We start from the raw sequence: 121,896 nt of genomic DNA on the forward strand, positions 1-121,896 counted from the left end.
TGGAACCAGAAGCTCTGGTAAACTCTTTCTTCCTTAAGTTCCCTTTGGTCTTGGTGTTTTATGACAGTGACAGAAAAGTCACTAATAGATTGCTGTTTGAGATCATGAGCTTAAAAGCAATCACATATTGGGAATTGTCCACAGTGCATGCATGACCCTTAATTCTAGATCAAAGTATTTGATCTTGACCATTTTGTTTGAAAAGTTGTGAAGCCTTTTAAGAGGTGGAACCCTAACAGAAGAAATGAGTCACTGGGAGACAAGCCTTGAAGTTCTACAGCCTAGTCCCACTTCCAGTCGGCTCTCTGCTTCCTGGCTGCAGATGAACTGTGACCAGCCACACTCCTGCCACTGTCACTTCCCCACACCATGGAATGCATCCCTTCTAAACTATGAACCCTTCCTCTTCGAAGTTGCTTCTTTTCAGGCATTGAATATCTATAGCAAAAACATACTCTTTGAAACTCTGAAAGTGCTTGGAGTTTTAAGCTGCAAAGATTTTGTGTAATTTTAAACACAGTTTGCCCACATATCAATAGATTACTGAACATAGCAAATTGGAATAAGATAATTGGCAGCTGCAAAGTGCTGAAGTGTGGCATTTTTTTCTACCTAACAAGGCCACCAACCCACTGCTACAAGAGCTTGTTCAGGAGAGAGGAGCTTGATAGACCTGTAACAGAGCAAGGGGTACAGAGAACTAATACATCAACAGGGGAGGTTTGATACCTACAGCAGTAGGGAACTGGGAACATTAAGGCAGAGCTGCAGGAGAATGGAGTTGAGAACCAAGTTGGGTGATTTAAGGTAAAGACCAATTTTTCAAGAGCAGCAAATCTTTGCAAGTCACTACTTTTCCTCCCACTCTTTAAAAAAAAAAAAAAAGCACAGAAGGGGAACATTTGCTGTTTTTTAGTGCTGAGAGAGCCATCGCATCTGCCCCCTGCCATTTGGAAAGGGATGATGCTGATTTGTAGTCACCATTAATCACTTAGCTCACATCACTCATATCACTCCAACAACAAGACAGAAACCATTACATGCAGGAGCACTGAACTGGATTACCCAACATTTCAGCTCTCCATCCCTGACATTGACCCTGTGGATGCTGAGGCTATTGGGTGCAGCCAAAAGACAGTGAACTCAGGCTTGGGAGAGAAGCATGGGGAAAGCCTGCCGGGTCCATTCTGGAGGCTTCCCATGAATGTCCTTCTGGGATACAAGTCTTTGCTTACACTATCCTCTGTCACAGAGGCATCACAGAGGTGCACCTCCCAAGGCTCAACTTGTTTCTATTAACTTCTACTCATCCTTATAAACTGATTTTGAGGTACTAGGAACTGAAACCAGGACCTCTCAGTGTGTGTGTGTGTGTGTGTGTGTGTGTGTGTGTGTGTGTGTGTGTGTGCGCGTGTTGGTTTCATATCTGTTATTGTGATAAAATGCCTGACAAAAAAGCAACTAAGGAGATAAAGGGGTTTACTGAGGTGTGCAATTCCAGGTTTCAGTCCATCATTATGGGGAAGTCAAGATAGGAACTTCAAATAGCTGATCGTATCACATCTGTAACAGAGAGACATGCATGCAAAGCATGCTCACCTGCTTATGCCTCTTTCAGTTTCTTCATTTTTATATAATTCAGGACCCTTTGACTCAATGAATAAGGGGAAAAAAGATCAAGGATTATTCTAGACCTCCATAAGCTTGTGCACACACATGCACCTGTACTCACACATAGGCATACCACACACAATTGTGTGACTAAGTCAAGGCATTATACAGGTCCTTGTCCACTGAGATGCCAGCAAAGTGCCTGCCTCCACCTGTGTTTGGACAGAGCCACAGTGATACATTTCAATACTAACCGAAGCTGTTTGTTGAATGATTTGGCTTTTAACAGTAAGCAGACCCACCCATCCTATTTACAAATATATCTGAGCCATCTCCTACCTCCCCCTGGTCAATGCCCTTAGCACTTGCCAGCAGGCAAAGCAGCAACGAACAAACTGAGGGAAAATCTCCAACCATGCTTCTGTCATGGCATCCATCAGTGACCAGGTGCTGAGACAATGGATCAAGTAAAGAGTTCAAATTCATTCAGGTTTTCTTAGCAACTTAAGTTTCTTTTCTCTAAGATTTACCTAATTATGTTTTTAAATTATGTGTATGCATTTGTATATGAATGAGTATGGTTATATATACATGAATGCAAGTATCTGTAAAGACTAAAAAGAGAGCATTAGAGCCCCTGGAACTGGAGTTACAGGCAATTGTAAGCTATCCAATATGGATGCTGGGAACTGAACTTAGGTCCTGTGGAACAGTAGTGTTCTCTCTTAACCACTGAACCACCTCCCAGGGCTCAACTTGTTTCTATTAACTTCTACTCATCCTTATACACTGATTTTGAGGTACTAGGGACTGAACCTAGGACCTCTCATACACTAGGCAATTACTCTACCCTGGCCCTGATAAAGTGACTCCTACAGTCAGAAGAAATGAGAACCAAGGAGAGGAAGGGGAAGAGGGAGGAGGGAGGGGTCAGGCGAAGGGGAAATCTTAAGTCAATTATCTAAGATTGCATTTATTAGATAGAAACAAAGCAAAGTAAAACCAAAGTAAGTAAAGTATAAGAGAATAAGTAAATGAAATAAATCAAATTAATAGACAATTTAAAAAATATAAAAAATGAGGGGGGTGGAGATGGAGAGGTGGCTCAGCAGGTAAGAATACTTACTTTTACAGAGGACCAGGGTTCAATTCCAAGCACTCACACAGCAGCTCACAACCATCTGTAATTTCAGTTCCTGGGATCCAATGCCTTCCCCTGACCCTTGTGGGCACTAGACACACACGTGGTGCACTATACACATGCAGGCAAAGCATTCATGCAAATTAAATAAATAAATTCTCTTTGAAAATAGAAAAAATATAAACTAAAAAATTTAAGGTCTAAAGAAAGTCAAATTCCTTCTTAATTCTAGTAATAGACTAACAAAAATAATTTTTAAAAACCTAGCAATATTAATAAAAAGTAATGCAAATTACCAATATCAGGAAAGAAAGGCTGTAAACTGACAAAAGAATTAGAACTTTATTCATGGTAATAAATCATGCAATCCAGGTAAAATGAACAAATTCATGAAAACTACAACTTAATAAAGCTATGCAAGAGAAAATATATCTAGAACAGGAAAACCCCAATTGTTTGTTTGGTTGGTTGGTTTTGTTTTTTAAGACAGGGTCTCTCTGTGTAACTTTGGCTATCCCGGAACTCACTCTGTAGACCAGGCTGGCCTTGAACTCAGAGAACTGCCTGCCTCTGCCTCCTGAGTGTACTACCACCACCTGACTTAGAATACCCAAATCTTAAATGGACTTTCCAAGGTGCTTCTTCCGAGTAAATTCAAGGCCTAGATAGTTTCATTAACATATTTTATCAAACTTTTAACAGCAACAAAAAATTCTAAATATTAGTTTTACACAAACTCTTCCAGAAAGTGGATAATTTATTAATGTTTTATGAGGCCAACACGTCCCTAATACCAGCATGAGCTTCAAAGGGAAGTTTACGGGACACATGAGGCTCAATGTCACAAATAAGCTGTGCCCAAGGCTATGCATGCCTCTTAAGAAAGCACTGAATGGAGACGAAGAATGAAATTTACAGTGGAGGAGCTATCTGTTAATTGGAGCACAACCCAATGTCCATTAAGAAATCACACCTAAGAATGTAACGAATGCTTTAAAACAGCTAGAGTTGAATGGGAGTGGGTGTTAGGGATGGGGTTGTAGGGGAGACATGTGGCTACAAAGTGATGCTTGGCTCAGGGACTATAAGGAGACAATAGGCTGAAAGACGGGAGTAGACACTGTTAAGGTGAGTACAATCATCACACATGAACAGCATCAAAGACACCAGACTTTGCTTAGTAGATAGTCCAATGATACAGTTTGATTCATAGAAATAGCAAATAAAAGTGTACACAAGATGCTGAGGGTGGAGCTCAGTTAGTAGAGTGCTGACCTAGCACGTATGAAGCCCTGGGTTCAGTCAGCAGGGAAGAAGGAAAAAGAGGAGAGAGAGAAGATAAAGGTGGGGGGGGGGGCAGAGTGCATATAGTTCATGAAAGCTCTTTGACATTTATACCATTCCCAAATGGGATGGTGTACTCTGGGAGGTAAAAAATAAAAGTTGTAATAGTGTTTGTTTATGTGTTTCCAAGGAAAGTTCATTTGAAACAGGAGTCCAATCATTGGGGTTCTACCAATGGGCACCTAGAAATAGGAATTTAACAGATTAGTTAGAATTGAGATATTATCCATCAAAAGCTCTTTTCCATTGATCTGAAGAAGAATCTGGATTCCTGGACACAAGTTCAGTACAGTAGTTCAACTTACAGGCATTTCATCAGGCACACTCCAGAAGGAAGAGGACCCAACCACTAAATCATCCCATTACATTTTAAATTCCAGTGAGGAAGACAAGAGGCAGATTTCCAGCTCTGCCAGTTAGCATGTGAATTATGTAAGATTTTAGATGAGGTTCTCAGAGAGCCTCATGTTGGTGTCTAACCACTGGAAAGGGTGTCATAAAATGGATCCACAGCCCTATTGATAGAGTGACAACCATTAACGCTGTACCACTGATTAAAGAAAAACTCATGACTGAATGAATTACTTTTAGTCTCACTGTAGAACAATAGCCAACATTATTAATGGGGGAGGTGTTCAAAGATGCCTAGCAGATCTCTGAAAGCCTCAATAGTACCATATCCTTAGTACTCTGGGTTTTCTCCTACACCTACACACCTATGATACAGCTTAATTCCCAACTTAGGCATGGTAAGAGATTAACCATAACTATTAGTTATGAAACAGGATAATTACCACAGGCTGCAATAAAAGTTATTTAAAATTGTGAATTGTTCATTTCTGGAATTTTCTATGAAAGGGTTAGCCATGGTAACAGAAACAAGAAGGCAAAACTGTAGCTATGAATAGAATGTGTTCATACAGGGCTTCAAAAAGGCCAGCTCCCAGTGACACAAACTTTGTTTTTATTGTATAGCTACATTTTAGTAGGTGTCCAAACACTTTTCCTAACAGAAAGGAGTACCCAAGAGGATCTCTGTAAGATGACATAGGAGATGGCCCTAATGAGAAGAGAACTGATTTTTTTTTTCCTTCTGAACGCAGCCAGCATCCACTTGTGAATGTCACTGCTGAGTTTCAATGCTGAGGAATCTGGGTCCATGAGACCCAGAATGAGACAGCACAGATCCTCTGAAAGAGTTTGAGAACACAAACAAAGGGCATGACTGCAAGGCATATGGGATCGACCTGATACTGGACTTTAGTGTGACACTCTTGATCAAGGCTGCAAAACAAGCCGGGGTCAGAGGCAAGGAGAGACGCACCATTTAACTATAGCAAGAAGCATTTGGTTTGAATAGTGCTGGGGCAACAGGTGTGAATGTCGAGAGCGGCATGGGAAGGGGGAGTTTGCAGCTCACGCCTAGAGCTCTTGGGCAAAATTTTGCATCCTAGAAAGATCTAAAACTGAGGAGCATTCCTGGACAGAGGCATGAAAGGAATAGCCTTTGCCACACTGCCATCTAGTGGCTACAAAGAAGAACTCACAACACAGAAGGGATGCGTGAGAATTCTCAGTCCTCTCTGAAGAGCAGAGTGCTTGTTTTAAAAGAATCCTTTGCCATTCTTCGACTCATGGGTAGGACAATAGCATCTGCCCCCAAGTTGTTTGTGAAGATAAAAATGTGTCCTGTTCAAGGCTATGCTTGTATCTGGTGGAGAGCTAAAGCTTACACCCCATCTCAAACCTGATGGTATGTATATCTGTCATAGAGCAATAGGGAAGCTAAGGCAAGAGGATTGAACCTCCAAGGCCAGCCTGGGCTGCACAGTAGACAGACTCTACCTCAAAGAACAAATAAAAATAATTAAAAACTAAAGACTCACTCAACACTCTTTAGAAATAAGCCAGCCTCTCTTTTCAGGCTCTTCTGGGTGCTCTCCAAAATGAAGGTGACACCAAAGCAAGGGTGGGAAAAGCTGGATTCCCTGTAAGTGCAGAAGCCTTCAATGTGAGAGACTTAAACCTTCTGTTTTATCTATGTGCGTGTATGTGTATACAGGTCCATGTGCAGGGGGTACATGGGGATGCAGATGCACGTGTGTGGGGTGTGATTGTATACAGGTGCACAAGTGCTGAAGTGCATGTGCACACATATGCATGTGAAGACCAGAGGACAACGTGGCTGTCAATCCCACATACCTTGCTGCCCTTTGTTTCTGTTTGTGAACTCTTTCATATTATCTGTGCTGCCTCATTCTGGGTCTCATGGAAAGGTACTCTCCAAGTGTCCAGATGTTAGGCCTGCAAGGCTCCATCCTTGGAGTCTGAGTCATTATGCCTGATAAATAGGACCTGGGGAGACTGAAAATCAGCCACTTCATCTCCATCCTGGTGAACCACAGTCTCCAACTGTCTTCTATCGCTCCCCACACACAATCTTCCTTAAACTCTTGGTCACATGCTGGAGAAGTCTGTACTGTCACTGCTCCCATGGATGGAGAGACAGAGGACAGGAAGTTTTTCTGTCCTCAACATCTCATACCAGCAGGGCTCTGTTTGTCTTTGTTTGCAACCCAAATTACCTGGACTTCTAATGGTATGAATGTTGTCATTCCACCAGGGAAATAGCAGGCTGTGGCTTTCCCCAGGCAATGTTGCAGGAAGAAGGAAGCAGAATCCTCAGCCTTTCTTCTCATATCCTCCTAGCCACTCATATTCACAGCTAGTCTACCTCTCCACGCGGTCTCCCCAGTGTGTTATAAGTTCCCAGCTCCTATACACTGCTGCAGATAGCAGGACACATTTGTTGAATGAAAGGCCCCAGGAAGAGTTCAGAAGAAACAATTTGATATTTCCTAAATGATGTTACAACATGTATTTTAATCAAGAAAAAATGAGGCCCTTGGCACCTCACTGCAACCCAGGGCTAGCCACCCAGGGTCATAAAACTGAGGAGTGAAGGAAGGAGATTGCATACAAGGATGTCTTTCTGACCTACATCTCTTTAGATATGTCTCCTCACACTGGAGAAACTGAGGGCCTCTGAGGCCAGCATTGTGCAGAAAACAAATTCCAGCACACTTTTTTGTTAGGTATTTATTTATCCATTTATGCATATAGTGTGGTATGTTGTGTATGTATACATGTATGTGTGCAGAGACCAGAGGAAAACATCACATGCAGTGGTAGTTTGAATGACAATGACCCCCATAGGCTCATATGCTTAAATGCTTGGTCCCCAGTTGGCGGACCAACATAACCACAGTCAAAGATTGTGTGTGGGTTCACATATGTGTGTGCACTTAAATTTTGTTTTATTTTGAGTTTTCACTTCCAATATTTCTGAGTTTTCACTTCTAGCCTCAATTTTTCTGTTGAATTTTAGCCACATTGCTGACTTTCTTGTTTAGGTTTTGAATTGACTTCTGAATTTCATTCATCTGCTTATCTGAATTAAAATAACTTTATAGGATTTCAGTATCTCAATGGGGAGTCATGCACTTTTGGAGGAGTCATACTGCCTGAATTTTTATATTTCTCGTGTTTCGGTATTGAAATTATGCATTGTTTTGTGATGGATATTTATTTCAGGGGTTCACACACACTATTTATTTTGTGAGGTTCTTTTTATGGGCAGGCTTCTCTTGGATTTATGATCCTCACTACAACTTAGAAGGGAGAAGACTGGCTGCATTAATAAAAACTACAATTTGGGAACAATTGAGGTATTAAAATGTAATAAAAAGCCAACCAAAACATCAACTGCTTTCTCAATAAGGTTAAAAAGAGTCAATATATTTATCAGTATAGACTATGATTCTAGAAGTTATCAAAGGTTATAATAATTAAGTTGTAAAATAAGTCAAAGACTTTAAGCCTGCTCCCTGGTGGACAAATCTCTAGGAATCTTGACTTTAGTGCTGCTGGGGTAAAGAAATAAAAGATGAATGTAAGTCTAGGTAGGTGTCTCCATGAGTAAACATGCTTGCTGTGCAAGCATGAGGACCTGAGTCCAAATCCCCAGACCCACATAAGAGCCTGACACATACACCATTTGTCATCTCAGTGTACCCATCATATGAGAGATAATCCTAGAAGCTCATGGGACAGCTAGCCTGACCTATACAAAGCAACAACAAAAGTGTTTAAAGCAATGAGTGAAAAAAATGATTTCTATTTTATGTATGATAGTAATCAGCTAACATCTCATTTTAAGAACTTTAGTAAACTACTCATTTGCAAATGTATATGTGTTGATGACATTACTTTAGAAAAACACTATTCTCAGACAGAAGGATGCACAGAGGGAAAAAAAAGATTCCAACCTGTCTGAGTATTAATTGAAAAGATACTTCAGACAACACTGCAAAGATTAAAAACATAAGCACAGCAGATTCCTAGAAGAAAGCAGGTGCTGAGCTCTGAGATCCTTTCACTCTAGCTGTCAAGACTAGCCTTAGTCAACAAACAAACAAACAAACAAAATGTATACAAGTCAATCTACAGAAGAGGAGAAGATGGAAAGCCAACATTAGTACTTCGCATTACAGGACGCCATACTTCTCACCCATAGAAACGTGCCGTCTCTGTGTTTGCATAGTGCATTAGGTAATGGAGATGAGACTGCTGTTCCCCACAGAGGTGCCACTAGAAGCTCCAGTGTGCCAGCTGGCTCAAGAGGTATGGTTGAGTACTCTTAGCAAGTTCTCCATGCAGAAATCTTGTGGATGAGAAAAGGCAGTTACTTAAGTATTAATTGAAAAAAAAAAACCTTACAAATGTTTAATGCCTACAAAAACCACTTTATTTCCAGGATTCATTGGTTCCTTAATAGGTTAGGTAGGTGTTTGAGTTAGTTTTTGTCAATTTGACACCAGCCAGAGTCACCATGGAAGAAGAATTTAAGTTGAAACAATGCCTCTATTGGATTACCTGTTAGCAAATTTGTAGGGCATTTTCTTGATTAAGGATTGATGTGGGAGGGCTCAGCCATGGGAAACAGAGCTACCTGTAGCCAGATGGTCCTGAGTGATATTAAGAAAGCAGGTTGTGGCTGGAGAGATGACTCAGTGGTTAAGAGCACAGACTGCTCTTTTAGAGGTCCTGAGTTTGATTCCCAGCAACCACATGGTGGCTCACAACCACTTATAATGAGATCAGGTGCACTCTTCTGGCCTGCAGGGATGTATGCATAATAAATAAATAAATAGATAGATAAATAAATAAATAATTTTTTTAAAAAAATGAAAGCAGGTTGTGCAGGGTATAAGAAGCAAGTAAACAGTGTTTTTCCATTGCTTCTGCTTCAGTTCCTGCCTTGAGCTCCTGCCCTGACTTCCATTCATGATGGACTATAAGTAAGCCAAGCAAAACCTTTACTCCCCAAGTTGCTTTTAGTCATGTCCTTTATCAAAACAATATAAAGCAAACTAAGGCCATAGGTGGCTCCAGCTCAACAAAGACCTAGTTCTCTGAAGCAACAGGTTGTGCTGTTTCCTGTTACAGAATATTGTTTTAAGATGTGTTACCTTTGTTTATGGTGTGGAACACTTGTTTAATGATGCAAAGATGTGTTGCATTTCTTTTGTGTTGCATTTATTTAACTCCGTGAAGTTGTATATTATGGTCTAATAAAGAGCTGAATAGCCAATAGCGAGGCAGGAGAAAGGATAGGCAGGGCTAGCAGGCAGAGAGAATAAATAGAAGGAGAAACCTGGGAGGAAAAGAAAGAAAAGGTAAGAGAACAAGGAGAGGAGGACCCTAGGGGCCAGCCACCCAGCCACACACCAAGCCACAGAGTAATAATGGAAGTAAGATATATAGAAGAAAAGGAAAAAGCTCAGAAGCAAAATATAGATGGGATATTTAGATTAAGAAAAGATGGCAAGAAACATGCCAATCTTTGGAGACCCACAGAGGTTTCCTACTGAGAACTTACTCAAGGTCAGAGAATCTGAGCTTGCTTTACCCAACAGGGCATAAAGAGATGATTTGGTCATGGGCATGATTACCAGGTATTTGAAAGGGTCTACATTTGGCTGTACAATGTGCTTTGATCTTGCAGTGGGGAGGTCTTTTGCCTCTCCCCTTGACATGTTATAAAAATCCCTTTTCAATAAAGGACAAGGCTGTTGGGTATTGATCCAGGCCCTCCTGAAGCTACCCTGTGTTTCTGTCTTTCTTCTTATCATCTAGGTCTCTCTTTCTATCTGATATTTCCTCATTCCTCTCTCCTCCACCTAAGAACCCCTGAAAAGGTGGGAGCTGGACTCCCACAGATGGTGCCCAAAAGGGTCTTAGATACAAAGGATAAAGAGAAGGAATAGCACAGAGCAGGAGGCATGCTGAATAATGAATTAAAGGAGGTGGTGATGTTCTAATTTTCAGGAGTAAAAGTGTAATATAAAACAGAGTAGTTAAAGTCAGGCTGCAGCAAGTATCTATCTCTGTTTTTATCTATTTACTAAGTTAGGTTTACTTTTGTAAAAAAAAAAGTTTTGGTGAAGGTGGAGAATTTAGGCTTTAGGTCTAGGAATACAGTGAAGGTTCAATATAAAGTAATTTAGAGCAGAGTAGTTTTTCCTTGAGCACAGACAGACCTGGGACACAGAGAGCAGAATCTGGGACTTAGCAGCCATTCAGAAGCTCCAGAAGCCATCAACAATGGCAGACACCAAGAGCCAGCATAAGCAGCAAGGAGTTCTGCACGCTTTCTGCCATGGCAGAACCTTGGTGAAGAGAATGTGGTCAGCCAGAGGATGTGGCTTGAGGCTACATGCAACATTGACAAGCAGAGATACTGCAAAGCAAGAGAGGTGAAGTGGCTTGGAGTGCAGCAGAAACTTCAGATCCCAGTGGCCAGAGCAGGTCTGTCATTCGGAGCCAGCGTACCCTGAAGCCAGAGCCCAGTAAGGGATGCCCCAGGAAAGCATGGGTGGAAAGCCACATGAGAAGCTGGAGACAGAGTTCAGGGTGCTGTGGCAGCTGCCTCCAGAGAAATATGCCTTCAGGGTGCACACCAGGACAACCAGGGTGCCTTTGAGTCTGTGTGTGTGTGTGTTCAGGGACACCAAAGTGGGCCTGACTATCACAAGCAGCAGTGAGCAGGGGTCCCTCTGAAGATGGGGCAGCATCCCCGCCAAGGGTGGAATGGCTGGCTGACAGAATGCCTGGGTAAGACACAAACTGAAAAGCAGAGCCATGCATGCAGCTGCCCTAAGGGCAGCATTCAACCATGCAAGCAGGGCAACGCACAGAGGCTTCTGGGACCAAGGGTGTTGAGTGCAGGGCCACCAGCAGAGCAGGTAATGGGACTCGATGAAGCTACAGCTTGTAGCAGCTAGGTTTCCTTCCTTGAGCTCCTACGGCACTAGGCAGTTGAGAGCCCTCAGGCCTCAGGACTGGAACTGTAAAAATGTTACGCAGTTTAAGTTTGCTGGCTTCACAGAGCTTTTTCAAAAAAAGACCTGTAGCAGCTCAGTTACTATGACAGCCACCTTTGCGCTAAGGCAGAGTTCCCAGGGTAAGACTGCCATAAAATGCTGCTGCAACTGAAATAGAAGTTTCAGAACCTAGTGTTTAAACTGAATTGCTGTGCTGCATTCAGGGGAACTGCAATAAGTTTTGGTAATAGGACTCCTCATATTTGGAGTTGTTTGCGTCAGAGTCATTACAACTTGAACTGCTATATAGGGACTTCAGGGCAGCTGATGAGCCAGGCAGTGCTCAGTGGAACATTAAGACTGGTACCAGAACTGTCTTTTTTTAACTTTTCAGACTTAAGAAATGAGATGGACAGGAGTGGTTCAATTGTAGTGGAATTGTTTTGTATATGCATATATGTTTTATTAATTGTGGTAACTCACAAACTATGTAAAAAATTGGAACTGTTGGTGTAGAAATGAAAATGTTTTATGTAAAATGAAGAAATTTGTTTTTTCTACCCAGGCTCAAGATGCAGTTTTAAAAATTATAAAGAAAAGGGGGAGTTAATATTCCTCAGTCTCTTTAATTAAAAAAATATTTTCTTGTCCCTTGAGTAGATTAATGTTAACTTGTGTTAATGTACCTTATGTTTTGTTAGCAAGAAATACAAATAGTTCTATTAAGAGATTGCTTTAAAATGTAAATAGTTCTATTGAGAGATTGCTTTTGGATGTTTGCTAAAGTTTGTAAAGTGAAAATAGTTCTATTGAGAGTTTGCTTTTGGATATAAGTTTGTAAGAACTGAATTGTGTATAGTAATATTCATGCTAGAATTATGATGTTAACCTGTTAATGTTAATGATGATGCTAAGAGAGTGTTTAGATTTGATGCAGTTGCATCAGGAGTTTATTGATTTATTTGATGCAGTTGCATCAGGAGTTTATTGATTTAAAAAAGGGCTTGATGTAAATAAGACTGCGGTAAACATCTTAAACACATTCAAAAAGGCCATTCTATCTTTACCATCCTCTACTCCTTTACTTTGAGGCCTAGCAGTCATAAGGAGCAGGAGTATTGCTATAATTATTTCAGCTATCTGCAAGCTCATAGTAGAAAAGCAGCTTCAGAGCTACATAGAGTTAAGCTCTGCACCCTCCCCTGCCAGAGGCTGGTAGTCAGATATGGGTAAGTCCTTCTTGCTAGCTGTCAACCTAAGACAGAGTATACTTGGCAGAAATTGTATCTCAATAACGAGTAAGGCTTCCTAGCAGTAGAAGACGACCTAAGACAGGCATAGTCCATATGTGAGGTCTGAGGGGCCCTTTAAAACATTAAGAAGGGGAGCTGTAGAGACCCATAGAGGTTTCCTAGTGAGAACTTACTCAGGGTCAGAGAATCTGAGCTTGCTTTACCCAGCAGGGCTACATAAAAAGATGATTTGGTCACAGGCATGTTAACCAGGTGTTTGGAAGGGTCTACATTGGGCTGTATGGTGTGTTTTGATCTTGCAAGGGGGAGGTCTTTAGCCTCTCCCCTTGACATGTTATAAAAAGCCCTTTTCAATACAAGATGAGGCTGTTGGGTATTGATCCAGGTCTTCCTGAAGCTATCCTGTGTTCGGTATTTCTTCTCATCAGCTAGGTCTCTCTTTCTATCTGATATTTCCTCATTCCTCTCTCCACCACCTCAGAACTCTTCAAAAAGTGGGAGCTGGACTCCCACACCAAGCTGAGGCTAGGTATTTATAATTAAGAATAAGCTTCCATGTGTTATTTATTTGGGAGCTGGGTGGCAACCCCCCCCCCCAAAAAAAAAGAGCAAGGAGTAAAAAGAGTTGAAACAACCAACTACATTCTGGTGCCCAACATGGGGCACATTTCCATGTAGGTCTGAGAAATCTGAAAAAAGAAGAAAAGAAACACACAGCTCCTTTAAGAGGTGCTGCTGTTCAGCCAGCAGCACAGAAAAAAAAAAAAAAAGGCAAGCTAAGTAAAAATTGCTTGTGGCAATACAGGTACCAGTTTCCTAGTAAGGTTGAATGCAGTTCTAGGTCACAAACCTCCAACCAACCAGGCTGTGAGCTTTAGGCTTGGCTTTTCCAACATGAGAAGCAGGGGTAGCCAGCTGAGAGCCTCATGGAGGATCCAGGTGGAGCTTAACAGTTTTTTGTGCAGTCAAAAAAAAAAAAAATTAAAGAGGCCCAGATGGAAAAAAAAACCTCTAAACAGTTTCCAGCATGTTTTACAATGTGTGTAGATTTAAGAAAGAAAGGATATCGGCATAGACAGTCATAGAAAGAAATAAAGAGTTTAAAAGTTAAAGAGTAAAGTCTGTAAAGAGAGAGTAAAGGTAATATAAAACAGAAAAGCCATGTAAGATGAAAAACAAAGGAGTCTGGATCCTATATAGTATTATGTTGATTTTGAATTTTTTGATTGCTGAAAAGCAAAAGACAGATGCTAGGAGACATGGGATTAAGAACAGGACTGCAAAATTAAACCAACCTAGACACTTTAGGGCTTTCTTAACTTTAAAAAAGAAGTCAAAAAATGTATTTGTCAAATGAAAGTCAAAAATGCTTTGGAGAAGAGGTTTTGCTTTTTTCCCCCACAGGAAACAAGAGGCTATGGATTCATTCCAGGTTAATATGGATCAGGTTTAATTAAGGGAGAGCTCCTGAACCTTGACAGGTAATATATATCAACAAAGGTTACTACTGGTCTTCCCAGGACTTGGCCATTATCTTAAATTTTCTCAGGGATCCTAAAGACACTTCACCCACAGACAGCAGGAAGCAGTTTGGAGAACACAATGCCCACATTCCCAAGAGAGGTGTGGGAGGCTTCTGGTTATTTGGTGGGTTATAGATGTTTGTTATCATTTAGTAGAATATAAGCATATAGGATAAAAAGACAACTATTAATCTCAGATATTTTGTTCTGGCGTGGATTTTGGTACATTGACACAAATTTAAAGTTAATTTTGTTATACTGCATATATATTTCTCCTCTTGTTTGGGATATTGTACTTATGCAGTTCATTTAAAAATGCAATGTATCACTGGGCATGGTGGCGCATGCCTGTAATACCAGCACTTGGGAGGCAGAGGCAGGTGGATCTCTGTAAGTTCGAGGCCAGCCTGGTCTACAAAGCGAGTACCAGGTCAGCCTCCAAAGCTACAGAGAAACCCTGTCTCAAAAAAAAAAACCAAAAAAATAAAATAAAATAAAAATGCAATGTATAAATAAGAAATGAGGTTAGTAGTTAATTTATAATTAAACTTGTAGTCACATTAGGTATGTTTTCTAGGTTAAATAGGTATATTTTAGATAGATTAATGGTTTTCAAACACTTCAAAGACCCACAGAATATAGCATTTAAAATGTTTTGTTAACTTAAGGTTTTTCATGACAATGAGACATATCTGCTCCTGGCAGTACCAGTTTACTTCATAAAAGGATGATGAGCATCAAAGAAACTCCATAAGAGTTTGCTTTCATTATGGCAAGATTAGCCATTTGGGCAAGAAACTGCATTTGCTTTGACTGTTTACAATGTGCTGTGCAGACTGGACAGGCAGGACCCACAGCAAAGTGACTGAACTTTACAAAAACAAGGCAGGAGTGTCCTTTGAGATGCCTGCTCCACAGAAGACTCTGCCAGACCTTCTGCAGGACACAGCAGAAAGTTGACTGATGAACTTTGCCAGGACAAGATATGAGAGTCCTTCAAATTTCCTGCTTCATAGAAGAGTTCCAGATATTCTGGGCCTATAAGTTAAAGATGGATGCCCCAAAATTGCAAAGGAACTTTGGGTGACTGTCCAGACAGCCAGATGCCTCTGTTGTTAGGTAATATTAATTCTTTCTGTGTCTTTGATGGAGTTGGAGACTATATAGTTATAGTTGCAGTTTTCCTTAGTTATGATAGAAAGTAAATTAGGTGTAAAACCTTGGATTCACTAAGATAGGATAGCTAATGCATTATTTTCTCTGAATATGCTAAGTACAAGTGGACAGAACATTGTAAATGTAATTCTTACTTGATAACTGTTTTTTGCCATGTGTAGTTTTACTTACTATGTAAAATTAAAACCTTTCTTTTTATTTAGACAAAAAGGGAGAAATATTGTAGAATATTGTTTTAAGATGTGTTACATTTGTTTATGTTGTGAAACATTTGTTTAATGATGCAAAGATATACTGTATTCTTTTGTGTAGCATTTGTTTAACTATGTGAAGCTGTGTTACTCTGCCTGTCTAAAACACCTGATGGTCTAATAAAGAGCCGAACAACCAATAGAGAGGCAGGAGAAAGGATAGGCAGGGCTGGCAGGCAGAGAGAATAAATAGAAGGAGAAACCTTGGAGGAAAAGAAAGAAAAAGCAAGAGAACAAGGAGAGGAGGATCCTAGGGGCCAACCACCCAGCCACACAGCCAGCCACGGAATAAGAGTAAAAGTAAGATATACAGAAGAAAGAAAAGGGGAAAGCGCAGAGCCTAAAGGTAGATGGAATAATTAAAGTTAAGAAAAGCTAGCAAGAAACTAGCCAAGCTAAGGCTGGGCATTTATAATTAAGAATACCTCCACATATGATTTATTTGGGAGCTGGGTGGTGGGCCCTGAAAAGAGCAAAGAGTAAAAACCAACCAACAATAGTTCCCTCATTATGAATCCATCAGGTCAAACTTCAAAGTCTTATTACACTCTGCCTGGGCTGCTGCGGTTTAGACAGACAGCTGTTTAGGAAGGGTCAAAGTAGAACCAGAGACTGAATGCTGGCGTCAGCTTAGGCTGTTGTGATAATGATGTGAAATGCTTATGTCAGCACCAGTTACACGTATCAAGAGTTAATTTTGTAAGCCTTCTTTGTCTCATTTCCACAGCTTCTTACCTGTTTCCTGACACTACACCTGTGGCGAGACCCTACTGGCCCACTCATCAGGAGGCAGTGCTTGTACCTAATGGCCACATTATATAACTCACAATACAGCAATGATATTCTAATAGCTTCAATTTGTGGAACATTTCTGTATTTTTCAAAACATCTGAGTCTCATTTTTATGACTCTAAGTATTGCTTGTTCACATCTTCCTATTATGAGTAACAACTTGGAGAATGTTGGGAGTTTTTGATAGGAGGGTACTAGGTAACACAGAGGCAGGCAGTTTGTCTGGTGTCACATGACCACAGTGCTCTCTCAATTTTATTTTAATTTTTTAAGGAAAACATAACATGGACAGTATGAATTAATGCACATAGCAGTGAGTATTACCAGCCACTAAAGCACAGGAGAGAAGACAAGGGATATGTGTCTCCCACTGGGGAAAAAAACAAAACCAAAACATGCATTGCCACCTATAATATCTTGAAAAAAAAAAAAGAACCTGAACAAGTTCAAGTCTCTATAAGTTCAGAAAACAGAATTAAATTACAAATGACCTCAAAATAATTCAATCAACCAAATACAGTCAGTGGAAGACTTTATAGAGGAAATAACTACGTATCTTCACACTGCAGCAACAGAGACAGAGAGACAGAGAGAGAGAGAGAGAGGGAGAGAGAGAGAGAGAGAGAGGGAGAGAGGGAGGGAGAGAGGGAGGGAGGGAGAAAGAGAGAGAGAGAGGAAGGTAGCACGCTGTAGGGTTAGAGAGACCTAAAGACTTTTCAAAGAATGACTATCTACTTGTATGTATATGTGTGAGTATACATGTATGGACATGTGCATGTCACAGCTCACAAGTGAAGGTTAGACAATAATTAAAAATACAACAAAATCCTTTTGTAAAGAAAAGAAATTTTTTTAAAAGTTCAGGTAGCAAGAGAATGTCATAAAGAACTAGAACAAGGTTAATCTTTACTACCATCCTTGTTTTCAATACAGTTTTTGAAGGAGTCCCTGGTACAAGTTGTGTGTGTGTGTGGGGGGGGGGGGTTGTCCCTCCCTGACCTGGGTGAGTCACAAACCATCCAAACACCTGTGTTCACAGAGAGATCCCTTACTAATAGGGGAAGAAAAGTTAAAGTGGCTGCCTTCTGACTCAGGCAGGAAAACAGCAGCAGATGACGTTGCAGATGTAATTTTCAAGAGAGAAAGAAGAGCACTGTGTTAGGATGAGCTAGGATGCGGTGGTATATTTTGGTTGGGTGTGTTAACTAGGTGAACCAAAGGGCGCTTTTGATTGCTGGAATTCGATTCTTTGACAGCTGGACCTTGGTAGTCTGCCTCAGGGGAAGAAGTGGCCAAATAACGGAAAAGATGTTAGGGGCTAGCTTCAGGAATGTGATCTAATGGTTATTAGCAAGGCAGAGGGAGTGGGGGAGAAGGGCAAGGCCAGCCAGAGCTACATGCTTTAGTGGGCTAGTGTCCCTTCAGTTTTTTTTTATGTTTATATAATTTTTAAAGATTTTTATATCTTTAGTTACATTTTAATAATTTTTAATTATATGTATGTTATGTGACAGACTTCTCCTGGGGAGATACCACACATACATTTACTCACCCCAGATAGTGAGCCCAGGACAGACCAAAGTGAACCTGGATTCCAAATCTAGATCCCACCAAAGTCCAACATGATGTACTAATTAGTTTTTTGGTGGAGTTACTTACAGGAGCAGAAATGACTCAAAGACAGCTGCATCACCAAAGCCCCACCTCAGCATGGTGACAGCCCACAGAGTTGGGAACCTGGAGCACACTGCACAGCCTGCAGGCAGCTCAGCAGGTTGGAGAGTGTCCTCTCCAGGTGGCTCCATTGACCTGAGTTCCTTCCAGGCAGCTTGTCTTGTATCTGCATCTTCCAAGCTGCTTGACTGGTCTGAGTCTTCTTTGCAGTTTGTCTTTTCTGAGAGTGATTCTTAGAAGTTTTTGTTTTTTACTCTTGGGAAAGAGGGTCAGCTTCAGAAGTCATTTTGAGTTGTTTACTTTCTCTCAAAGTAAATGCAAGATGAAATGTTTTAATCTAGCTCTCAGATTCTTTCTATTCCCTCTTCCACAATGATCTCTGAGCATTGGAGGGGCTGACTATAGATAGACCATTCACTGTGCCACAGTATCACCAGTGGTTTTGAGTTGAAGCTGACAACAGTGATCAATGGACATAAACACAAATGTTTGTGTTTGACAGGCATATCACATCCATTTGATAAACAGCAGCAGTGGCTTTCTCATTAGGGCCTACAACTTTGCCAGCCACATGTTTTTAATCTATATTCCCTGTAGACGAATTTCTAAATTATTGGTGAAATTATTAAGAACACTCCACGTAGTTAAAATGGAGATTTATTTTGTGGGGTAACTTACAGATGAAAGGATAGGTTGTAGGGTCTGGGAAAGGTATGGCACAGTCCGGTGGTGTTCTCTGGAGAACTCTGCTCAGTCTACCTCCAGCATCCAGGGTCTTCAGCTTCCTCTCTCAGCTCTGCCTTGTGGGCATGACCATTACTGAAGCCTCAATGGGGGTTGGAACTTCCAGGCCAATGCTAGGATGGCTACCCACTACATGGCTTTATTAAACAAAAAACACGAGCCAGATATAGGGGTGAAAGCCTGAGAGAGATCAGGGAAACAGGGAAAGCCACACCTAACCTCACCTCACCAACTCCACAGCTTCCAAAAGCAAGCTACTTCCTACTACCCATGCCTATATGCCTTGCTGTTCTGCCATCTGATTTGCTCTCTCTGTCCAACTACATCACTTCCTCTTCTTGCCCAGCTCTGTCACTTCCTGTCTGTCTGTACAGACCTCCAGATCTCCATGAGTGTGGGAATTTAAGGCAAATGCCACCACACCTAGCTCTGTTCTCAGTGTGGCCTTGAACTCACAGAGATCCAGACAGATCCCTGCCGGCCAAGTGATAGGATTAAAGGTGTGTGCTACCACAGTAGCTGGCTTTTTCCTCTGATCTCCAGGAAAGTTTTATTGGGAGACACAGTATATTGGGGGACACAATACATCACTACAATTCCTATTAGTAGATGTAAATGTCTCCCTGTGGAGATAAATTGGGCCTTATATCCAATCAGATAGTTGTTTGTTTCTATAACCATGCTTGCCACTATTGCACTAGATGACAGCTTGCCTGGCACTTCTATCATGAAGCATGTATTCCCCAAATACCACCATCCCTTTGTAACAACTTCTGGCACTACAGGAGCTAGCTCACAGGAAGACCTTTCAAGTCCAATTCTAGCTTTTTTTTCTCCAAGACCTGCAACCAATATGTACAACGTCTTCAATAGTAGGGTCTTAGTAGTAAGTTCTATAACGCAACACACAACTGTGGCAATAGCCATCACCTTTTAGGCACCGTTAGGGCCTCCTTTATCAACAACCCCTAGGGAGGTAACTGACACCTGGTACTTGGAGTTTCAATCAACAACCATATGGGTTTTGGTAGCATCTGCTTCTCCCCTTGCAAGATACCCTTGCTTACTCTCTGTGAACTTATTTAGGGTGCACTCACAGGTCTCTCCAATAGCTTTCCAATCTTCAAAACATTCAGAGATTAGTATTATGTTATCTATATAACAAAATTTTTTAGAGGATGAGCAGGGCAACATAACACCCTGAACCACAATCTCATACCAAATAGTGAGATTACAAAGATAACCTTGATTAAGCACTCTGAATACCCATGTCATCTGTTCTGAACAAGTGTCAAGTTATCCCAGAAATTCACAACTAAGAAGATACTAAGTGGAACATAAGCAAGGTCTAATACAGCATAGAAAGGTCCCATCCACTTGTATCAGTTGCTTCCTCACAGATCAAGGTTGAATACAAAAGCATGGATAGGAACCTGTAATTTAATTGGCTCTCTGTAATCTTTCTCTCTGAGCCATTACATTTCCATATCCTGGAGCTCTTCCATGATGACTTCCTATACTTCACCCCTGATTAACTCAGTGGGCTTAGCTTAATCTGATCAGCTTTACCACCTAGAGCTAAGGGAGAAAGTGGTCCTGCTCATCCCTGCTGCATTTGCTGGCTCCCCATTTACCACACCTGGCTGTTGGGGGAGTTCCTGGCTGGGCAAACCATCTCCACCCCTAGCATAACCTTTCCTAGAGAGAAATGTACCCTCCTTAGTCTGGGGGGGTAATCACCCACCCCTGGGACAGGCTTGATCATCTGCACCTGTATTACTCTATCCTGAACATCTTCTGTGAACTGCTCCTCAGGCTTTGAAGCCTTCCTGAACCTCCTTAGCACAGTCGGCTTTCTATCATGTTTTTCCACAGGAACTCCAGCTCAACACAAATTTTGCCACATTTGTCTTCAAGTAATCCAAACAGACTTCTTCCTCTGCTTTGCCTTTTTCTTTTCTTCTCCAGGTTGCTCTCTCACTTTGCAGTCACTCTACATGCTGGTCTAAGTTACTTAGGTCTGCCAAAGCCTCTTCTACTTTACAAAGAGCTTGCCTCACAAAAAGAACCCAGCAAAGCTGCCAAAGCTCCAAACCAGCCTTGAGGTCCTTGTTGAATCTCTTTTCTTTAACGCCCCTATGAACATAGTTCCCTCAATAGCACCTATGCCCTGCCCCCAGCCCTAGGTATTTATGGGGATTTCAGGTGGAGATTAAAAACTATTCCTAATTGTTCTGATAAGCCTGTCCATCGGGGACTGATGTCCCTTACACTGTCTCAGGTTTATTCAGCCCTTGCCTTAAGGAGGAATGGACAGTAACATTACTCAGTTTTTCTGACTCCACAGCAGTCAGACTGATCCTATTAACTCCTGTGTCCCACAGTCTCACAAGCCACTCTGTGACAGACTCTTTCACTACTTGTTTTAAAGACTTCTCCAGAGCCGGGCGGTGGTGGTGAACATCTTTAATCCCAGCACTTGGAAGGCAGAAGCAGTTCTAAGTTCTAAGTTGGAGGCCAGCCTGGTCTACAAAGTGAGTTCCAAGACAACCAGGGCTACACAGAGAAATCCTGTCTCAAAAAACAAAACAAAACAAAACAAACAAACAAACAAAAGGACTTCTCCAATTCCAGCAGTTTGGATGCTGAATGTTTCCTGATTACCCTAGTTTCTTGTATGGGGCCATTGTTAAGGTTTCCATTTGTATGTTAGATCACAGATTTTTCTGGCCTCCATGGGCACCAGGAATGCACATGTGCCTTAGTCAGTGTTCTATTGCTGTTAAGAGACTCCATGACCACAGCAACTCTTACAAATGAAAGCCTTTAATTGAGGCTTGCTTACAGTTTCAGAGGTTTAGTCCATTGTTATCATGGTAGGGAGCATGGCGGCACAGAGACATAGTGCTGGAGAAGTAGGCTGAGAGTTCTACATCCGGATCTGCAGGCAGCAGGAAGAGAGAAAGAGACTCTTGGACATGGGCTTTTGAGACCTCAAAGCCCACCCAAGTGACACACTTTCTCCAACAAGGCCACATCTACTCCAACACCACCACCATACCTCCTAATCTCTCAAGTAGTGCCATTCTCTGATAATTCAGCATTCGAATATATGACCTATGGGGACCATTCTTATTCAAACTACCACATGGTACAGAGACATACATGCATACAAAACATCCACACACAAAAAATAATGAAAAGAAAATGGTATATTATTATGAAGAAGGGAAATTCTGTCCCGTCCAGATGTACAAACAAGGGTAACAGAAAGCTTTTCTGGGACATTGCATGTCAAAAAGGGGTGAATTATAGTTTTCTAGGAAACACGTGAGGAATAGTTTTAAGAACTCATGCACAGACAGGCACTAATAGAGTATATGTGATCTGGGGGATTCCAGTAGTAGTTCAATGTGGCAGAAGTAAAAGCCATGTGTGATGTTAATTTATTTTAAAAGGCCTATCTCACATACAGATGTGAAAATCTGTTAAGGAGTCTGTTTCTCTCATCAAGTATATTTTATAACTACTAGTTCACAGCTTAAGAATGAAGGACAAACACATTTATGGATCAGGATTATTGAAGTAGTTATGGAAACAATTTAATTGTAAGTGGAAATTACTTTCTTTGCACTATAATGGGAAATCAATTAAACTTTTAGAAAGAATTTACATGTGTATAGACTATTATTTTGAGTTTCGATCACTTATATAGCTGTTTAAAAAGGAAAACAAGCCAGGCAGTTGTGGCACACATCTTTAAACCAGTACTCTGGAGGCATAAGCAGGCAGATCTCTGTGAGTTCGAGGCCAGCCTGATCTACAGAGAGTTCCAGGGCAGCCAAGACTACACAAAGAAACCCTGTTTCCAACAAAAAAAAAAAAAAAAAAAAAAAAAAAAAGGAAACCGAAGAAGAATAAAGCTCCCATTAATTCTCTGTGGTGTCTCAGGCTTGTAGTTCCAGCACTTGGGAGACAGGCAGGACAATCACCTAAATTCAAAGCCAGCCTGAGCTACATAGTAAGTTCCATGCCAGCCTGGCTGAGCAAAACAACAAAGCTCAATGAATCAGCAACAACTGGAAGTGTGCCTGTTTTGCATGGTTTTCCACAAATGGGTGCTCTCATCTTACAAGGGTTGTAAGACAATAATGATGAAATATTCACAAACAGGCCACATTAGACAGGATCCAAAATAACACAAAAGGAGTTTAAACTCCACTCTAATCTTTAAGCAAAGGAAGTTCATGAAGGGTCAAGGTAGGGGATGCCAGGATCCTCTTTCAGAGGAGAGGCATGGCCTGGCAAGCTGATCAAGTTTGAACTGGTACAAGGATAGAGACAACAATAAAATGTAGAAGTGTGATGCTGTAGGTCAAAGTCTAAGGCCAGAGCCACATTAATGGCAAAGGGAGAGGAAGAGGAAGAGAAGTAACAAACACAGGAAGTGGAATCAAGTAGATTTGGTAAATTCATGTGCAAGGAATCCAGAAGAACATTTAGAAGTTTCTATCCACTAACCGAAGAGAAGCGATCTTTTAGAGAAATAAACGGTATTTTGCATGTCTGCAGCTAGTGTGCCCCTGAGCTAGCTGTGTGAAAGTGAAGGTATTGGGAAGAAAGTGGGCTCCCAGCAGACTAAGAGTTTGATGCCGCTGGTAGACAGCGGCTAGGCAGGGTGAGGAGTGGTTGCTGTGAGAAGGCGCCCAGGCGCCTCCAGAAGTCCAGGTCTGGAGGAAGGAGAGAGAAGCCCAAGGGGCACAACAACAAACCCGTGCAATGAGGCCCTGCCACCTCCAGGTGCAGCGAAGGTCCTTCGAGGGAGCATGTGGTCAGGCGGACCGCGAGGCCCCCAGCCGGTTGCGCCCAGCCGAGCCCGGCCCGCTTCACTTCCGCTTCCTGCTGAGTCGGGTAGGCGGCGCGCAGCCAGACCAGGCCCAGGGCGGGCAGTAGTCTGTGTCCTGCAGTAGAAGCAGCGGTCTCAGGCCTGGGGCCTTCTAGGCTTCCGAGAGAGGCTGGGTGGGCGGTGGCGGCGGCAGGCCAATGCGGCCACCAACGCCGCCCCCAGGTCCCACCACGGCCCCAGGGCGCGAAGGCGATGCCCGAGGCCTGAGGAAGCGAAGCCTTCCGCTGACGCCAGAGCCAGGCGAGGTGGGAGGATGCAGGCTTGAGGCCAAGGGGCACGAGGAGGAGAGCAGGCCGAAGAGGAGAGTGGTGGCCCAGGTTTCTGGGAGAGAAGAGACAGAAGGTGACAAGTTCGGTGAGTCGGCTGGAAGGCAACGAGCAGAGGGGCTGGGGAACAGGTGTTCCTTCATTGCTCCTATGCAATGAAGGAGGTAGAGCTCCCTTTTCACCCCAGAAGACACAGTTAGAAAACTGGTGGCCACTCCCCAAGCCTTTGCACCTCAGCTGCCTCATCTTTGTTTTACTGCTAACCTTTAGTTGATTTTGTTGGTATTTACCAATGCACGTGATGAATGAGAGAGGTGAGGTGCAAAGAATTTTCTTATAAAAGTATATGTTCATTTAGGAGCCGTCATTATAATTGCTGTAGAAGGAATGAATGCTAGTGGTTTATCTTAACTAGGGTAAAATTATGTTATAAAGATTTTTCTGCTGCTTTAGAGTTTATAGAAGTTTATTTGTAGTTCTTAATTAGATATTAAAGCTGGCCATGGTGATGCACACCCATAATCCCGAAAAGAGGAAGCTGGGCAGGAGAATCTCAGTTTGGGGTCAGCTTGGGCTATACAATGAAACCTGTTTGAAATTTTTTAATATTTAATATGAAAATCAGTTTGTATTTCTAAAACAGCTCTTCAGGGAAATACAAATGGATGGCTTCACAGATTTTTCTGTTAACTGGTGTTGCTTTTTTCTGCCCAGTGTAAAAATATCTTCTGGTATGTTTTCTTGTTTTGATCAGCCAAAGAAAAAAGAAAAGTTACTGAAGCCCCAAGTGATGATCCACTACCAGGGACTGACCTGGTAAGAAAGGCATCATTAACCAGTTCAGAATCTTTACCAACAGTGGAGTGCAGTGAATTTCAAAATATGGCTTTCTTACAGTCTTTGGCTAAGGAAGATTTGGTAGAAGGTATTAAAAGAAGAATTCGAATTAAAAAATGTAAAAGTTTAGAAAATCCACCTCTCAAAATTACTAAGAACGAGGCAACACAAGGTATTAAGGTTGACTTCCAAGATGAACTGTGCAATACTCCAAAATATTCTTGTAACAGCTTATCACCTGGAGTGGAAAAAAATTGCAGTTTTGAATCCCATGATTACAGTTTCCTCCATTCTGAGGGTTTTAATAATGAAAACAACTTTGAGCATAAACCTCATGGTGTATATATGCACATAGCAGAGAACTCTTCCAAGTTAAAGAAAGAAAACCTTAGGAATCTTGCAGAGAAGAACGACACAAAATCTACTGCTAAGCTCTTAAAAACTGAAGAAAATGTAATAACCAGTAATTTACTACTTGAAGAAAGTCATTTATACCAAAGTAAAAACAATGGCTTGATTTCTTGCCTTCAAAGTGAAAAAAACAAGTATTCAGTAGAGGAGAACAGTGTTGGGAGAAAACACAGGAAAAAGATGAAATTGTCTGAAAAAGAAGAAAAAATTATTGATCTTAATTTCTCTAATGTATGTAACAATTCTGAGTTGGTGTTACAAGAAAACCAAACGGGTGTGGAAGGGAAAGAAATAGAGACCTTAGAGCCTAAAAAGAGTTTTCTAAAAGCTTTAAGAAAAATAAACCATAACATACTCTCTCCATTGGACCACTTATGTCTCCCAGAAACAATAGGGAAAACAAGTCCCAGACATCAGGTAAATGCTGTCTTTCAGAAAACCCTTGAATCACATTTGAAAGAAGATATAAAAACCGCTTCAGAGTCATTAGGATGCAGAAGTATGGAGCCAGAAGAATATTTTAAATCTGTAATAAGCTCTACAGTGAAATCACCTAGGGATGGTCATCATATAGGAAAAAGATCTCCATGGGGAGAGTTGAGAAATGAAACTGAAGAGTCAAAGGTAAGCTGTCGAAGAATAATACCAATGACTGGTAAAAGAACTTGGCCTTTTTATTCTTGTGCTAGAATATCGGCCCAGTGTTGGAAAAAGACTTCCCTGTCAGATTTAAATTACTCGCTTCCAGGGTCTGTGGAAAATGTTAGGCAACATGAATCTATCATACACCAAGTGAACGAAACGCACTTAACTGACTCCAAACTGTTACGACAGTCCTTAACAGAAGGAGCCAGTGAGTCCTTAAGTAAAGAAATGTACAACCCTGATTCAAATTGTTTGTCTTCAGTTTCTTCAGCAGAACCTACTTTGATGGTTATAAAGGAAGCTATACCCAGTGATAAAAAGATAAAGTTGGAGGAACCCAGCAGAAATGGGACAGAGATAGTTTCTAATACTACTGAAGATACCCAATTAATTAATGTAACTCAAAGCTTAACAGGAAATAAGAAAAAGAGAGGGAATTTATCGAAACTTAATTTGACAGTAGCATCCCAAGAGAGCCAGGAAGCAAATAACTTTGCAAACAAAACTATTCATCGAAAAGCTTGCATTAGTAAGCAAACACTTGTGGCTCCAGACTTGGTTAAAATATTAAACACAGGACGGCTGACTAATTTTAAAATTCCTTTACTGAAGAACAAGACAGGAAAAAGAAAAGAAGTAAATGCCAGGTCATGTGAGAGAGAAGCTTACAGTCCCCTAGAGCTACTAGACAGTTTATCTGGAATAGAAGCAAAACAAAACAGGAATAAGGAAAATATCTGCACAGCAACTTCAGGACCTCAGTCTTTGAATACACATAGTAGTGTAATTCCAGCGCAAGCTAGTTCTCACTCATTCTACAATAAGAATTCCTGCACTTCTCCAAGCTTTGCAAAGAAATGTTATGATAATAAAGCATATAATCACATTTCTGAACCAGACAATAATTTTTCTAATAAGGAGTCCATTTCTTTTGAAATTGAAAATAATACCTTTTCTTGTGATCTTGGGTATATTGAGCAAAGTTCATTCTGCTCTAAGGAACAAGAAGCATTTATGCCAGTTTCTTCTGAAGTTCGTGGTGGAGAAATGACTAAAAGCATTTCAGAACTCAAATTGGGGTTTCCAGATATCCTTAAAGCATATGAAGATGATGTCCTCTTGATTGATGTAATTCAAGATGACCCGGAGCTCTTTGGAATCTCCAGTGAAGGGGAGCTCTCATTTGCTTCAGAAGACTCCAAGATAAGCCAGGAGCCCAGTGTACCTGAGGAGCACCCACCAGCAGACTTTAAGCCCATGCAACTTCCAGTGACAAAAGAATCAAGTGATTTGAGGTATGCGCGTTCAAGAATGCCTTTGGTTCAGATCATTGTTGGCGGTTCAAAGCACTCTCTTGTGTCAAAGCTCCTTTTTTAATATTTATTAAATACAGTGTATCTCTGGTAATAGCTAAAACTTTCATTATGCTAAAGTAAAGGATCTATGTCTCTAGAAACATACAAAGCAAATTAGTTTTAAAATCAAAAATAATTTATAAAGTGAAAATCAATTGAGTTTATTTTCATGTTCTTCATTAAATATGTAGCTAAACTCATTTGAGCCAGTTTACTAATGAATTAGCCCATTTTCTGTGGATTCCTTGTTAGATTTTCTTAAAAGTCATTTTTCGGGTTGAGGATTTAGCTCAGAGGTAGAGCGCCAAAGCCCTGGATTTGGTCCTCAGCTCAAAAAAAAAAAAAAAAAAATCATTTTTCAGGGAACGGGGAAGCCTCAAAATTTATTTGAAATAAGACTTGGAGGTAGAATCAAAAATTAAACTAATTTTCAGAAGAAAATAATATAAATGTGTTTTACACTTGACTTTTAAGATAATTGTTTTAAGCCAGGCGGTGGTGGCACACACCTTTAAGCCTAGCACTCGGGAGGCAGAGCCAGGCGGATCTCTGTGAGTTCGAGGCCAGCCTGGGCTACCAAGTGAGTTCCAGAAAAGGCACAAAGCTACACAGGGAAACCCTGTCTCGAAAAACCAAAAAAAAAAAAAAAATAATAATAATAATAATAATAATAATAATAATAATTGTTTTAAATCTTCATTGCCCTGATAGGACTAGTTTACCTGAAGCAACTTTACTGTGGCTAGTAATAACCTTGGTACTCAGGAACATGGCCTGTTCTGGTTGGTACAAATGTATGTAATATTACATTTGACTATATTTTTATCATTCTTTAAGCTCTGGTTTGTATTTGTATTCTTTATTTAAATACTAGAATGTTTCATGAATAGATGAAAAAGTAAACATGGCAACACTTCCCACAAAGTTTCAGTAACACGTGGCTTAAGTTTCTAGTATTTATAATTGCTTTTGGGATATTGTGCTCTTCCAATATTCTTAGTGCTTTGAGAACTTGTAACTTATCAGCAAATTGAATGTTTTCTACTTTACTATGTGATGAATGGGTTGCTAATATGCCCATTTTAGAGACGAGGAAAATGATGACAAATTGTCATTTGCCCAAGGTCACACTGCTAGTAAAGGAGACTGGACTTGAGCCCAGACCTATCTTAATTCTAAAAGTAGTGTTAAAGAGCTTTACCTTTATAGCCTTGCCTAGGTTTCATAACTTATCATTGCCAAAGAGCTGTGTAACTTTGTAGGCAAATTTAAAGCTGGGTGTTGGTGGCACACACCTTTAATCCCAGCACTCAGGAGGCAAAGACAGGTGGATCTTTGTGAGTTCGAGGCCAGCCTGGTCTACAGAGTGAGATCCAGGAAAGGCGCAAAGCTACACAGAGAAACCCTGTCTCGAAAAACAAAAAACAAAACAAACAAACAAAAAAAATCAAAAACTTTGTAGGCAAATTTAACCTTATCTGTGAAAAGAGAAAGAATTTCCATCAGGATTATGAGGCCTGAATCAAAGAATGAATGGGAAGTATTTCAGCATAATACTGGATTAGCAGCAAGGACTTGTATTGGCCTTTTCACTGTTGTGACAAATGCCTGAGAGAAACGATTTAAAAGAGAAACATTTTCAGAGGTTCAGTCTATAGCTTTGAGCTTAAAGAGGCAGGCTTTTAGGGCAATAGGAGCATGTGGGAGAGGACATAGCTTAACTTTTGGTATCCAGGAAGCAGAATGAGGGGACTGGGAAGATGGCTCAGTTGTTGAAGTGCTTGTTATATATTCATGAGGACCTGAGTTTGGATCCTCAGCTCCTACATTTAAAAAACAAGGTATATGTCTATGAGTTCAAGGCTAGCCTGGTCTACATAGTGAGTTCCAGGACAGCCAGAGCCACAAAGTGAGACCTATTACAATCAATCCATGTGAGTCTACTAAATGGTAACAGAATTTATTAAGATACAAATTGAGGAAATACACTCACAAATACAGAATGGAGTAGACAGCTGAAGTTGTCCTTTGATCTGACTGGGAATGAATCCACCTCACAGATAGGAGCAATGAGAAGGGGCATGTGACCCTTCTCCAACTCCTTCTAAGAGATACAAGGACAGGAAGTACCACCTCCTTTGGGCCATATAGCCCAAGGTCGTAGGCAGAGCAAATACCACTAAAGAGACTCTGTCTCATAAAAAGAAAAAAAAATTCTCCTTATTTTTATAATTGAACTAAAGCCACTAATTTACTAATTTTCCAATGAGCATGGCTTCTAAGTGTCAGAGCTGAAATCTGAACTTTAGACTTCAGTATTCTGCACTGAAGTCTATTCCCCTCACAAAATAGCATTCTAAGAGAGGGGAATGTCGAGTCCCTCTGTGGCTTTCATTCTATTAGTCTATGAATTACTATAAATGTTTATTTTGCTTTTAATAATTTTTCTTTCTTTAAGATAGTAGGTGGGATAACATAAGATAGTGTGGGGTTTTTTTTCTTTGTTTTTTTATACCACACAAACCATTATTTATTGTCTTTGCTATAGGAAACAGTATTATACTTTAGTGATCGTTTGCTGTATCAGAAGACCTAGCACTGCATAGTGTGGCACCAAGCTAGGGATGTTCTAGCCCAATGACTTGAACACTGGGCTACTTCTCTGCTTATGCTCATCGTTCTCTGTAGGACAGTTGTTCTAGTTTATCTGTGGCAGTCCTATCCAGAGATAGAGTATAAACACATGAATGAATGATCATTACCATAATAAGTTTCAGGCTTTCCAGGGATTCATAGTGAGACCCTGTCTCAAAGCAAAACACCTAAGGACCAGTCTGGCCTCAAACTTATGCCTCCTGCCTCTGCCTCTGTGACCTGAGTGTTAGTTTTAATGGTGTGTGCCATCATGCCCAGCCACATCTTTTATTTTCATTGGACAATTTTAAACTTTTTTTGTTTATAATTATCCTAAACCAGTCATCTTCAAATATTTTTGCTAGTTACCTACAGTAATGTTTTACATTATAGTCCAGTACATATAAATATGTGAAACCATAGATTTGTAGTGTTTTTCTTACTACAAGTGATACAGTCTCATGTTTTGTGTTTTATTTTAATTCTTAGCCAGGCAGTGGTGGTACACACCTATAATCTCAGCACTAGAGGGACAGAGGCAGTCTGGTCTACAAAGCAAGCTCCAAGACCATGTAGGACTGCAAGAAAGAATCTGGACAGGAATTACTCAAGCCAAGTAGCACTATGGTAGAGGGTGAATTTCTCTGATTCTTTGGAGTTGACTCGACACTGTTTCTCTTTCCCCTTATGCCTTTCAGTTTTTCTTTCCTCCTCCACCAGAGCAGAACTAAAATTTTCACTTCATACATATAAAATAGTAATGTTTTTCTCTCATTAGCATTACTACTATTACTGTACTGGAAACTAAACTTAGGTCCCCACCTGCTAGAGAAGCACTCTACCACTGAGCTATATTCCCAGCCCCAACTTTATTATTTTTTTAAATTTAGGTGAATTTAACCTCTGTGTATCTTGAACTCAAACTGCTTTTAAGAATGTCAGGTACAATTTTATTTTGCAAGTTAATTCATAGTGAAAAGTTTTTCCCTCTTATAAATTATACTAATAGTATAAGTACAGCCTAATACTTTGAAATTGAAGCTGTGTACTTGCTGTTCACAAATGGATGAGTAGAAACTGTGGAAACATGGTATAGTTCTTTATTGAAGCATGTGACTGCCCTCGCTCTGTCACCTCACTCTCATGACTTCCATCCCCAGTCTCACTCTCAGTATCTCAACTGTCTTCTTATGGATTATTGTGATAAGAGCCCAGTTAATACTCTTGAAGTCCCTTAACGTATTCTGAACTAGAAATCAATCTGCCATTGACTGTTGAGAAGGCCTCACTGGCTTTCAGCCGCTTGAAGACAGGGCCTAGGTTGTTTGCCATCACTTTAAGGCAGTTGGTGGGTCTATATATTCCTTTTTTGACAACTGTGGTATTGGAGAGAAAATGGTGTTGTGTGTGTGTGTGTGTGTGTGTGTGTGTGTGTGTGTGTGTGTTCTCATATATTTAGTTTGTCTGAATTTTTTTAATGGAATAGTGTTTGTCCATATGTGTTTGAGTATCTCCCATACTTGGTTTTGATTTGTTAAGACTGTTGAATGTAAGATTATGTCATTGAAGCCTTACAGTAGCCTTACAGACAAGTACTACTCTCACTTATTGATGTGATTAGATGAAAAGAAATTTAGGCTTTTGCCACAAAATCAGTCAATCTCAGATAAAACAGGAACCCACAGTGGTCTTAACTATGATCTCCAGAACCTTAGCCTTAGATTACAAGCTTCACTTAGGCACAGTAACAAACAGGCAAAGAAAGAAAGAACTCAAAATCCACTCAAGCAGTCTTATTTTTTGTTTGTTTAGTTAGTTGGTTTTGGGTTTTGGGTTTTGGTTTTGGTTTTTTGAGACAGGGTTTCTCTGTGTTGTTCCTGGCTGTCCTGGAACTCGCTCTGTAGATAGACCAGGTAGCCCTCAAACTCAAGAGATCTGCCTGCCTCTGCCTCCCCAGTGCCAAGACTGTCTTGTTTTCACACTAGGAACAAGATACACATGCCTATGTTTGAGAGTAGAAGCTAAACATACGCTTGCATTGCTGCAGTCCTTTAAAGTTTGGAAAACCTGGCCTGTCTTGTCCTCCACAGATGGGATGGGAGCACTCTCTAACAGTGGCAGCACACTTGTGAATAAATAGTCCAGTGAGAACCCAGGACAGATGTGCTGATCTCTCAACCCCAGGGCAGGCACTCCTCTGTCCTGGAGAACCTGTTGGCTTAACCAACCACAGAAGCAAATGTTACACAGTGCTTTCATGATTGAATAGTTCTGCTGGAATCTGGTACAATGTTTGAGTTTTGTTTGCTTTATAGTAAAGAAGTTGCCTTGCTGGACCCTGGATTGCTGAAACTGGAGATCTGTCCTTCCTTGTCAGCAGGTAAAATTTGATACTTGAAGAATATTTGGTATTGTAATATCTGCACGTCTCTAGTCAGGTCTACTCAGTGAATTCATTAGAATGGAAACTTTTTCTTAACATCTGCAAACAAATGTCAGAGTTTGTCAGTTGTCTTCCATTTTTAACTGATGAGTTGGCGAATCATATTTTAAGCTAGTTTCCATTGTGTAATTATTCAATGCTATGCATTCTCTATAAAAGATAGGTAGTTGACCTCTAGCGTCTTCCAGACTTACTTTGAAATTGAAATACATGTTTTAACTTTATCATATCCTAAATTGGTTATTAAAAATTATAACTAACAGCTAATCATAGTTTTAGATGCCTAAGTCACAACAATGTAGAAGTTAACTCCTATTTGACTTTTGAGTTTTAAAAGTTTTTTAGGGCCAGTAAAATGACTTAGTAGGTTATGGTGCTTGCTGCCAAGCCTGGTCTTGCAAGTTGTCCTCTGATTTCCACAGATGAACCATGAGTGCATGCACACAAAGTAAAATATAAATATGTGCTAGGCGTGGTGGTCCACATTGTTAATATCAGCACTCAGGAGGTAGAGGCAGGTGGATCTCTATGAGTTTAAGGCCAGCTTGGTCTTTAAAGTGAGTTCTAGGACAGCCAGGGTTACATAGATAAAGCCTGCCTCAAAAACAAATTAATTAATTGTCAGAGTAGAGTTTGTTTTTGTGTGACAGAGTCTCACTATGTAGTCCTGCCTGGCCTGGAACTCTGCCTGGTTCTTCCTCCAAGTGCTAAAATAAAAGGCATACACCAGCAAAAATATTTTTAAATGGCTGGGACATAAGAAAGGTTCTTAAATATTACATTGTCAGTTCTTTTTATACCATAGAGTGCAGTTATTCTGGCAGTGAATAGGGAATTACATAATTTTGGTACTTGTCATGTTAGAACTTGAGTGCTTCTGACTTCTGGGTTTTATGGAACAGTCTTTGGTTGTTTGGTTTAAAGTTTGTGTGGTTGAATGTTGTTTCTCTTCAGCAAAGGAGCTACAACATGATCCTAAAGGTGCAGCCATCTCCTTAGAAGCTACTGAGGAGACTGTTGTAAGTGAAAACCTGGGAGACGTCAGTGAACAATTGAGAACTTCAGACTCAGATGCAAAGGTACCAAAGAAGCTTTTATATTTGCCTATGTCTTGGTCTTAGGCAGTACTAATGCAGAAATCCAATCAACAGTGCTGTGAGGAGACAGACATAAATACTTTTGCTCAGTAGGAGTGCTACATCACTCTGGCCAGCTGACTGGTCTCCTGGTGCGCTGTGTAAGCACAATATAAACAGAAATTACTGAGGGAGGTAGGATCTGTGTATAATTATATGAGCCTCTTTGTATGCTAAAGTTGCCATAAACTTACATAAGACTTTTAAAATACAATGATACATATTCTCCTGCCTCAGTATTAAATATTATCTGGGGCTGGAGAGATGGCTCAGTGGTTAAGAGCACCGACTGCTCTTCCAGAGGTCCCGAGTTCGATTCCCAGCAACCACATGGTGGCTCACAACCACTTGCAATTAGATCTGGTGCCCTCTTCTGGCCTGCAAGGACACATGCAGGCAGAACACCGTATACATAATAAATAAATAAACCTTTAAATATTATCTGATCTTCCCTGAAATTTTTGAATATGATAGTACCTATGGGCCATGAGTGTCAGTATCAGTTACATATCCACAAATGTAGAAAGCATAGGAATTATAGGTAGGCCTAAATTGATCTTGGAATTTACTGCTTATATATAATATTGGAAAAATCTTTGATATCAGACTCTTTAATTAAATTTCCTGCCTAAGGCTGAGGCTCAATGGCAAAGTGTTAGTCTGGATTTGCAAGGCCCTAAGTTCATCCCCAACACTTCAAAAAATAAAATAAAATTCTGCCTGATAATGTTGGTGGTTCTCTGACCCTTTTGCAAAATGTAGTTGATTTCTAAACAACTATTTTATACCCTTTCTCCTTAAACCTTGAATTGCTCTTCACTAATCTACAAAGCTAACAACTTTGTTTCCTTCTTCACCCAAGAAACTGAAATAAAGGGAAAAGAACATTGTAAGCTCCCACCAGGACATTAGAGCACCTGTCTGCACCCTCTGGGAACTCCAGCTTCTCTCCTGGTACAGGGGATGCACTATCCAGATGTAGCTCCTCTTCCTCCGCTATTAACTCTTTCTCACTATGACACAAACATACTTTCTCTCCTCTTTAAATAGAACAAAGCCCTGGTCTCTGCACATTAAAGTGATTTTCAGCCTAGATTCACTCTCTTGCATGGTCCCATTCAAGTTTATTCCATAAATGTATATGCTAACTCCCTCACATTTCTATTATTAGCTCAGACTCCTCTGAACTACAGACCTTTCTCTTATCACCTACTTGCTCACTAGAATGCCCATTTAGGCATTTGAAACTTAACACAGCTAAAAACAAAACTTCTCAGTTCTATATCCCCTCCCCCACACCACAAACCAGCCCCCATCTGTGTTAATGACACCATTTTTCTCAATTACTTAGCTTCAAAATCTTAGATCTCTTAATTTTTATCCTCACACCATATACAGACTATTGAGATGCTGCTGTTTTTATCTTCACATGATGTCTAGAAACTGTCTGCTTTTACCACCCTATCAATACTGCCCAGGTCTATATTGTGTACTGTACAAATGATTACAGTAGCCTCCTAACTGACCTGTTTGGAACCTTGCCCTCTTGTAAGGTGTTCTCAGTACAACTTAGGTTTCCTTGTGTCATTGTTTCTTCTGTCTTAGACTCTCCAAAAGCTTCTAATGTTATTCATAGGCAAACCCAAAGTCTTTGTGATGACCCACACTCCAGGTCTGCCCTGAAACCTCCTCACTCTGTCACCTCTGATCTCTCTGCTATTCCTTTTACATTTATCTCTGACCACCCTCGAAGCTTGTTTTTGAGACATGCCATGATGTGTTCTGCTCCAAGACCCTGTCCATGTAATCTTGTCTCCCTAGAGTAGTCTTCTTCTAGAAGATGATGTAGCCAGTGCTCCTGTTTTCTTCAGGTTTTTTCATACTGATGTTGGGGGGGAGGGGACGCACTTCACTGGCTATAACCTAAAATTGCAGTGTTCCCCTGTTCCATACCTTCCACACCTTCTTGCAGTTGTCTTGACATAGCATATACTACAGGTGGAGGATCCCTACTTGAAATGCTTAAATCAGAACTCTTTCACATTTCAGAGTTTCAATATTATAATTTGGGATAGGGTTTTTTTGTTTTTTTTTTTTTTTTTTGAAATAGTGTCTTACTTTGTAGTCCAGCTCATCTCAGACTGGGTAGTCTTTGTAGCCGCTAAGATTACACCACTACTCACAGCTTTGGAATGTTTGTGTAAAAAAACTCTGAAATGTTCCCAAAATATTGGAGCATCATTTTTGACACTTACCAAGTTTCAAATCTCAGAGTGTTTTAGACTTAGATTTTTAGACCATGCACACCCACCTAAATACCTGTGTTTACTTTGTTTGTCTTTGTCCCCTCCTGCTAGGGTAAAATCCCATAAAGACAAGAATTTTGTCCATTTTGTGTAATGCTTGAAAGTCTAGCTTGGAGAGCAGCGGCTGATAACTGCTAAGTGAATAGGGAATGTGAGTACTGGAAGTGGTCTAGAAACAGAACAAGTTCATGAAGTACTTGCTTTGCACTTGGACAGACAACACATATTGCCATTATTAAACACCTAGCAGGGATTATTGTAGATTATCTGTATGATGTTATGAGGTGTTTGAAGTTCCCCAAGAATGCCTTTAGGGTCACTGGTATGCCACAGGAACTCACGGAGGCTAGTAAAGCTGTTATACCCAGGGTTACATTGATGGCAGTGAAAGAATAAGTAAAACAGGGCAGAGGCTAGTGTCAGTGACCTTTTCTGAGACAGTCACACTCAACAGTCACACTACCAATGGAAAACTTTCTCCTTTAATGGGCTCAGATGCTACTCTATGACTTTGTGGGCCATTGGATCATTGCAACATCTACTTAACCTGCCACATTAACACAGAAGAGCCATAGATATTATGAGCATTTCTGTGTTCGCATACCATTTCTTTTACAAAAAGAGGCAGCTGCAGGCTGTCTACTCCAGTTCCTCCTCTACTCTAGGCTAGGGAACTGTTGACTGTAAAGATAATTTTCAAAAAATCCATTTTTGACGTCACTGATTCTCTTCTGCTTTTTTGTTACCTGTTTATCTCAGATTTATGTTTTTTCCCTTTCTTCTACTTACTTTGGAATTAGTGTGCTGTTTTACAGGTTTTTTTTTTTTAATTTTTATTTTTTTGGACCTGAGGATCCAACCCAGGGCATTGCGCTTGCTAGACAAGCGCTCTACCACTGAGCTAAATCCCCAACCCCTAAAGTTTATTTTTATTTAATTTTATTCTACATGTATGTAATGTGTAATATGTCCATATCAGGTACCTGTGGAGGCTTAAAAAAGGCATTGGATCCCCAAATGACAGTGAATGAAGTACAGATGAATGTAAAAAAGGAGAGAGACACTCAGGACAGAGTTACAGCCCTGGAGTTATAGCTGGCTATGAGCTGCCACATGGGTACTGGGAACTGAACCCAGGTCCTCTCCAAGAGCAACAAATGCTCCTAACTCTCCATCTCTCCAGTCCCTTTATAGTTTCTTTTATTTTAAAATTTTATTTATTTATTTTGGTTTTTTTTTTTTCAAGACAGGATTTCTCTGTATAGCCCTAGCTGTTCTGGAACTCACACTGGAGACCAGGCTGGCTGCAAACTCAGAGATCTGCCTGCCTCAGCCTCCTAAGTGCTGTAATTTAAGATGTGTGCCACCAGTGCTGAGGCTGTTGACTGGAAACATCATCTAATGATTAAGACATCAGTACTGTTAATTCACCATAAGTCTGCCTCAGCAGCATCCCACTTAGAAACTAGTAATTGTGGATTCACTGGCCGCGCTAAGAAAATACATAGAATGTACCTTTACCTAGCTTCTCTTAGTGGTCATACTGCAGAACTGTAGTATAGTATGGCAACTTTGGGGCCATTGGGATCTTATTCAGGAAGCCCTTTCCTTTGTCCATTGGCAATACTACATTGAGCTACAGAACATCTATCTTACCAAAACTACCCTTCACAAGTCATACCTACTTCTTTCCTGTTACCAGCCCTTCCTAACCCTTAACAAACACTGTTTCCATTTCTACAATTTTGCCATTTCAAGAATGTTACTATCTCTGTGAGTTTGAGGCCAATTTCTTTGAGTTCAAAGCCAGCCTGGTCTAGGATAGGCAGGGATATACAGTTGGTGAACTACTCATTTGGGTGGCTTCCAGCTTGAGACATTACAAATAAAGCTGCTGGCTACAGGGGTTTTATGTGCAGCTAAGCTTTCATTTCTTAGATAAGTGGGTGTCCTTCGCTGAAGTGTGTAGTAGCTGCCACCTTATGCCCCTGCAGTAGGAGGAAGTTGAAATCTATGTTTAGGACTTTTAGTGCTAGCTGGGCTGTTAGGAGTTTACCTCTCATAGTTATGTATATATTATGGTTTGAATAAGACTGGCCCATAAGCTCATATATTTGGATGCTTAATTCCCTGTTAATAAACTGTTGGGAAAGATTAGGAGGTATGGCCTTGTTGGAATAGGTGTAGACTTGTGTTGGAGGAGGTGTGTTTCTGGGAGTGGGTTTTGAAATTTCAAAAGCCCATACCAGGCCAAGTCTGTCTATTTGTCCTTCCCTCTCTCCTTCCCTCCCTTCCTCCCTCTGTCCCCCTGCCTGCCTGCCTGCGGATCAGGATATAAGCTCTCATCCCCATGCTCCCCACATGATGATAATGAATTAATCCTCTGAAATTGTAAGCAAATCCTCAATTAAATGTTTTCTTTTGTAAGAGTTGCTTTGGTCATGATGTCTCTTCACATCAGTAGAACGGTGACTAAGAAAGTGGTACCAAGACTGGGGTATTGCTGTGACAGGCCTAACCATGCAGCTTTTTTGGAGGACTATGGAAGACTTGTGGACTTTGAACTAGGAATGCAGTTGAACATATTAAGTAGAACTTACTGAGGCATCCTAGTAGGATCATGAATGACAGTGGTGCTGAGGGTGATGTGAACTGTGGTGGCCCAGCTCAAGAGGTTTCAGAAAGGAAGAATATTAGTAAGTGACCTAGAGATCATTTTTGTGATATTTTGGCAAAGAATGTGGCTGCTTTCTGCCCTTGTCCTAAAAACTTGCTGGAGGCTAAATTGAAGAGTTTTAGATTAATGGCATTGGCAGAGGAGATTCAAGACAGCCTAATAATGACTGTCATGTGTCTGTTATTGATCACTGTTATGCAGATCTACAATGAAAAAGAGCAAACAGGGTAAAAAGATATACAAAAGCATAGTTTGAGGAGAAAAGAGCACCAAGAAATGTAATGTTGGAAGCAAGTCCAGTGCTCAAGTAGATTAAAAAGTTTAAAGAAAGGTCTGATTAAAAATGGAATAAAGGGAGTGGTGACCGACCGTGACCTTAGAACAAGACTCCACCCAGGTAAGCTTCCCTTTGTGAAAAGGAGTTAAAGGAAAGCTGAGCAGAAAAAGGAACTGTCAACAGCAGAAAGGTTATGCAGGATGGTTTGAGAACAGACCAGATTAGAGCTAGTACGTTTGTAGGTCTGGTTGTCACCTCTTGCATTATCCCCTTTGCAGGGTTCTCACCTTTACTTTTCAGTTTCTGACTTTTCCCTAAACTCTGGCTTCTCTTGTTTGTGTCAGTAGGACAAATTTTTTTCCTCTCAAAGTAGTTCCAGCTAGGGCATGTGTAGTGCTGTCCATGCTCTAGAATTTCCAGGCATAAGTTTTAAAATACTCAGTGCAGAGTTTACAGTTTCTGCAGAAAGGTTAGCCTAAAAGGGAGATTGCTACTTCTTACAGTGGGCCTATCACAGATCTTTGAATGTTACAAACAATAGAGGGCCGTCTTTTATCTTACTTTCCTATTGCTGACTGTCCTAGACACTGTTTTGCTATGAAGAGATACCATGACCAAGACAACTGTTGGCATAGCCATACCACCTTTGGTTTTCATCTTAACCTGTTACCTACTTTAGGCACTTTTAATATTTGTACAATTTGGGGATGTTGGGTTGATGGAAAATTCCTTATGAATCATTTATGCCTTCTCCCAGGAATGCTGCTTCTAAGCTTATCCAGGAAAGTCCTGAACATACTATTCCCCCCACACACACACTTTTAGGGAGATATCCTTATCTACTTGAAGGTCTTTCTTACACCTTGGAGGTTGTGACACATAAAGAAGAAGCCAGAGGTCTCTTCATGAGGCTTTGAGACATTCTTGAAACATCTGTCCCTCTACTTACACAGAACAAGATATTCAAATCAAAGTAAAATTAAAAAGGTCAACATGATTTGTTGGGCTAGAGGAATTGTCCACAATTCAGATTACAAGCCTCTTCCCATTATACACTCAGACAATTATGTAGCATACAACTCTGCCCTACATAGAGACATACTGGTGAGCAAAGTATGGAGTGGAAAGATGGTAAAAGTATGAGGTGTCAGGACCTCCCTCTCTCAGAAAAGTTAGCTCATGTAGAGCCACTACAATGTCGTATGACCAAGGAACAACAGAATGCCAGGATTAGACATATAGACCAATTCTATAAAGATATAAATTCTAACATTGATTGTATTATGCCAGAATTTGAATAATAACTGCAGCAGCTTTGGCCTGAGGATTTTTCCTGGGTACTCTGACCACTAAGAGTTAATAATACATTGCTTGGGACATGGCAAAATGTCCAGGGTGGTTCAAGATTTTGTTTTGGTCAAGTGTCCTTGAAGCAACCAAAGCAACCAGCCTGAGCACAGGCTGTCATAGATTCTCAAAAATTGGGTTATGGGGTTTATGAGTAAGAATGATAACTCTGTTTATTAATGATGTCAAAACTTGAGGGAAAATGATTGGAAATGATAACTTTGTTCTGTCATAGTTTATTAATGATGACTAAAAGATGAGCAAAAGGAAGTAAAACACATGTCCAAAAACAAAAATGATATGATATATGTTTTGGAACATCATGAATGTATCCCTGATAACTAAATTCTGTATAAATAAAGAAACACTCAGGGCTGGGGATTTAGCTCAGTGGTAGAGTACTTGCCTAGCAAGTGCAAGGCCTGGGTTTGGTCCTCAGCTCTGGAAAAAATAGATAGATAGATAGATAAATGAATAAATAAATAAATAAATAAAAATAAACACTCTGGCTGCTAGTCAGTCAGGCTGCAAGATTCTCCCGACCACCATGGCCTGGCTCACTTCTTTTCCCACAGACTCCTTACACCCTCTGCAGGACCCATCCACCACCGGAAATGGCTCCTGGCAAACTGTCATAAAAGAAAGCATTTAACTGGGGACTTGCTTATATTTTCAGAGGATTAGTCCATTATCATCATGGTAGGAAGCATGCAGGCAGGCAGAGAGCAGAGAGAGAGAGACTGGGCCTGGCATGGCCTTTGAAACCTCAAAACCCACTCCCAAAAATACCCCTCCTCCAACAAGGCCACCCCTCCTCTTCCTCCTCTTCCTCCTCTTCCTCCTCTTCCTGTTCCAACAGTGCCACTCCCTGGGGACGAGCGTTCAAACGTGTAAGCTGAGGGGTCACTCTCATTCAGACTGCCACACTGGTGTGCAGTGGAGATGGTTCCCTTTCAGTGTACCTAGAGATATCACGTTCCTACATAACTATATGGCTGTGTTTGAACAAGTACTATTATTGATGGATATTTAGTTTGTTTCTATTTTGCTATTTAAATATTGCTACATTATAAATCCTTAAGCATAAAGTATTTTGCGTATGTCCAAGCATTTTTTTTCAATTTCCAGAGTTAGAATTGTCAGATTGTCAATGTACAGGTCACTATGATTTGTACTTCCAGCAATATTGCTGAGAGTGCTGTTTTCTCCCTAGTTCATCAACTAATTAAGTTTTTAAACTTGTCCATCTGCTTATTTTTACAAATGATTTTGTTTTAGTTTTAACTTACATTTCTTTTAAGTCTAGTTTTCAACATTTTAAAAAGTCATTGCCATTTTTCTGTGAGCTTCTGTTTGTTCTTGGCCTTTTTTCTGAAATTTCAGGTGTGTGTGTGTGTGTATATGTGTCTGTGTCATATAGACAAAGTACTTATCTTTTCCTATACCTTGAAGTGTTTTCTCTGTTTTCCTCTGGTAGTTTTAGAGTTCCTGGTCTTACAGCTGCTTTCAGAATTTATATATATAAATCTTAATAAATCTTAAAGGAACCTGAAAGGCATTTTGACTTACAATGAGTTGGCATCATGCTTATTATCTATAAATTTAACTAGCTGGTTCTACCATTGATCAAATCATTTTCTCAGAAATTTCAAATGCTGTCTTTTACATATTGTTAAAAAAAATTTTAGCTGGGTGGCAGTAGTGTACACCCTTAATCCCAGCACTTGGGAGGCAGAGGCAGGCAGATTTCTGGGTTCGAGCACAGCCTGGTCTATGGAGTGAGTTTCAGGACAGCCAGGGCTATACAGAGAAACCCTATTTGAAAAAAAACAAACAACAAAAATTTTCATGTGTGTATGGTATTACTGTTTTGCTGGCATATATCTGTGAACCATGTACATTCCTGGTAACTGTGGAAAGTGGAAATGGGTGTTAAATTTGCTGGAACTGGAGTTATATATAGATGCTTGTGAGCTGCTATGTGGATTCTGGGAATCAAATCCAGGTCCTTTAGAAGAACAGCCAGTGCATTTAACTGCAGTCCTATCATTAACATCTTAAATTTTATATGTGGAATTAAACTCTTTTTTCCCCTAGTACTTAGTGCACACTTCCTTAGCATCCCATCAGTCACTAGGAAAACAGAGGCAGTGAGGAAAGCTTGCTCTAAAACACACTAAGATGTGTTATCAACCTAAAGCATTTTTTCTCCCCTTTCCTACATTCTAAGATGCTTCAAACTTATGCTGGAAATAGTTTTCGGTGTGTAAAAGCACTCTGGAGAATTAGCACTTTATCTTCAACATTTTCATCTGGGAACATGACACATCTTTCCACTTGCTGCTTTGATTTATTTTGTGGTACTGAACAGAGGGTCTCAGGTTCGCTGCATAGGAGGTCTGACACTTAGCCACACCCTAGTGGTTTCTACTTGTTAATGTATTACATTTGTCTGGAGTGAGTTTGTTTGTTTGTTTGTTTGTGAGTGACAGGGTCTCATCTAGCCTGATCTGACCTTAGACTCAGTAGGTAGCTAGAATAGCCTTGCACAACTCCTGATCCTCTTGCCTCCACTGGGGGAATATAGTTGGTGCCAGCATGACCAGCAGCCAGAGAAAGTTTTAAGTCATTGTTGAGCATTTTAAATTATATAAAGTAAAACTGTCTTCAGGCCATCTAATAGTTAAATGATATCCCACACCGTTCTAATAACCATGGCAGGCCTCATGGTTTAAATGTATCACAGAAATACTCACGACTACTTCTTTAACTATAATCTCTTCACAGTGCAACAGTTCAGACAAGGCAAGTGTTAAAGAAGAGCAAGAGAATACTCAGGAAGTTTGCAAAAGGTCTGTAATGCAATTATAAATCTGTTGATGTCATTGGCTAGTATCCCATAAGCTATGCACATGGATATAGTTTAATTAGTGCACCAGTTGTTCCCAGATGTAAAGGTAATTTAAGTTACTTTAAAGCTGGTAGTAAAATGGGGTTATTCTTATTCTTCTTTGTATGGGTGTGTGTGTTTACATGTTTGCATATGTGTAGCTGCACATGTGTGTGAGTTTGCATGCGTGTGTGTGCATGTGTGGACCAGAAGTTGATGTTGGATATCTTCCTCAATACTTTTATACCTTATATAGAGAGGTGGGGTCTCTCCCTTGAACTCAAGGATCTCTGATAAGATTTGTCTGGCTAGCTAGCTTGCTCTGGTGATTCCCTGTCCCCACCTCCCAGCCTGTTTTTACACTTTTACCCAGCATTTATGTACTCCAGTTCCCATGCTTGCACAGAAAGTTCTTCACCTTCTGAGCAATCCCCCAGCCCCTGGCAGCAAGTTTTTGAGCCATTAGAAACAGTGATAGGTGTTGGAGAAGTGGCTCTGGTGTGGCTGCTGTTATAAAAGAATCCAAGATCAGTTTCTAACACCCACATTGGATGGCTGTCTTAGTTAAGGTTTTCAATGTTGTGAAGAGTCATCATGACCATAACAACTCTTATAAAGGAAACATTTAATTGGGATGGATCACTTACAGTTTCAGAGGTTCAGTCCATCATTATCATCATGACATCATCATTATCATGACAAAGTGCATGGTGTCATGCAGGCAGACATGGTGCTGGAGCTGAGAGCGCTACATCTTGCAGGCAACAGGAAGTCAACTGACAGTCACACTGAGGGAAGCTTGAGCAAAAGAGACCTCAAAGCCTGACCCCACAATGACACACTTCCTCCAACAAGACTGCACCTCCTAATAGTGCCACTCCCCTTTGGGGGCCATTTTCTTTCAAACCACCATAGTGGCTTACAACGATCTGTGTAACTTCAGCTCTAAGGGATAATGATGCCCTCTCCTGCCTTTTGAGGACACCTGCACGCACACGCACGATTAAAAATGAAATATTTAAAAAATAGTGATAAATTCAACAGATAAAGCTGTATGACTCCATAAAAAATAAACTACATCTTCAACAAGTATTGCATGTGGATGCAATGACTTGTACTAAGAGAATGCGTTTGCCATCACGTGCAAACTGCCCCATTGGTGCATCATCTAAACCATCTTCCACATGCATTTAGCTGTTGTGACAAGGCACACCCAAGTCAGAAGGTAAATGTGTTCTAGTGTGGTGGTATTGTGTTCCCCACAATATTGTGCACCCTAATAAATTTATCTGGGGTCAGAAAACAGACAGCCGCTAGAACAAAGCCAAAAATGGTGGCTAGAAAAATGGGTCAGAGCAAGCCATAGCAGAAGTTGGGTGGTGGTGGTGCACGCCTTTAATCCCAGCACTTGGGAGGCAGAGCTAGCCGATCTCTGAGTTCAAGGCCACTTTAGAAACAGCTAGGCATGGTGACACATGCCTTTAATCCCAGAAATCCAGCCGTTAATCCCAGGGAGTGACGGCAGAAAGTAAAAAGATATATAAGGTGTGAAGACCAGAAACTAGAAGCATTTGGCTGGTTAAGCTTTAAGGCTTTGGGGCAGCACAGTTCAGCTGAGACCCATTTGGATGAGGATTCAGAAGCTTGCAGTCTGAGGAAACAAGACCAGCTGATGAACTGGCGAGGTGAGGTAGCTGTGGCTTGTTCTGCTTCTCTGATCTTCCAGCGTTCACCCCAATAACTGGCCTCGGGTTTGATTTTATTAGTAAGATCTATTAAGATTCCTGTTACATTCTAGTCCATTTATGTTCAGGCTAAGATGTTCATGTATGGATCCTTAGAATAGCAATAGCACATGAGAACTTGTCAGAAATGCAGTTGTAGGGTCCTACCCAGGCTAACTGAACCAGGAACTCTGGGGCTAGGACTCATCATCAGTCTGTGTTCAATAAGAATTCACCCTGATGGAAGCTCAAGGTTGAGAACTACTGTTAAGAGCAGAGCAGGGGAGTTAGATCACATGGAAGCCCAGCATGCTTCATGGCTGTCTTAGTTAAGGTTTCTATTGTTGTAATGAGACACTATGACCATGGCAGTTTGGGGGAGGGGAACCAGGGGTTTCAAGACAGGGTTTCACTGTGTAGGCCTGGCTGTCCTGGAAATCACACTGTAAGCCAGGCTGGTCTTGAACTCATAGAGGTCCACCTACCTCTGCCCCCAAGTGCTAGGATTAAAGGCATGCACCACCACTGCCCAGCAGACCACACCACTTCTTATAAAGGAAAACATTTAATTGGGGCTGGCCTACAGGTTCAAAGGTTTAGTTCATTATCATCATGGCAGGAAGCATGGCAGTGCACAGTCAGATATGGTGCTGGAGAAGGAGCCGAGGGCTCTACATCTGGATTGCCAGGTAACAGGAAAAGCACATAAGCCACTGGGCCTGGCTTGAGATTCTGAAACCTCAAAGCCCACCCTAGTGACACACTTGCTCCAATAAGGCCACACCTCCCAATAGTGCCACTCCCTGCAAGCCTATGGGGGCCATTTTCAATCAAACCACCACAGTGGCCATTGCAGACCTTCAACAGAACAGACACTGAACGCTGAGTTTTCTTTACTGTGAGGTAGTGTTACTGCAGTCAGAAAGACTGTACTTCAACAGCCATCATCCATCTTTCTGCTGCTGCTTTTGTTCATTTTATTAGGGAAGAATGTTGAATATCAGTGATATCCCAAATCAAGGAGAAAAAGTGATTATCTTTCTTTAATTTTTAAATTCTCCTTATGCTACTAAATTTCAGCTGTTAGAAATTCATTAATTCTCTGCTTCTTACTGGTTCCTCTCTTCTGCCACACCACCACCGCCCCCCAAGTAAATCCAGTGAAAAAGGTTATAATTGTTTTCAAGGTTAAAAGATGATAGTATCTAAATATTGGTTCTTTTCTCTGTAAAAATCAATTAATTTGTGCCTTTTAGACATCCTTGAGTTATTTTTCTATATAAGTAGCTTCCATACTAATATTTTAATCAAATTTGTTATGAAGTTATACTAAAGTGCAGTTAAAGTTGTTTATATCATCAACCTGGTAATATTTGTATGGTTCTGCCCAGGGAATACTCTCAAACATGTATAGATGTATTATATAAATCATATATAAATACTTATCCAGAAGATTTTTATCCACAGAAGCTAGTTCTCAGACCCTGCAGATGTCTGTAAATTCATATAGTACAGACCCTATGGCTTTTTCCTACACATACATTCCATAACTTGGGTGCAGTAAGAGATCAACAGTAAAGAACTATGCTGTATGAATTCTGATACTGGCTTGTTCTGTTACATCTCGTAATGATGCAAGAAGACAAACTGCCTACATGAGGAGATAATGTAAAACAAAAGTGGCCAGAGTAATATAGGGTTAGGCTGTTACTGAAGGGTTCCTGTTCCTTGAATATAAGCAGTATAATACAATGACAGTTAATTGTACTAACATGGGTAAATGACTGACCAGTTCTTGGCTATATTGGCAGGAGAATAGTTCACTTCCCATGCAGTATGAAGCAGGATTATCCAGATACCGTCCTAATCTATAGAACAGGATGCAGTTTAAAAGTTAAAAATTGTTCTTGGAGTTTTCCATTAGTATTTTAGCATTATGGTTTATCCTGGGTGACTGAACCGTGAAGTGTGAGACTGGATGAGTGAATTGTCCTGTGATGCACTGGCTTCATTCTGTGGTCAGGAGAGTAAGTAGATACCTTTTCTTGTTTAGAATACATACTTTATGTTCCTTGAACCTTTCATTAGGTATGATAAAAATATTTCCAGTTAAGCCCAGTGGTATATTCCTGTAGTTCCCATGCTCAGGAAGCTGAGATAGGAAGGTGACTTGACCTGGGAGTTCAAGGCTAGCATAGTTCAAGAACAGGATAGTGACGTGCCATCTCAAAAAAGTTTGGTTTTTTGTTGTTATTGTTGTGGTGGTGGTGGTGGCAGTGGTGGTGGCGGTGGTTGTGGTTTTGGGGTTTGCTATAGTGGTTTTTGTGTGCATTTTGGGGGTTGGCTTTTTGTTTTTTGCTTTTGAGATAAGATCTTGCTTATAGTCCACACTGCCCTCAAAATCATGATCTTCCTGCTTCCTCCCTCCTACATCGGGATTGCTGTGGTCATAACCACATCACCCTTTATTCATTGCATTTGTTGCTGTGACAAAATGTCTGTCAGAAGCAACATAAGGGAAAAAGGATTTGGTTTGGCTCATGGTATGAGAGGATGTTTCATGGTAGAGAAAACATGGCACAGTTCTTGGCAAATAGATGATAGCAGGGATTCGTCACATCCCAGTGGATCCAGAAGCAGAAACTCAGGCTTGTAGCCTTCAAAACCTGCCCCATAGCCACTCATTTCTCTCCTACTAGCCCCTACCTCCTAGAGGTTTCATAGATTCATCAGCTGGGAACCAAGTGTTCAGACAAATGAGCCCATGGAGAACATTTCACATTCAATCCATAATACACTATTCCTGTCCCTACCTCAACCATTTCATAGTTATTGTTCTTATATTAAGAAGACAGGACCTTGGGCTGGCAAGATGGGTCAGCAGGTAAAAGCACTTGCTATACAAGCCTGATGACCGAAGTTTAGTGTCCAAAATCCACATAAAGGTGGAAGAAGAGACCAAGCTTCACAGAGTTATCCTCTGACTGCCACACACTCGCTATGGCATATGCACCCCTCCCAAAAACACCATCAACCTTTTTTTTTTTTTTTGCCAGCACTGAGGACCGAACCCAGAGCCTTGTACTTGCTAGGCAAGCGCTCTACCACTGAGCTAAATCCCCAACCCAAGTAAAATAAAATTTAAGGAAGACAGGAGCACCCCATTAGAAATATTGCAAAATCACAATTTATAGTGTATAGAATGGTACATGGCACATGCATAGCAGTTATAACATAGGTTATAGTTCTGCTTACTTGATTCTCATTGCTAGAATATTTTTTCAATGCGCTGATTTTCTGTTCATACAGCAAAGACTCTAAAGATGCAGAGGCTGTGATTAATGAATGTCAGTTAGCAACACTGGACCCCAAACCTCTCTGCTCATCAGTGCTTCCTTTGAATCTAAGCAGTCATCAAGAAGATGCAGTACCAATTCCCTGGATGAATGGTAATACTTGTTTTCTTATTCTTGTCAGTTTGAAGTAATATAAGAATTTCACAGAAGTCATTGCTACTAAAATAAAAATACCTGAGTTTATGTGACAGTGATATTGTGTAAAAAACCTAAAATATTCATATTTTATTTAATTATACTTGTATATGTGTTATATATGGATTTGTGTTATCTTTCATAATTCATAATTCTCTAAACAAATTAGCTCTGTTGAAGAATGAGTTTAGAAACTCAAGTTACTTTGTATAGCACACATCTCACCCTTCTGAGCTTTCCCAGTACTCCCTTCATCCTACCTGGTATTGTAGGCCATTGCAGCAAGCACACAGCAGTTGTGGGTTTTATTTCAAAGCCTCCTAACTTTCATAATGTAAGTTGCTGTAAATCATAGGCAGCATACTTTCAGCCTGTTCCAGATTATATCCAGATGCTACAGAGGTAAAATATGAACAATTGAAATAAAAATATTTGTGCTGAGGAGGTGGCTTATTGGGTAAATGCTTGCCTCACAAACATAAGGACCTGATAGCCAGATATGGTGGCATGTGCCTTTAATTCCAGCACTTGGGAGGCAGCGGTAAATGGATCTCTATGATCTTGGTCTAGCCTGATCCAGCTTGGTCTACAAAGCAAGTTCCAAAATAGCCAGAACTATATAATAGAGAGACCCTGTCTCAAAAACATGAAGTGGGGGATAGAGAGATGTCTCAGCAGTTAAGAATACTTGTTGCTTTTGCAGAAGACCTGGGTTCAATTCTCGGCATCCACATGGTAGTTCACAACCATCTGTATCTCCAGTTCCTGAGTACCTGAAGCCCTCTTCTGACTTTCTCAGACATCAGGCACACAAATGGCACACACACAGACTTTCAGTCAAAACATTCATATACATAAAATTAAATTAAAAGAAAAAACAAAAACATGAATTAGAAGCTGGGCATGCTAGTTCCATCACTCCAGAGGAAGAGGCAGGGGGATCTCTGTGAGTTTGAGGTCAGCCTGGTCTACAGAGTGAGTTCCAGGACAGCAAGGGATACATGGTAAAGTGGTGGCTCAAAAATCAGCAACAAAGAAAAATGTGGTAGATGTGGTAGAGACTGATAAAGAAGATACCCGGTGTTAACTGACCACCTTGAACATGCTGAGGCAAGCATACACACACACACACACACACCATACTACATAAAAATTGCCTTTAGAAAACTGTGTTTTTAAATGTCCTAGTTCTTGTTTTAAAAGACACCATTAGGCCTACCGAGATGATTTCACATTTAAGATCACTTGCTATTCTTTCAGAGGACCTGAGTTCAGTTCTCAGCACCCATGACAAGCAGCTCACAATTGTCTGTAACTCCAGCTCCAGAGTATCCAACATCTCTGGCCTCTGCAGGCACTGCATTTATATGCAAATGCAGACACACACACACACATACACAGACATACACACAATGTACACAATTAAAAATAATGAAACTAAATTTTTAGAAGACACCATTAAAAAAGTGCAGTGTTGGAGCTGGAGAGATGGCTCAGAGATTAAGACTCTTCTTAATTAATGACTGTTCTTCCAGAGGTCCTGATTTCAATTCCCAGCAACCACATGGTGGCTCACAACCATCTGTAATGAGATCTGGTGTTCTCTTCTGGCCTGCAGTCATACATGCTGTATACATAATAAATCTTAAAAGAAAAAAAAATTGTAGACCAAGCTGGATCAGGCTAGACCAAGATCACATATCTGGCTATCAGGTCCTTATGTTTGTGAGCATAGGTACTGTAACAAAGTACCACAGACTAGGGGGCCCAAATAGAGATTTATTCCTGATGATTCTGGAGTCCGGAACCAAGATTCTAGCAGGTTGGGTTTCTGAGGATCTTGTTTATGTCTCAAAAGGCCACCCTCTTACTGAGTTCATGTATCTCTTTCTCTGAGTATATAAAGAGAGTGCATTCTTTGGTGTGTATGCTTATAGGGCCCCTGGCATCATTGAGGATTAGGGGTTCAGGCTATGAATCTGTCAAAGACCCAGCCAAGTTCCTAGTATAGATTTGTCAGTATTCTTCCTTAAGAAAGGTTTGGGTGAGGTGTTTTACTGGATTGGGGCTCAAGAATACTTATGTCTTAAGAAAATTATCTGCAGCTATAGTTAACTTTAAACTTTAAGTTCAGGTCTAGAAGTGGTTCAGGGAACACAAGACGTAAGTCATTCAGTATATATAGTACATACAGATGTAAGTCACAGTAATATACATGGCAATACAAGTCTAAATTGAGTATAAATGTGCCATAGCAGGGTGTGTGTGGTAGCTCAGCTAGCAAAGGCACTTCCCACCAAGCCTGACCACCTGAGTTTGATCCCTGAAACATGGTGGAATGAAAGAAGTGACTTCTCCAAGTTATACTCTTACCTCCAAACCTGCACATGTGCTGTATGCCCAAGTGTGTATGTGATCCATGCACACACACACACACACACACACACACACACACAAATGTAGGGAACAAAAAGATAAAAGAGGAAGTCAGAGAGATGACTCATGGTTAAAAACACTGGTTGTTCTCACAGAGGACGTGGGTGTGATTCCCAGTGCCCACACGTCAGTTCACAACTGTCTTTAACTCCATCCCCATGGGATCCAACACTGTCTTAGTCAGTGTTCTATTGCTATGAAGAGACACCATGAACAAAACAACTCTTACAAAAGAAAGCATTTAATGGGGGCTTGCTTACATTAATTAGTCCATTATCATTATGAGCATGGTGGCATGCAGGCAGACATGGTGCTGGAGAAGTAGCTGAGAGTTCTACATCCCGATCTGCAGGCAACAGAAAGAGAAAGAACTGTACCTGACATGGGCTTTTGAAACCTCAGAGCCCACCCTCTGTAACACATTTTCTCCTACAAGGCCACATTTTCTAGTCCTTCTCAAAGAGTGCCACTCCTTAATAACTAAGCATTCAAATATATGAACTGAGCCTCTCTGAGCTATTCTTATTCAAACCACCACAAACACCCTCTTTTGGCCTATAAGGGCAGCAGACATTGCAGGTGATGCACAGACATTTGTAAATTGCCTATACACATAAAAATATATATTTTTTTTAATTTTCAAAGAATAAAGAGTATGCCAGAGTGAAAACTAAAGCAGACAGGAGTGACTGCCACTGTTCAGAAGTCAGTGTTCAGCTGGGCAGTGGTGGCAGCGCACGCCTTTAATCCCAGCACTCAGGAGGCAGAAGCAGGTGGATCTCTGTGAGTTTGAGGCCAGCCTGGGCTACAGAGTAAGTTCCAGGAAAGGCACAAAGCTACACAGAGAAACCCTGTCTCAAAAAACCAAAAAACAAAACAAAACAAAAGTCCGTGATCACTGCTTGTTTGTAATGCTCTTCTACTTCTAGATTTCAGATTTCCAGCAAGACATTCTGTCCTACAGCTGAAGAATCCTGAAACATGTGAAATATTTAAAAGAGAAAAAAATATGGGGGTAAGTCCCCTCTCCTAAAATATAAGAATCTTGTAAATTATAAACCATACTTAGGAAAATACAAGCAGAAGGACCCAGTCCCTTTTAAACAATTGCAAACACACGGATTTTGTGTGGGGATTAGGAATAAGCAGTAGAGAGTAAACACTGACTTAGAGGACGTTCACCAGTGACAGGCTTGAAGCATATGAAAAGGAGTCTTTGAAGCTGAGAGGTCAGAGAAGGAGCAGGTGTCAGCTGTGGAGATGTCTGCTGTATAAAGTTCAGGTTATCATTTCTCTCCTCTTGTTAGTCAGAAGAACCAAGGAGAGTTTTGTTTCTAATAAACACATCTGAAATGCAATGTGTTCTATGGTATAGCTAGAATGTGTTCTGTGGTATAGCTAGAATGTGTTCTGTGGTATAGCTAGAATGTGTTCTGTGGTGTAGCTAGAATATGTTCTGTGGTATAGCTAGCATTCTGTGAAAGAGGAGGTGAGAGCATGAAAGAGGGGACCCTGTGTAAGCTCTTAAAGAAAGATGAGTGGGCAGGGATCCACAAGACAGACGCTTCTGTGATTCCCAGTAAGTTTTGCTGTGAGCCTAAAATTGTCCTAAAAACAAGTCTTTAAAAATGTGAAGCAAGCCAGGAATGGTAGTGCATAACTTTAATCCTGGCACTCTGGAGGCAGAGGCAGGAAGATCTCTGTGAGTTCAAGGCCAACCTGGTCTACACAGTGAGTTCCAGGCCAGCCAAGGCTACATAGTGAGACCCTGACTCAAGGAAAAAAAAAAAAGAAGAGTCTTTTATATGAAAAGTTGATAAAAGTCACGGGTAAATCATTCTGAACTAGTTATTATGTTAAAGCATTGGAATACTCAGACGTGTCCTTACTTGACTATGTTTTATGATTAACATGGAAAAGGTTTTTTCTAATCTTCTAGGTGTTCCAGAAGCCCTTAGGGTTGGTGATACCCTATAGATACTGCAAATTTCATTTTAATACATTACGTGGCTGTGAGAGAGCACAATGCAAATTTGTCCATGTGCCTGAGCAGGGAGATGAAAAGGTAAAGCCCTGTGTGAGGTGGAGATGGTCTTATTACATGCATTTCATTTGATTTTCATAATGCTCTGATAGCACAAAGTTTATGCTTTATATGAATTGTATATGTAAGTCTATACAAAGTCTTGCTGTGTTTCTCAGGCTGATCTCAAATCTCTGGTGCCTCAACCTCCCAAGAAGCCCAGACTAAAAGTGCATACCATAGCACCTGGTTTACCCACTTTGGCTTAATATTTTTGACATCTAGTTGTTAATGTTTCTTTCTCCTTACTGTGTAATAGTTAATATTCTATTCTACATGTAAACAGCTGTTACATATAACTCTGGGGGAAAGGTATCCTGACTGTTCAGGGAGTCAGGTGACACCATGAGGAGCTCTGGGGGCTGGAGCTGCAGTGGGACAGCTCAGCTCTGGCGGAAAAGGTACCCTGGCTGTTTGGGGAAGTCAGGCAATACCTGGAGTTGGGGTGTAGTGGGGGATGGTCTCCCCACAGGATATAGCAGTCCTGCTCCTCTCCTGGAGAGCCACCACAGCTGAGATTTACTCAACCCCCACTCTAGGGGGCTTCCCAGCAGAGCTTGGCTTCTTCTCTGGCCCAAGATGTTGCTGCTTTTGCTTCACTCTGCTAAAGTGAAAACCCTGCAGAAATGTAGCAATCTCCTCCCGCTCAGGCAAAGAGTTACTTTTCCTGCTTCACTGTGCTCTGTCCCCTAAGGAACATCTCTGCAAAGTTTTTTCTGCTCAATCCCCTAAGGGACATCTTAGCAAGGTTCTTCTTCTTTGTGCCAGTGAATAAGGATCTTCACACACTCTTTTGAGAAAGATTTATTTGGGAAGGAGGAGTCCAGGAGAGTGGCTGCCTCTGCCAGGGTGGGAAAGAATAGCCACCAGCTGAACAGGTGGGGTGGTTTATATAGGATCTCTTGGGTGCAGAGTTTCTCCAGGGAGATTTTCTGTCCAGGGATTGGTTAGTTTTTTTCTGCTCAGAAATTGGTTAGTTTTGTTGGTCAGGGGCAGAGATGGCCCTGATTTCAGAACCAAACTGTTTCTTTCACTGGCCTTTCTTAACTTTTTGGTTCTAATTCTAAGACCAGGGCATATTTCTTTCACTGGCTCTGATTCTAGGGACAAAGTGTGTTTCTTTGGTACTGGTTTCAGAGTCAGGGCATGTTACTTTGGTTCTGGGTTTGGGGATAAAATGTTTCTTTCACTGGCTCTGGGCTCTAGGTCAGGGTGGGTTTCTTTAGCTAGCCCCTTCTCCCTGCAGGACAAGTTTATCAAAATTAACTATTAGTGAACATTAAGTTGATGGACATTTACATTGTTTCCCTGTTTGGATAACACAACAGTGATACTCTTGACATTCTTTTTTGTCTCCTGGCAAACGTGGTTATAGGCCACAGGGACTGCATATGTTCAGTCCTTGTGGACACTGTGGAAAAGTTCTGAAGTGGCTATTCCAGGTCACACTCAAAACAGCGTCAGAGCATTCTGGCTGCATTCCACCCTTGCCAGCTCTTGGTGTCGTCACAGTCATGGTGACCATTTAGCCAGACATGGTGGTACACACCTAAAATTCCAGAACTTGGGAGGTAGAGGCAGAAGGATCAGTCTAGTATACATTTCAAGCCTGTGAATTAACTTGAATATTAACTTTTGTGTGTCTGTGTGTGTGTGTGTGTGTGTGTGTGTGTGTGTGTGTAGATGAGGACCGAACCCAGGGCCTTGCGCTTACTAGGCAAGCACTCTACCACTGAGCTAAATTCCCAACCTCAGAATATTAACTTTTATTTTAAGCTCTATACTCATAACTTTTTGTTTTCTTATAAAACATATAAAGGTGATTTAATGTTTTATGACTTTTGTAGATCTGCATGGATGTTTTTAAGAAATACACGAATCTCAATGAGCAGCGTTTACTACAGCGAGCAGGTATGGAATAACTGAATGATAGTTACAGATTCCTGGAAGTGGCTTCACACATGTGCTGTGTGTCAGCAAGTGTTAAAGTTAGTCCAGAAAGGTAAATGTGCTTGCTGTGAAAACCTAGCAGCCTGAGTTTGATCCCTGTATCCCACCGAAGTGTGGAAGGAGCCAAATCCACGGAGTTGTCCTCTACCTTCCACACTCACACCCACACAGATGCATCATGCATATACATACACAATAATTTTTAATTAAAAAATAAACTTAAAATTTATTTTCAAACTAAGTATGAAAACTGAATGTCTTGCCTAAGATCGGCTCTATTGGCATTAGAATTATTAAAAATAAAATCTATGTCTGACTAACAGTGTAACACCCTTATGTACTAACATTTCTTGACTTAGAAATTTCATTTACATATGTAAAAGAGAAAGCATCTTGCTCATCAGCCATTAGCTCTCTATGCAAGCAAGGCTCCTTTAGATCCTGAATCTTCCCTCTTTATTCTTTTTTTTTTTCTTCACATTTCCCCTCATTGCCAGGGCAGCATCCTGTCAAGTTCTGTACAGCTCCATCATGAGGCCTGTGCCATGCCTCCTTCCTGCTGGCACCATGCTATCTGTCTAGGGTACTCTCCCATCATTTCTCTTCCCATGACAAATAGCTGGGTAGCCTTCAAGGTCCTATCCTTACCAAGAGGATTGCCTTCTCTGTTAGCCCTTGTCTGAGTCCATAGCTTCACCCTATTCCTCACCTCCATCTCCTCACAGTGCTGGATTATGAGCCCTAACAGGATAAGAACCAAAGTTTATATCCATTTGTTCCCTGACACAGCCACTAAAGCCCCGCAGCATAGTAGTAATAGAGCATTACAACTCCATATTCATTGTCTTTGGTCTCATTCCTCTGTAAACATCCAGGGCCCTCATGTCTAATAAAGAAGTTGGTTAGTTAGAGGCAATAGGATCCAATATGGGGATGTACTTATGATCCAGGGACTGTGACAGCCAAGAAGTTAGATGGGATTAAATGTAGGTGAGTTTCCAAGTTTCAGAAACAATTCTAAAGCCTGTGAAAAGAGAAGGATGTTGTTTGAATCTTAGATGGTCTTTTAATTAAAAAAACAAAAACAAAAGAAAAAAAAACCAGACCAGATATCAGGGTAGAAGCTGAAAGATTGAAAGATCAGAGAAGCAGAACAACCAGCCACTAGTTCTTACCTCTACAAAATCCTCAGTCTCTTTAGAGTGAGTTCCTGTTTTCTCATGCCTTATATACCTTTCTCTGCCCTGCTCTCACTTCCTGAGATTAAAGGCATGTTTGTGCTTCCCAGTACTGGGATTAAAGGTGTGTGCCACCACTGCCTGGCTCTGTTTCCAGTGTAGCTTGAACTCATAGAGATCCAAAAGGATCTCTGCCTCCCAAGTTACAGGATTAAGGGTGTGTGCCATCACTGTCTGGCTTCTATGTCTAATCTAGTGGCTGACTTTGTCCTCTGATCTGCTGGCTTTATTGGGGTACACAATATATAACCACAAAGGACATGGTGGGAACTATGGGAAACTCCTCAGATGTAAAAAACTATGTAAGCATCAGTGGCCATGAGGAAAACATATGAATTCAGTTGGGGTATGTGTGTGAGTCCGTCTGTGTCTGTGTCTTACAATGTATCACTTCAAGGTAAATTGCCAGGGACTTGGAGAGATGGTTCAGTGCTTAAGAGTATGCACTGCCCTTGCAAAGGTCCAGAATTTGGTTCCCAGCACTCACAGTGGGCAGGTGACAACTGCCTGTAACTTCAGCTCCTGGTGATCCAATGCACTCTTCTGGCCTCTTCAAATATTTCACTCATACGCACAAACCCATACACAAACATACATGTACACATAATTAAAAATAAAATGGGATGGGCCATTAATGCACACACCTTTAATCCCAGCACTTGGGAGGCAGGTGGATCTCTGTGAGTTCGAGGCCAACCTGGTCTACCGAGCAAATTCCAGGACAGCCAGAGCTATGTAGACAAACCTTATTTACCACATGCTATTTTTAAACCTGCTTAATATTAACTTTTCAGTTTTGCTGCAATTTTTGATTACCTAGTGACTTCCACAGTATTGGGTAATTCAGAGAGTAATGAGCATTTGTGGTTGAAATAACATAAAACTAAAAGTGATTTTTACTAAGGCAGTTTTGGCTAAAATGTGAAAATTTGGACTAGGAAATTTTGGAATGGGAAAAAGATGATAAGGTTATCTCAGTTAATTTTAGTAAAATTAATGTGGAAAAGTGAAAATAGCTTAAGTGTAATACGGAAAATAGGTTAAGGAGCTGATGGGCAGAGCCCTGTGGGAGTCAGGCTCTGAGGAGGAGTGCATTAAGACCATGTGGCCTTCATACTGTGCAGACCGATGCTGAGCGTGCTTGCTTGACTTCTGATGTCACTACCATTTTGACTTTTTGCTTTCATTTTCATCAGTGATTTCTGGCATTTCTGGTCCCTTTCAAGGAATGAATTTATATAATATCTTTACAGAAAATCCATCTATTTTTTTGTCTTAAGAGCAGCAAATGACTAATTTTATTTTTCATTTTCAGCACACATATTTCTGGAGTACTACAGAAAGTTTCCCCCAGGGATACACTTCAGTTTACAAGTGCTAAATGACCTTCTGGTTTCTTTACTCAAGCATTGTTTACTGAAAGAAGTCTTTCAGATAGTGAAGCTCAGCGTTATGGCTAGAATGCTGGTGAGTAACCTGAAGTGCGCCAGCACCAACTCTGCTGACCTCGTCGTTGTGTGTGGAGTCAGCACTAAGTTTCTGCCTGTCACATACTCCGCAGAGAACACATTTTCAGTGTAATGAAGTTGAGAAATTTAAGGTGCACCAAAGACATGGAAGTAAGTGCTGTTCTTGTTTGTTTCTTTTATCCAGCCAGCTCTGAAAATATTACTAAAAATATTTGAGTATGTGGCAGCTATGAAGTTAAGGAGTGCTGTGCCTGCTTTAGTTGAGATTTTTTGCAAGGTATGATTTTTAATCTCTTTTATTCTCTAATAGGGAATAACAAAAAGAGACTGTTTCCACATAATTATTTATCTGTCTTTTATTCATGTTCTACTTGATAAAGAACTCATAAATGTTATCTTTTTCTCCTGAAATAGCTCAGAAGAGTATTCCAGCGATTGACTTCCCCTTAAATATTCTACATATTCAGATGACTGCTTTCTTACTGTAAATTATCTTCATCTCTATTTCTTAATTATAGCTAAAAGAACTCTTTCTCAGAAATATTTAAGGTCACAATAAAAACAAATCAGTATATAAATAGAAAATTGTAACTAAAATAAAGTAGTTAGAAATTGGTTTTAAAATGTGGCATTAAGCAAAATGAGGAATAAGAACTTTTTAATGCTCTCTAAAAACACACATTAAAATTTTAACATGTGTGTATGTATGTGCACATGTGGAAACTAGAGGTCAGCATCACTTTACGCCTTATTTTTTGAGACAAGGTCTCACACCAGGACCTGGGGCTCACCTGGTTAGGCCAGACTGCCTAGACATCAAGACCCAAGGAATTCTGCGTCTACCTCCCTAGCACTGAGATTATGGGTATATGCTGTGCCCAACTTTTTACATGGGTGCCAGGGATTCAAACGCAGGTCCTCATGCTGTGTAGCAAGCATTTTACCAGCTGAGTTATATTTTCCAACCCCCAAAGTTTAACTTTTGTTGAATGCTTCAAAATACCTGACACACTCCAACCAGCACTGGATAAAAACAGGTATGGTGGCTATAATCCTAGCCCTCCAAAGGTGGAGGCAGGGGAAGCAGAAGGAGTGAGTTTGAGGCCAGCCTGGGCAACATGAGTCTCAACTACAGCACTATAGAGAACCAGAGACTGTCTAACAAAGACAGTGATTTGGGTTACCTTGGGGGTGTTCTGCAGAGGTTGTTGGTTCCACAGTTAGTATGGAGCCATTATTCCTAAGAGTTGCTCAATGCAGTATCAGTATCCCTGTAAAGACTTTTTCAGGGTCCAGCAATGGCAGTGTCATGTTTCCTTAGATGTCTTTGCTCCTGATACCAGCAGTATAATGTACCCCATCCAATTAACCTACAGACCATGGAGAAAACAGAAATTCAGAGTTTATTTTATGTCCATAAATAGGCTGTTAACCGAGTTTGTCAAGAAGTAATTTATACTTATGCTGGTATTTGAACACTTTTTAAGGATAGATTTCTTTTTTCTTTTTTGAGATAGGGTCTTATATAGCTCTGACTGCCTGGAACTCCCCATGTAGACCAGGGTAGCCTCAAACTGACAGATTAAAGATGTGGGCCACCACAACCATTTTCAGGGTGGATTTTAAGGGAACCAGTTACTAGGGAGCTAGTTTGTCCTTTCATGGGTTTAGTTTATGGCTGGCTCTGTCCCATCACAGTGAGGATGTTTGAGATGTTACAGAGAACAGGAAACCCTCATGGTGCTTGTGTCTTCTGTCATGAAGTTCAGTGGGTTGAGGGGGCTGTTTCCCTTTCTAAGAATAAAATTGACCATGCTTCACATCCAGAGGAGCTAACAGAAATAGTTCAGGAACTTGAGTTTGTAACAGGCAGGAAGTAGTTATTTGTAGTTTTTCACCAAAACAGTTTCCAGTTTGTTTAATCAGTCAGCTTAGAAAGGAAGTTTCTAGGACTTGCTCAAAATCCACCGTCAAATTTAAGGTGGTTTTCCTTTTTTTTATTTATTTATTTTATAATTTAATTTAATTTTACATGTCAGCCACAGATTCCCGTCCTCCCTCCCCACTCCCGCCCTCCCCCCAGCCCATCCCCCATTCCCATCTCATCCAGGGCAAGGACTCCCCTGGGGATTCAGCTCAGCCTGGTAGATTCAATGGAGGCAGGTTCGCCCAGGCTGAGCAAAGTGTCCCTGCATAGGCCCCAGGTTCCAAACAGCCAGCTCATGGGCGAGGGGACAGGTCCTGGTCCCATTGCCTGGGGGCCTCCCAAACCATTCAAGTTAATCAACTGCCTCACTTATCCAGAGGTTTTTCTACAAGTCGAAGATAGGAGATCCCCAGTGACTTTTTCCTCTTCCCTTTACTAAGAGAAACGCTGTCTCACTTCAGCTTTAAGTTCTCAAGACCAAGTGGCACCTCACATGAAAGTGTGACTTCTCTACCCTCACTGCTGTTTTGTTACCCTGTCTGTTAGGGTTTCTCTGCTGTGATAGGACACTGGGGAGGAGAGCGTTTGTTCCAGAAGCCTTCATGAAGGGACATCAGGGCAGAAACTTGGGAGTCAGGAACTGGCGCAAAAGCCATGGAAACAGCTGCTGACTGGCTGGCTCCTCATGAATGACTTACTCAACCTGACTTTTTATAGAGCCCGGGATCACTTGCCCAGGAGTGGTACCATCCACAATGGGCTGGGCCTGCTCACATTAATCACTAATTAAGAAATGCCCCACAAGCTTGCCTGTAGACCAGTGTTATGGAGGTATTTTCTCAGTTGTCATCCCCTCTTCTCAGATAAGTCTAGTTTGTGTCAAGTTGACAAAACAGACAAACAAATAAATATAACAGGATACCACCCCAATTTTTAATTCCCACTACTCCCTTCAAATGTAGATGAGGGAGGTAAGGCGTACATTCTCTCAAATGTTGAAAACATTTTGAGGAGACTGAGGACAGTGCTCAGTAGGTAAAAAGTACTTGCCATGCAAGCACAAGGATCTGAATTCAGATCCCCAGAATGTACCTTAAAGAGCTGGATGCAGTATTGAGTCTGTAGTCCTTTCACTGTTGAAGCGGGAGGCAGGGACAGGAGAACAGCCCAGAAGCCAATGGGGCAGCTCGCCTAGAGTACACAGATAACAAAAGATACCCTGTCTCAAACAAGGTAGGAGATGAATTTTACAGTCAAAAGTTGTCTGCTAACCACATGCACCCATGGCAGGTGTGCTCCCACAACCACACTTCTTGCACATGTACCACACATACCACACACAAAATAAATAGTAAAGTGATAAGTAGTTTCTCAATAGGAGAATATGACCACAGAAGACTTTTAGGAAGTATTATTCATACACCTTCAGCTGAATCAGTCTCCCAGTCCTACAGGGGCACCCCATGGCCTAGTCACAGGATCTTTAGCAGAAACCACCATAACCTCTCAGGATAATAACTGGATGTCTGTCTCCTGTTCATCCATTCTCATACTGGAGGTATCAGATATTTCATTAGCACTCTCCATTCAAGCTGAATGGTACATGAAAAGGACAGGAAATGAGGCATGTCAGAATTAAATATATGACTGTATGGACAGTCAGTTACCTATGTTGTTAATTTATTAAGTAAAGACCAGTTCTTCCATGGCAAGGGCCAGGGGTGAAGCTCAGGATAGACTTCTCAGAATTTACCATCAGGCATGAGACGTCAATACCAGAGCTACACTGGGACAGACAGTGCCAGATAAGAGCTATACAACAAAATAGTCTTGGAGAATGGGAAGAAAATTCAGTTTTTATATTCAAAAATATTGTTCCCATGTTTGTTTTAAATTTTAAGGTATCTTTCTATGGTTCTCAAACACTTGAAGAAATTATACTTTCAAATTGAACTTTGCTAATAAGTTTTGATTCCCCTGTCCCCATGTTTTACTCCATCTGTCACTGTCTTGGTTATTTCTCACACATTGACTTACCAATTATTTCATATTTTACAAGAATAATTACTATTTCTCCTGCAGTTCATTGATGCTGGGATGGTGCCTGACTCAGAGCATTTGAACTATATTGTCAAGCTTTTGTACCAAACACAGGCATCCCAACAAGACATAGCTGCAGTTCTAGAAGCCAAATCCAGGTAAGATGGAGACTGATCAGGTCCACATCTTGGTGGGGACCAGAGAAGTGAAGGCAGAGCTCTTTTCAACACTCCTACCTCAGGAGTGAGTTTGTCCCTGTCACAAGCCCCTTCCTGCCTCTGTCCACAGCTGACCTTTATCAACCTCCACTTGGTTCCTCATTTAACCTTAATGTCCACAAAGGGCAAAGGAGCTTCTCTTAGCTCATGTTTTACTACATACTTAATTGCACTTAATACCTTTAATGTGCATGCAAATTACTTTTTTTTTTTTCCTCCCTGGATCACTTCCTTTTAGCTTGGTGCTCTCAGTTCTCCCTCATTCACTATGTCTACTCAGTTTATGAGGCCCCAACCACTTATTTACTCTCTGAATATACTGCTGTAGGACTGGAGTGTCCCTCCTTGGGAGAGCACTTGCCTGACATGTACAGGGTCCTAGGTTCCATTTCTAGCCATGTAAACAGCAAACAGCTACTACTGCAATATATCTACATTGAGAAAAGGGAAAGCAAATTTTGTTGGGGTTGGAGAGATAGTAAAGTACTTGCCACATGAGTGTGAGGACTTGTGTTCAATCTCTAACATCCATATAAAAACTGGTCATAGATACTTGTAATCCCAGCGCTGGGGAGTCAGAGACAGGTAATCCCTGGGGTCAGCTGAATAGCTAGCCTTGCTTGCTTAGTGAGTTCTGGGTTTAGTGAGAGACCTTAGGTCAAAAACCAGGGTGGATTGTGCTGTGCCCTTGCTTGGCCTCAGGAATTTGAACATGACTAGGTGGTAAGAGAATGAAGAAAAGACAGACAGAAATATCTTGGATCAGTGGTCTGGGCTCTTTGCTAGAGAAACCTCAGCATACCAGAAACTCAGCATATTTATTGTATAGTGTTCTTATATACATCTTAACAAGAAGGTACATTATTATACACAGATTAACATGGAGGCAGGGTTTATGGTATACAGCTGGTTCAAGGAGGCAGGCTTAACTAATCTCAGTAGGAGCAGTCTCTGTAAGGAGAAGTTGCTGTAAGGAGAAGTCTTCAGGTGTAAACATCCCAGGGGAGAAAGGTATGGTAGACATTTTCTGTACACACTACCAACATCCACACATGGACATGAAGGGAAGGTTTTGCCATTTCCCTCTGAACCTTGCCCTGAGGAAAAGGCTTTGCCATTCCTCCATGGGTCTGAGGCTGTAGGCTTCCTCTGCTGCCTAGCAGGGCAGAGCCTGAGGAATAACAACTGAGGTGGACCTCTGCACACCACCTCTCACCCCCCACCTCTCACCCCCACACACAGTTGTTTAAAAGAAAAAGGTATAGACACAAATTGTAAATATTAGGAATGAGGGGGTCAGTGCAGATCCTCCCACCACTGAAAAAATTGCTGTGAATATCCACTGTGTATGAACTCAGCAATGAAGATGAAATGGAATGATTTCTAGATCTGAATAGTTGTATAAATTATAGGGAAAATCTAGTCCACAATTTAAAAGCTTCTAAAAAAGGCATCCCAAGGACCAGTTTTTTTTTCTTGAGAAGAATACTCATTTTTAAAAGATGAGACTGAATGAGTTTACACATAATTACAGAAAATAGAAAAGGAGAGAATAATATTTATTGGACTTTTTTTTCTTTTTGTGATTGGTTTGTTTTGTTTGCACCCAGGTTGTCTTTTATGTAGTCAGGGCTAGACCTGAATTCCTAATCCTGCTTCTATCTCCCAATTGGTAGGATGTGCCACTATGCTTAGCTTATCAAGAATTTTGAGGCAGATATTACCCTTATACAAAAAACAAAATGGGCCCATCATGGTGGCACATACCTTTAATCCCATCACTCAGGAAGCAAAGGCAGATGGATCTCTGTGAGTTTGAGGCCAGTGTGACCTGTATAATGAGTTCCAGAACAGCCAAGGCTACATAGTGAGACCCTGTCTCAAAAAGTAAAAATTAAAAATCAAAGTGTATAGAAGAAATCAAGAGATTTTTTAAGAGCTATAAACCAGTATCTTTCATAAGCTTAATGTAAAATCCCTCAACAGATTAGAAATGAAGGACAAATTCTTTATCTTTGTAAAGAGTGTTGTGACAAACCAACAGACATACTTGAACAAAGACTGAAGGTTTTTCTTCAAGATTGAAAGCAAAGCAAGACTATGCCCATATTTCCATCAAGATTATTTGCCCGTATCTTCTAGCCAGTGTAATAAAAAGTGAAAATTTGCCAGGCGGTGGTGGTGCACACCTGTAATCTCAGCACTTGGGAGGCAGAGCCAGGCGGATCTCTGTGAGTTCGAGGCCAACCTGGGCTACAAAGTGAGTTCCAGGAAAGGTGCAAAGCTACACAGAGAAACCCTGTCTCGATAAACCAAATAAATAAATAAATAAATGAATGAATGAATGAATGAATAAATAAATAAATAAATAAATAAATAAATAAATAAATAAATAAAAGTGAAAATTAAAGGTTTACAGATTGGAAGTAAAATAATGCCCTGTACTTATAGGTGGCATGAACTCCAAACCTGTGTGACAAAGAACCTACCAAAAACAGCTCTAATGAATGAGTACAGCAAAGCTGCAGAGTAAAGGCCATCCCACAGGTCATCCATGCTCCTAGACAACAGCAGTGAACCTAGGATCCAAAATCTAAAGCAGCACTGTTGACAGTAGCTCAGAAAACTAAATACTAGGTAAAAAGCTCATAGAACATGCTTGGCTTGTATACTGGAAGCCATGACATGTTGAGAGAAATTAAGTAAAGAAGCATACTATTTTTATTAATTGAGAGACTCAAAAAGATACCAGTTCTCCTTAAATGCATCTATTGGTTTAATTGAATTCTAAGCTATGATATTTGTAGAGAGAACAATAATTCATTCTAGCTGGACATGGTGGCGCATATCTATAATACCAGTAGACTATATTACTTAGATATTTTGTAATACTTTGAAGGCTAAAGCCAGGAAATCAGGAGCTGGGGCAAACAAGTTGGCTCAGCACTTGGCACCAAGCTTGATGAGCTGAGTTCAGTATCCAGAATGCATGGTCGAAGGAGAAACTGACTGCGGCAAGTTGTCCTCAGACTGTCACATGTGTGCTGTAGCATAGGACACCACAAAATACACCCATAGACTAAGCACACAAAATAAATAAATGTTTTGTTTTGTTTTTAAATTCAGCTGCAAATAATGTTTTAGGGTGTCTTCTATGCATTTGGTTTTCTCAGGTCTTGTGTATATTTAAACTATAGAACAGACAGGAACACTGGTGACTTAGGGGTGAAATACGCATAATCAACTCTCTTCTGTCATTGAAGGTTACGAGTGAGGCAACTGAAAAAGAACTGGAAGTGTGATTTAGACTCAGCCTTGAGTGAAGTGGAGGTATGACATTTATCTTCAAAGACATTGCTGGGCTCTAAAAACCAGTAACAAAGTATTTGAATAATTAGGAAGAGCTTTAGAAACATCACTGGTAGAGAAAATGCTAAGAGAAGTCTAGTAGTTATTTTTAAAGATTAATATTTGGAAAAGCAAACATCTGAATTTCTAGGACTGTGGGCTGAAGATGGAGCTTGGCAGGAGATCATTTGCCTAGTGTATACAGAGCCCTGGGTTCTAAGGCCACTACCTCCCCCCCCCCACCACATACATAGAAAGTAAATCTAGGGTTGTGAATTATTTTAAATTAATCCTGTTGGTAACTTCCATTTCAAAGTTAACTTGTATCAATCTAGAGCTTAGGAGATGTGTGGCTGTAGTGCAGTGTGGGTGCCTATGGGTCTGAACTGATAAGAGGTAGGACCACAGTGTATTCTCCTGGCATTTGAAATAAGAAATAGGGAGGGATTAGAGAAATGGCGCAGTGGAACTCCTACCACCCATGTCAGGTGGCTCACAACTAAGCTCCATGGGACAGACCCTTCTTGAGACCTCCAAAGGCACCAGCATGCATGTGTGTATACCCACACATAGACACACACATAAAGGGGAGTCTTAAAGATGGCTCTATTCTTCACATCCATTCTGTGCCCCCTCATTGTTGATGTAGTCTTAGTCAGCATGACGTAACCTTGAAACAGCCTTTGCACTACCACAGAAAGCTTTTCTCAGTTTTGGCAGAAAATAGGAGACAATGAGTTTACTGAAATTTCCTTTGTGGGCCCCAAATCTTAAATGACAAAATGATGGTAATAATGTGCTCCCTCTAAAAGCAATAAAGGATGCTCATGCACCTTGGTGACAGGGGTTCTCATGAAGTTCTGTCCTGTCAAGTCCCAGAGCATTTGAGTAACTGGATAATTACAGCATGTCCAGTGCTGTCTGCAATTAACAGACGCTGCTATAGTAAGAAGAGGAACTTCAGTGTTGTGTTGCTGATGCTGCGTATCAGGTTTTCAGTTTGCAGACTTGGTGATTCAGATTTCTGTATATCTTCAGGTGCCTATCTGATAGCATGTGCTTGCAGAAATGGTAGAATTTTTACTTTCTCCCCTCTTCCTCTTCCCCCCTTCCTGACTTCTTTCTTTCCTTGCTTCCTTCTTTCTTTCCATTTTTAACAATTTTAATAGACTTGTAAAGAAAAAGGTGACTGGACCAAATTGGGAAACCTGTACATTAGCATAAAAATGGGCTGTGAAGAATTTGCAGATTTCCAGAGATTCTGTGCTTGTGTTGCTGAAACGCTCACAAGAGATAATAAAGAAGAAAGGCCAGGTGTTCCTTTTTGTGAGTTTGCTGAAACAGGTAAAATGTTACTGTTTTGTTTTGAGAACTATGTGGTTCTTAAATGGAGGATAAGGCTCTTCTCATACAGGGGCTTAGCCAGTGTTGCAAGGTTCAGACAGGCTGAAATCTGTAGATTTTTCCATCTACCTATTAATGTTAGTTTATATTCATAAGGGCAAGAACTGGTTTTTAGTATCAAAGATTTCATAGAACATGAATGTGTTTTCTTTTCATGTAGGTTAATAAAATTATTATAAGCGATATGGGAGCATCCAAATTTTTTATAACACTGATGTTTCTACTATCTACAAATCAAAAACTATTGTATAGCCTTTAAAAATACATTCTCTTTAGATAATATCTCACTGTGCAGCCTGAATTGGCCTTACATTTATAATATTTCTACCCCTGCCTCCCAAGTGCTAGGATTACAGAAGTGAGCAACTACATGGGTCTTGAGATGTTGTTGAAATGTTGCTACTGTGGCCTCTATCAGAGGGTGACATTTCTGTAAAAGGTCAGAGAGTAACTCTCATAGGCTGTACATGCAACCCATATAGTTTCAATTTTTAAACAATTCTTTCAAAATAAATCCATTATTGGGCTGAGCATATTGTCACACACCTTTAATCTCAGCACTAGAAAGCAGAGGCAAGAGGATCTCTCTTGACTTCAACACCAGCCTGGTCTACAGAGTGAGTTTCAGGACAGTCAGGGCTGTAGAGAGACCCTGTCTCAAAAGACAAAACAACAACAAAAACCCACTATTACTTTTAAGGCTGAATTTAGCTTGTGGGACAGTTTGCCAACACTAGGTCTTTAAAGTGATTTCAGTAATTCTGAGTTATGAAGTTACTGTCTCATTTCTTTCCATGTCTGCTTTGTGTTTCAGTTAGCAAAGATCCGCAGTTCAGTGAGGTGGATAAGACTTTGTTGGGGAGGATCGGAATAAGTGCTGTGTACTTCTATCACAGACTGCTGCTGTGGTCCAAGGTATTTCATTATATGCTGGTTTGATTTAGTGCAGAGAATCTTAGTATAAAATTAGGAGCAGAATATGAAGTAATCCTTCAAATCAGAAATTTTCTAACAGTCACTTGAGGCACAACAGAATGTTACCTTAGACTACTTAGTGAGTTCTTAGTTTTCACATTTGTTTCCAAATGCTGAACAGGAGTGATGGGACACCAACTGCTTTTTCAGAATCTAATTACAGGCAATACATAGAAGGTTGTGCTAAAATATATTTATTTTTTCAATTCATAATTTACTTTGACAACTACATAGTGTCTTTATAATCTTGAAAGAGCTCAAAGCATCTTCCTTTTCTATTTATTTTTTTATTCATTTGTTTATTTATTCATTCATGGAGACATAGTCTCTCTATCTGGAATTTAGTATGCAGACCAGGCTGATCTTGAACTCTGCCTCTGCCTCCTGAAGGCTGGGATAAAAGATGTGTGCCCCATGCTCAAAACTCCCTTCTTAAGATAAACCCAAGATGCCCATGATCATCAAAACTCTTTACAAATCACCCTCTTGAATAGGCTGAGACATCATGTGCCACCAATGTTTAACTTTCTTAACTGAGTCCATTATGCAGGTGGTCTGGTGACTGAAGACCATACTGTTCTGTTTTATTTCACTTATTTACTTGTATATGTATACCATGGCATGCATTTGTAGTCAGAGGACAATTTACAAAAATTGGTGCTCTTCTTCCATCATGGAATCCCTGGGATTGAACTCAGGTCATGAGGTTTGTCATCAGAGCCTTTACCCATGGAGCTGTTTCACTAGCCCTCAAAACTACACTGTATTTATATCCTTTAGATTTCTCTGAAGTGATAAACTGAATTGTAGACTAATAAAGTCCACATAGAGGGCATGAAAATGTAATGCAAAGGGTGGAATTAACAAGATGCAACAATTAAGTATGATCACTGTTAAATTAACTATTAAAGTTACTCTGGTCATTTAAGAATTGGATATCTGTGCAATAACATTTAAGTACAGGTTCACTTGTATATATGCAACATTCATGGACTAAAAGAAATTTTTCCACCCAGACTGGTTGAACAGAAAGTGTAGGTTTCTAGATTAATGCTCACTCTGTGGCAGGATGGGTCCCTCTCTGCTGTAGGTCTGGTGGAAGGCCAGTCATAACGTTCATTTCTTGGACATGAGTGCCTGCACACTGGAGGACTGTAGAGCAAAAGCCTCTTTTTGACAATGAGCAGATTTATCTAAAAGTTTAGACTATTCTGATTTATTTGGTTATTATTTTTTAGGTCATTAAGACCTTGGTGAATTTTTCTATCTTAACAAAAATTTAATTGTTGTGCTCAGTGAATTGATTTTTACATTGCCTTACTCACTAGAAGGTGGTTTGGCCTTTGTTTGTTTGTTCTGTTTTGTTTAGGCTCTGTTTTTTTTGAGACATAGTCTCCCTATGTAGACCTGACTGTCCTAGAACTCACTTTGTAGACCAAGCTGGCCTTGAAATCACAGAGACCCCCCCCCCACCTCAGCCTCCTGAGTGTTGTGACTTATAAGCATGCACACCATGCCCAATTAAAGCCTAATCCTTTTTTAATATAAGACAAAATTGTTGAAATCAAGCTAAGAATTATTCCTTGAAAGAAACATTTATTTACTCATATTAAAAGCATTTTCACATCACTATAAAAATCTGGTTGAAAAGAATACAGAAGGCCGGGCGGTGGTGGCGCACGCCTTTAATCCCAGCACTCGGGAGGCAGAGCCAGGTGGATCTCTGTGAGTTCGAGGCCAGCCTGGGCTACCAATGAGCTGCAGGAAAAGCGCAAAGCTACACAGAGAGACCCTGTCTCAAAAAAACAAAAAGAAAAAAAAAAAAGAATACAGAATATTAAGGTTCTATAAACTAAGACTCATGGGCCACATTGTGCCACAGTCTGTTTTTGTATAGCCCACAAGCTCAGAATGTTTTTAACATTTCCTTAGTTTAAAAGATTACGTATGCCAGGTGGTGGTGGTGCATGCCTTTAATCCCAGCACTCGGGAGGCAGAGCCAGGCGGATCTCTGTGAGTTCGAGGCCAGCCTGGTCTACAGAGTGAGATCCAGGAAAGGCACAAAGCTACACAGGGAAACCTTGTCTTGGAGAAAAAAACAAACAAACAAACAAACAAACAAACTCCAAAATAGATAGGGCTGGAGAGATGGCTGAGGTTAAGAGCACTGACTGCTCTTCCAGACGTCCTGAGTTCAATTCCCAGCAACCACATGGTGGCTCACAACCATATGTGTCTCTCTCTCTCTCTGTGTGTGTGTGTGTGTGTGTGTGTGTGTGTGTGTGTGTGTGTGTATATACACATGTGTATCTGGTGCCCTCTTCTGGCCTACAGTCATACAGGCTATATACATAATAAATAAATAAATCTTAAAAAAAAAGATTGTTTATTTCTCTCTCTGTGTGTGTGTGTGTGTGTGTGTGTGTGTGTGTGTGTGTGTGTGTGTGTGTGTATACTTGTGTATACATATGTATATGCTTGCCCATGCTGACACATGTAGAGGCATGGGTTGTTTTATTATTATACCTCCTTATATTTTGAGACAGGGTTTCTCAGTGAAGCTGGAGCTCTCCATTTCAGCTAGACTAGCCAACCAACTTGTGGGATCCTCCTGTACCTGCCTCCTCAGCACTGGGGTTCTAAACTTGAACTACCCTACACAGCTTTTACACAGGTGCTGAGGACCGAGACATGCCTTATACTGCATGTCAAGCAAGCATTTACCAATTAAGCCATCTTCTCAGCCTTGCCTTTTATACACATAGTGCTGAGGAACAAACTTGGGGCTTACATATGGAAGGCGAGCACCTTACCATTGAGTTACACCTCTAACCCTTTATTTCTTGCATTTTTAAAAATATGTGTGAGTATTTTGCCTGAATGTATGTATGTCTACCATGTGTGTGCCTGGTGCTATGGAGTCTAAAAGAGGGCACCAGATCCTTGGAACTGGAGTTATAGGTGGTTATGAGCCACCTATAGGTGCTGGGAACTGAACAGGTCTTTTGTAAGAGCAGCCAGTGCTCATAATCTCCAAGCCATCTCTCCAACTGTGTTTGTTTGTTTGCTTTTATATTTTTAAAGAGCTATGAGTTAAAAACAATAACCAAAAGAATTTCAGCCACCAAATGCAGCCTTCAAAGACTAAAAAGTAGTTATTATTGGGGCACTGAAGAGAGTTCAGTGGTTAAGAGCAGGTACTGCTCATACAGAAGACCCAAGTTTAGTTGCTAGCTAGCATCTAGGAGCTCACAACCTCCTGTAACTCCAGCTACAGGGGACCCGACACCCTTTCCTGGCTTCCTCAGACATCTTCATCCAAGTAACATGTAGCCAAGAGATAACTTAAAATGAAATGAACCTTTTTTTTTTTTTTTAATTTATTGGCCAGGAATGGTGGTGCACACCTTTAATCCCAGCAGGCAGGCAGATCTCTGTGAGTTCGAGGCCAGCCTGGCCTGCAAAGTGAGTTCCAGGACAGCCAGGATAGTTACACAAAGAAACCCTGTCTTGAAAAATAAATAAATAAATAGTATTTCTTGTTCAGCTGCTTACAGGGCAAGTAGGCTGGTCCCTAGTTTAAAATAATAGCTTACACCCAGTTCTTATGTCCAAACCAATGATAATCTTCATGTAGAATCTGTCACATAATTCATTTACTGAATAAAAAATTAATTTTCAGCTAACAATTTTGGCTTTCTAGCATTTCATCTAAATTAGTGACAAATTATCTTCATTTCCACCCACTCTCTTAGATCTCAGATTGATAAACTTTAAAAGGAGTAAAAATATAATAATTTTCCATAGTAACACATGGAACCCTTGCCCAAACAATGAAATCTTTTTGGTTTAGTTTGGTTTGGTTTTTTGCTTGTTGTTGTTGTTGTTGTTGTTGTGTTGTTGAAATGGGGCCTTGCTATAAAACCCAAGCCAGCCTTAAACTATCATCTTCTTGCCTCAACTTCCTAAGTGCTGAGTTTCTATAGGTGTGAGCCACATGCCCAGCTCCACACTTAATGCATAAAATCAGTCAAAGGAGAGGTGCTGACAGAGAGGTGCTTGTTAGTCAGGGAGGGCTGGTTAATGTGAGGCAGATTCTTGTTTCCCCTTTCTGCCTTTGTGACCAAACAGGAAAAACAAAGTCTTGTTGCCATTTGACAACTGCCAGTCTAGCATAATAAGTCAAACTGGTAACTGTCTTCTGCATATTGGCCCTGACTTTGTGTCTCTCTGATACTGTAAATCAATACTTAGTGGTCTTTATTTTTATTCCAGGGAAGGAAGGTCTTAGATACACTATATGAGCTAAAAATACACTTTACAAGTTTAAAAGGACTTACAGGACCTGAGAAAGTAGCACCAAGATGTCAAATTGTGAATGTTGCAGCAGAAATTTTTATCAAAAGCGGAAGCCTAGATGGTGCTATTTGGGTACTGAGGGGTAAGTTCTGATATATGAATACATAATAACCTGTTACTCTTCTTGTGAACATTATCTGTTTAATTACCTTAAGTTGATCTGAATTGGAGGTGATAGCTTGGCCTGAACTTAAGTGAATATGTGGATAAGAAAAGTCACTATGGTATAAATTGATAGGACAAAGTGGCTTTAACTTAGCCTTGGTTGGCAAAAGTTTGTTCTTGATGAGACCTAGTTGTCATAGAAACCCTGAGTCTGAACCTATTACAGTTACAGTCCATAGATTAAAAAGTGTAATTAGATATGTTAATGATGTGAAATATAACATGCCAAATTAAACCCAGGTAGTTCAGCTTCAGCTACTATGGGAAATCATGACCATGGCTTCATAGCCCCTGTTTTCACATGTCTAGACAAAAGTGCCTTCAAACAAAGATAATTATTTCCAAATTGTGATTATCCTGAGAAGTGTTATTTTCATGGTGTGTTTGTGTTTTTCTTTGGGAGAATCGGAATGGATAATCAATACACCACTTTGGCCTTGTGATACAATGGATGTTCTTAATCGGCATAATTTGCTCTGTACCATTGCACATCAACTCCTGGGCAAGAATCTTTACAGACAAACATTTGAGGTTTTCCGGAATCTACCAGGCTTTCAGAATTCTCAAGGTATGTTTTTTAAAGTCTATTTATTTTTATTTTTTATGTATGAGTGAGTGTCTATATATATGTGTGTGTATCACATATATGCCTGGTGCCCACAGAGGCTAGAAAAGGGCATTGGCTCTCCCCAGAACTTAAGTCACAGCCAGTTTGTGAACAGCCTGATGTGGGTGCTGGGAACTGAACCCAAGTCCTTTATAGGAACAGCAGGTACTCTTAACTGCTAAGCCGCCTGTTGGTTTTAAATAATAAGCAGTGCTGTTACCATTTGAGAAAGGTCAAGAGGCACAACAAAACCCAGTATCAGAGCTTTATTAGGAGGAGGGGGGAGTGGGCAGAAGCACAGAAGAGAGTAACCAGGACTGTGAAAGATATGTGCAGGGAGAAGGGTGAGGAGGAGAAAAGAGCAGAAGAGAGAGGAGTCTGTGACCGGCTTTTTAAGGATTTCTGTGCATATGCGCAGGTGGGCTTATGGGGCTATGCCATGCATGTACTGATTGCATGACTGCGCTGCACATATTTGTGCAACCAGGCAGAGCACTGATTACATAAGATGTAAGACCCCTTGCTTAGCTACTGAACTGTGTATGTGCGGTCATGCAGCTGGAGTGGCAGAATCCTAACACCATCTCTCCAGCACAACTGTAAGATAAATTATTAAATGGTCTTATTAATTTAAAAAAAAAAACCCAGAGCCAGATATTAGGGTGAAAACTGAGAGATCAGAGAAGCAGAAAGAAGCCAGCCACGTTCTTACTGCTAGGAAATCCTCAGCCAAAGAGAAAACTACTTCCTCTATACTCACACCTATATCCTTTCTGTGCCATCATGTTCTTCTCTCTGCCCAGCTACATCACTTTCCTCTTTCCGCCCAACTCTATCACTTTCTATCTGTCTGTACAGACCTCCAGACCTCTATGGTTAACTAGTGCTGGAATTAAAGGCGTGTGCCACCACGCCCGGCTCTTTTCCCAGTGTGGCCTTGAACTCACAGAGATCTGGATGAATCTCTGCCTCCCAAATGGTAGGATTAAAGGTGTGTGCTATCATTGCCTGACTTCTATGTTTAATATACTGGCTGGCTTTTTCCTCTGGTCTCCAATAAGCTTTTTTTTTTTTTTTTTTTTTTTTTTTGCCTGATCTGAGGACCAAACCCAGGGCCTTGTGCTTGCTGGGCAAGTGCTCTACCACTGAGCTAAATCCCCCAACCCCTGGATAAGCTTTATTAGGGTGCACAAAAAATATCACCACGCACAACCATCATTTTTTGCCAATCTGGTGCTTTAGCAGCTATTAAGAAACAATTCTCTACCTGTCTGGGTAGGCTGTATATTCCAGTGTTTTTTTAATGAAGTCATTTCTATAAAGTATGTTCTGGGTGAATTGAGTGTATGGTTTTAAAGATGTTTCTCTGGGTTGTTAGTCAGCAGCTCCTGTCAGCATATCCTTGTTACTCTTCCTTGCCTCTGTACATCATGAGCATGCGTCATGTCCTAATTTATTCTATTTAGATAGTGAAAAGTACTTGTTAAGTATACATCTGAGTAGTCTTGGAATAAATGTGTTCTCTTAAAGGTTAAAATTCAAGCTTTAAAATAAGAGGAGGGAATCTACGAGCAGAATTCAGAGGATGATACAAAGGATGCAGAGGGTGATTTGGGATCTTCCCCAGGTCTCACTGTCTCTCCTCAACCTCATTTTCCATTGATTCCGAAATGCTGTTTGTAGCTAGCGGGGTAGGAAGTGATACTTTCTTTGCCACGAAGTATACAGTTAATGTATACTTTAATGTACAGTTGTGTTGATGATGAAACAAAGCAGGTTTAGAGGTGGACAGTGTGTGCCAGATTCTGGAAGTCCTAAATGACAAACTAAAGGAGTTTCCTTCTTTACGTGTAGAACAGAGTAAGGGAGTTAAGTTTGGTGTTTAGAATGATAACTAAAGGGAAAGGGATTCATTTCCTGATAAGGCCTGGACCACTTCAAGACCCTACAATGATGTGGACCTAGAGTGTAGGTCACGACCCAGTTGAGTAAAAGGAATAACAGAGTTGGAAATCTCCAAGGTGACTTCTTTCCCCTAGAATTTACTAATGGGAATCCCATTAAAACATTTTTTTTTGAGTGAGCATTAGGAGCAAATATATTTGAGTCATGAAAAGCTGAGGTCTGAGCTGTGCAAAAAGAACCATGAAATTTTTCAAGACTGCAGACTCAACCTCATATGGGGAACAAATTCGGAGAAGCTACTGCAACTTCTAAAGTCTTTGTCAAGCTTCTTTTTACATTCTCCATTACAAAGGAAGTAACAGTTTTGCTTGTGTCAAAGGGTTTTTTGTTTCTAACTTGGAGAGTATGAAAGATGATTGTACTTCAGTGGGTCTGATTTCTGTACTGGGAAGCAAGGCTGAGGTTGTGGGGGAAGAAAGCTAAAGATTAATATCGGTCTTCATATCAATGATCATTTTTCATTTTATTGAATCATTGTTTTGTTTTTTCTTCATTTCAGAAACTGTGGAGGTTTCCCAGTATAGCCTTCTTTTTAATAAACTTCTAGATGCCTGTATAGAAAGTAACAGTCTTGTCATATCATCTTCTGTAGCGGAGTTCATGATTTCGAAAAGCGTCCCTATTGACTTTTCCTTTCTCAGGAGACTAATCACTTCCTTAGGAAGGAGTTGTTTGTGGCTCAAAGCCAGGGCCCACTACAAAAGTAAGTTCCATTGCAATGTTTCAATTAATATGTTGGTTTTAATATTCTTCTAATCCAGGATCCATCTATAATATTTAAAACAAGATTTTTAAATATGTAAAAAGAATAATACATATTCAGAGGTAGTGGTCTGATCTGTGCTGACTTGTAAAACCTGTTTTTTTGTCCTTTGTTTACAAGTACCATATTTTTCTCTTAGCATGTTATCAATTCCAATAGAGGGCAAGCAAAGGAAATTGGAAACAGTTTGACATATCTTACAACACAGGAATAAATACGTTGAGTAGATTGAAATTTAAATATTTGAGTGTCAAATATCCTTACTACCCGACCTGAGCTAGACGTGTTTTCAAACTCTCAGCTATGATCACCTTAGCAAGTGGTAACTTCTCTTCCCAATGAAATGGGAAAATAATTAGGTTGCATTATAGGTAATAAGCATAAATAAGTGTTTTGTTTTGGAGGGTTTAGGTTTTGATTTTTTTTTTTTTTTTTTTTTTTTTTTTTTTTTTTTTTTTTTTTTTTGAGACAGGGTTGCTCTATGTAGTTTTGGTGCCTGTCCTGGATCTCACTCTGTAGACCAGGCTGGCCTCGAACTCACAGAGATCCAACTGACTCTGCCTCCCGAGTGCTGGGATTAAAGGAGTGAGCCACCACCGCCTGGCGGTTTTGATTTTTTTTAACAGGGTCTCATATGTTATGCATGTGCACACATACATAAACATAACAATAATTAAATAAAATTTAAATATTACTAGAACATCTTTGGATTATGTTTAGATATAGTTCTCAGAGATTAGCATTATCACCTACCTACACTGGAGTAGTTTCTTGAAGGAATAAAAACACAAATATTTTAAACAAAATCTACATACAGATTTAATTTGATTCTGATAAACTGTATATTGTAAATGAATTTCTAAACAGTCTTATTAAATAAGATACACAGAGCCAAAGAGATCAGAGAAGTAGCAACCAGCCTTAGCTCACCACCTCGCTGTGAATTCCCCAGAGAGAGCTTCTTCCTGTCTAACCTGTGCTTTTTATTGCCTTCCTGTTCTACCTTGTCATTGGCTCTAAGCTTAGCCACATCACTTCCTTGTCACTGCCTGTATATACAGACCTCCAGGTCTCTGTGGTTGGTACTGGGTTTAAAGGTGTGTGTCACCATGCTTGGCTGTGTTTTTGACCACACAGAGACTCTGTCCACCATGTGATTGGATTAAGGGCATGTGCTACCATCACCTGACTTGGGCTTATGGCTCACTATGTGACCTCTGATCTCCAGGCAAACATTATTTATTAACATACAAATAAATTTCAGCACAAATAAAATATCACCACAGTATATAATATTGTCCATATCCAGTTGAGTGTCCTCAGAGTATTGACTATCATTTAATAAGACCTGTTAAGATTCCTGCTACACAAGATGGAGCTGCACTTCGTATCTTGTGCTCTGCACTTGCCAGGCAGAGCAGGAACAGTAATAGCCACATGGTGTGATGGCACCTTGAAGTAAACTCAGACTGCCACAGTAAGTATGTAACAGCAAGTGGCACTCTCACGTTATAGCCTGTGTTTTGTCTTCATAATTTAAGATAGACAGTGACCATAAAAGTATAAAGTTGTTTGTAGACCAAATCCCATTAAAACCTAAGTAGCTGTTTGGTTAGGAATTTTTTCTTCTTGTTTTTCTTTTGTTTTGAGAGAATCTCACTATATATAGCATGGCCTTCAACTCACAGTCCTTTCACTTCAGCCTCCTAAGTGCTGAGATTACAGGCATGTACCACCACACCTGGCTACTTATTAATTACTTTGAAATTACGTCAGATATATTACTATGACTTGAAAAATGGGTATTTGCCGCAGTAGAACTCAAAGGTCATTTTTCAGAGTTCTCATAAAAAGTAGTATCTAATGTATTAATATGTTTACTATCATAAAAGGTGTAATAAGCCGAGTGGTGGTGGCACACGCCTGTAATCCCAGCACTCGGGAGGCAGAGGCAGGTGGATCTCTGTGAGTTCAAGGCCAGCCTGGTCTACAAAGTTCCAGGACAGGCTCCAAAGCTACAGAGAAAACCTGTCTCGAAAATCCAAACAACAACAACAAAAAAAGTGTAATAAATCTGCAAATGTAAAAAATTACCCTGACCTGTAAGTAACTGTCAAGCTGTGGACACTTAGAAGCCTTATGTCATGACCTGTTGTTTAATTTTCAGGTGCTCTTGCACTGGGTTGCTACCCACCATTAGAGGAAAACTTATACCGGAAACTTCTACTGGTTCCCTCCTATTTATCTGAGATTGAAATGCTTTTAGCTATCGAAATATTTCTGGTGTCTAATGCTAGTAGTATTCAGAGCCCAGGAACTTCCACACAAGTGCTACAGATCGTTTTGAAAAGGTGAGTTAATAGAACTCCAGCTGCATTCTGAACATAGATGTGGCTCCACACCTACTCTTTAGTGCAGAAAGTGCATGTTTATGTTTATGTTATGTTTATTTATACTCCTTCTCTCTCTCTCTCTCTCTCTCTCTCTCTCTCTCTCTCTCTCTCTCTCTGTGTATATATATATAAAATAAACTTGGCTAACATTTAGACTAAGAAAGAACAAGACCTACTTGAAGCTTAAAACCAAACAAGTTAAGGGGCTAGGGATGAACTTCAATGGTAGAGTGTATAGATGCATGAGAACCTTGGGTTTGATTCTCAACCAAAATAAAGGCCAAAGAAGTTAACACCCAGTAAGCAGATGTTAATAAATACCATATGATATAGATCTTCTTTAAGTACCAACCTTTCTTGTGTTTCTTGTGTGGCACCTTAAAGGGTCTTTATCTAAAAATTTTAGCTATGAATTGTAGTTAGAGTTTTCCTGCCTGGCCCACAGTCAGGACAAATCTCTCTCACCCGCCAGGCCCATAGTTGCTCAGAACCAACCAAGTAAACACACAGAAACTTATATTGCTTACAAACTGTATGGCTGTGGCAGGCTTCTTGTTATCTACTTCTTCTATCTTAAATTAACCCATTTCTATTAATCTATACTTTGCCACGTGGCTTGTGGCTTACGGGTGTCTTTACATGTTGCTTCTCATGGCAGCAGCTTGCAGTGTCTCTCCGCCTCAGCCTTTACTTCCCAGAATTCTCTTCTCTCTTGTCCCGCCTATACTTCCTGCCTGGCCACTGGCCAAACAGCATTTTATTTATACAGAGCAATATCCACACCAATGAGTCTTTTCTTTATCCCTTACAGATCCAGAATGGCACAATCTGACATAAGTGCCATGTCAGTGTGGACACTTACACACCTTATCTCTGAGAAATTCTTCAGTTTTTCAGCTGTAGAATCTCAATAATTTTTAAATGTAAAGTTTAATATAAAACACGTATTTTAAAAATAAAAAGGCTTTTTGAGAGCCAGCTTCTCCTAGAGTGAGTGATACCAGAGAGAGAAGGCTAGGAGAAAAGCCAAGTGCCTTTTGTGACTATCAGGCAAGGATTATGAAGGTCTGAGATTTTTACCTATTTGCAAGTTGGCCTGCCACAGGTCCATTCGGGCTAGCGTAGGACACAAGACTCCTGTGTTAGAACAGGGTGTTTTCTTGCTGTAGTACAGCAAACAGCCAGGTGGTCTGCTTATCAGCACGATTTACTCTCACCCTAAAGTCCTACTGATAGCCCACATGGACTCCTAAACATGAGGCAGGTTCCCTGACAGGAAGGCAAGCCCAAGCCTAGAGAACTCAAAGCCTGCTTTCCATTTTCTCTCTAGGAAGACACTACCTAAAGCTGTCAGCAAACTGTCTTTTGCTCCAGAAGGAGAAACTGTCTTTGTCTTTCAAGGTTCTTCACTATTTAAAGATGCTTGAAATTCAGAACAAGAAATAGCATCTCTAACAAAACTTCCCTAAATCCATTTGACTCATGTTCAGCTGTTCCCTAACATCTCACACTCAGAACTGCTGAATCTGCTTTCTCAGTTTGTTACAGGAGTCATTTGGTATAGCCTCCATTTTGTTTGTTTGTTTGTTTGTAGACCAGGGTTTCACTGTAGACCAGGCTGGCCTTGAACTCACAGAGATCTGCCTGCCTCTGCCTCCCAAGTGTTGAGATCAAAGGCATGTGCCGCCATCCCCCGGCTGTACAGTCCCTGTTTAACAAGAAGAAATCATTTTACCTGCACTTTCTAAAAACACCCATTGAAACTAGCCTTTGTTCTTACAGCTCTGTTTTTAGTAGGGTTGGGCTTCCTTTATTTGACACTGTGCACTGCAGCATGAGGTGTCTAGGTTTTATCTTAAAAGAATTTGATTTTCTTCTTGAATCCCATTTCCCACACATGCAGCCTCTTTATTCGTGGTTGAATGTGAGCGTGGTTGTCATCCTAGTCCATGACCAGTGACATACCTGGTCTTTGATCTTAGGAAGATCAATATGTTTTGTCTTGCTGGTGTGCTAAGCCCTGCCTTAGGGTGCTAACCTGTATGAAATTTTGTTCATTTTTAAACATTGAGAATATGCCACCTATTCAGTTTTCAGTCTATCATACTCTAAAGTGTCTCATTTAATTTAGGAAGCCCCAGAAGGCACTTGGATACCCCTTCCTCTTTTGAAGTGCAAGCCTTATTTAGGTCATCCAGTAGCCCACACTGGTGTTAATTTAGGTAGAACCATTCTCAGAACTTGATGCTCACTGACTTCCAAGGTTCCAAGAGCAAGAAGCAAGAAGCAAGAAAAACATGATGTCTCATATTTTAAATACCTTTAATGATTTCCTTTCTGCAGAAGAAAAGCTACCATAAATTAAGAATTTTATGTCAGCAAACATAATCACAGTTGATGTCAGATGGAGCTTGAAAAAAATTATAACACTTAGTGAAGTACCCAAGTCAGAACCAAAGGAAACCAAACAGTTCTACAGTTTGTTACTAAATGTTAGCTGCACATTAAGTACTTGCTTGAATCTAGAAATAACTAACACCAAGTGAAAACTAATGTGATTATTATTTAAGATATATTGTACTTAATACTAACTTATACAGCTTAATATTTATAGTTATTAACTTTGTAAGTGCAAATATATAAGTAACTAGCTGTGCTCTAGATCAGTGTTTCTCAAACACCCATTGCTACTGGGTCCTAATATAAAATGCCTCTTACACTGTCAACCGTGGTCCATAAAGCTGAAGAGGCATTGCTAAAAGACACCATGGTAGTTTGGAGCCAGTAAACACAAATGACTTGCCCACAGAAACGACACCGTTTCTTTTGAGAATTTCTGCCTTTGTGTTCACTTTACCCAGATGTGAAGAAAACAAATCTCGAAGCAAGGATGACTATCAAGCTGCAGTAGAAAGATTGATCATGGCTGCTCGCATATCAGACCCGAAGCTTTTCATTAAGCACATGACTGTCAACATTAACAAGGAGCAGGTGTACAGTTTGGAGCATTGTTCTGCCCTGAAATGGTTGAAAGAGAATATGAAGTGGGCTGGAAAGGTCTGGCTTTTCACTAACCATTAGTTATTAAACGTATTGTTGTTGGTTTTTTTTTTAAGTTCAAGTAATCATTGTTGAAAATAAAAGACAATAAAATAGCTCTCATTGTATTCAGCATTTGTATCTTATTGACACTAGAAGTTATCAAATAGTTTTCAAGCAATAAAAAAATTTCATTTGCTTGTAATGGTTTTATTAGCAATAAAAAATGATTTCTAAAATTGTTTTTTTACTTAAATTTAGAAGGAACTAAGTATGGTAATTCTTTGTAATTCAAAGAGTGAAAAGCCCATACACTGCATGCTGTGTATGTACCCACAGGGTACTCAGTGGGGTGATTAAAAATCACCAACTAATCCCAGCACTCGGGAGGCAGAAGCAGGCAGATCTCTGTGAGTTCGAGGCCAGCCTGGGCTACCAAGTGAGTTCCAGGAAAGACGCAAAGCTACACAAGAAAAACCCTGTCTCAGAAAACCAAAAATAAAAATTTTTAAAAAATCAACTACTATAAATGACTTTGCCATAGTCAGGATTACTACTACTGGAATGAAACACCATGACTAAAGACAACTTGGGGATAAAAAGTTTATTTGGCTTACACTTCCAGGTCATAGTCCATCATTGATGGAAGTGTCAAGGCAGGAACTCAAACAGGGCAGGAACCTGGAGGCAGGAGCTTATAGTGATATTTTATTTGTATTGAAATGTGATTTTATTTGTATGTCAATAAAGTTGCCTTGAGGTCAGAGCAAGCCAGAGCAGAAGCTGAGCAGTAGTGGGGCACGCCTTTAATCCCAGCACTTGGGAGGCAGAGCTAGGCGGATCTCTGTGTGTTCAAGGACACAGCCAGCATGGCAGACACACGCCTTTAATCTCAATACCAACCATAGAAGACCTGGAGGTCTGTACAAACAGGCAGTGATGAGGAGGTCATGTGGCTGGGTTTACAACCAATGAGAGAGGAGAACAGAAAGTCTTTAAATAGACAGGACACACAGAAGTAGGTCTCTTGCGGAGAGGAAGGACAGCAGAAGCAGTGAAGGGTAAGGTTTTCCGCTCTTGCTCTGACCTTGTGGTTTTTAACTCTGCAATTGGTTCTGTGTTTCTTATTTAACAAGACGGTTACATCTACAGGAGCTGATACAGAGGCCATGGAAGAGTGCTGCTTACTGACTTGCTCAGCCTGCTTTCTTACAGAACTCAGGACCACCAGCCCAGGGTTAGCCACACCCACAATGGATTGGGCCTTCCCCCATCAATCACTAATGAAGAAAATGCTTTAAAGCCAGATCTTATGGAGGCATTTTCTCAATTGAGGTTCTCTTCTCTCTTAAGATTCTAGATGTGTCAAGTTGGCATAGAACTAACCAACACAAACGTTTTTAAAACACTAAAATTCAGAGCATTATACCAACTGTTTAAATTACCCTCAACAATTTCCTTCCAGTGTCTATGATTCTTTATTATTATGTGTATGGTAGGGGAGGGTGCACACCTGCCATATCCATGTGGAAGTTGCAAGACAGCTTTTTGGAATCTGTTCTTTCCTTCTACCTTTATCTGGTGATCAAACCAAGGTAGTCAGGCTGTGGATTTGACAGCTAACACCTTTATCTGCTGAGTACCTAACCTGCACAGCATTGTAGGGTTTTTGACAATGTGTAACTGCTATGTGTTAATTTTGCTAAAGAAAATATTAACAAATATGCCAAAAGTTAGTTAAATATCTAACAAGTGTGTCCCAAAGCACTAAGAAGTCATCTTCCGTATCTGTAGCCTATTCTCTTTAGTGAAATCCTCATTCTTTTTTTTTTTTTTTTGAGACAGGGTTTCTCTGTAGTTTTGGAGCCTGTCCTGGAACTCACTCTGTAGTCCAGGCTGGCCTCAAACTCACAGAGATCCACCTGCCTCTGCCTCCCGAGTGCTGGGATTAAAGGTGTGTGCCGCTGCTGCCGCCACCACGACCACCCAACCAAATTCAAGTCTTTAAGAAAAAACAAAAAAACAAAAAACTGGGTAGGGTAATAAAAGGACAAGTAGTGAGCAGGGGGGACAAAGTATTTAAAGGAGTTCTCAAAATAGGTAAAGGCAGCGCCCTTAAATATACAGGTTCACGGAAATTAAGTCCCAGCACTGGCAGGCTTGAGTGAAGTGTCTGGCACACTGCTGCAGTCACGAGGAGTGCAATTACAAATCAGGCTCCAACAGACAACCTAGAGACGGGCTGCAGCAATGCGGGCCGCAAGGTTGCTGCCTGGAGAGCAAAGATTCATCCAAGAGAAGAGAGAGGACTGGGCTTTGTGCTGGAAAAACGTAGGCCTTTTGCCTGTCAACCGAGCCAAGAGGTAGCACTTGCGAAAAGAGCAGTTAACTGTTCCATCTTTTGCAGTTCTGCAGATCAAAGTTACAGGTGTGACATAAAGTAGAAACCCCATGCTGACTGAGAACAATTAACATTTAAAAAGAGCCTAGTAGCAAGGTGTGGTGGCTGAGGCAGGAGAATCGCTGCAAGTTCAAGGCCAGCGTGGGATACAGTGGGAGACACTGTCTCAAATGATAATGAGTAAATCCAGATAATGCTTGAGGCAAAATCAAGGAGGAAATGTAATCCAGAAAGGATCAGCTGCTTCTGAGGAGCAGACCAGTACTGCCAACGGCTGCTCAGCCTGGAAGTGCGTCAGCAGAGCGCTCTGCGCGACCCCTCCCCCACCGCCGGGCGCTGCGCATGCGCGCATCTGCCCCGCCCCCTGGCCCCGGCTCCTCCTCTACCTTTGCTCTCCGTCCCCACCTACCCGCCAATCATCTTTCTCCCGCAGACATAGTCGGCGCAGGAACGCAGGCTGTGTCTCCCGAAGCTCCCTTCGGAACCCCGCAGGTAGCGGGGTAAGGACGCGGATTAATGCGGCTTTGAAGCGGGGAGGAGGGAGGCCAGCGACAGCCCAACTCCTGGCTGAGAGCCGCTGGCCGGCCAGCCGTGCACAGGCGTTCAGGGAGGAAGGCCGGTCCGTCGCAGCCAATGAGCGTGGGTCCTGCGGGCTCAGGGTGACCCGGGCTCCAGCCAGGGACCCAGGCCTGTACCCGCCTGAGGCAGTAGGCAAGGCGGGTCAGGAGCTCTTTGCTTATCACAAGTTGACATAGGACTCCACTCCATCCTTGCCCAGAGTCGACCTGTGAGTGCCTGAGGCGCAGGCGATGCCTCCAGGTGGGAGCTGGGTTCAGGCTACTGAGAGAGCCTTGGGGTTGGCGGGCCCCTGGGAGCAGCTCCACCCCAAGTTTTGGGCCAAGTTGCAGGCCCACCAGTTCACTTGTAGACCTGTAATCAGACTTTTGGCTAAGTAGACTCCTGGGGGTGGGGGAGGTAGAAAATGTCCTTGAGGAGGTGCACGACACCACTGAAGAGCTTAGTGACTTAAAAAAAGTGTATAGGATAATGGTGAAAGGAAACTGGTCAGGCGGGAGTCTATCAGTATACGACTACTGGAGATTCCAGGTTTAATATAGAGCTCATATAGTTGGGTTTTTTTGTTTGTTTGTTTGTTTTAACTGTCAAAAGTTTGGTTGGTTAGCTGGCTGAAGCATTTATCTAATGGTGGCCTACTGAAAAGGAAGTGGAGATGCCCGAGCCCTTCTTGATCAGTGCTGATGAAGGGATTTTAAGCTTAGGGAAATTGGAATACTAGTGTGGGTGCAGTGTGAAAAACCTAGACCTCTATAATGGGAAGGCCCAAAAGACATGCCCTATGCTAATCCTGTAGGATGCAAATGGTTTGAGAGGCAACAGCAGATTTGAAGAGCTTTGTCATAACACTTTTCCTTATGCCAAATCTTAGGGTTGGAGACTGACACTCAACTGGATGAATTAAATTCAGTGGGTTTAATTGGACCGTGGAGTAGCACCAAGGCCTGTATATAGGTGAGACTGGGCCAGAAGTGCCTGTATCCTTCTTGAAATGAAGTGTTGCCAACTGGAGTATTTTTTCCTGTGCCTTTGACCATCAAGAACCAATTATGATTTAAATATCCGGCAAGAGATATAAAAAGGAAGATAAAAAACTTGTCATCTATTGGTTTATCTAATACTGTTTCCTATTTTGCTCTTGTTTACTTTTTGCCTTACTCTAGTGGGAAGCCTAAAGGCAATGGGAAAAATGTCTGGTCTATGGGTGAGAGGGTGCATACTTGTAACCCCAGCGCTCCAGAGGCAAAAGTAGGAGGATCTCTCTGAGTTGGATGCTAGTCTGGTCTACATAGTGAGATCCTGTTTCCAAAAACAAAAAGATAAGAAAGAAATGCATGGTTTTCTCACCACTTGAGAGAACAAATTTCTTCTAAAACCTCACAAGATAGTTGCACTCCACTAAAGTGAGAGTAGTGTGAAATTAACTTAGTTTAAATTACTTTCAAATACAAATTGTGCCAAGAGGCCAAAGCTCAATCTTGATTTCTGTACTTGTCAAAAATAATGGCTAGAGGCAGTTGGCTCTGCACAGCAAGTTCCATAGAGCTACATAGAGAGTTGCAGACCTCAAGGGAGGGGGGGAAGGGAGGAACATTAAAAAATTCCAATACTCGATGGGTGGTGGTGGCGCATGCCTTCAATCTCAGCACTCGGTAGGCAGAGCCAGGCGGATCTCTGAGTTCGAGGTCTACCAAGTGAGTTCCAGGAAAGGCGCAAAGCTACACAGGGAAACCCTGTCTCAAAAAATAACAAAAAAAAAATTCCAATACTCATTGATATTGGTTTCTAAATGAATTTTATCCTTCCACATCTGCCTTCTGTCCACATAATAGACCACTTCCTTGGGACAAGTCTTTCCATGTGTCCTCCTGCTACTGCAGGTGCAGCCCAGGAAATCTCCCATTACTCTGCAAATCTGAATCGTTGCATTTGCTGTTTTGTTTTATGGTTGTTTGCTTGTGTGTGTCCCACTTCGCTACCCCTTCTTTCTACACTGTAAGTTTAGTGAAAGTGAGCCTAACACAGTATTGAGTAAATATCTGTTGGAAAACTGGTGAATTGAGGAATCAGAATGCAGCTGGGCAGTGGTGGCACACGCCTTTAATCCCAGCACCCAGAGGCAGAGGCAGGAGAATCTCTGGGAGTTTAAGGCCAGCCTGATCTACAGAACGAGTTCCAGGACAGGCTCCAAAGCTACACAGAGAAACCCTGTCTTGGGGGGGAAAAAAAAAGGAATCAGAATGCTGATTAGACAGTGAGTGAGTTTCTTTAGCTCTGTAGCATGCCTGAGGTTTTCTCTGAATGTATGGGGGATATTGATGGGAATCCTGAGAACTGGTCTTGAAGACAGATCGCTTGTAGCTGATGTAGCTACGCTCGGCTCTTGGAGCTGGTGCCACGAGCATAGGGCAGCACCCACCCCATGTTCTGAAACAGTGTGCCTTTGATCTGAGAGTCTTTGATCCTATGTGCCTCAGTCTGCAGCAGTGGAAGACACAGTCACTTCTTGCTGACTGTACAGACTGAGTTCTTTCAGAGATTTTACTCAGTTGAAGCTGAGATCTTGATTTACACTGCAGAAAAAGAATTTCAGGATAAGACAGTATGAAGACAGGTTAGAGTTTATTAAGAAAAGGTTTTCATATAGATTTAAAGGTGTAACAGAAAACTTACTTCTCCCCACAAAGGTAATAATAATAGGAAGTTCGTATTATATATCAAAAGAATGACTATGGCCAGGCGGTGGTGGTGCACGCCTTTAATCCCAGCACTTGGGAAGCAGAGCCAGGTGGATCTTTGTGATTTCGAGGCCAGCCTGGTCTATAGAGTGAGATCCAGGAAAGGCGCAAAGCTACACAGAGACAGAGAAACCCTGTCTGAAAAACCAAAAAAAAAAAGAATGAATGACTATGGCTTGGGTAGATGGATTCAGTGTTTTCCTGAATAATATATTCCAATGTAGAAGCAGCTACATGAGCTTTTAGTCATAGAACAGAAGAAAGCCATAAATAGCTGGTGCACTATCTGAGAAGGTTATGGGATCTTTAGGAGGTGGGGCCTTGTTGGAAGAAGCACATCACTAGCAGCAGCCATGAGGTTTTATAGTCCACCCCACTTCCTCCTGCCACCATGCCTTCCCTTCCTGGTGCCATGTTTAACCAGCTGATGGACTGGTTCCCCTCCTGGAAATAAGCCAAAACAAACTTTCTCCTCTATGTTGCTTTTGTCAGGGAGTTTCATCGCAGCAACAGAAAAATAACTAAGACACCTCACATTGTAGTTTATCATATTTTATTTATTAGGTTAATACTTAATGCACTTTTAATGCACTTCACTTTGAGGATAGTAACATAATGGTAATATCTCAAACTTAATCTCAAATTTCACCTATTCGGTTCTTCTGTTTGCTTGTTAATCTGTTAGGCAATTAATGGATGCTTGGAAGTTGGCTTGCATATTCAGAAATGTTTTGCCACCTGAAGCCTTTGAAGAGGTAAGCTCTCTGGCCCACTCTTTGTTTGTTTAGAGGGAGATCTGTTACATATTGAGCTAATTTCAACTTGTTTTTCAGATCCAAAAACTATTTCGTTTTATGGTTTTAGGCAGAAACAACAACAAAAAAAAAAAGAAAGAAAGAAAGAAAGAGAAAATTCATATGAGCAGCCAAATTGTCTAAGGCTCCATTCAAAGCAGGAGATACAGATCCTAACAGACTAGTTCTATATGAAAGATTAAGAGGAAAAAGCAGATTAAACCACCCCCGGCACAATATTATATTCCCTAACTATAGAGCACATAGTTTGATGTTTTAGAGTTTAAAAGAGAGTGACTATAATAAGAATACAGCACTGCTTGCTCTTCCAAAGATCCTGATTTCAATTCCCAGCAACCACATGGTGGCTCACAACCATCTGTAATGAGATCTGGCGCCCTCTTCTGGCCTGCAGGCATATATGCAGACAGAACACTGTATACATAATAATAAATAAATCTTTAAGAATACAATTCCTCCTGGTGCATAGTAGATATACAGCAATTATATAAATAAGTACAACTTGGATAGGTGGAAGTTTGTGGCACAGTGGAATTGTGGGGGCTTAGAAATGAGGTAAAAAGAGAAGAATAAGGAATATCATTGGGGCTTGGCTGAGGGTCCTATGGAAGGGGTAGTTAGACAAAGTCTCATAGCCCAGACTGGCCTCAATTCATTATGTAGCCATGGCTAATTCTTGATTTCTGATCCTCCCTCTAAGAATTACAGACTTCTACCACACTCAACTTAGTGTCTATAAGGAGTATTTGAGAGTGAGTTGTAAGGATTGATTAAGAAATAATTACTGATGCTTTTAAATATAAGACTCAGAAATGAATCTTACTATGTAGAAAGCTATCATGTGGAAGTGTTAGTGTAAGGAGTACAGTGGCATGCAGCATGGTTTGGGAAAAGACAAGTTGACTAGTGAGGAGGCTATGCAAGCTGCCTCAGTGATAGAAGTCTGGGAGCAGAGAAAGTCTGGAATCTCTATCATTTTAACAGTACAAAACATTTCCAAAGACTCAGCATACCTGGTAGGTTGCAAAGCGTGCCCAATTGTTATTATTTTAGAATAATTAGAATGGAAAATGTAAATTGCAATATGCAAAAATAGGCACTGTGGAATTGCTTCCCAAGAATTATAAATCATTTCCTTTGAGCTCAAAAATGTAGTATAATTTTCATTGAGTAAAATAAAAAGTACTTTAAGAACATTCTAGACAGTTGGGGACACAATTTAGGAATGAGAATGTCAAGTTGTCTGATTAGAATGTGTTTCCACTCTGGTAATAAGGAAATGAAACTAAAGGACATCTTCCTCTCTGTACTGAGATCCTCAGGATATTCTCCATTACACAAGAATAAACACATTGGTATAAATTAAGGAAAACAAAGCAGAACTTCAAAGAGAAAAATGTCATCTACAGTGAAGCCAGCTACATGAAGGGGGAAATTATCACTTACTGCTGCTCATTCTGCATTAGAGGAACTTACAAATACTATTTAGAAACCAGACAGACTGCAGCAAATCAGTTTCTATATTGTTGCTGTGGGTTTTTTCTGCTTGGTACTTCTAGGTTGGCTGTCCCTGCATGGTAGATGCATGCTTGTCCCAGAGAGTAATCCCTGTGTCCGACAGGTTCTGCCTGAAGAAGATCCTCCCTCATTGGCTTCACTACTCTCGAGCTCTATCAGGAGCAGAAGCCATCAATGCCTTGAGGCCTTTCTACTTTGCAGTTCATCCCGATTTCTTTGGACAGCACCCCAGGGAAAGGGTAAACACTTATTTTTTAATTTGATGTCTATATGTCTAGTTGATTTACCTTTGAGCCAATATAATGCAGAAAGTTCTGAAAGTCTGGATTATTCTATCATGGTAATGCTTGACATAAAAGCAATACTAACTTGAAAAATAATAAAGTTTCAAATTAATAAATTTAGTAAATATTTGTAATGTTAGAAATTAAAACCATTGTTTATTCAGAGCTGTAATATATAAACAATAAAGTTGCCACATAAATTCAAGAGTATCCTAATCATGTTTTCTGTACTAGTTTTTGGAGTAAAATGGAAGGCTTAAAAGAAAAAAGAGTCTTTCTTCTAAGGGTGCCCTAGGCAGATGTTGTTCAGTGCCTGGAGACATCCCTGCAATGCTGTGTGCTGCCTGCTTTGTGCTCAGGGAGTACAAACGGACAGAAGTCCTGGGGCAAACTCAGAACCACCAGTATTTTTTAACATTAGATAATATTGCAGAGCTAAGAGCATTAGAGTTATCTCATTGGTCCCTTTGTTTTCATTAACATTGGTCCCTGATTTAACCTGAAATAATAAACCCTGGGCACCAGGCTCAGGTGAACATCCCTGCTTGGTAGCACACTTTGAACCTTGCTGCACATCACTACTGGGGATGAAGATCTGGCTGTGAATCTGCACTGTGGAGCAACCAAGAGCATGCCCTCTGCTCTGTGCACTTGTCCACTGCCAGCCCTTCTTTAGTAAACCTTGCCTAACAGCCTTTCTGTGTTCTATGAATCCTAGAAGGCCACTGAACCTGTGCGGTTCTGGGGACTCTCACCCAGTGTTCCAAGTCTGACCATTTGTGTTTCACATACTGTTTCAGCTTGTGTGCTCTGAGCACGTACTCTTTGTCAAGGCTTTATGCTCACCACTCTCTCAGCTTGGACTGTCCTTCCTTGTAGATATTCCATAGATAGCTTACCTCTGCCTTCCAGTGAGCCTCTCCTGGGCTACCTTCCTTTCCACTGTTTCCTCTCCGTACCTACCAGTATTTTCTCTGTTTCTGTTTTCCTTCCCATGTGCCCTATCTTACTTATTAGGTTTATTGTTTGTCTCCTGCCATCAGTGAAATGCAGGCTCCATGAAGGCTTCTAACTCAGCTGACCATACCAACTCAGCCTACACTTTTCCCTGGCTCACCAAAAACTTGCCCCTCTGCTGAGGACAGATTCAAATTCCAAGTGCTTGTAGCGTCCTACTCCAAATGCAGGATTTCACACTGGCACCCATTGGTGTGGTTTTTGTTTTTATTGACTTCTGAGTTACCATTCCATTTTTTTTATTTTTTTATTTTTTTATTTTTTGACAAAAATGAAAACATCAAAAGTAACTTTGAAGATTTCGGTTTTATTTTGCGTAGAGTTTAGTTTTAGTTTTAAAGGTTTTGAGGGTGTCACTATGTGGCTCAGGCTACCCTCAAACTCAAGACTTACTTCTGCCTTAGCTTCCCAAATAAAGGGATTTTGGGTTTGTGCCACCAAGATGTCGTCCATTTGCTTTGTTTTGTCTTTGTTTTTTGAAAGTGTCTCACTGTGTAACTCAGGTTGACCTCAGACTTGCTATGAATCCAAGACTGTACTGAAACCAACAATTGCCTTGCCTCAGACTCCCAAGGGTTGGAATTAGAGGTGAGGGTAATTTAGATGTGATATCTATCACTCCATAGATGATCTGGCTGGTTGGGCAGGGGTCCTCTTTACTTCCACTCCACTTTGTGTACATCCCTCCAAAAGCTTGGTGCTTGGTTTAAAAGGACGACTTTCTCTGATCCGGGTGGACTCTTCTACGATCAGGTGTATCCCAGTAGCTGTGCTCCCTACTGGAACCTCCAAACAAGCTCTCATGGTCCAACTGCTGATATGTTAGGAGTGCATCTCTGCACACAGCAAGATTTAACTCATGGGTAGGAACGTACCCCAACTTGCTTAGGGATTCTCCTGACCAAGCATGTCATATAATAAGTTCTAGAAACAAATATGCAAAATGATTTCTACTCTCAAGACATTGTGTTCAGAAAGAGAGATTTAAATAATCAAAAGCAGTTGTTATTGCCAGGTATGCACACCTTTAATCCCAGCAGGGCCAGGCAGACGTGGTCAGCCTAGTCAACAAGAGATTTCCAGGCCACCCAGGGTTTTATAGTGAGACCTGTCTCAAAAACAACAAAACACCAGCAGTTGTTATTAATCCAGGTTTAGAAATGTGCATCTTGTTAAGCGCTCGCCTTCTATTTAAGGCAACTTTTATAGCGCGGTTCAAACATTGGTTTGCATCCAGAAATGTGCATCTTTACAGTACTCTGGAGACTCAGGCAGATAGACCTCAAATTCAACTTCAAGGCCATCCTAGACTTAATAGACTTAAAAACATTAATAATAAGGCCAATGAGATGGCTCTGCCAGGAAAGGCATTTACTCCCAAGGTGGTCAACCTGAGTTCAGTACCTAGAATCCACATGATTGGAAAGAAAGAATGGATTCCCAGAAATTGTTCTCTGACCTCCACACATATGCTGCTGTAACATGCACACTTGTACGTACATACAAAAAAAATTTTTAATATAATTTAGATAATTTAATATAATTTAATATAATTAAGAAGCAGTCATTGTTCATGCCATTCTGTTACCAAAAGCATTTCTTCTTATATAATAATTGTCCTTGAAATCCCTCCCATGTCTGTTCATCTATATCCTGTCTATCTTCTGGGACTGGGTAGTACTCCAGTAATCAAGAAGTTGCCATTGGGGTTGGCGATTTAACTCAGTGGTAGAGTGCTTGCCTAGCAACTGCAAGGCCCTGGGTTCAATCCTCAGCTCAAAAAAAAAAAGTTGCCATTGTCATATACATCGAAGAGCACATTATATCCCTTTACTATAAAATTAGCTATATTTTTCTCCTATTTGGTTATTTGTCTTATGAATTTGCTTACTACATATGTATAAAGTTTTTCCTTTTCTAATTTTTATAAAAATCTATCTCAATGGTCTATTATGAAGATACTATTAGAGATAATAAATCCAATTATAAAATTATTAATTTAGGAGAGTAGTCATAGCTGAGTTGCTCTATTCCTAAGTGATGAAGGAATCCAATCACCTTTTATCCTGATGCTTACACAGTTATATGTTGTGTCTCGCCTTCTACAGTATGATGTGGAGCTAACCTTTTTTACAAATAGCTAGGAAATCCCAACATTTCTTTGTGTGTGTGTCTCTGTGTTGGGGTAAAGGAGTGCAGGTGCCCATGGAGGCCAGAAAAGGGCACTGGATCCCATCCCATGGAGCTGTAGTTAGAGGAAGTTGTGAGCTTCCCTGTGGGTGTTAAGAACTGAATCCAGGTCCTCTACAAGAGCAGTCAGTGCCCTGAATTATGCCAGCTATCCTTTTTTTTTTTTTTTGACAAGGTCTCACTGTAGAGACTGGCCTAAGAACTCATTAAACTCATTATGTAGATCACTTGAACTCACAAAAATCTGACTGCTTCTGCCTCCAAGTGCTGGAATTAAAGACGTATGGCACTATGCCAGGTTACCCCAACATTTTTAACAGTAGTTTATTTAATATCTTCAATATATTTGAAGACCACAAATAATTTCTTCTTTCTTTATTCACATGTAAATGCCCTTAATTTTTTCCCCTAGGAAATCAATGAAAATTCTCTTAAGAGATTAAGTGTCTACTTAGAAAATCTCCAGAAACCAGGCTTCAAGTCTCTGAAACCAACTCAGCTTACATTTTATATAAGAGAAAAAACAGCCCAGAACTCCTCTGAAGGCCAGGAGCCTGTCAGTGCTTCAGGTACGTTTTATTTCTATTGTGTCCCTTGCCAGCTTCGTATGAAATGTTCATTAATTCTGACATTGCCAGAATACCTTTGGATTAAAGCCTTGATGTTGAAAAATATCATGTAATTGCTTTCCTAGAATTAGATTCTGTTCCTAGCTACATATGTTTAAACATTTTTTTTTCCTGAAGTATTCCAGCCAAGTGCTAGGGTTCATGCCTTTAATCTCAGTACTTGAGAGGCAGAGGCAGGTGGATCTCTGTGAGTTTGAGGCCAGCCTGATTTATGTAGTGAGTTCCAGGCCAGCCATGATGGTGTATAGCCAAACTATATAGTGACACCTATATCAAAACAACAGAAACCCTGAAGTATTCCTAATTATGGCCTTCCAAATTCAGTGTTGGTCTGAGTGCTAGGCATGTCTGTTACATTCACACTTTGAAATCTACAATATTCCTTCTCTTACTGTTCCTGTGAGGGTAGAAATGTTTAAGTGTTGTGACCTAGTCATATCTGCCCTACATTCAAAGACTACAGAGAGTAAGGTCTTGAACTCAAGTCTCTAAACTTCTACCAGATGCTGTTTCTGCACAGCCTTTTTTCTAAGCACCTGCTTTCACTGATTGCATCAGGATGTAGTAAGGTTGACAAATAGACCTCTAGCTGTGGGTACATAACCTATAACTCCAGTCCTTGGGAGCTGATGCAAGAAGACTGAGTTTGCACCAGCCTAGATAGTCAAAGCAAGATCCTGGCTTAAAAACAGACCAAAAAAATTATGAAGGGCTGGATATGTTAGCACACTTGTATTTCCAGCATTCAGGAGACTAAGGCAGGAAGATTACCAGTTGGAGGCTAGCCTGGGCTACATAACAAGATTCTCTGCCTTTAAAAAAAAAAAAAAAAAAAATTAAAAGCCTGCCCTGTCCCTTCTTGAAATATCTGTCCTTTTGGTTATCCTTGAGAAAATAATTTTTAAAAGACTTTTAAATAATTTAAAGATTCACTGATTTAATAGGTCTTTGAGACATAGAAAATACTTATAATTCTGCCGGTGATTCCTGACTCTTATCTTTGATTATTAAAATGAGAGTTGCAACATCGTGTAGAAAACCCTTCATAGTCCCCCAGAACCTCAGATGGAAAGGAATGGCTCCATCTCAAAATCAGGAGAGATTCCATGATCAGGAAGGTGGTTTTCCTAGGGTGAGGCTCATCTATTGCTTTCTGAGTGTATTGACTCGTGATTTCCTCAAATTCAAGAAAATAAACTCATAATTTGTGGTAGTGGGGGACTGCATTCGAGCTCTCCTCTTAATGAATTAAAAAAAAAAAATGAAAACTTCTCTCTTCATGTTAGAGATAGCTTCCCATCCAGCCTAAGGACTAGCATTTGATAATGTATTTTTTTCTTGTCTTTTATTCTCCCATGATTGATAATGGAGGTCAAAGGTCACAGATTCTTTTTCTCGGCAGTTTCTGCCATCTGACTCTGGGTTTTATTCAAAATAGCCAGGAACAGTAGTGCCAGGATCTCAGCATGGGGAGCCTGAAAAAGGAGGATTGTGGGTTCCAAGCTAGCCTAGGTTACAAGATAGTGTTAATATGTAAAGCATTCTTATAACACCAAAAGAAATCAGAATATCTCCCTTACAGAATAGTCTATAACTCAAATAACAATTTTAAAAAAGGCAAACTGAAATGATCAGGTGCTGTTCTGCCTACTGCTGACCTTTTTACGTTGATAATGTCTGTATATAGTAGAGTGTTTCTGCAAGCCAGGCGTGGGGACACATACCTCTCACCCCACACTAGGAGGCAGATGCAGGAAGAACTTACAACTTAAGTTCCAGGACAGCCTGGGCTGTCACACAGATTCCATTTTAGCTTATCTATTCATTGATTACTCCATCTATGACACAGGCTGCTGTCCAGTACAATAGGACATGTCCTTTAGATCATTAGGATTCCTTTTGAGATCATAACACGATATGGGGCTGGGTATAGCACGATCTTAAAAGTTCTTATTAGTGAAATCAAACCCAGTGCCAGTTATTGGAGTGAATGCTTTAAGATCAGAATGCTGAAAGATGACAGGCCACAGCTAACCTCACCTCGTCAATTCCTTAGCTGATCTCGTTTTATATCACCACAGCTGGGAATAATAGCACTCAGGTATAAAGCACTTGTCTAAGTATGTGAGGCCCTAGTTTCAATCCCCAGTGCGAAGAGCAAGTCTGAATTTACATAGCCCACAATAGAGCATGAAGAAGTTTGTCTCCCATTTTCCCTTTGAGGCAGGGTAAGGGCTGAGATTAAAGGTGTGTGCTGCCAAACCCAGCTAGATTTAGTCTTTTTTTTTTTTTTTTTTTTTTTTTTTTTTTAATAAAGATGTATTTATTATGTATACATTGTACTGCCGGCATGCCAGAAGAGGGTGCCAGATCTCATTACAGATGGTTGTGAGCCACCATGTGGATGCTGGGAATTGAACTCCGGATGTCTGGAAGAACAGCCAGTGCTCTTAACCGCTGAGCCATCTCTCCAGCGATTTAGTCATTTTTTAGGTGATTATTTTGCCTGCATGTATGTCTATGTGTCACATTTATGCTTGGTGCCCAAGATCAGATCTCCTGGAAATAGAATTGCAGATTGTTGTAAGATACCATATGTGTGCTGAGAATTGAACCCAGGTCCTCTGCAAGAGCAAATGCAGAACCATCTGTCTCTCCGGCACTCTCCTAAGCCCTGCTTTTTAAAGCCAGAGTCTCACTGTATAGCCTTGGTTGGCCTGGATCTTGCTATGTGGACAAAAGTTGACTCTTTCATAGAGAGTCCCCCAGCTTCTGCTTCTTAAGTTGGGTGTGTGCCTATGGAGCTACTAACTCAGGTATTTTAAGTCTGAGCTACTTCTTCCTGTCCTTCAAAGAAAAAGTTTGAATTTTTCTTTTCTCCTGCCAGTAGTCCTCACCTTACCATCAAATGATCCTGTTAAGAAAACCTTTCTTACTTTATGATGTTCTATATTGTGTATGGATATGTCAAGCAGAGTGTATCTACGAGAATGAGTTAAGCTCTGGCCCTTAGGAAGAATGCACATCTCAGGAAGGTTGAGGAGACAGTTTAGTGAGCAGAGTGCTTACCATACAAGATAAGGACCTGAACTCTATCTCCAGCATCTACATAAAGAAAAGCCAGCTGTGATAGCATGCCTTACAATCGTAGCACTGAGAAGTAACAGGAGGACCCCTGGAGCCCACTTTACCTAAGAGATCACCCAGGTCCTTCAAAATAAGGTTGACAGTGCCAGTAGAACAACGCCTGAGGCTGGCATTGACTTGACACGAAGGTGCACACATGAGCACAGACAACCAGAAAGGAGGGAAGTCAGGCAAGCAAACAGCAAGCACAGTTCAGTCTCACATGGAATTTTGAAAATTACTTTCAAGCCCATCACTATTGGAAGTGATAAATAAGCCAGGGTGTGGTTATTAAATTGACTAGCATGTAGCTGCTGAAAAGATAAGGCTCATTTATACATACAGATGTGGAAGATGTTAATCCCACAAAATTAGAGTAAAAGACCACCAACCCAAATGTTTTTGGTCAAATTAAGCAAGCTTTATTTTCTGTCAGACAGGGCTATTTCCCTAAAGCAGGGTTTGAGAAAATGGCATTGAACATAGGAGGAAGTCAGGTTTTTATAGCCCCCAAACTGCAAGGCATGGGACTTTCAAAGGGTTGGGAGATTTTGAGATATTGGGTTGTGTAGGAAGTTGGTTGAACATCTCAAAATTATTTGGCAGAATATCTTTATCAGGGTGGAGATATCAGAGTATAGGGTGTGGAACATGTCAAATTCCAGAAAAATATCAAGACACAGTCAAACCCAAGTTTTACAGAAAACAGAAATGAACTTATTTTGACCTTATAACTGATGGCTTTTAATTTTAAGATGGAGTTAGCCTGGTCCATCAAAAGGTCACCAAGTTAAGTGACAAAAGGTTCACGTATGGATAAGAGCTCCATAATGATATCATCTCTACTAAAAGGAACAATTTAAAATGAATGGGTGTATGTTTATAGAAACACATAAGCATTATGTCATACACTGTTCAGAGAAATGTATAGAAAAGGTTTAGACCAGCACTGTCCAAGAGGGTTTGTATGAGGACAGATGTATCGCACAGATGGACCCTCAAGTATGGTGAGCACTAGCCATGTGACTGTTGAGTATTTGAAAGGTTGCTCATATGATCAAGGAACTGGATTTTAAGTTTTATTTATTTACTTTTTTAGTAATTTATTTATTTTTATTTTATTTACATTGGAGTTTTGCCTGCATGTTTGTCTGTGGGGAGGTGTCAGATCTTGGAATTACAGACAATTGTTAACTGCCATGTGAGTGCTGGAAATTGAATCTGAGTCCTTTGGAAGAGTAGATAATGCTCTTAACCATTGAGCCATCTCTCCATCCCCTTGAGTTTTATTTAAATGTTTTTGTAGTAGTGGTGTTGGTGGATTGTGGGGGCAGGGGAAAACAGGGCTGGTTTTATTGTTTTGAGTAAAAGTTTCTTGGCCCAGGCTGACCTCAAACTCACTACATAGCTAAGGCTAACTTTGAAATCCCAGTCCATCTGCCTCCACTTCTCCCAAAAGCTGGAATTACAGGCCTCTATCACCATGCCCAGCTTAGTTTTAATTATTTTTATTGTGAGTATCCATGGGCAGTTAGCTGCCTATTTAATATATGTTGTTTGAAGACTATGTACCAATTGTTAACAATGGTTATATCTAGTAAAGGTATGAGATTATATACCTGTTAATAGACTTTTTTACTCATGTGGATGTATATGAAACTTTATAATGAGCATGTGCTTATAAAGTATTTGTAGCCCAGAGTCATAGCATACACCTTAAATCCCAGCACTCAGGAGGCAGAGGCCTATCTGTGAGTTTGAGGCCAGCCAGGGGTACATAGTTAGAATTTGTCTAAAATAATAATAATGCTTAATAGAATTTTTTTTTTTTTTTGTCGTGACTATGAACCAAATCTAGGTCCTCGTGCATTCTAGGCAATAACTCTGCCACTGAACTAACTATATTTCCAGCTCCCTTATATAATTTTCAAGCTACTTTTAAAAGTTGGGGGTTGGGCCTGGAGAGATGGTTCAGTGGTTAAAAGCACTAGCTGCTCTTCCAGAGGACCTGAGTTTAATTCCAAGAACCCACATGGCAATTCACAGCAGTCTGTAACTCCAGTTCCAGGAGATCTTACACCTTCTTCTGGCCTCTCTGTGTACCAGGCATACATATGGTGCACTTACATCATACATACATACATACATAACGCACGCACATAAAATAAATTTAAAAAATTTTTTAGAAATGAGTTTCTGTGACCACCAATACTAGGTAGATATAGCCTGGGCCTTCCCCTAGCATGCACTGCCAATGCAGGTGTCCCTATGTGCCCTTCTCTCTGCTAAAAGATCTGTGATGGACATGGGAGCACTTCCCCCTCTTTAGTGACAAGATTCATAGGCAGCGCTGAAAAGAGTCTCCATCCCCATCTCAGCTAGGGTGAGTGTACTCACTGGTGCCAAACTAGAAAGGAATCCATGAATATGAAAATGCTGCTGTAGAGCTTGGAAGAGGAAGTGGTTTTCCATTTGCTGGGGTGAATTTTAATGGATAATAAAATATTTTTAAGGATTTTAATTTTATAATTGTTTAATGAAAAATGATTCTAAGGTAAAACAAGTAATCATCTGTATTAATTGTTTGGGGAATTATATTCTCTAGGATTTCGAGCAGTCAGATTTACTTTGCACACCAGCGATCTGCTAAGCACAGTATTGTATATTCTCAACTCCTGCAGTTTGTCTGTTGAACACATCCAAAGCTTGAACACTAATGTGCATTCCCAGCCTCTCAAGGAAGCTATAGGGATGCCTGACAGACCCATCAAATGGCATAGGTCCTATTATTCCTTTACTGGGTTCAAGGACCCTGACGAAGACCTTGAACATGTCTCAAGAGTGGAAACAACCCTAATGTAAGTAAAAGGTTTTATTTTTATTTTTATTTATTTATTTTTGTTTTTGTTTTTGTTTTTTCAAGACAGGGTTTCTCTGTGTAGCTTTGAGCCTTTCCTGGAACTTACTTGGTAGCCCAGGCTGGCCTCGAACTCACAAAGATCCGCCTGGCTCTGCCTCCCAAGTGCTGGGATTAAAGGCATGCGCCAACACCGCCCAGCCAAAGGTTTTATTTAAAAAGCCTCATATAGTTCATGTTTAAATGTAGTTCTGGTTTTATAGGAAAAGAAATTTTAGTAATATATTTGATACAGAAGCCATGAGAAAAGATATTTCATGTTTCTTGCTTAAAGTTGCAAAAACACTTCCATTTTTTGTTATTGTTTAATACCGTACATGCAAAAGATATGTTTTTGTTCTGTTTTTCTAATAATTTATTTAACTTTATTTAATGTGCATTAGTGTAAAGGTGTCAGATCCCCTGGGACTGGAGTTACAGACAGTTGTGAGCTGACATGTGGGTGCTGGGAATTGAACCAGGTCCTCTGGAAGAGTAGTCAGTACTCTTAACCTCTGAGCCATTTCTTCAGCCCCATGATACAAGTTTTTTAAATAATTCCTTAAACATTGAGCATTTCCAGTCTATTTGGAGGGTTCAAAGGTAACTAAATTTAATAATTCATACTTATAGAAAAACACACCAGTTGTGGTGACACATGGCTGTAATCTCAGCCTCTGGAGTGCAGTCAGGAAGAAAAGATCAAGGCAGGCCAGTCTGGGATACATAATGAATCTCTGTCTCAAAATATACAGATAGATAGATAGATAGATAGATAGATAGATAGATAGATTAGATAGATAGGTTAGATAGATAGATAGATTAGATAGGTAGGTAGGTAGATAGGTAGATAGACAGGTAGATACACAGATAGGAAGGAAGAAGAGAAAGAAAGAAAGAAAGAAAGAAAGAAAGAAAGAAAGAAAGAAAGAAAGAAAGAAAGAAAGAAAGAAAGAAAGAAAGAAAAGGAGGAGAAAGGAATCATAAAATATTTTGAGCTGGGTGGTGGCGGCCGCCGCCCTCGCCTTTAATCCCAGCACTGGGAGGCAGAGCCAGGTGGATCTTTGTGAGTTTGAGGCCAGCCTGGGCTACCAAGTGAGTCCCAGGAAAGGCGCAAAGCTACACAGAGAAACCCTGTCTTGAAAATATATATATATTTTCATCTTGAATGGATGATTGTAAAAGAATGTTTTTAAATTCTAAAAACTGGATATGAGTAGGATGTATAGTGCTTTCCTTTAATCTCAGCATTTGGGAAACAGAGGCAGGAGAATGTCTGTGAGTTCAAGGCCAGCTGGGTCTACATACTTACATACTTGAGTTCTCAGGCCAGCCAGGGCTACATAATGAGACCCTGTCTCTCTTTCCCTTTCTCTGTCTCTGTCTCTCTCTCTGTCTCTGTCTCTCTCTCTCTTTCTCTCTCTCTCTCTTTCTCTCTCTCTATATGTATGTATATGTGTGTATATATATATGTGAAATATTTTGCATACTTAATTTAGTAAGCTGCCATTAATATTTTAATAACTTTATGGTTTTGTACTTGTTTTTTCATTGGGACAGAGGTTCATAATGTAATGTTAAGTATAAAAAGCTGGTTATAAAACACTGCACAATATTAACCCATTTTTATAAAGTATATTTTGTAAAGTAAAAAGATAAATGATATTATTCAAAATATTATCATTGGTTATTTTAACATAGCAGATTGGTGTTTTTGCATAATAAGCCTATTTGTTTTGTTTTATTTGTTTTCTTTTTTGGTTTTTTGTTGTTTTGTTTTTTTTGTTTTTTCAAGACAAGGTTTCTCTGTGTAACTTTGGAGCCTTTCCTGGAACTCACTTTGTAGACCAAGCTGGCCTTGAACTCACAAAGATCTTCCTGCCTCTGTAGGTATGCACCATCACTGTCTAGTTGTTTGTGTTTTTAGACAGGCTACACTCTGTAGCCATGGCTGGCCTAGAACTCACTATGTATACCAGCCTGGCTTCAAAGTCACAAAGATCTGTCTGCCTCTAACTTGTAGTAGTTAGATTCAAGGCATGTGCCACCCAGCTAATCCTAATGCTTTTTTTTTTTAAATAGACTCCTTAAAGGAGTCCCATTCCATTTCAGTGATTGTAATCAAAGAAGCCAGTAACTGACCGTAACTTAAGACATTTCTGTTTGCTGTCCATTGCCACTGAACCTCCAGTGTATTAGATACACAAGCTCTTTATCTGACTACTTTATCTCTCTGGGATGAAATCCTGTCTACATAGCTTCTGTTCCATCCTGACAGTCAGTTCCTCTTTGTCTCCTCATTTACTGCCCTCTCATAGTCCTGCTAACGACTAAGCTCTTATACTTCCTGCCTCATCTTCATCCTCCCATCTCTACTTGCTCTCTACTCCTGGCTCATGAGCTCTGCCTTACCATCTACATTACCTCAGTATTCTTCTCTTCTCCCTGGTCATGCCGTTCTGTCCGCTCTACAGAAAAAAATGACTGTCTTTCTTTTCCTGGCCACTTCGTTCTCTGCCTCCTCAGGACTGATGCCCTACCTTCCACCTTGATATGAAAAAATCTCCTTTGCTCTCAGTCAATTGCTCTGGAGAGCCACTGGGCCTCAAGGTGAGGGAGATGGTCTGAGCGTCATTTGCACAAGAAACAAAGCTATGTGTCTCCCTCCAGCTTGTCTTTTCCTACCTGACCTTATCCAAGTACTGGCTTCAGCAGCGAAGTTAGTTACCTAGAAGTTCATCAGGTCTGAGGAGTTGAACTGTTTGCCAATTGGTCTGGGAATATTTGGGCATGCAAGAATTTTATAGCAGAAGACAGCTGAAATATTAAAGGGTAGATAACACCAAATATTCATAATAAATGGCTTGCCTTTTGACAGACCCTTGGCTGGTCAAAGTGCAGCTTTAATACACAGCTGAATCTCTAGAATATATTCTTGTGGCCCACCACAGCTGTTGTCATCTAGCTACATCCCCCACAAGGTTCAGAGGAAGGTAGCAGAAAGGGAGACAAGTGTGCGGCCAAGGCAGGAGTCTAACTGTGATACTTGTCTATGTTCATAACTGATAGTCACATCACCTCTAACAGTATGCTCCATTGTCTAGATTCCTTTCTGAAAACAAGCTAGAGGAAGATGGAGATTTGGGAGTAATGATTTAATGATGGAGCAGAAGGGATGAGACAGCAGGAAGTGAGGGTAGACGTGAAGGGCAGTGATATGGGGTGGAAATTGGCACATGCAGGTGCTAGCTTAGCAATCCAGAAGGGACAGTGGACATAGACAGCTGTGTGTGTGCATTCAGCACGATGGTTCAGCTGGCCAGAAGTCGGCATACACCTTAAGAGGATGCTGTTTGCTTACCTTGACCTCTGTCAAGGTCAACACAGTACTGGGAATACCTGGCCTAAAGGATATAGGAAAAATTAGATTGTTTAATTCAAGGCAAAAATAAAAATGATGATGTTGGACCTTACTCAAACTAAGGGGCATAGGATAAAATATTAAAGAGTTTCAGACCTGGGCTGAGTGAACATCTGTTGTTTAAAGATTGTCCCAGGGCCAGAACTAAGTTAGCTAGGTGACAAAATAATGACTGAAACTAGAAAAGATAACTCAGCAATGTTCTTCAGGTTCTTATGTAAGCTGATTTTTTCATATTCTCTACATCTAAATATTTAATAAAATTCCCATCTTTAATTTGATAAACTTTGTTTTATTGCATTGTCTTAGATAGTGAGTTCTCAAGAATATGGATGTGTCCATCATTAATGAGTACTAACCTGCATTTGGTGTTCACAGACCCACCCAATACTTTTAATAACATGAATTTTAAAACTATGGAATAAATATGGAGATGGGAGGTGTGGCTCACTGGAAGAACACTAGGAAAACAAAGTCAATCTTGGTTGGAATAAATACAATGTGGTGGGCTAAATGGTCAGCCTAGCAAGTTCAGAGTGTGGCGTGGAAATGTAAATTCAGTGCAGTCTGTAGTGACTTAGCAGTGAAAGGGCCATCGTGACTTTAGAGTGCTCTTATTAACTTCCTTAGCATTTACTAAAAACATCTGCTGGGTTTTGCAAGAATACATTATCTCAGAATATGCCTGTGTCTAGATGAACCACACTGCTATAGATTCTGACTTCTTCAAGGCATGCCTTGTTTTCCATTCAGACTCTTGTGGCTTACTCTGTACCTTAAGGAAGAGAGCAGCTTTGTAAACTACTGTTTAGGAATTGAAGTCAGGGAAACTTGACCACTATTAATCAATCCAGTTGTCAGTTGCTATTTGTCGTGACATGGTGGTGAACCTGTCATTAGACTCTTTCTTAGCTCCATAGATGAAATTAATGATGACATAGCATTGTGGTAGATAGTTAACGTTATACAAAGGCCTTTACATGGTTTCAACATTGATATCTCAGGGACTTACATGAACCCATTATTACACTTTATGGAGTCTTAGTGTAGCTTTAGCAAATGTAATTTAAGACAGAAGGTCCAGACCAGGAAACATGAGAGAAGTCCATACTGCAAGAAGAAGAACCTGAAAGTGACCTGCAGTGTAGACTGGGTGCCTCAGGCTTACACTAGATTTATGATACCTGTACTTTTGTTTTGTTTTTGAGACAGGGTCTTACTGGTTACCTTGGGCTAGGCTAGAACTCTCTGTGCATTTCAAGCTGGCCTTGAACTTCCAGAGATCCAACTGCCTTGCCCTCCAGAAATTAAAAATATGTGCCAATATGCACAGCCTGGAACCCAGTATTCATTGTTTTAGGTTTGGTTTTGGTTTTTTGTTTTTGTTCTTGTTTTTTTGTTTTTGAGACAGGGTTTCTCTGTGTAGCCCTGGCTGTTCTAGAACTCATTCTGTAAACCAAGCAGGCCTTGAACTCACCGAGATCTTCCTGCCTCTGCCTCCCAAGTGCTGGGATTAAAGGCTTATGCTAGTATGCCTGATTTGGGAACCTAGTAGTCTTAAAAGGGGATGTGGGCAGGATTAATTGATATGCCAAGTAGTGAATCAAAAAATAATGAGCACATTTACCTAGCAGTAAGGACCCATTTCCTCATTTTGCCATGCAAAACCCTTCATGGTCTTCCCCCTCTTCCCTTTCATTGTGCCTCAGGTCCTCCCCTCTGCAGAACCATCTATTTGGACATCTGGTTCACCTGTAGATCCATGTGCACTTGCATGATGGGCACATCCTCCCTTCTTACCCACATGCCTCAGATTCAGATCCACATGCCCATTGTATAGAACCTTCCAGCTGAAATTAATTTCTGAGCACTCTTTGTTTCTGATACTCTGTTCTCCTTTTAGGTAAGTCTTTTACCATGAAGACGTTATCTTCCCTGTGTTCCCAGCACAATGGTGGTCGTGCACCGCCTTTAATCCCAGCACTCGGGATGCAGAGCCAGGCTGATCTCTGTGAGTTCAAGGCCAGGCTGGTCTACAGAGCAAGATCCAGGACAGGCACCAAAACTGCACAGAAAAACTCTGTCTCAGGGAAAAAAAAAATGTTTCTATCCTCTCCTGGAGCTTTGTTTTGCACAGGCATGCCAGAGGCCTACCTACTCCACATCTGATATGTTTCCCTTGGCTCAGTCACTTTCTCATTCTGTGAACATATGCGCGCGCGCGCGCGCGCGCGCGCGCGCGCACACACACACACACACACACACACACACACACACTACATACACTACTTTTTCACCTCCCCACCCCCAGACTCCACCCAGGTATCTTATTTCTCTAGACTTCCTTTGGAGACTCAAAGACTGCAAGCGGTAACAAGCAGTGCTGTGCTCTGGATGCTCCTTCTGAGAGCCACCCTGCGCTAATCCCCAAAGCATTCTTTAATGGAGGAAATACTTAAAAGCTGCCATAACTGTAACATGACCCAGCAAGGGTAGGCAGCCTCTTGAAGTAGGCTTCTTAGAAGTGAAGATCTGGGAGGCTGGAGAGATGGTTCAGCAGTTAAGAACATGGCTGCTCTTCCAGAGGACCCAGGTTCAGGGGATCTGACACCTTCACACCAATGCACATAAAATAAAGTTAAATGAATTATTTAAAAAAGAAGAAAAGTAAGGGCCTGACTGAAAACTCAGGTTAACAGTGGAGTGGTTTAAGATGTGTGTTTAGGACTGTTGGTTGGTTAGTTTTATTTTTGTTTGCTATCCTAGGGATAGAGCTAGGGCCTAACTTGCTCTAGGCATGGGTGCAGCTGCTGGCCTCCATCCCCAGCCACCTGTGTGCTGTACTGGAAGGAAGGTAAAGAGTTTTATCTCTGGTTTTGGTCTAGGTCCTGGCTAGGTAGCAATGGGAAACTCGCTGTTAAAAAGCTGAAGAACAGTTTGCCACTTAGGAAAGAGCTGGATCGTCTGAAGAATGAACTGTCTGAGCTTCTGCAACTTTCAGACATCAGGTAATAAAGTATCCAGTTGTCTAAGTTACTGTCCTATTCCTGTAAAGAGACACCATGACCAAGGCAATTTACAAAAGAAAACATCTAATTGGGAGCTTGCTTAAAGTTTAGAGAGTGAGTCGATGACCATCATGGTGGGAGCATGGCAGACAAACAGGCATAGTGCTGGAGCAGTAGCTGAGAGCTTAGATGTTGAGACAACCATGAGGCAGAGGGAGGGGGCTCACTAGGAATGTCCTGGGCTTTTTAAACCTCAAAGCCTATCCCCAGTGACACACCACCTCCAACAAGGCCATGCCTCCCAATCTTTCTCAAATAATTCCACCATCTAGTGAACAACCATTCAAACATAAGAGCCTATGGAAGGCTTTCTCACTCAGACCTCCACACTAGTACACACATTCAAATATGCAGGAATGCATGTAGCTCAGTTAATAAAGTGCTTACCTAGTATACACTGGGTCCTGGGTTCCACAAAAACTGGGTATGGTGGTGCATACCTGTAATCATATCATTATGGCAGTAGACAGAATGATCAGAAGACGAAGGTCATCTTTGGCTATATAACAAGTTTCAGACTAGCCTGGACTTAATGAGAACCTTGTCTCAAAAAAAAAAGAAGTTTGTAATTAAAAAAAAACAAAACAAAAAAACCAATAATGAAAGTACAGGAATTACTTAGTGTTAACACTTTCTAGTAGGTCAGTATTTGCCTCTTTAACATCTTATAACCAATAATCTTCAATCATCATTTTATGGATATAGTCAGAATTCATCTGTATGAACATTGTGATAAGTTTTTGTTTAAAACACAGAAGATTTGAGTTCTGATATTTTGGGTATAATAGTTGAACTTTCTTATTACATTTATTTATTTATTTATTTGTGTGTGTGTGTGTGTGTGTGTGTACACGTGCCACGGCACATGTATGGAGAACAGAGGACAACCTGTAAAATCAATGCCCTTCTTCCTCCATGTGAATATGTGTGCCTGCATAATGCTAAGGACTGAGCCCAGATACTTGCTCAAAGTATATACTCTTGCATCAAGCCCTACAGCAAGCTCCACCCTCTTAAGATAGAAACAATATATTTGCTTTTTTAAAATCTTTGCATACATTGACATTGTCTTAGTCACTATTTTATTGCTGTGAAGAGACGCCATGACCAAGGCAGCCCTTTTTTTTCCAAGACAGGGTTTCTTTTTGTAGCCCTGACTGTCCTGGAACTCACTCTGTATATAGATCAGGCTGGCCTCAGACTCAAAGATCTGCCTGCCTCTATGGTATAAGCCCCCTACACACAGACACAGCAATAAGAATAATAGGAATGATTTTTCAGAAATTTAAGAGAGACAATAACCATCTTAGAAACATAAGATCATTTGAAACATAATGTCTGTCTGCTTCAGGAAGAGGCCGTTGACCTCAAGAATCAGGCAGTTGGGGTGAGAGCCTGTTCATCCTCCATGATGCTGCTGTTAATGTAGCTGTATCTGTTGGCCTAGGTGGCAGAGGGGCTGGGGTGTTGCCCATCGCTGTAGCCAGCTGCACAGTCTTAGCCGCCTAGCACAGCAGAATTTGGAGCCACTTCGGAATGCAAAAGGTAACCATTGTCCACTCTCTTGTTTGTTTGTTTGTTGTTTTTTAAGACAGTGTTTCTCTGTATAGTCTTGGCTGTCCTGAAACTCACTCTGTAGACCAGGCTGAACTTACTCTGTAGACTCAGAACTTCCTGCCTCTGTCTCCCAAGTGCTGGGATTAAAGGCGTGGTGCCTGGCTGTCCACTCTCTTTCAGAACATCTGTAGTACACATCTATAATTTGTTTTTTGCTGTTGTTGTTTTTGTTTTTGAGCTGAGGATCAACTAGGGCCTTGTGCCTGCTAGTCAAGCACTCTACAACTGAGCTAAATCCCCAACCCCCACATCTATAATTTGTAGCACAAAACTAAGACTTTATCAGAGTTAGGTATTTAAATCTGTGGGTGGGGTCGCACACCTTTAATACCAGCACTCAGGAGGCAGAGGCAGGCAGATCTCTGTAAATTTGAGGACAGCCAGGGCTACACAGAGAAACCCTATCTCAGGGAAAAAAAATTTTTTTTAAATAAAATAAATGTTTAAATCTGTTCCTTTGAATAAAGCAGAAACATAATACAAGCTTCTAGGATCTAATAGATTTAATCCTGAGTGTATATACTAAGTTTAAGTAATTATTTACATAGTGTTATAAGGACGAATCCTCTGGGCCATGACCATAGGTTTGTGTTTTATCATCAGGATGCACCATCATATTCACAGACCGCTCCGGTATGAGTGCACTGGGCCACGTGATGCTGGGAACCATGGATGTCCACCATCACTGGATGAGAGTAAGGATGAGCCCAAAGCAAGCAGACCTCTCTCACTTGCCTCCACACACTCTCATTTCAAACAACACTATTTCCTCAGCAACTGCAGCATTGGAAAGAATAGCTCCAGTTTTCCAATCCAATAATACCACATAACTAGTACTTCAAAGTAAAAATAGCTTTCTTTTACATTTATTTATTTTGTGTGTATGTCTGCATGTGTGTGCATAGAAGTAAGAGGACAAACTGTAGTTGTTCTTTTGCTACCCTGGGTCCAGGGATTGAGTTCAGACCATCATCACCCTTGAGCAAGTGGTTTTGCTTAGGCATCTATCTCGAAAGCCTGTAGCCAGAAGGTTTCTCTGGCCCCACCCAGCCCTGCAGTCACAGAGCTGCTTATAAAATAATCACTCAGAGGCTTAATATTATTTACAAACTGTATGGCCTATGGCAGGCTTCTTGCTAGCTAGCTCTTTTATCTTAAATTAACCCATTTCTATTAATCTATGTTTTGCCACATGGCCGTGGCATTATCAGTCTTTGGCATCTTGCTTCTCCCTTGGCAGCAGCTGGCGTCCCTCTCTCTATTCTCCTTTCTTCTCCCCATATATCTGCTTGGATTTTCCACCTGTCTCTAAGCTGCCTTGCCATAGGCCAGTGCAGCTTTATTTATCAACCAATCAGAGCAACACATATTCACAGCATACAGAAAGGCATCCCACAGCACTTCCCACTTTCTGTCTAATCAAAAAGGAAGGTTTTTACTTTAACATAGTAAAATTACATATAATAGAACAGTTATCAAGCAGGAATTACAATTACAATATCTAGTCTATTTGTATTTGGAAAAATTAAAGAAAAATTCTATCATCTACCCTATATTTGTGAGTCTAAATTTCCATATCTAATTTATCTTTTTATCATAACCAAGGAAAATTATAACTATCTTGTCTTCAACTACATCAAAGAACCCAGGAGGATATATTACCTAAGTAAACAGGAAGTACTTTGTAAGCAACTTTCAAAATCTGGAAATGACAGAAACAGCTAGCTGGCTGCCTGGACAGTCTAGTCACTCAGAGTTCCTCTGCAATGTTGGGGCACTCATCTTCAGCCTATAGGCCTAGAATCTCTCAGTCGCTTCTCCCTACGTCCTGCACCATGTCTGGCAGTCTCCTCTGTAAAGCAGGAACCTGAAGGACCATCTCACCTTGTTTTGGCAAAATTCAGTGGTCATTTTCCTATGGGTCCTATGGGTCCTATGGGTCTAGTTTATACAACATTTTGTCAGTCCAGGCAAGAACAGTTTCTTGTCCAAATGGCTAACTTTTGCCATAAGGAAAGCAAACACCATATGGAGTTTCTTCAATGCCCATCATCTTCGTTGAAGTAAATTGGTGCTGCCAGGAGCAGATATGTCTCACTATCCAGAAAGTCTGAGTTCTTAAAACATTTTAAATGCTATATTCTGTAGCTCTTTGAAGTGTTTGAAGATTACCTACCTAATTGAAATATACTTTTTTTTTTTTTTTTTGCCAGAGCTGAGGACCAATTATGCTTGCTAGGCAAGCACTCTACCACTAAGCTAAATTCCCCAACCCCGTAATATACCTTTATATACCAAAAAAAAACCAACATGACTATGTTTGATTATCCTAGATGACTATCAATCTGTATTTTTTATTATATTATAATTTTAAATGAGCTGCATAAACATAATACCTTAAACAAGAGTAGAAATATACATACATATAACAAAATTAACTTTAAAATTGTAATAAATTAAAATCTATAGCAATGTAAAACATTTTAAACAAGTTGTTGCTTTTTAAAAGTAGACTCACAGAGCAGTGGTGGCACACGCCTTTAATCCCAGCACTCGGGAGGCAGAAGCAGGTGGATCTCTATGAGTTCAAGGCCAGCCTGGTCTACAGAGTGAGTTCCAGGAAAGGCACAAAGCTACACAGAGAAACCCTGTCTCAAAAAAAAATACATACATACATACATACATACATACATACATACATACATACATAAATAAAAGTAGACTCAATAATCTACCCTTTATCCTATCATATCTATACTATCCCCCCCCCCTTTTTTTTTAGACAGAGATTGCATTTATAATCAACCCCTTTAAAATAAAAATAAACATTTATAAACAATATTTTGGGAATTTGGGCATAGCTTCTCATACTACTTCCTGCTGATTGGGGGCACTGGCAATCTTATGGGGATCCTGAGATAATGATCAAGTCCTGGAAAGACCGAGGCCAATGTGTTAGTTTTAAATGCAGACAAATTAAGCTAATGTGAACATTTTTTATTGTTAAATTTTATTTTTAGATTTATTTATTTTATATGTGTTTTGTCTTCATGTATGTATGTCTATGTACCATGTGTGAGCCTAGTTCCTGAGGAGGTAAGAATAGGACATAAGATCCCCTGAAGCTGGAGTTACAGACAGTTGTGAGCCACCATGTGAGTGCTGGAAATTGAACCCAACGTCTTTGCAAGAACAAGTGCTCTTAACCCTAAGCTGTCTCTGCAGCCCCTGATGTGAACATTTTTGTTAAGTGTTGGTTTTTGTTTTGTTGTTGCTGTTTTTCTACAGAGATTCTCATCATGTGGCACTGGCTGACTAGAACTCCCTGTATAAATCCAACTGGACTGAAACTTGTAGCAATCCTCCTCCCTCAGGCTCCAGTGTTTTAGGATTATGGGTGTGAGCCACTGTGCCTGATTGATACAAACATTAGAAATGCATTTTTCTTTCTTTTTCTTTTTTTTTTTTAAGACAGGGTTTCTCTGTGTAACAGTCTTGCCTGTCCTAGAACTAGCTCTGTAGACCAGGCTGGCCTCGAACTCACAGAGATCCACATGCCTCTGCCTCCCGAGTGCTGGGATTAAAGGCGTGCACCACCACTGCCCGGCGAGAAATGCATTTTTCATCTCATGGATAAATTTCTAGATAGAATCACTGGATCATATCCTTTGATCATATCAAAAGATAGTCATATTTTCAATTTTGATGAAAATTTTTAATTATGACACTCTAGTAGGTATGTGATGATGTCTCACCTTAAATTTAATTTGCATTAAATAATAAATTATGGTAATCATCTTTTCGTGTTTTTATCTGCCATCTTCATGTCATCTTTGATGAAGGATCTATTCAAATAAAATACTTGGTAGAGGGACTGGAGAGATGGTTCAGTGGGTAAGAGCACTGGCTGCTCTTCCAGAGGTCACGAGTTTGAGTCCTGGCACCCACATGTCAGTTCACAACCATCTGTAACTCCAGTCCCAGGGGATCCAATGGTACCATACATTAATGTGGTGTGGAGATACACGTGTAGACAAAACACCTATACACATAAAATAGATCTTTAGCCCGGCTTAGTGGCACACACCTTTGATCCCAGCACTCCAAAGGCAGAGGCAGGAAGATCTCTGAGTTTGAAGCTAGTCTATAGAGTGAGTTCCAAGACAACCCGGGTTACACAGAGAAACCTGTCTTTAAAAAACTTAATTTATTTGCTGAGCAGTGGTGGCACACACCTTTAATCCCAGCACTCAGGAATCTCTGTGAGTTCAAGGTCAGTCTGGTCCACGGAGTGAGTTCCAGGACAGCCAAGGCTATACAGAGAAACTCTGTCTTGAAGAATTTAACAATATATATATATTACTTCAAGCCATATATTTAATAGGTGTTTTGTATCTAAAGTGTATAAGAACTTTTTTTTGTTTTTCAAGACAGGGTTTCTCTCTGTGTAGCTTTGTGCAACTCACTTGGTAGCCCAGGCTGGCCTCGAATTCAGAGATCTGCTTGGCTCTGCCTCCAAGTGCTGGGGATTAAAGGTGTGTGCCACCGAGGACCAAACCCAGGGCTGAACCCAGGGCCTTGCGCTTGCTCGGCAAGCGCTCTACCACTGAGCTAAATCTCCAACTCCCCTTCTAGGTTATGCAGATCCCAGCTTTCTACAGAAAACTAAACTTAAAGTCCTCCCTGACCCTTCTCTTCCCACTCAACAATGCATAAGCCGTTCACCAGCCCCTCCCACTCACCAACACATGCCATGCACCAGCCACACTCAGCTTCCTGTTTGTTTTGGGCATGGCCTTTTTTCTTTTCCCAAAGCTTCCCACATTCATCTAATGTTTCTAAATCCTATTATACTTTTTTTGAAAAGTCTTGGCAGCCATTATTTAAACATGCCTTTGATCTATCAGCCTCATGTGGCACTTGAGCTGACAGTCTTGCTTTCTTGCCCCTCAACTGTGAGCTCATGCAAACACAACCCCTTATACCCTGCATGTGCACTTCATGTCTACACACATAGTAGGTGCTCAGTAAAGCTTTCTGTGCTTATCAGTTGAATTTGAAATAGTTGACTAAAAGTAAATTTTTAGGCAATACTTGAGAGTTAGAATACACAAATGTACATTTAATCATCATAACCTAGCTTAAGATTCCTGTGCAGGTCTTTAGTATTAGTACCTAGGGTTGTTGTTTGCTTGCAGTCTCTTCTCAGTTCCAATTGAAAATCCCTAGACTGATAGTTTGTTTTTGTTTTGGTTTTTTTGTTTGTTTGTTTTTCGAGATAGGGTTTCTCTGTGTAGCTTTGCACCTTTCCTGGACCAGGCTGACCTTGAACTCACAGAGATCTCAGAGATCTGCCTGGCTCTGCCTCCTAAGTGCTGGGATTCAAGGTGTATACCACCACCGCCCAGCCGATAGTTTGTTTTGAATATTAGTATTTCCAGGATTATATTGTCTTTACTATATTTTACTTGAATATTCCATCTACAAAAATAATTTTTAAAAATTTCTCATTTATTGGACTCCTAAAATTATAGTAACATAAAATGATCTTTTTTTTTTCTTTTCAATACTATAGCTTTTTGAAAGCTTGCCAAGTTATTTTGACCTTCAGCAGAGAATGTCAGTCTTAGAAGACCAGATAAGCAATCTTCTAGGGGGCATACGAGTAGTTTATGTCGAGGAGTTGCAGCCAGCACTCACACTTGATGAGTACTACTCCCTCCTTGACGTCTTCTATACTCAGCTGCTGAAAAGTAGGATACCTTCTCACCCTCAGAGTCTGAGTGGCTTGCAGATGATCCTTAGCAGGTAAGTGTCTGGAACTGGATGGGATGTGTGTATGGTTCTTGTAAATTTAATAATAATAATAGAAATGAGTGGCTGGAGAAATGGTTCAGTAGTTTGGTAGAAGATTCAAGTTCAATTCCCAGGGCCCATGTCAGGCAGCTCATAACCAGAGGATCCAATGCCTTTGACCTCCTCAGGCACTACACTCAACATGCAGAGACAGACACAGAGGCAGGGTCATGTGTGTATGTGTATCTTTATATGCATACATAATACACATACATAATTTCAAATGATTTTTTAAAATGGAGGCCAGGCTTGTGGTGCACACCTGTAATCCCAGTACAGCAGGTAGATCACTGTAAGTTGAAGGCCAGCCTCAGCTAAACAGTGCACCCGTCTTAAAAACAAAACAAAAGAATGTAAGAATGTCATGACTTGTGAAGAATTGTAGTCACAGCCCTGTTCTGCATATGTCAAAAACCAAACTGAGGGACTAAAGAGTGGATCTCTACAACATTCTTGGAAAACATAGCCACTGATCAGCAAAGTCAGTCTCAAGTTCTCAGACTCACCTTGAAGTAGGTCACTGCCATGTCACAGGGAACAGTATATTATCAGTGTTGCTGTAATTTAATGTGCATTTTCCGATGATGACTTTTCAGTCACTTGAGATTAAAAAAGCATTGTCTGTGGAAGTGATGATGTTTCCCTTAATACACACTTTGTTTCAGTGACAGGTACGAGCCAAGCTTGCATGAACTTGGGCATTTTAACATCCCAGCCCTCTCAGATCCAACAAACCTCCAGTCATTTATGAGAAGCAAAGCCCAGCAGGCAAGAGAAAACATGACAAGAAGGGAGGAGTAAGTACTGTCCTCTTCCAGATGTATGAGGTCCTGCCTGACTTTTAAACAGACACTAGAAAGCATTGTCTGCATTTTAGTGATTTTATTCATGCATAGCTTTTGTGTCTGTTGGTATCAGGAGGGACCAAAGAGGGCATTGGACCCCTTGAAGGTGGAGTTATAGGCAGTTGTGCACCACTACCACGTCGGTGCTGGCAATTGTGTCTCTGAAAGAATCACAAGTGCTCATTAACTGCTGAGCCATCTCTCTAGCCCTATACTATTTAAATTTTACAGTGTGACTAAGTTTATAAGTAGTTGTGTTTCTGTGGTGTTTACAACTTGGAATCACTTGACAGCCAGTGGTTTCCTCGTCATAGGTTTGAAGCTATAGAGTTAAGTCCATTGTAGAGGAGAAAGGGTAGGAGTAGGTCCATACAAAGGAATGGACAGACAAACGGACAGCAAGTTCAGATGGTGAGCAGGAAGGGAGAAGCAGCTCAGGGCAGGGTACAGCCTGATTTCAACATCCAAAAAAGGGTTTATACTCCTAGTTTTTTCTTCGCTTAGTCACTAGCAGTGGCTAGGGGAGGTGTATGAAAGCTGTTAGAAGCACTGACTACTCTGTAGAGGACCCAGGTTCAGTTTCCAGCACCCACCTGGTACCTCATGACCATTTACAACTCTGGTTCCAGGAATCCAACACCCTATTCTGGTTTCCGAGAGCACCAAGCACACAGATGGTGCACAGATATCCATGCAGACAAAACACCCATACACATTAAAAATAATAAATCTTGAGGGCGGGGAAAAATAATCTTTGAAAAGTTGGAATAAATTGTGTATTTTTTTTACCTCACTAATGCTAAAAAGCTTGTTTTTTTTATTTATTTATTTTTATGTCCCAAGTGCTGGGAATAAAGGCATTCGCCACCACCACCCCTGCTTTTGTTTTTTGTTTTTTGTTTTTTGTTTTTGTTTTTGTTTTTGTTTTTAATGCTGAATGCCGTTTATTGAAGGAGGGAGGAGGTCTTAAATACAGGCTTACAGCACAATGGGAGAACCCCACAGGGCAGAAGTTCACTTCCAATGTTTTACAATCTTGCATCTAAGCTGTTAACACTCAATATGCAGGATACACAGACAAGGAACTTCCCTTAAGCATTCAGGAGGGTGGAAGCTCACAGGGAATTAGCATAGGGAGGATATCACAGTCAGCAAGCAATGAAAAAGGTTGATTTTTTTTTTTTTTTTAAGAGTTTTATGTAGAAATAAATCAGCCAGTACTGGGCACGGTGTAACTCTTGGCATGTCTTTTCATATGACTGGCATGTATGGGCACTATGCCATCTCCCCAACATTTAAGAATATTATTTATATTTTATCTTATTTAGTAATAGCTTGTGGTGATTTTTTTTTTTTTATTTAATAGGTTAAAAGTTATTGAAAATGAATTGATACAGGCTTCAACAAAGAAATTTTCTCTGGAGAAGTTATATAAAGAGCCCAGCATTTCTAGCAGACAAATGGTGGACTGCTGTAAGAGACTTCTACAACAGCCACTGCCTTATCTGCATGGGATGCACCTCTGTGTGTCACATTTCTATTCTGTTATGCAAGATGGAGACTTGTGTATCCCATGGAATTGGAAGAAAGGAGAAGCCATGAAGTAGCACAGATACTGTTGTATTTTCTGGAAAAAAATGAGAAACTGTTGAATTTATTTAAATTCAGTTTAATAGTAGTATTCACATGTTAGAACAAAGTTTCTAACTGCTGCTTTAAAAGTGGGCTGAGCTTTTCTTTGTAGTGAATTTATGCTAAGAAACTTGTTTTTGAAAGGTTTTATTCCCCCTAGTCTTATGATGCTTATGGCCAGGAAAAAAGATGCTTAGAAGAAAAAAACTATTTTAAAGATATATAATAGAGAGTTCTATAAGTCATATATATTTTTATATGAGTGAATGTGCATATGTATAAATTGGCCTCATTCAGTACTCTTTAGTACTAGAACTCATTTTCACATGCAACACAGTTCAATGTGTGTCTTCATAATTACATTCTATGGACACACACACACTTTGTAGCCATTAATGGACAGTTATGTTCAAAACAGATGATTGATGAGTAGCAAAAATTAAATAACTACATTTTGTTTGAGAAAGATTTAAAAAAAAAAACCTTATTGAATATATGCTTTTAACACTGTCTGATACTAGTTTATTAAAACATCAGTGACAGAGAATTTAAATACATGATTTTTTCCTCCATTTAAAATATTGATAGAGCATATGCTTGGTAGGCACAGGCCCTGGGTTCCATCTCTAGGACCAGGAATGAGTAAGATGTAGTATTATAATTTAGCCAGAAGCTCCTTTTAAAAGCTGTTTTCATTTCTTCAGCCTGCTGCCTCCTGTGGTCTCTGGTGTCTCCCACACAGTGGGAGACCCACTTTCTATTCAGATCTGCACAACACTTTTCCCCTGAGGAAGCCCTAGTAAATTTTTCCCACTGTGCATTAGAACAAAGGAGACAATAAAATCAGTTTTCATGTTTTGGGTTTTTATAAAGCATCAGTTGTTTAAACAGGTCAAATGTATGTTGAAAATAAGAATTGGCTTGTAAAAGGATTGTCTGTGCCATTTATTGCTTTTGACCCTTGCTAATTTGACAAATGTTGCTGTAAATACTCTTCAAAAGAAAGAGTCCTCAAGTTGGGGGGTTTGGTGGCACACACCTTTAATCCCAGCACTTGGGAGTCAGAGGCAGGTGGGTCCCTATGAATTTGAAATCAGCCTGGTCTACAAAGCAGGTTCCAGGACAGCCAGGGCTGTTACACAAGAAACCCTGTCTCCCGGTCGGGGGGTTGGGCTGGGGAGGAGTTTTCAAAGATATGATAGTTTATTGGAAAATTGTTTGGATTGTACCACTTCTATCATCAGCTAACAGAATCTTCTGTAATGTGTGTTTAATTGAATTTGTCTCTGAACTAATTGTTAAGTAATAAATAACACCTTGTCGACCACTTAGCTGCTTTTCTTATTTCCCAGTTGTTAAAGTTTCACAACTAGGAGTTGTAGGAAATTGTTAGAAGTGATCCTTTGGATTTCATCTCTGGATATATGTGCTCTTCCATCACAGAGAGAACAGGTAAAGCCTCTGGAGACACCTGAGTCAGATCACAGCTGAGCTGCCACCACAGAGAGAGCTGAGACCTAAGCCCTTAACCAGGGCTGTGTCTGTTTCCAGCATGAGCTGCCAAAGCCCTTCTTTCTCCCTTTGTTCTGGAAAGGCCTCTACCCCTAAGGAGCCTGAGTTAATGAGAGGAAGGCTTTGAGAAGTGGGCACATGAGATGAAGAGCCAAGGACAGTTCACCATTACTGGAACCTAAAGACAGCACACTGAGCAGTACAGGCCTGGGGGGGGTGGGGGCGGCCACAGGACCTGAGCAGGGCCCATACTCTACAGAGGGACCTGGAAGCACACTGGAGGAGGGCAAGACAGCCTGTGCTTTTCAGTGTGACTGTTTTGGTCAGTGTGGAGTCACTTGATGGCACCATAGGCATACCTGCCCCAGTCTCAAGCCAGTGTACACAGCCTGGCTTACCTGGCACTCAACTTCCTTTGGCTCACTTCACACCGACAATGAACGCCCACCTCTGCAGGGACCCTGCTTGCGCACAGCCCCGGCAGGGTCTGGTATCATCTACACCACCTGCACCCTGAAGGTTGCTCCCCACCTACCTAGTAACTGTGGGTTGGCTGAAGTTTCTCTGCCATTCAGTTTTACCTGGTGGTACAAACACCACCCCTATTTGATGTAGTGCTGGAGACTGAACTTTTTGGACCTTGTGCCTGTTAGGGCAAGTGTTCTATTGAGCCAAAACACCCTTTTAGTGTGTGTGCGTGTGTGTGTGTGTGTGTGTGTGTGTGTGTGTGTGTGTGTGTGTGTGTGCACATGCACTACAGTATATATGTATAGGTCAGAGGACAACTTTTATGAGCTAATTTTCTCCTACCATGTGGATCTTAGGGATCCAACTCAAGTGCAGGCTTGGTGGCAGGTGCCTATATCTGCAGAGATATCTGAGTGATCTTGCTAGCCCTAGAAATTCTTTCATAGCTTTAAGAGGGAGTTATGTTGCACGAATCCTGAATGGTCATATAATAAAAACCTGGAGCTGAAAGATCAAAGAAGCAGAACAAGCCACAGCTACCACCTCTTACCTCACCAACTTCTCAGCCTGACAGAGCCTCTGTAAGACAGCGAATTCCTGTCACCTCTCGCCTTATATTCCTTTCTCTGCCCAGCCATATCACTTCTTGTCTCAACCTTCCTAGTGCTGGGATTTAAGGTGTGTGTGTGATCCCAAGTGCTGGAATTAAAGGTGCATGCCACCACTGCCTGGCTCTGTTTCTATTTTAGACTATATTAATCTTGGGTAGCCTAGTGTGGCCTTGAACTCACAGAGATCCAGATGGATCTCTGCCTCCCGAGTGCTAGGATTAAAGGTGTGTGCCACCACTGCCTGGCCTCTGTGGCTAACTCTGGCTGGCTATGTCCTCTGATCTTCAGGCAAGTTTTATTTTTTAGATTACAAATATCACCATGGAGTTACATGTTTTTATCATGGGGACAGGCGACCCTCTCAAGTAGTCAGTGTTACAGTGTTGTTTCCCTTGAGTCTGGCCTTTTATGTAAACCATTGTGGGTCACTAGGGGCTCCAAATGGCTGTAGCCCAATAGTTAAGGGGTGGGAATCCCTTGGGCCTTTTGTCTCTATATAAACTTATTTCCTTTGGAGAAGTGTTGCTATCCTGTGTTGGCACCTTGTAAAACAGCTGCACCAAATCAAGACTCAAGAAAGCAGGTCCCTCATCTCCCTAAAGCCCTTAAGGACTTCACGGGCCTGTCCTTGTCAGCAAACCTAATATTCTTCCTAGCTGGGCATTATTGTACCTGCCTATTCATCTCCTCATGAGTCAAAGAGAATAGGAAGATTTCACTCTCCCCAGATGTTTTCCTGATCTTAAAAGGTTACATTTGCAGCCAACTGGGCCAATGGAAATGAGTGATACATGGTGTCAAGTTGCTGGGCATGCTGCCAATAAGTTGACTAGGATCCTTTTGCTCTTCCAGGAGTGGTCCTTGGCAGCCTTTGTAACCCTCAGCTTCTATCAGCAAGCAGTGACAGCAGGCATCTGCAAGCAGTAGGTAACAAGAACCAGGCCAGGTTCCAGCCTTCACAACACTTTTCCTTGTCCAGTCTTCATCACAGAGGTACAGGAAGGCTTGTTCAAGAGAAACATGGTGAGCTGGAGAGATGGCTCAGTGGTTAAGAGCATTGGCTGTGTGAAGGGGCCCCAAAATAGCTTGACCACACAACAGCCATGACAGGCTTAGGGGCCTAGACATGCTTACTGGCAGGCAACACCCAGATCCAGGAAAAGCCTTAAGCTGATACCACCCAGGGATCCACCCAGGGATGAAGAAGTACCTGACATCCCAAACATCCCAACCATTAGATAAGGTGGCCAGATGTCCTTCAGTCTAGCATGCACCAATTTTTGTTTTACAGATACCCCTAGACAATTGTCAGCCCATCAGGGTCCTGGACCCTGGAAATCTCACCCCAACCTCAGCTGTGATTAAAAACTCTGCCTCACCTGAGCTCAGGGCTCTCTGAGGGACACACGCACCCACACACAATTAAATTGGAACAATTGTAAAAGCTGGAACTCTCAGCATTTGGGAGGCCCAGGCAGGTAGTCAACCTCGTCTACACAGGGAGTGTAGTGAGAGACCGAGGTGACTGCTGGCTCCCCTCCTCTAACTGCTGGCTCTGCATCTCCATGTTACCCCACCTACTTCCTTTCCCTGGTCCCTCTACTTGCTCAGACTACTTGTCCCTTCAGATTCCTGTAACATCTCAGCCTTAGACCTATTGTTACTTTTGTAACCTGTGACCCAAACACCTGACAGAAACAACATAAACGAGGATAGATTTATGTTTGTCTCATGATTTCACAGGGTTTCGGTCCATGGTGGCTGGGACATCAGGACAGACCAGGAAGCAAAGAGGATCAGAAGCAGTTCAAAGTTCCACCCCTAGTGAGCTACTTCTTTCAGCTAGATCCCACTTACTGAAGATTCCAACGCCCTCCTAATTAGCACCATTAGTGAGGGATCAATCATTCAAAACATAAGCCTGCGGAGAGCGGTTCCATATTCACTCGGTAACAACCTGAGTCTATCTACAGCACCCACCTGCACCCCCAACCCCACCACCGAACAACGCTCCCTGCTCAAAGACCCTTTGTGACTGCTTAGATCTGCAAGGATCTGCAGGTCAGCTCCTCTGTGGCTCTCAGGAGCGCTTGGGCTTTCATTCAGCCTTACCTCCCGCCACCTCCGACCCCCGATGGGCCTTTGCATGGCTCCTAGACTCACTTGCCTTATATCACTGTACTGAGGCTGTTCCTAACCTTCCTGGTGCCCCTGTTACTCCTGAGTGCACATAACACTCTTTGGCCCCACTTGGGCCCTCATGGAGCCTTAAACAAACTCTGGACCACCTTTCAAGGAACTCTGATGTGGGGACTTGTCCTAGGCTTGACCCGGAAAGACAGTAGGAATGAATGCCATAGGCACAGGCATAAAGTTTGTGAAGTGCAAGCCCGAAAACAGGCTTCATCCCTTTTCCATTCCAAGTGGTGCCCATAAAAGCAAGGGTGGCCTCGCTGTGGCCGGCGAATGGGACCCACTCACCCTGGCCTGTCCTCATCCCACTCAAGGCCTGCTTCTGTCCCACAGATGACTCCAGCACCAGAACTGCGGTATTCAACCTCAAAGTATCAAGAAAGACAGCAGAGGAAGCAAAGAAAGCCATAGAAGGCGATCTGTAAAAATCTGTTTGTGTTGGGTCTGAAATCGTTCTTGCAGGTTCCTGTATAAACAAACCTGTGTTTCTGGGGGTGGGGCTGATGGTATCTTCTCCGAACGCTGCAGGTGTAGGTGGGCAGCCGCTCTGCCAGGTGCTTCATGTATATGCCCGGTGGGCGCTCCCTAGCTTAAAAGGAAAACCGGTTGTTTGCAGTCGGAGCGTTCCTCAGCTTGCTAGGCAGAGCCCAGGACATAGAAGGGCTAGCTGGAAGCACCTCGCCCGGTGGAGGGGACGTTCCCCGGTGGCGCTGCACAGGAAGAGCGGCCCCCTGGTGGGGACAAGATGCAGGGCACGGCCGAATGTTTACTAGATAAAGAACTTTCCTGCCCCAGGGTCTTTCCCTGCAGCCTCGGGGTTCGCTGGGGAGACCGATCTGTGTGCAGCGGCCGCCACGCTCCCACGCCAAGACCCCGACCTCGCCCTTGCTTAACGCTTCTCTCCAGAGGCTGCAAGAGTAGTCTCCTCCCTTGGAGGGAGGGTGACTTCTCCAGTCTCATTTACCCAGACAAAAGAATTTAGAGATTTCTTCTTCTGTTCAAGCTGACTCCTAGACATATCTAAAATGAAGAAAACGTCATCAGGAGGTACAGGTGAAAGCTGCTCTTAATTTTTTAATAGCCTTTTCCAATTTTTTTTTTTTCGAGACAACGTCTCACTATGTGTCCTTGGCTATCCTGGAACTCACTGCCTCTTCCTCCCAGGTGCTGGGATTAAGGGTGTGCCCAGATTCATTTTCTTGATTAATGATTGACATAGAAAGGTTCTAGGGTGTAAAAGAAAACAAACTGAGCAAGCCAGTAAACGTTCCTCCATGGCCTCTGCCTAGTTCATTGCTTCAAGGTTCCTGACTGAAGTTTCCACACTGACTTCCCTCAGTGGTAGAGTGTGACCTGAGAGTTGTAGACTGAAATAAATCCTTTTCTCCCCGAGCTGCTTTTGGTCATGGTATTTATCACAGCAATACAAACCTAACCAAGGTGTATGGATGTCCTGAACACAGACTTTTTCTTGTTACTCCCTGAGCAATTCAGTATACCAATTGCTCCACAGCATTAACATTGCATCATGGTTTAGAGATGGTTTTGAGTAGGTGAGAATACATTGCATGTTTGGGAATATTATTTTAAGGTGTATTGCTTTTGTTTGTGTTGCATTTGTTTAACTCTGTGAAACTGTGTTAATTTGCCTGTCTGAAACACCTGATGGTCTAATAAAGAACTAAACAGCCAATAGCAAGGTAGGAGAAAGGATAGGTGGGGCTAGTAGGCAGAGAGTCTATATAGAAGGAGAAATCTTGGAAAAAAGGAAGAGGAAGTAACTAGAGAAAGACTACTAACTCTACAGAAGTTAGAGAATGGGAAAAGCCCAGAGGCAAAAAACAGACTAGATAAGTGGCTAGAAA

The 121,896-nt window shown here is 40.9% G+C and overlaps 2 protein-coding genes and 1 pseudogene across 6 annotated transcripts; all 3 read left to right on the plus strand.

The window, feature by feature from the left end:
* Positions 1–23,782: 23,782 nt before the first annotated feature.
* On the plus strand, positions 23,783–80,763 carry Topaz1 (testis and ovary specific PAZ domain containing 1). The gene is made up of 20 exons (XM_036193042.1): positions 23,783–24,154; positions 24,821–27,254; positions 32,264–32,328; positions 33,346–33,470; positions 42,922–42,986; positions 48,058–48,197; positions 51,605–51,690; positions 52,615–52,740; positions 54,606–54,669; positions 57,262–57,413; positions 57,600–57,692; positions 61,425–61,540; positions 64,864–64,930; positions 66,118–66,292; positions 67,167–67,267; positions 71,603–71,768; positions 72,255–72,419; positions 74,923–75,126; positions 77,354–77,537; positions 80,441–80,763. Exons 1-20 carry the CDS (start codon positions 23,938–23,940, stop codon positions 80,658–80,660), a joined length of 4,965 nt encoding a protein of 1,654 aa, XP_036048935.1. The 5' UTR covers positions 23,783–23,937; the 3' UTR covers positions 80,661–80,763.
* A 2,625-nt stretch (positions 80,764–83,388) lies between these two features.
* On the plus strand, positions 83,389–116,179 carry Tcaim (T cell activation inhibitor, mitochondrial). Of its 5 annotated transcripts, none has more exons than XM_036192211.1 (12): positions 83,389–83,838; positions 84,467–84,549; positions 87,019–87,088; positions 88,708–88,905; positions 92,570–92,726; positions 98,518–98,770; positions 105,115–105,237; positions 106,745–106,842; positions 107,518–107,609; positions 112,490–112,722; positions 113,436–113,567; positions 114,982–116,179. In XM_036192211.1, the coding sequence occupies exons 3-12, from the start codon at positions 87,026–87,028 to the stop codon at positions 115,220–115,222; spliced, it is 1,590 nt and encodes a 529-aa protein (XP_036048104.1). In that variant the 5' UTR covers positions 83,389–83,838; positions 84,467–84,549; positions 87,019–87,025; the 3' UTR covers positions 115,223–116,179. The 5 variants fall into 5 exon arrangements, with proteins under 5 accessions (XP_036048104.1, XP_036048103.1, XP_036048107.1 ...); XM_036192210.1 differs by having other exon boundaries at positions 83,389–83,519; XM_036192214.1 differs by having other exon boundaries at positions 83,389–83,519; positions 88,770–88,905.
* On the plus strand, positions 93,875–94,028 carry LOC118588169 (annotated as a pseudogene).
* Positions 116,180–121,896: the final 5,717 nt, after the last annotated feature.

This window comes from Onychomys torridus, chromosome 7 (assembly GCF_903995425.1).
Source record: "Onychomys torridus chromosome 7, mOncTor1.1, whole genome shotgun sequence".
Lineage (NCBI taxonomy): Eukaryota > Metazoa > Chordata > Mammalia > Rodentia > Cricetidae > Onychomys > Onychomys torridus.

Excerpts from the sequence above, each read along its gene's own strand:
- Tcaim (XM_036192211.1), top strand. The coding sequence starts at position 87,026 with ATGGATGCTTGGAAGTTGGCTTGCATATTCAGAAATGTTTTGCCACCT. Across the intron at positions 88,906-92,569 it reads GACAGCACCCCAGGGAAAGG|GAAATCAATGAAAATTCTCT; the intron begins GTAAACACTTAT and ends TTTTTCCCCTAG. Across the intron at positions 106,843-107,517 it reads GCCACTTCGGAATGCAAAAG|GATGCACCATCATATTCACA; the intron begins GTAACCATTGTC and ends TTTTATCATCAG.
- Topaz1 (XM_036193042.1), top strand. The coding sequence starts at position 23,938 with ATGCGGCCACCAACGCCGCCCCCAGGTCCCACCACGGCCCCAGGGCGC. Across the intron at positions 27,255-32,263 it reads AAAGAATCAAGTGATTTGAG|TAAAGAAGTTGCCTTGCTGG; the intron begins GTATGCGCGTTC and ends TTTGCTTTATAG. Across the intron at positions 75,127-77,353 it reads AGCCAGGGCCCACTACAAAA|GTGCTCTTGCACTGGGTTGC; the intron begins GTAAGTTCCATT and ends TTTAATTTTCAG.